The 139,711-nt window shown below is 32.8% G+C and overlaps 17 protein-coding genes, 3 long non-coding RNA genes and 1 other non-coding gene across 47 annotated transcripts; 12 read left to right on the top strand and 9 right to left on the bottom strand.

The window, feature by feature from the left end:
• The first annotated feature begins 29,902 nt into the window (after positions 1-29,902).
• Positions 29,903-32,514, top strand: LOC127063640 (uncharacterized). Its single transcript, XR_007781437.1, has 3 exons — positions 29,903-30,056; positions 30,495-30,568; positions 31,850-32,514. It is a non-coding gene; the product is annotated as an uncharacterized LOC127063640 (long non-coding RNA).
• A 23-nt stretch (positions 32,515-32,537) lies between these two features.
• On the bottom strand, positions 32,538-34,645 carry LOC127063638 (fidgetin-like protein 1). The gene is made up of 3 exons (XM_050993620.1): positions 34,480-34,645; positions 33,957-34,398; positions 32,538-33,882 (listed from the first exon to the last, which is right to left on the bottom strand). The coding sequence occupies exons 1-3, from the start codon at positions 34,635-34,637 to the stop codon at positions 32,722-32,724; spliced, it is 1,761 nt and encodes a 586-aa protein (XP_050849577.1). The 5' UTR covers positions 34,638-34,645; the 3' UTR covers positions 32,538-32,721.
• Positions 34,646-34,798: 153 nt separating this feature from the next.
• On the top strand, positions 34,799-35,696 carry LOC127063639 (uncharacterized). The gene is made up of 2 exons (XR_007781436.1): positions 34,799-34,946; positions 35,235-35,696. It is a non-coding gene; the product is annotated as an uncharacterized LOC127063639 (long non-coding RNA).
• A 70-nt stretch (positions 35,697-35,766) lies between these two features.
• On the bottom strand, positions 35,767-42,664 carry LOC127063636 (DNA polymerase alpha catalytic subunit). 3 transcript variants are annotated; one of them, XM_050993618.1, is made up of 22 exons: positions 42,527-42,664; positions 42,069-42,302; positions 41,748-41,948; positions 41,374-41,680; positions 40,926-41,247; positions 40,423-40,851; positions 39,933-40,292; positions 39,640-39,856; positions 39,295-39,563; positions 39,105-39,221; positions 38,826-39,009; positions 38,625-38,759; positions 38,356-38,531; positions 37,934-38,174; positions 37,722-37,861; positions 37,427-37,632; positions 37,088-37,349; positions 36,832-37,006; positions 36,600-36,769; positions 36,286-36,534; positions 36,132-36,207; positions 35,767-36,056 (listed from the first exon to the last, which is right to left on the bottom strand). In XM_050993618.1, the coding sequence occupies exons 2-22, from the start codon at positions 42,082-42,084 to the stop codon at positions 35,776-35,778; spliced, it is 4,533 nt and encodes a 1,510-aa protein (XP_050849575.1). In that variant the 5' UTR covers positions 42,085-42,302; positions 42,527-42,664; the 3' UTR covers positions 35,767-35,775. The 3 variants fall into 3 exon arrangements, 2 of the variants coding, with proteins under 2 accessions (XP_050849575.1, XP_050849576.1); XM_050993619.1 differs by having other exon boundaries at positions 38,628-38,759; positions 42,069-42,644; XR_007781435.1 differs by lacking the exon at positions 35,767-36,056 and having other exon boundaries at positions 36,286-36,438; positions 36,510-36,534; positions 42,069-42,643.
• Positions 42,665-42,811: 147 nt separating this feature from the next.
• Positions 42,812-49,322, top strand: LOC127063731 (rab3 GTPase-activating protein non-catalytic subunit). Of its 4 annotated transcripts, none has more exons than XM_050993826.1 (19): positions 42,814-43,210; positions 43,299-43,409; positions 43,483-43,564; positions 43,639-43,765; positions 43,829-44,030; positions 44,129-44,426; positions 44,537-44,971; positions 45,057-45,436; positions 45,608-45,988; positions 46,085-46,285; positions 46,363-46,747; positions 46,885-46,979; positions 47,051-47,287; positions 47,362-47,535; positions 47,659-47,840; positions 47,971-48,192; positions 48,279-48,569; positions 48,720-48,872; positions 48,950-49,322. In XM_050993826.1, exons 1-19 carry the CDS (start codon positions 43,126-43,128, stop codon positions 49,100-49,102), a joined length of 4,194 nt encoding a protein of 1,397 aa, XP_050849783.1. In that variant the 5' UTR covers positions 42,814-43,125; the 3' UTR covers positions 49,103-49,322. The 4 variants fall into 4 exon arrangements, with proteins under 4 accessions (XP_050849785.1, XP_050849783.1, XP_050849782.1 ...); XM_050993825.1 differs by having other exon boundaries at positions 44,099-44,426; positions 48,950-49,320; XM_050993828.1 differs by lacking the exons at positions 48,279-48,569; positions 48,720-48,872; positions 48,950-49,322 and having other exon boundaries at positions 42,812-43,210; positions 44,099-44,426; positions 47,659-47,865; positions 47,971-48,116.
• Positions 49,323-49,564: 242 nt separating this feature from the next.
• LOC127063738 (serine/threonine-protein kinase Pink1, mitochondrial) lies at positions 49,565-54,200 on the bottom strand. Its single transcript, XM_050993851.1, has 7 exons — positions 53,876-54,200; positions 53,268-53,548; positions 52,659-53,197; positions 52,454-52,576; positions 51,747-52,164; positions 51,560-51,658; positions 49,565-51,480 (listed from the first exon to the last, which is right to left on the bottom strand). Exons 1-7 carry the CDS (start codon positions 54,009-54,011, stop codon positions 51,241-51,243), a joined length of 1,836 nt encoding a protein of 611 aa, XP_050849808.1. The 5' UTR covers positions 54,012-54,200; the 3' UTR covers positions 49,565-51,240.
• Positions 54,201-54,423: 223 nt separating this feature from the next.
• LOC127063754 (uncharacterized) lies at positions 54,424-55,853 on the top strand. The gene is made up of 3 exons (XR_007781466.1): positions 54,424-54,549; positions 54,978-55,596; positions 55,709-55,853. It is a non-coding gene; the product is annotated as an uncharacterized LOC127063754 (long non-coding RNA).
• On the bottom strand, positions 54,821-56,799 carry LOC127063743 (adhesive plaque matrix protein 2-like). The gene is made up of 6 exons (XM_050993861.1): positions 56,658-56,799; positions 56,443-56,571; positions 56,071-56,244; positions 55,718-55,971; positions 55,425-55,647; positions 54,821-55,338 (listed from the first exon to the last, which is right to left on the bottom strand). The coding sequence occupies exons 1-6, from the start codon at positions 56,749-56,751 to the stop codon at positions 54,971-54,973; spliced, it is 1,242 nt and encodes a 413-aa protein (XP_050849818.1). The 5' UTR covers positions 56,752-56,799; the 3' UTR covers positions 54,821-54,970.
• Positions 56,800-57,472: 673 nt separating this feature from the next.
• Positions 57,473-61,379, bottom strand: LOC127063740 (polyadenylate-binding protein-interacting protein 1). 2 transcript variants are annotated; one of them, XM_050993857.1, is made up of 9 exons: positions 61,097-61,379; positions 60,378-60,675; positions 60,153-60,283; positions 59,864-60,049; positions 59,497-59,685; positions 59,298-59,407; positions 58,939-59,167; positions 58,516-58,853; positions 57,473-58,413 (listed from the first exon to the last, which is right to left on the bottom strand). In XM_050993857.1, the coding sequence occupies exons 2-9, from the start codon at positions 60,538-60,540 to the stop codon at positions 58,293-58,295; spliced, it is 1,467 nt and encodes a 488-aa protein (XP_050849814.1). In that variant the 5' UTR covers positions 60,541-60,675; positions 61,097-61,379; the 3' UTR covers positions 57,473-58,292. The 2 variants fall into 2 exon arrangements, with proteins under 2 accessions (XP_050849814.1, XP_050849813.1); XM_050993856.1 differs by having other exon boundaries at positions 59,864-60,052; positions 61,097-61,378.
• A 5-nt stretch (positions 61,380-61,384) lies between these two features.
• Positions 61,385-61,456, top strand: Trnaq-uug (transfer RNA glutamine (anticodon UUG)). The gene has a single exon. It is a non-coding gene; the product is annotated as a tRNA-Gln (tRNA).
• Positions 61,457-61,996: 540 nt separating this feature from the next.
• LOC127063735 (ubiquitin carboxyl-terminal hydrolase 36) lies at positions 61,997-68,398 on the top strand. 6 transcript variants are annotated; one of them, XM_050993849.1, is made up of 8 exons: positions 61,997-62,201; positions 63,661-64,202; positions 64,325-64,432; positions 64,532-64,758; positions 64,840-65,238; positions 65,323-66,239; positions 66,404-66,540; positions 66,654-68,398. In XM_050993849.1, exons 2-8 carry the CDS (start codon positions 63,704-63,706, stop codon positions 66,992-66,994), a joined length of 2,628 nt encoding a protein of 875 aa, XP_050849806.1. In that variant the 5' UTR covers positions 61,997-62,201; positions 63,661-63,703; the 3' UTR covers positions 66,995-68,398. The 6 variants fall into 6 exon arrangements, with proteins under 6 accessions (XP_050849806.1, XP_050849805.1, XP_050849804.1 ...); XM_050993848.1 differs by having other exon boundaries at positions 61,997-62,585; XM_050993847.1 differs by having other exon boundaries at positions 61,997-62,782.
• A 91-nt stretch (positions 68,399-68,489) lies between these two features.
• LOC127063750 (uncharacterized) lies at positions 68,490-70,281 on the top strand. Its single transcript, XM_050993875.1, has 4 exons — positions 68,490-68,583; positions 68,754-68,963; positions 69,037-69,255; positions 69,352-70,281. The coding sequence occupies exons 1-4, from the start codon at positions 68,518-68,520 to the stop codon at positions 69,655-69,657; spliced, it is 801 nt and encodes a 266-aa protein (XP_050849832.1). The 5' UTR covers positions 68,490-68,517; the 3' UTR covers positions 69,658-70,281.
• Positions 68,695-75,765, bottom strand: LOC127063732 (vacuolar protein sorting-associated protein 8 homolog). Its single transcript, XM_050993830.1, has 15 exons — positions 75,617-75,765; positions 75,008-75,286; positions 74,645-74,938; positions 74,348-74,566; positions 74,090-74,269; positions 73,761-74,006; positions 73,536-73,676; positions 73,006-73,461; positions 72,201-72,946; positions 71,579-71,966; positions 71,342-71,509; positions 71,090-71,237; positions 70,763-71,003; positions 70,460-70,673; positions 68,695-70,302 (listed from the first exon to the last, which is right to left on the bottom strand). The coding sequence occupies exons 1-15, from the start codon at positions 75,752-75,754 to the stop codon at positions 70,201-70,203; spliced, it is 3,960 nt and encodes a 1,319-aa protein (XP_050849787.1). The 5' UTR covers positions 75,755-75,765; the 3' UTR covers positions 68,695-70,200.
• A 265-nt stretch (positions 75,766-76,030) lies between these two features.
• On the bottom strand, positions 76,031-77,786 carry LOC127063744 (pentatricopeptide repeat-containing protein 2, mitochondrial-like). The gene is made up of 5 exons (XM_050993862.1): positions 77,565-77,786; positions 76,947-77,485; positions 76,581-76,871; positions 76,393-76,497; positions 76,031-76,273 (listed from the first exon to the last, which is right to left on the bottom strand). Exons 1-5 carry the CDS (start codon positions 77,638-77,640, stop codon positions 76,145-76,147), a joined length of 1,140 nt encoding a protein of 379 aa, XP_050849819.1. The 5' UTR covers positions 77,641-77,786; the 3' UTR covers positions 76,031-76,144.
• Positions 77,787-77,985: 199 nt separating this feature from the next.
• LOC127063742 (DNA polymerase delta subunit 2-like) lies at positions 77,986-80,379 on the top strand. 2 transcript variants are annotated; one of them, XM_050993860.1, is made up of 6 exons: positions 77,986-78,405; positions 78,734-79,038; positions 79,110-79,326; positions 79,408-79,642; positions 79,713-80,005; positions 80,082-80,379. In XM_050993860.1, the coding sequence occupies exons 1-6, from the start codon at positions 78,237-78,239 to the stop codon at positions 80,198-80,200; spliced, it is 1,338 nt and encodes a 445-aa protein (XP_050849817.1). In that variant the 5' UTR covers positions 77,986-78,236; the 3' UTR covers positions 80,201-80,379. The 2 variants fall into 2 exon arrangements, with proteins under 2 accessions (XP_050849817.1, XP_050849816.1); XM_050993859.1 differs by having other exon boundaries at positions 79,704-80,005.
• A 160-nt stretch (positions 80,380-80,539) lies between these two features.
• On the top strand, positions 80,540-83,924 carry LOC127063748 (uncharacterized). 4 transcript variants are annotated; one of them, XM_050993873.1, is made up of 7 exons: positions 80,540-80,706; positions 80,936-81,189; positions 81,278-81,400; positions 81,506-81,561; positions 81,627-81,705; positions 81,764-81,892; positions 82,865-83,924. In XM_050993873.1, exons 1-7 carry the CDS (start codon positions 80,622-80,624, stop codon positions 82,910-82,912), a joined length of 774 nt encoding a protein of 257 aa, XP_050849830.1. In that variant the 5' UTR covers positions 80,540-80,621; the 3' UTR covers positions 82,913-83,924. The 4 variants fall into 4 exon arrangements, with proteins under 4 accessions (XP_050849830.1, XP_050849829.1, XP_050849828.1 ...); XM_050993872.1 differs by having other exon boundaries at positions 82,509-83,924; XM_050993871.1 differs by lacking the exon at positions 82,865-83,924 and adding an exon at positions 82,050-82,479 and having other exon boundaries at positions 80,541-80,706.
• LOC127063747 (syntaxin-1A) lies at positions 83,823-116,065 on the bottom strand. Of its 8 annotated transcripts, none has more exons than XR_007781463.1 (10): positions 115,827-116,065; positions 112,548-112,634; positions 108,630-108,729; positions 100,725-100,799; positions 100,444-100,626; positions 100,021-100,094; positions 99,686-99,823; positions 99,478-99,588; positions 90,694-91,305; positions 83,823-90,327 (listed from the first exon to the last, which is right to left on the bottom strand). XR_007781463.1 is itself a non-coding variant. In XM_050993868.1 (10 exons), the coding sequence occupies exons 1-9, from the start codon at positions 115,857-115,859 to the stop codon at positions 90,707-90,709; spliced, it is 882 nt and encodes a 293-aa protein (XP_050849825.1). In that variant the 5' UTR covers positions 115,860-116,061; the 3' UTR covers positions 83,823-90,327; positions 90,694-90,706. The 8 variants fall into 8 exon arrangements, 5 of the variants coding, with proteins under 5 accessions (XP_050849825.1, XP_050849824.1, XP_050849826.1 ...); XM_050993868.1 differs by having other exon boundaries at positions 90,694-90,787; positions 115,827-116,061; XR_007781465.1 differs by lacking the exons at positions 83,823-90,327; positions 90,694-91,305 and adding exons at positions 91,665-91,978; positions 92,510-95,901 and having other exon boundaries at positions 115,827-116,062.
• Positions 116,066-117,017: 952 nt separating this feature from the next.
• Positions 117,018-120,260, top strand: LOC127063751 (GTP-binding nuclear protein Ran). Of its 3 annotated transcripts, none has more exons than XM_050993877.1 (3): positions 117,018-117,179; positions 118,017-118,498; positions 118,755-120,260. In XM_050993877.1, the coding sequence occupies exons 2-3, from the start codon at positions 118,067-118,069 to the stop codon at positions 118,968-118,970; spliced, it is 648 nt and encodes a 215-aa protein (XP_050849834.1). In that variant the 5' UTR covers positions 117,018-117,179; positions 118,017-118,066; the 3' UTR covers positions 118,971-120,260. The 3 variants fall into 3 exon arrangements, with proteins under 3 accessions (XP_050849834.1, XP_050849833.1, XP_050849835.1); XM_050993876.1 differs by lacking the exon at positions 117,018-117,179 and adding an exon at positions 117,180-117,696; XM_050993878.1 differs by lacking the exon at positions 117,018-117,179 and adding an exon at positions 117,192-117,256.
• A 568-nt stretch (positions 120,261-120,828) lies between these two features.
• Positions 120,829-122,931, bottom strand: LOC127063741 (elongation factor Tu, mitochondrial-like). Its single transcript, XM_050993858.1, has 6 exons — positions 122,777-122,931; positions 122,614-122,663; positions 122,352-122,517; positions 121,973-122,280; positions 121,221-121,882; positions 120,829-121,137 (listed from the first exon to the last, which is right to left on the bottom strand). The coding sequence occupies exons 1-6, from the start codon at positions 122,811-122,813 to the stop codon at positions 120,957-120,959; spliced, it is 1,404 nt and encodes a 467-aa protein (XP_050849815.1). The 5' UTR covers positions 122,814-122,931; the 3' UTR covers positions 120,829-120,956.
• Positions 122,932-123,265: 334 nt separating this feature from the next.
• Positions 123,266-132,716, top strand: LOC127063739 (serine protease nudel). Of its 3 annotated transcripts, none has more exons than XM_050993853.1 (9): positions 123,266-123,404; positions 123,603-123,697; positions 128,646-128,808; positions 129,218-129,349; positions 129,697-129,990; positions 130,408-130,620; positions 130,679-131,089; positions 131,172-131,426; positions 131,548-132,716. In XM_050993853.1, exons 2-9 carry the CDS (start codon positions 123,680-123,682, stop codon positions 131,565-131,567), a joined length of 1,506 nt encoding a protein of 501 aa, XP_050849810.1. In that variant the 5' UTR covers positions 123,266-123,404; positions 123,603-123,679; the 3' UTR covers positions 131,568-132,716. The 3 variants fall into 3 exon arrangements, with proteins under 3 accessions (XP_050849810.1, XP_050849809.1, XP_050849812.1); XM_050993852.1 differs by lacking the exons at positions 123,266-123,404; positions 123,603-123,697 and adding exons at positions 125,196-125,314; positions 125,461-125,523; XM_050993855.1 differs by lacking the exons at positions 123,266-123,404; positions 123,603-123,697 and adding an exon at positions 126,177-126,638.
• A 152-nt stretch (positions 132,717-132,868) lies between these two features.
• LOC127063737 (uncharacterized) lies at positions 132,869-138,831 on the top strand. The gene is made up of 7 exons (XM_050993850.1): positions 132,869-133,941; positions 134,743-135,272; positions 135,622-135,901; positions 135,995-136,600; positions 136,763-137,004; positions 137,105-137,323; positions 137,397-138,831. Exons 2-7 carry the CDS (start codon positions 135,098-135,100, stop codon positions 137,858-137,860), a joined length of 1,986 nt encoding a protein of 661 aa, XP_050849807.1. The 5' UTR covers positions 132,869-133,941; positions 134,743-135,097; the 3' UTR covers positions 137,861-138,831.
• Positions 138,832-139,711: the final 880 nt, after the last annotated feature.

Below are 139,711 nucleotides of genomic sequence, written 5' to 3'. Positions count from 1 at the left end.
TCCTTTCAGTATCGAAAAATCGAGCTCGATTTTCGTACTATGGTTTTGGTCGAGTGTAGCTACATTCTATGTCCATCTTTTCTTTTTCATTTCATCGTTCTCACACGTGCACGTGTTCTTTGCCGGATATGCCTTCTCTTTTCTCTTCCGAATTCTATCCTCTTCACATGCGCGCATGTTCCGGCTTTCTATTCTTCTCTCTCTCTTCTGCTTCTCCTCCAGTTCATGGACTTCGACATATCGGCGAGGGTGATCCCATAAATCGTCGAAATGTTCGTTTCATAATCGATTGCTAGACGCGAATACGGGAAGGATAGGAAGAACTCTCACGCCTTTGTCGGCGGGCAGAGACGTGGTGTTCTCGGGCGCGAATAAAAGTCCTACCGATATGGACTACGTTTGATTGCTAAAAACGAATAAATGACCGGTCGTGCTAGTGAGTCGGTTTATGTGCTGCCGAGTAGTGTGGTTTGCTATCCGTAAGAGTGGACTGACCCTCCTCCAGTTAGCCGCCTGATTTCTTGGTTAGTGCATAGAACACCGCGAACGCGAATTTAAACTAGAGTCACCGTTCTTCTAACACTCACGGGAGTGTTCGGGCGCGATTAAAAGTCCTACCGATATGGACTACGTTTGATTGCTAAAAAAGAATAAATGACCGGTCGTGCTAGTGTGTCGGTTTATGTGCTGCCGAATAGTATCGTTTGCTATCCGTAAGAGTGGACTCACCCTCCGCCAGTTAGCCGCCAGATTTTTTGGTTAGTGCATAGAACGCCGCGAACGCGAATTTAAAGTAGAGTCACCGTTCTTCTAACACTCACGGGAGTGTTCGGGCGCGATTGAAAGTCCTACCGATATGGACTACGCTTGATTGCTAAAAACGCATAAATGACCGGTCGTGCTAGTGAGTCGGTTTATGTGCTTCCGAGTAGTGTGGTTTGCTATCCGTAAGAGTGGACTGATCCTCCGCCAGTTAGCCGCCTGATTTCTTGGTTAGTGCATAGAACGCCGCGAACGCGAATTTAAAGTAGAGTCACCGTTCTTCTAACACTCACGGGAGTGTTCGGGCGCGATTGAAAGTCCTACCGATATGGACTACGTTTGATTGCTAAAAAAGAATAAATGACCGGTCGTGCTAGTGTGTCGGTTTATGTGCTGCCGAATAGTATCGTTTGCTATCCGTAAGAGTGGACTCACCCTCCGCCAGTTAGCCGCCAGATTTTTTGGTTAGTGCATAGAACGCCGCGAACGCGAATTTAAAGTAGAGTCACCGTTCTTCTAACACTCACGGGAGTGTTCGGGCGCGATTGAAAGTCCTACCGATATGGACTACGTTTGATTGCTAAAAACGCATAAATGACCGGTCGTGCTAGTGAGTCGGTTTATGTGCTTCCGAGTAGTGTGGTTTGCTATCCGTAAGAGTGGACTGATCCTCCGCCAGTTAGCCGCCTGATTTCTTGGTTAGTGCATAGAACGCCGCGAACGCGAATTTAAAGTAGAGTCACCGTTCTTCTAACACTCACGGGAGTGTTCGGGCGCGATTAAAAGTCCTACCGATATGGACTACGTTTGATTGCTAAAAAAGAATAAATGACCGGTCGTGCTAGTGTGTCGGTTTATGTGCTGCCGAATAGTATCGTTTGCTATCCGTAAGAGTGGACTCACCCTCCGCCAGTTAGCCGCCAGATTTTTTGGTTAGTGCATAGAACGCCGCGAACGCGAATTTAAAGTAGAGTCACCGTTCTTCTAACACTCACGGGAGTGTTCGGGCGCGATTGAAAGTCCTACCGATATGGACTACGTTTGATTGCTAAAAAAGAATAAATGACCGGTCGTGCTAGTGTGTCGGTTTATGTGCTGCCGAATAGTATCGTTTGCTATCCGTAAGAGTGGACTCACCCTCCGCCAGTTAGCCGCCAGATTTTTTGGTTAGTGCATAGAACGCCGCGAACGCGAATTTAAAGTAGAGTCACCGTTCTTCTAACACTCACGGGAGTGTTCGGGCGCGATTGAAAGTCCTACCGATATGGACTACGTTTGATTGCTAAAAACGCATAAATGACCGGTCGTGCTAGTGAGTCGGTTTATGTGCTTCCGAGTAGTGTGGTTTGCTATCCGTAAGAGTGGACTGATCCTCCGCCAGTTAGCCGCCTGATTTCTTGGTTAGTGCATAGAACGCCGCGAACGCGAATTTAAAGTAGAGTCACCGTTCTTCTAACACTCACGGGAGTGTTCGGGCGCGATTGAAAGTCCTACCGATATGGACTACGTTTGATTGCTAAAAACGAATAAATGACCGGTCGTGCTAGTGAGTCGGTTTATGTGCCTCCGAGTAGTGTGGTTTGCTATCCGTAAGAGTGGACTGATCCTCCGCCAGTTAGCCGCCTGATTTCTTGGTTAGTGCATAGAACGCCGCGAACGCGAATTTAAAGTAGAGTCACCGTTCTTCTAACACTCACGGGAGTGTTCGGGCGCGATTAAAAGTCCTACCGATATGGACTACGTTTGATTGGTAAAAACGAATAAATGACCGGTCGTGCTAGTGAGTCGGTTTATGTGCTTCCGAGTAGTGTGGTTTGCTATCCGTAAGAGTGGACTGATCCTCCGCCAGTTAGCCGCCTGATTTCTTGGTTAGTGCATAGAACGCCGCGAACGCGAATTTAAAGTAGAGTCACCGTTCTTCTAACACTCACGGGAGTGTTCGGGCGCGATTGAAAGTCCTACCGATATGGACTACGTTTGATTGCTAAAAACGAATAAATGACCGGTCGTGCTAGTGAGTCGGTTTATGTGCTTCCGAGTAGTATGGTTTGCTATCCGTAAGAGTGGACTGATCCTCCGCCAGTTAGCCGCCTGATTTCTTGGTTAGTGCATAGAACGCCGCGAACGCGAATTTTAAGTAGAGTCACCGTTCTTCTAACACTCACGGGAGTGTTCGGGCGCGATTAAAAGTCCTACCGATATGGACTACGTTTCATTGCTAAAAAAGAATAAATGACCGGTCATGCTAGTGAGTCGGTTTATGTGCTGCCGAGGAGTGTGGTTTGCTATCCGTAAGAGTGGACGGATCCTCCTTCAGTTAGCCGCCTGATTTCTTGGTTAGTGCATAGAACGCCGCGGACGCGAATTTAGAGTAGAGTCACCGTTATTTTAACACTCACGGGAGTGTTCGGGCGCGATTAAAAGTCCTACCGGGGACTTCGTTTTATGAAACGTCGATTATTTGATCACGCCGGTCACGCGAACTTTAGAGTAGAGTCACCGTTAGCCCGTGGGTCCCCAGATGCAGCAACCTCCAAGCGGTGGGACCTGGGTCGGTAGTACTTGCAATATATTGCAATTGTATCTAAATTACATCAAAAGTTTATAACTAAATTATATATAGATATTTAAATAATTATATAGCGGAAGTACTACCGGGCGAAAGGCTGCATATTATAGTTAAAACAATTATTTTGAATTTTTGGTTAAATTGTTGATTAAGTACTCTATCTTCTATCGGGTGGGACCCTTGGGATGGGCCCTCGGGTGTGGGCCTTAGGCGGGTATGGTTCTTTCACTGGGGAAAAATCGAACTCAATAACGGTACTCTGATCTTCCTCGAGCGAAATGATTTTCGAGATGCAAAATAATCGTTCGGAATTTTATTTTTCTCACGTTCACTTACGCAAATACTCCACGTTTCTTTTTCTATTTTTCTCTACATCGTTTCTTTTCCTTTCTTCTTTTTCATTCATCTCCACTTTTTTTTTACTCCTTTTATGTTTCAGATTAGATCATCGAGGGAGCGATCCTCGAACGAGCGATCATCGAGGAATGGATCATCGTGAAATTAAACATTTACAGGGATCTTTTTGAATATAAACGTCTTTTGCATATAATATTACATATAATTTTTGCTCTTATATTTAATTTTTATTAACTTTTTAATTTTTGCTTTTATATTTAATTCTTATCTTTTTAATTTTTGCTTTTATATTTAATTTGTGTTATCTTTTTAATTTTTACTCATATTTTACTATATATATAAATATATTCTTTTAAATATATGTAATATATTCTGTTGTCCTTTTTCTGTTTCAAGTTAGGTGATCGAGGGACGGATCATCGTGGGATTTTTACACGGAAGTTAATGGAACCTCTCTGCATATAATTCTTGTTATATGTAGGGAGGGTATGTCTCCTTGCTTCCGTACGCGAATGATAGGGAAAACACTCACGCGCGTGACGGCCGGCACGCGTATGGGTGTTCGCGATCGCGAGATTTAGTCCTACCGAGGACTTCGTTTTGTTCTTTGAAATCGAAATGTAGACACGACCGGTCGTGTCTCGAGATGTCTGAAGCCGACGGCGTGGACGATGGAGCAATCTGTAAGCGGGATTTTATACATCTCCAGTTTGCTGAGAAGCCCGAAGCTCCCGAAGCGGAAAGGCATCTCGGTTCGCGGATTTTAGAGTAGATTCCTCGTTAGCCCGTGGGTCCCAAGATGCAGCAACCTCCACGCGGTGGGACCTGGGTCGGTGATACTTGTAGATACATCAAAATTTTATGGGATACAAGTATTATCGAGCAAATGGCTGTATGCTTCAACGAATTTTCCAAAATCTTTTCTATGTAATTCCAAATTACATATCACATTGTTTCTAACATCTTCACCAGCAATATAATTCATAGTCATTTCTATTCATTGAAACGTATTGCTATGTAATAGTTAAAACAATCATTCGAGATTAATTATTTTAGTTTCTCTCGGGTGGGACCCTTGGGAGGGGCCCTCGGGTGTGGGCCTTAGGCGGGTTTCGTTCTCTCGTTAGGAATAAAATTAAACTCATTTATGATACTCTGAATTTTGTCTAGTGAAATGTTCTTCGAGATACTTATCCATTTTTCTTAGTTCTATCTTTCTCTCGGACATGTTCCGTGTTTCTTTTCTTCGTTTTTCCTTTTCTTTTCTTTTCTTTTCCTCTTCTCTTTTTTCTTTTTTCTTTTCTCTTATTCTTTTACTTTCTTCTATTTCAGGTTAGACTATCGAGAGACCGATCATTGAGGGACCGATCATCGTGAAAATAAATTATTACAGGAAAGTTTTTGTATATAATTTTGCACATAATTTTTGTTTTTATATTTAATTTTCGTGATTTTTTTAATTTTTGCTTTTATATTTAATTTTTATTATCTTTTTAATTTTTGCTCATATATTCATTTCTTTTTATATTCTTTCTCTGTTTCAGGCTAGATCATCGAAGGACCGATCATCGTGAAATTAATTTTTACAGGGAAGTTTTAATTGTATATTTGTTTTTTATTTTATTTTATTTAATCATTAATTCATTTATTAATTATTAATATCATTATTTAATTGTATTTTGATTTTAAATGCATTTTTATTTATAACTGGCTTTTTCCATATAATATTGCATATTATTTTTGTATATAATTATCTCTTTTTGTTTTATTCTTTTTCTGTTTCAAGTTAGGTGATCGCTGGACCTATCGTCGTGGGATTTTTACACGGAAGATAAAGGAACCTCTCTGCATATAATCTATATTATATGCAGGAAGGGTATGTCTCCTTGCTTCCGTACGCGAATGATAGGGAAAACACTCACGCGCGTGACGGCCGGCACGCGTATGGGTGTTCGTGATCGCGAGATTTAGTCCTACCGAGGACTTCGTTTTGTTCGTTGAAATCGAAATGTAGACACGACCGGTCGTGTCTCGAGATGTCTGAAGCCGACGGCGTGGACGATGGAGCAATCTGTAAGCGGGATTTTATACATCTCCAGTTTGCTGAGAAGCCCGAAGCTCCCGAAGCGGAAAGGCATCTCGGATCGTGGATTTTAGAGTAGAAACCCCGTTAGCTCGTGTATTTCCACGTGCCGGAAGCGTTTCATCGGCCAAGGACCATCGAGGGACTTAGAATTTTACACGGGTGTTTAAAGAATCTTTCTACCTCAGGCGTGGAAGGATTTCTTTTCTCCCGTTCGGCCAAGATAGAAGGACACTCGCTTACGTCGGCTGGCATAGGCGTTGGTGTTCTCGGGCGCGTTTAAGTCCAACATTGGCTCTAATGTATTCAACATATTCGTGTGAGTGTTTCTGGAATGCTCGCGTAAGTATCGTAACTGCGGTAGATTCAATTTTGGATTGCGGTGTTTGTCCGGTTGTGCTCAAGTGGTGATCGAAGCTTTCGATGTTGGATTGTTGAGCTATGCGTAAGTCGGTTCCCAAATATGGAGACGCATGGGGCTGCAATTTTAGCGTTTGGAAGCTTGAATTCGTCGGGAGTGGAGATCGCCCCCATGCTTTGCTTTCTTGATAGTAGTAGAAGTAGTAAAGAGTAAAGCCACCGTTAGTCCGTGGGTCTCCAAAAGCAGCAACCTCCACGCGGTGGCACCTCGGTCGGAAGTACTTGTGATATGTCGAAATCTTGTACGCTGCAAGTATCATCTTGCAAATGGCTGCGTTCTTTAAGATTTTTCCAAAATCTTTTCTATGCAATTCCAATTAAACATCGAACTTCGTGCATTTTACATTGTTTCATACATCTTCCCTATACTCGGAAATAAATACTCAAGGTTCATTATTCTAATTTCTTTCGGGTGGGACCTATGAGTTGGGCTCGTGGGTGTGGGCTTCTGTGCGGGTTTCCTCCTTTCAGTATCGAAAAATCGAGCTCGATTTTAGTACTATGGTTTTGGTCGAGTGTAGCTACATTCTATGTCCATCTTTTCTTTTTCATTTCATCGTTCTCACACGTGCACGTGTTCTTTGCCGGATATGCCTTCTCTTTTCTCTTCCGAATTCTATCCTCTTCACATGCGCGCATGTTCCGGCTTTCTATTCTTCTCTTTCTCTTCTGCTTCTCCTCCAGTTCATCAGACTTCGACATATCGGCGAGGGTGATCCCATAAATCGTCGAAATGTTCGTTTCATAATCGATTGCTAGACGCGAATACGGGAAGGATAGGAAGAACTCTCACGCCTTTGTCGGCGGGCAGAGACGTGGTGTTCTCGGGCGCGAATAAAAGTCCTACCGATATGGACTACGTTTGATTGCTAAAAACGAATAAATGACCGGTCGTGCTAGTGAGTCGGTTTATGTGCTGCCAAGTAGTGTGGTCTGCTATCCGTAAGAGTGGACTGACCCTCCTCCAGTTAGCCGCCTGATTTCTTGGTTAGTGCATAGAACGCCGCGAACGCGAATTTAAAGTAGAGTCACCGTTCTTCTAACACTCACGGGAGTGTTCGGGCGCGATTGAAAGTCCTACCGATATGGACTACGTTTGATTGCTAAAAACGAATAAATGACCGATCGTGCTAGTGAGTCGGTTTATGTGCTGCCGAGTAGTGTGGTTTGCTACCCGTAAGAGTGGACTGATCCTTCTCGAGTTAGCCGCCCGATTTCTTGGTTAGTGCATAGAACGCCGCGAACGCGAATTTACAGTAGAGTCACCGTTCTTCTAACACTCACGGGAGTGTTCGGGCGCGATTAAAAGTCCTACCGATATGGACTACGTTTGATGGCTAAAAACGAATAAATGACCGATCGTGCTAGTGAGTCGGTTTATGTGCTGCCGAGTAGTGTGGTTTGCTATCCGTAAGAATGGACAGATCCTACTCCAATTAGCCGCCTGATTTCTTGGTTAGTGCATAGAACGCCGCGAACGCGAATTTACAGTAGAGTCACCGTTTTTCTAACATTCACGGGAGTGTTCGGGCGCGATTAAAAGTCCTACCGATATGGACTACGTTTGATTGCTAAAAACGAATAAATGACCGATCGTGCTAGTGAGTCGGTTTATGTGCTGCCGAGTAGTGTGGTTTGCTATCCGTAAGAATGGACAGATCCTACTCCAATTAGCCGCCTGATTTCTTGGTTAGTGCATAGAACGCCGCGAACGCGAATTTAAAGTAGAGTCACCGTTATTTTAACACTCACGGGAGTGTTCGGGCGCGATTAAAAGTCCTACCGGGAACTTCGTTTTATGGAACGTCGATAATTTGATCACGCCGGTCACGCGAACTTTAGAGTAGAGTCACCGTTAGCCCGTGGGTCCCCAGATGCAGCAACCTCCAAGCGGTGGGACCTGGGTCGGTAGTACTTGCAATATATTGAAATTGTATCTGAATTACATCAAAAGTTTATAACTACATTATATATAGATATTTAAATAATTATATAGCGGAAGTACTACCGGGCGAATGGCTGCATATTATAGTTAAAACAATTATTTTGAATTTTTGGTTAAATTGTTGATTAAGTACTCTATCTTCTATCGGGTGGGACCCTTGGGATGGGCCCTCGGGTGTGGGCCTTAGGCGGGTATGGTTCTTTCACTAGGGAAAAATCGAACTCAATAATGGTACTCTGATCTTCCTCGAGCGAAATGATTTTCGAGATGCAAAATAATCGTCCGGAATTTTATTTTTCTCACGTTCATTTACGCAAATACTCCACGTTTCTTTTTCTATTTTTCTCTACATCGTTTTTTTTTCCTTTCTTCTTTTTCATTCATCTCCACTTTTTTTTTACTCCTTTTATGTTTCAGGTTAGATCATCGAGGGAGCGATCATCGAACGAGCGATCATCGAGGAATGGATCATCGTGAAATTAAACTTTTACAGGGATCTTTTTGAATATAAACGTCTTTTGCATATAATATTACATATAATTTTTGCTCTTATATTTAATTTTTATTAACTTTTTAATTTTTGCTTTTATATTTAATTCTTATCTTTTTAATTTTTGAATTTATATTTAATTTGTGTTATCTTTTTAATTTTTACTCATATTTTACTATATATATAAATATATTCTTTTAAATATATGTAATATATTCTGTTGTCCTTTTTCTGTTTCAAGTTAGGTGATCGCTGGACCTATCGACGTGGGATTTTTACACGGAAGTTAAAGGAACCTTTCTGCATATAATCTTTATTATATGCAGAAAGGGTATGTCTCCTTGCTTCTGTACGCGAATGATAGGTAAAACACTCACGCGCGTGACGGCCGGCACGCGTATGGGTGTTCGCGATCGCGAGATTTAGTCCTACCGAGGACTACGTTTTGACTTTTAAAATCGAAATGTAGACACGACCGGTCGTGTCTCGAGATGTCTGAAGCCGACGGTGTGGACGGTGGAGCAATCTGTAAGCGGGGTTTTATACATCTCCAGTTTGCTGAGAAACTCGAAACTCCCGAAGCGGAAAAGCATCTCGGTTCGTGGATTTCAGAATAGAATCCTCGTTAGTCCGTTTATTTCCAGGTGTCAGCAATCGTTGCGTCACCCAAGGACCATCGAGGGACTTAGATTTTTACACGGGTGTTTAAAGAATCTTTCTACCTCAGGCGTGGAAGACTTTCTTTTCTCCCGTTCGGGCAAGATAGAAGGACACTCGCTTATGTCGGCTAGCAAAGGCGTTGGTGTTCTCGGGCGCGTTTAAGTCCAACATTGGCTCTAACGTATTCAACATATTCGTGTGAGTGTTTCTGGAATGCTCGCGTAAGTATCGTAACTACGGTAGATTCAATTTTGGATTCCGGCGTTTGTCCGGTTGTGCTCAAGTGGTGATCGAAGCTTTCGATGTTGGATTGTTGAGCTATGCGTAAGTCGGTTCAAAAATGCGGAGACGCAAGGGGCTGCAATTTTAGCGTTTGGTGGCTTGAATTCGTCGGGAGTGGAGATCGCCCTCATGCTTTGCTTTCTTGATAGTAGTAGAAGTAGTAAAGAGTAAAGCCACCGTTAGTCCGTGGGTCTCCAAAAGCAGCAACCTCCACGCTGTGGCACCTGGGTCGGAAGTACTTGTGATATGTCGAAATCTTGTAGGCTGCAAGTATGATCTTGCGAATGGCTGCGTTCTTTAAGACTTTTCCAAAATCTTTTCTATGCAATTCCAATTAAACATCGAACTTCGTGCATTTTACATTGTTTCATACATCTTCCCTATACTCGGAAATAAATACTCAAGGCTCATTATTCTAATTTCTTTCGGGTGGGACCTATGAGTTGGGCTCATAGGTGTGGGCTTCTGTGCGGGTTTCCTCCTTTCAGTATCGAAAAATCGAGCTCGATTTTCGTACTCCGGTTTTGGTCGAGTGTAGCTACATTCGATGTCCATCTTTTCTTTTCCATTTCATCGTTCTCACACGTGCACGTGTTCTTTGCCGGATATGCCTTCTCTTTTCTCTTCCGAATTCTATCCTCTTCACATGCGCGCATGTTCCGGCTTTCCTTTCTTCTCTTTCTCTTCTGCTTCTCCTCCAGTTCATGGACTTCGACATATCGGCGAGGGTGATCCCATAAATCGTCGAAATGTTCGTTTCATAATCGATTGCTAGACGCGAATACGGGAAGGATAGGAAGAACTCTCACGCCTTTGTCGGCGGGCAGAGACGTGGTGTTCTCGGGCGCGAATAAAAGTCCTACCGATATGGACTACGTTTGATTGCTAAAAACGAATAAATGACCGGTCGTGCTAGTGAGTCGGTTTATGTGCTGCCGAGTAGTGTGGTTTGCTATCCGTAAGAGTGGACTGACCCTCCTCCAGTTAGCCGCCTGATTTCTTGGTTAGTGCATAGAACGCCGCGAACGCGAATTTAAAGTAGAGTCACCGTTCTTCTAACACTCACGGGAGTGTTCGGGCGCGATTAAATGTCCTACCGATATGGACTACGTTTGATTGCTAAAAACGAATAAATGACCGGTCGTGCTAGTGAGTCGGTTTATGTGCTGCCGAGTAGTGTGGTCTGCTATCCGTAAGAGTGGACTGATCCTCCGCCAGTTAGCCGCCTGATTTCTTGGTTAGTGCATAGAACGCCGCGAACGCGAATTTAAAGTAGAGTCACCGTTCTTCTAACACTCACGGGAGTGTTCGGGCGCGATTAAAAGTCCTACCGATATGGACTACGTTTGATTGCTAAAAAAGAATAAATGACCGGTCGTGCTAGTGTGTCGGTTTATGTGCTGCCGAATAGTATCGTTTGCTATCCGTAAGAGTGGACTCACCCTCCGCCAGTTAGCCGCCTGATTTCTTGGTTAGTGCATAGAACGCCGCGAACGCGAATTTAAAGTAGAGTAACCGTTCTTCTAACACTCACGGGAGTGTTCGGGCGCGATTGAAAGTCCTACCGATATGGACTACGTTTGATTGCTAAAAAAGAATAAATGACCGGTCGTGCTAGTGTGTCGGTTTATGTGCTGCCGAATAGTATCGTTTGCTATCCGTAAGAGTGGACTCACCCTCCGCCAGTTAGCCGCCAGATTTTTTGGTTAGTGCATAGAACGCCGCGAACGCGAATTTAAAGTAGAGTCACCGTTCTTCTAACACTCACGGGAGTGTTCGGGCGCGATTGAAAGTCCTACCGATATGGACTACGTTTGATTGCTAAAAACGCATAAATGACCGGTCGTGCTAGTGAATCGGTTTATGTGCTTCCGAGTAGTGTGGTTTGCTATCCGTAAGAGTGGACTGATCCTCCGCCAGTTAGCCGCCTGATTTCTTGGTTAGTGCATAGAACGCCGCGAACGCGAATTTAAAGTAGAGTCACCGTTCTTCTAACACTCACGGGAGTGTTCGGGCGCGATTGAAAGTCCTACCGATATGGACTACGTTTGATTGCTAAAAACGCATAAATGACCGGTCGTGCTAGTGAGTCGGTTTATGTGCTTCCGAGTAGTGTGGTTTGCTATCCGTAAGAGTGGACTGATCCTCCGCCAGTTAGCCGCCTGATTTCTTGGTTAGTGCATAGAACGCCGCGAACGCGAATTTAAAGTAGAGTCACCGTTCTTCTAACACTCACGGGAGTGTTCGGGCGCGATTAAAAGTCCTACCGATATGGACTACGTTTGATTGCTAAAAAAGAATAAATGACCGGTCGTGCTAGTGTGTCGGTTTATGTGCTGCCGAATAGTATCGTTTGCTATCCGTAAGAGTGGACTCACCCTCCGCCAGTTAGCCGCCAGATTTTTTGGTTAGTGCATAGAACGCCGCGAACGCGAATTTAAAGTAGAGTCACCGTTCTTCTAACACTCACGGGAGTGTTCGGGCGCGATTGAAAGTCCTACCAATATGGACTACGTTTGATTGCTAAAAAAGAATAAATGACCGGTCGTGCTAGTGTGTCGGTTTATGTGCTGCCGAATAGTATCGTTTGCTATCCGTAAGAGTGGACTCACCCTCCGCCAGTTAGCCGCCAGATTTTTTGGTTAGTGCATAGAACGCCGCGAACGCGAATTTAAAGTAGAGTCACCGTTCTTCTAACACTCACGGGAGTGTTCGGGCGCGATTGAAAGTCCTACCGATATGGACTACGTTTGATTGCTAAAAACGCATAAATGACCGGTCGTGCTAGTGAGTCGGTTTATGTGCTTCCGAGTAGTGTGGTTTGCTATCCGTAAGAGTGGACTGATCCTCCGCCAGTTAGCCGCCTGATTTCTTGGTTAGTGCATAGAACGCCGCGAACGCGAATTTAAAGTAGAGTCACCGTTCTTCTAACACTCACGGGAGTGTTCGGGCGCGATTGAAAGTCCTACCGATATGGACTACGTTTGATTGCTAAAAACGAATAAATGACCGGTCGTGCTAGTGAGTCGGTTTATGTGCCTCCGAGTAGTGTGGTTTGCTATCCGTAAGAGTGGACTGATCCTCCGCCAGTTAGCCGCCTGATTTCTTGGTTAGTGCATAGAACGCCGCGAACGCGAATTTAAAGTAGAGTCACCGTTCTTCTAACACTCACGGGAGTGTTCGGGCGCGATTGAAAGTCCTACCGATATGGACTACGTTTGATTGCTAAAAACGAATAAATGACCGGTTGTGCTAGTGAGTCGGTTTATGTGCTGCCGAGTAGTGTGGTTTGCTATCCGTAAGAGTGGACTGATCCTCCGCCAGTTAGCCGCCTAATTTCTTGGTTAGTGCATAGAACGCCGCGAACGCGAATTTAAAGTAGAGTCACCGTTCTTCTAACACTCACGGGAGTGTTCGGGCGCGATTTATAGTCCTACCGATATGGACTACGTTTGATTGCTAAAAACGAATAAATGACCGGTTGTGCTAGTGAGTCGGTTTATGTGCTGCCGAGTAGTGTGGTTTGCTATCCGTTAGAGTGGACGGATCCTCCTTCAGTTAGCCGCCTGATTTCTTGGTTAGTGCATAGAACGCCGCGGACGCGAATTTAAAGTAGAGTCACCGTTCTTCTAACACTCACGGGAGTGTTCGGGCGCGATTTATAGTCCTACCGATATGGACTACGTTTGATTGCTAAAAACGAATAAATGACCGGTTGTGCTAGTGAGTCGGTTTATGTGCTGCCGAGTAGTGTGGTTTGCTATCCGTAAGAGTGGACGGATCCTCCTTCAGTTAGCCGCCTGATTTCTTGGTTAGTGCATAGAACGCCGCGGTCGCGAATTTAGAGTAGAGTCACCGTTATTTTAACACTCACGGGAGTGTTCGGGCGCGATTAAAAGTCCTACCGGGGACTTCGTTTTATGGAACGTCGATTATTTGATCACGCCGGTCACGCGAACTTTAGAGTAGAGTCACCGTTAGCCCGTGGGTCCCCAGATGCAGCAACCTCCAAGCGGTGGGACCTGGGTCGGTAGTACTTGCTATATATTGAAATTGTATCTAAATTACATCAAAAGTTTATAACTAAATTATATATAGATATTTAAATAATTATATAGCGGAAGTACTACCGGGCGAATGGCTGCATATTATAATTAAAACAATTATTTTGAATTTTTGGTTAAATTGTTGATTAAGTACTCTATCTTCTATCGGGTGAGACCCTTGGGAGAGGCCCTCGGATGTGGGCCTTAGGTGGGTTTCGTTCTTCCGCTGAGGTGGGTTTCGTTCGAAATTCCATTTTTCTGACTTTCACTTGCGAATATTTCCCTTTCAATATATGCTTTCGTTCACTATATTGATATTGAATAATTTCATTCAATATATGATTTCAATTCACTTACAATATATGCTGACTTTTCTATGCAAAACGATATGAATTGTAATATATTAGTATAGTATTTTAAATAATAATGTATTAGTATATTTGTTTTATTCGTATTTATTTATAAATAATCACGAAACAATATACAATGCACCACCTACCACGAACACACAGATGCAGGGTATATCGTGTGCAAACACTAACGCTATGACAGTCACCAATATAGGAAAATTTAAAATTAAACCCATACTAACAATTTCTCACTCATACGAGTAACACCTGGGAACACGCATAGAGGAGAATGCAGAAAACATGGGTGGGGGTGAAAAACAGGAATTAGTTTGTTAAAAGCTGAAAACCCTGATCTAAAAATTTATTAACCTATTCTAGATCCTACGGGCTATGAATCTACAAGTCTCTTTGTTTTTTATTAGCAATGATTCTACTCGACTTTTTTCTTTCAAAAACAATGACTTTATTGAGACTTCTTTTATCAAAAAAATTAATTAAATATTTATTCAATTTTGTATGAAAGAATAATCAAAAAAACCTCGGACAATTCCTTCTAAGTGGCTGTTCTAATTAAAAAGTTAAATCATGAACTACTGTTCATTTTCCAGAATCTATCCGTCGCGCTTGTCTTCTGTTCGTTTTTTCTTGTTCTTCTACATCGATACATCGAGATAAATCGCGATTAAATAGACCAAGTACGAAGCAATGCATAAAACGTATATCACATTACATGCTTTTTTGACGAAATCGAAAAAATTGATGTCCAATTTCACTGCTAATATCGCGAGCAAATACAAATAAAAAAATGCTTATTAATTGAACTATTAATTAATCCAATCTATGAAACAAGAAGACCCTATCCTAAATTAATAAAATGTAATTTTCTATGTATGCAAAGTCGAAAATAGATTATATTAGCGAATTCAACGATGATCATCTGAAACAAAAAGAAAATATATAATGCTATAATGCAATAGAAGTTAATATAATACGCCCGTTTGACGTACCAGCATATAAATGCACTTTTTATTTCTATTATCAATCTATTTCTATAAATCATTTAAACGCGTGATTCTACATTTTGATATATGATGCAATCGAGAAATCGAATAATTGAAGAATCTTGAATATTTACTATCAATAAAAATATAAAATATGAATTGCTTTTTTATAAAATACATTATTTAAACAAAAATTATAGATATCATTAGATCAACGATAAAAATTGTAAAGGCGAGATAAAAGATAATTACTAAGATGTTAATGTTCATGATAATTAAGTTTCAAATTTTAATTAAGAATTTGTGCATTTTCTGATAAAAAATAAAACATATGATAAGACAATCCATTCTCGAAAGATATAGCAGCAACTGACTCCTCTTAATTACTTGAAAGCCTAGACGTAATTTTTTATTCAAACAAACATTAATTTACACATACAATTTTGTTATCAATAATATATATATATCAATAAAAATATATGTTGCATATGTATATATGTATTTAATTTTATGTATTGAATATGTATATATATACTATAATAATGAGTTTGTAAAATAAGAAATTAATCTATTTATATCTCTATTGAGATACGAGAAATAAACAAAGTGGAAAAATAGTTAAAATCATCATAGAACACAATAAATTTTGATTGAATTTAAATGCAGCCATTAGCTCGACAGTACTTACGTTATTTATTTTTATCACATATCGTAAGTAATATCGATTTCCAGGTCCCACCGCATGGAGGTTGCTGCATACGGAGACCCACGGGCTAAAGACTCTACTTTTAATATGAATTACTTTAGAAGCTATTATATAAAATCATTATTATGACATATTCAATAATAATTATTATAATTTTATAGAATTATAATTATAATTAGAAAAAAGAAACAAGATCAATCGCGAAACGAATCAAAAATTTTTTTCTAATCGATCATGACTAGACGAAAACTTATGAATTCGTTTAATATCGACCTACCTACCCGGTTAAGAATAGAGCCCTTTATGGAATTCTATTCCCATTAAACTAATGTGAAACCTTGCTGCACACGATGCTGAAATCCTGTGAACATAAAAAATCTAAACCATATATTTAAACAAGAAGCAATCGAAGTAATATACGAATTTCGTTTAATGAAGTAGCGATCACCTGTAAACATAAAATGTCAAAAACATTTAATGATTAAACAGGTAGCAATCAAAATAATATGCAAATTTCATATTTCCTGTAATAAATCATCATTTATAGTCACCTGTGAATATAAAACATCAAAAATATTTTATAATTAAACAAGTAGCAATCGAAATAATGTGCTAATTTTATATAATAAATTAGCATTCTGCTGTTCACAGTCACCTGTGAACATAAAGTACTAAAAACATTTTATAATTAAACAAGAAACAATCAAAATCAATATGCATTTTTATATAATAAACAAATAACCTGTGGACATAAGAAATTTATAATTTTATTTTTATATATAAGAAAAGAACAACCAACGAGGAGTGGAACCGAATCTTGCCAATTTGGATGATATTTCCCGAAATAGAAATTAACTATGATTAATTCACCAACGAAGAGTGGAATCGAACCTTTTCAATTTGGATGATATTTCCTGAAACAGAAATTAACTATGTTTAGTTCGAATTTATTGAATATTTCAATTTTTTATTTTTTATAATTTCAATTCTTCATTCGTCATCAATTCCTATTAGATTATCTTCCCACAATATTATTTTACATTGATTTCTTGTTAATCCAAGCACCTGGAAACCTGAAACACAAATTTTGTATGATGAATTCATAATCTTTATCAATTTATTTTTATGTCATACACTATAATAATATGACAAATCTTGAAAGATTATTTTCAACACTGTTGCTAATACCTACTGATATACAAAAGGATATTTTGCAATATTTAATCTTGAAACATGAAAACGACATCTCTCTGTAACAGAAAACTATATAAAAGGGCATGTGTGGAAAGACAAAATTTTTATCTACAATCTATGGGCAAATATTTTCATAATTTTGATAATTAAAAAAGTAAAAAATTATATACGTATATATTTCACCATAGATTGTAATGCTGAAATAAAAAAAAAAAAAATGTATTAAAATGGCCATAAAATTGGCACTGAATATATTGAATTCTCGATGCATTAGTAAACATGTTTTACATTTAAATCAAAATATGAAATTATGAGTGCAGGTTATGTACAAGTATATAGAAATACATAAAAATATATAGAATGATATAGAAATATATAGAATAATATATAAATATTTAAAAACACATATAAAGATATAAAGATATAATTGCATAATAAATTATCAATTGTTTAATACAATTAAGATGTATAATATATCATTCAAGACACGTTATGAAAAAAAGGGAAAGAATTGTCAATATTTCACAATATTTAAGAATTAGGTCGCGTTTAAAAAAAAAAAAAGAAAAAAGGGAAGAGTAAAAGTATACTGCACCTTGTGTCGTATTATAAAATGCATACACAATTTTGTATACCGCCATAAACATATCCATAACGAGATTAGATCTATATTTAATCGATGGATTATATATATCTTATATTATTACGATTATGCTAACGCGAAGTGTCTGATGTACATATTACATCGTTTATATGTACCACACTTTTTTATCTATTAAATTATAAAAAATATAGTAATATAATTTCACAATTTTCAAATCATATAGTTTGTATATTATATATAAAATAGTACTGAAATATTAAATCTGAAAGAAAAAAGTAAGATTATATATAAAATTTATATATGAAAATATTACATATTAAAGGCAAAATATAGTTTTAATACATCGTTGCATATTATTCTTATTAATTTATTTTATCGTCACTGCTTGCTTTAATAAATCCTAACATTCCTAGCTACCTCAAATCTTATAGATTTTTAATCAGAATAATTAGAATCTATATAAGATGATGATTATATTCATACAAGATATGTAAAATGACTCTTACAATAACTGAGCCGTTCTAACATCTTGTGAAAAAAACTATGTTGGCATTGCATAAAATATATACATAAATATATAATCATCAAAAATGAGTATATATAAAAAAGAAATTCAAAAAGAATTAGTGATTTACTAATAATCATATAAAAAAATTTAAATTATCCTGAAATGAAAATCTACATGCTTGAGGATCCCAGGTGCATTCCTGAATGCAAACCTGTCCCTGAATTATTTTCGCTCACACTCCTGAGTGTGGAACAGCCTTTTCATTCGCTTCATTTATATACCAAGACTTATGCACTTTTATTCCAAAAAATAATCATATTTCTCTCAAATATGTATAAACATTTGCTAATAATCTTTATATCATTCATTATATCTTCTTAATATTTCTTATGAAACTTTCATATATATAATAACGTACTCCCTCTTTCTCTCTCTCCCTCTCTCTCATGTATATATTTATTAATTCTGTCATTTCATATTCATATGTTGATAATTTTGGAATAAGAATGTATATCCTTGACATATTTTATGCACTCCTGAGTGCTAGGCTGTTATTTTTGTATCATATCGCTCGCTTAGCAAGACTTATACATTTCTAATCAGAATGATTCAAAATTTCTTTTCGTTCATTTGCGCACTACTTAAATATAAATAAGTTATTATATTAGAAAGAGTATAAAATATTCTTGATTTATTATTAAGTAACGTTAAAGAAATACTTTGAGGTAGGAATACTTTAAATACTTATTATATAATACTTTCATACGTGCATTTTCATTCATGTACTTTTGATCATTCTGAATGAGAAATACATATCCTTACTATAATATGTTCATCTGCATTCCTGAATGCAGGCATGTACTTACTGTGATCTATCATATGCACTCCTGAGTGCAGGCAAGCCATTTCAATCGCTTCATTTATATACCAAGACCTATGCATTTTTATTCCAAAAAATATCCATACTTCTCCTAAATGCGAATAAATATTTGTTAATAATCTTTGTATCATTCATTAATAATCTTCTTGATATTTCTTACGAAACTCTCACATATATAATAAAAATACTCCCTTTTTCCCTCTCTTTCTCCTCTCCTTCTCTTTCTCTCTCTCTCTCATATATGTATATTAAGTCTTTCACCTCATATTTATTTGTTGATAATTTTGGAATAAATATGTATACCCTTGACATATTTTAATATGCACTCCTGAGTGCTGGCTGCCATTTATATCGCTTCATTCATGTAGCAAGACTTATACATATCTTATCGGAATAATTCAAATTTTCCTTTAATTCATTTGCACCATTTAAACATTATTCAATTATTATTCAATTATTATTCAATTATTATTCAATTATTCAAAATGAAATTTCATTTATTTACTGCTAGACAAATTTAATATCGTATATTGAAAAAAAAATCACCAGAGTCCGACGTATTTATATATTTCTCCATGAAGTATCCTTATTAGTGCATTCATTCATCTTTGAATATTCCGAATGTGAAATGTATATCCTTACTATAATTTGTTCATTTGCATTCCTGAATGCAATCATGTACTTACTGCTTGTATCATTAATAACCTTTCATATGCACTCCTGAGTGCAGGCAAGTCATTTTATTCGTTTCATTTATATACCAAGATTTATACCTTTTTATTCCAAAAAATATATATATTTCTTTCAAATATGTATGAACATTTATTAATAATCTTTGTAACATTCGTTACATTTTCTTAATATTTCTTATGAAACTCTCATATATATAATAAAAATACTCTTACTTTCTTCCTCTTTCTCTCCCTCATATATATTTATTAAATCTTTCATCTCATATTCATTTGCTAATAATTTTGGAATAAAAATGTATATCCTTGACATATTTTAATATGCACTCCTGAGTGCTGACTGCCGTTTTATATATTCATCTGCATTCCTGAATGCAGGTATTTCAATTCGTCATCAAGTCTTGTAGATTTTTAATCAGAATAACCAAAATAAATAGAATAATCAGAATAATCAGATTAATCAGATTAATCAGAATAATCAGAATTAAATTGTGAAAAGATAATGAGGGTGAGGATGGAGATGATAAAGATAATGATTACCACATAAGAGTCATTTTGCAACTCGTGGTAGAGCTGTGTTGACATTGAAATATGCATATATCTCGTATATATACATACACATTATGAAATTATGAACATGAAAAAATATGATTAAAATATGATTATTCTGAATTAAAAATCAACATGCTTGGGTATCCAAATGCACTCCTGAGTGCAATGCTGCTGCAGGCCACGGACGTCCACACAATATTTAACGAGCGTGACTCTATTTTTGTAACTAAAAATCTACTTCGAGAAAAGACTCTACTTTAAAACTTTAAAATACAAGGACTCGACTTTAATTCAGAAAGAAAAGATGCAAAGACTTAACTTTAATTTAAAAAAGAAAATGTAATGACTCGAATTTAATTTAAAAAGAAGAATGCAAAGACTCGACTTTAATTCAACATGAAAAAAGGGAGGGCTTGACTTTAATTAGAAAAAATAAATAAATAAAAATAAAAGTAGAAAATGCAAAGGGCTTGATTCTACTCTGAAATGAAAAACTGATTCTACTTTACTTTAAGAAAAAATTGCATTAACTCTATCAATTAATAACTAACTGCAAAAGCTCAATACTAATAAAAAAAAAAAAATAAAAAATAAAATCTTCACGAACGCGAGTGCGGAACACCGTAGCAAGGAGATGGAATGGTCCATCATCTCCATCCAGGAACAAACTACTACGAGCATAAGTGTCAACGTGGCAAAGGGTAAAAGGGGTTTTGATAAGACCACAAGCCATTAACGAAGGGTTCGACATACCGACCACCTTTGAAAAATGACTTGTAGTCGAAAGTTGCCCTCTTGTGCCACAATATGTGGGGGCCTCTTCAGCACATAGCCTCTTCTTGCTTCGTGCCCTAACCACTGCATTGGAGCATTCCTTACGTGCGACGCAAGCTAAGTTTACGCATCAAAAAACGCCCTACCGTTCGAAGCAACGCACCCACAAAGATCGACACACTGCAGTGGTTGCTACTACAAGAATGAAATCGTCCCTAAGCTAAACCGACCTAATCCCGACCTGATCTCACTTTACGCGACAAGACTCAAACCACTCGTGTAAACGCACGCATCAAACGAGACGCAATAGTCGCAAGCTAAGGGGTTGGGAAGTGAAAACACATTTTCGCACGCAGGTTTGTTCTGTTTTTTTCTTTTTCTTTTTTTTTTTCTTAACCTAACGAGCGGTAAGCGCTTGCAACGTAAAGTATCGATTTCTTCTAAATAGTATAACCACTGCAGTATGGCAAAATTCGCGAATGAATCACCCCAAACGGCACTGACGAGTCCCAACGCGTATTCTCAACTGCGTTTTCTACTCTGCCTAGGTGCGTCTCGATTTTCTAACGATCTCTCTTTATTTATTTATTTATTTCTTCAATAAAAAAAAAATAAAAATAACAGATTCATATAGAAATATTTCAACTAACCCGTAAAGCTATCCTAGCCTGTGGACGATCAATGGACTCAAAGAATCCAACAACCGTACACAATAACACAGGCACATTTAATCGAATGCTCCAGCAGATATAATATTCATTCTAGTCGATGAACCTATTACAAACTAATATTAACTCGTTGCACTTAAAAGATGAATATAGTTTCGGTAAAATGTCAAGATCACAAGAATTGTAATATTTCCATTTTACATATGTAGGTATATTCTATTTCTAAATAAGAAATATATAGATAATCAATATTTTAAGAATCGCGAAGTGCAAGAATTAATTTAAAACTAAGTATCGAACTAATTCAAAATCCTTTGCTAAGTTCAAAAGATATGGGATGTATCTGATGTTCTCATTGGGTGCAAAGTTTTTCGAACTGTTTGATACTGATATATCGCGCGATGCAAAGTGTCAGCAAAAAATGTAAGAAAAAAAAATTAAAAAAAAAAATACAAAAAGATAAAGTTCAGCCATGCTGAAAGATCGTAAAATTTGCTGAAACTTCACAAATCCCCGGAGAAAGGACTTCCCACTCCAGAGTGGGAATCGCATCCTTACCCGGTCCCTACCTACTTAAAATTAATTGACACATTCACTCAGAAAAGTATGCTACCTGCCTGCCTATGACCTATATTTAAAAAGTGCAAACATTCACACCAACACATACACTCCACGGTTCTCTCACACTCCACCAGGGTGCAAAAGCCTACACTAGAGAGCATGCCCCGGGGCACCTCCGACACCCTAGTTCAACCGCGTATTTTTTCTAATATATTATATGGGAGTACGTACCAGTTGCTGAAATCGACTGCCAAGGCTAATGATTATTGCATATATCACTAAAGCAAAAATACTAGTACATACTAGTATATATATAAATACTAGTAATATATACGAGTATTTAAAATTTTCCACAAAAATGTGGTAACTATTATGCAAACCGATATTAATATAATTATATGTTAGATATATCAGATATCTATTTAAAAGTTATCGCGAAACGATGTACAATGCACTTCCTAAAACGCACATACAAGTGCAAGGTACACCGTGCAATCACCAGCACAATGACAGCCGCTGAAAAGGAAACTTAAAACTAAATCCACACTGACTGTTTCTCACCCAAACGAGTAACACCTAGGTTAAACGCATGGATGAGAACGCAGAAAGCATGGGGGGAGAAAGGGGTATTAGTATATTAGTGCTGAAAATCCTGAGCTAAAAAATGATTAATTTATAATATATATAAAAAAATATATAAAAAAATATATAAAAATATATATATAAAAAATTTAAGCGGACTGTGACTCTAGAGTCTCTTTGCACGTCTTATTAGCAAGAGCTCAAGCAAGGATGGATGATGGTAGGCGGTCACCACATATGAGTGTGACCACCACATATGGGTTTTACCACTAAAAGTGGTAAAAAAATAATAAGTGGCAAAAATAGTTTTGCAACCCCACCTGTATGCACCGCTTAAGGGCCTTTGAGCGACCCGCGGTAGGCAGTCGTTGACATGGAGGGATGAAATATGCACATAGCTAATATATATGCATACGCATTATGCAGTTATGAAATTTCATTATTAAAAAATATATAATTCTAATAAAAAACCTCGGACGACTCCTTTCATTAAATGGCTGTTCTAATAAAAGAACGGGATTATAATCCACCACTTAACTTCCAGAATCTATCCGTCGCGGAAGGGGTTTGTCTTCTTGCTCATTTGTTGATAAATCGATATTTCAAAATATCGAAGTAAATCGCGATTAAATGGACTAAGTACGAAGCAATGCATGTAACGTAAACCACGTTATATGCTTTATACCGAAATCGGGTAAATGAATGCCCGATTTCATTACTAATATCGCGAGCAAAAACGAAAAGAGAAAAAAGTGCTAATAAACAGCACTGTGAATTAAATGACTTTGAAACAAGAAGACCCTGGCCTGATCTATATATATATATAATAATAATAATAAAATATGCACAAGAAAATATCTAACTAAACATATAGGGACCACTCGTGAATAAAATCAAAGATCTTAATCACGGACACTTTTGCTCGTTTCGGACATGGGACGTCTGCGAATACAACCAGTAACCCGTGCCGATAAGGACCTTTCATCCTCGGCATGATGGGCACCAGAGGAACTTTAAATTTTTCACTCACTACTTAAGAAGTTCTGCGATGGCTCCAAAACACTCGTCCCCCTCGTAGGAGGTCGAATGATGTCGTGAAGTTGGTTGAAATTATCGTTGAATCGTTGAATCGTTGAATCGTTGAATCGTTGATACGATGAATCGTTGAATCGTTGATTGATCTGTAATTAATAAGGCACAAAAATGATCAATTATATATTTCATATTAAAAAGAATATCTTCAATGAATGGAAATAGTAAAAAAAAGAAACTATGAACTTATAGATGAATGAGAAGTAATGGTTAAAATAAAGAAAGATACTTACGTGTAATTTTATCCAGACGAAGCTTTACGATCGTCGGTAAAGATGAAGAGGATGAATTTTTAAGTTCACACTTTCGACCATTACAATATTTATCGCAACGCAATCCTCTTCTCCCGAATAGGCCGAAAGTGTGTTAATGATTCTAACAACGCGGCGAACATATGATTTTAACAAGAATATGACATGAATTCTTGTTTTTTGATTTACTAATGCGACCGAGAAATTCTAAACGGCGAACAACACTGACTCTAATTCGCGATTTTACTTTATTTTATTTTTAAAGCAACCTATTCGGCTGCAAAACAATCAAACTACTTCGTACAAGCACTGACTCTAAGATCGCATTGCGCGCGATCTACAACTGAAGACCTGTTGAATAAAAATTGTTAAAGCAAGCTGTGGCGTTTACATCTACAATTGATATCATATTAAAAATTATATACTATATATTGAATATTAAAGTAAATATTAAAATAATATTAAATTAAATATTACATAATAAAAATCATATATCATATATCATATTCAAATTATATGATCTAAAATTATGAACTTATATTACATCTTTTGTATGCTATAATAATAAAAAAAAAAGTACTATTTAAAAGATGTAACTGCAAAACTTATAAGCTATATTAAAATAAATGAATATATAAAAGCAAACGATCAATATCGCGTTGTATCTACCGTTTAAAAACAGATATAATCGCGATAGAGATACGTTCACAGAAGTATACTAATGGCGTGGATACCTATAAATCAGAATAGATATAGCATTAAAGTAAAACTAGACAAGGAGCAGTAAAATTGAAATTATAATATTTATGATATTAATTAAACGATTAAACGCATCTTGAAATTTTATTCTATTTTAATTTAACTTTTATTATACTTTAATTATATTTTCATTATTCTCGGTGTTTCTTAATATTCTTTAAATTCAATGTAAAATTGAACAAATGTTTAATAAATTAATATTTAATCAAAATTATTTCAACAAATGTGTTTCAACAAATTTTTAATAAATTAATATTTAATCAAAATTATTTCCTAATACACCGAACGTCAGCCTTTGGCCCGGTAGTGCGTACGTTGTATAATATAAAATATACGAACGTTCGCAATACCGATTTCCGGATCCCACCACAAGGAGGTAGCTGCGTATGGAGATCCATATATAAATTTCTTCAAAAAAATATAAAATATTATATAATAAAAGTTCTGGATATAATAGAGCATAGAAACTTATAACAGGACTACTATACAAGACACGAAGTCGTATAGTACAGTAGATGGTTCATTAGAATTAATATCGAATTTTTTATATTAATAGAAATGAAATAAAAATATCTAAACCATAAACTTACTGCGTATACTTATATAAGAAGAACAGGAGGAAGTATATGAGAGTGCTATCAAAGGTGTAGACGTCCAGACAAATTGATGAATATTATATTGGCCAATATGATGAATAATAACCTGAAAATATTCAAATTATTATTAATATAGAATAAAATTGTATACGTATATGAATAAACATATGAGTGTATCTGCAGATTACATATAATTTATATATGCATATACGTGACGCGTCTTAAATTTTCTTAAAAATTACTTCTATATATTGTACGTATAGAAGAAAGAGTAATAGAAATTACATGATAATTCTTATGGATTGTTTTCAAGATTAATGAAATACGACAAAATTCAAAAAGATTATTAATATAGAAAACGATTAAGTCAATTTATATACATAAATCTATCCACATATGTGAAAATGTGAGTTGGATATTCAACATATAGTGTATATATTGAATTCTAATATGATATAAAATAAGATTAATGAATCGTAAATGATTAAATCAAACTTATAAAATATTATATATAATGAAAATGAGAAATTAGACGAACCGATATTAACAAAGCAGGAGCAAGTCTGAACACGTCTGGACGGCTGCTGAGACAATCAAGAACTGAGTACAGATGACCTAGGAAGGTCGTACTCTTGGTTGTCCTTCCATTGTTTACGTGTTATTGTCGATACTTCCCAAGTATTCCGTACAGTATAGCGTATACAAATATACATATGTATAGATATACCAATAATAGAATATGATCTCGTGAGATTGCTTTTTCTTTTGTTGCTTGCCGGAGACTCATTTCCAAGAATTATTTGGCAATTGGTGGGGAACTCAACGCTATTATTTGAATGCTATCTTTCTCTCTTCGTTATGGAGCTTAGTATATCTATATAAAAACAGATTTTTAATTTTAAAATATGCGCATATAATGGTGAATATACGTAGAATAGAAAATGTATTTAACCTGAAAATACCTCTGTGTACGTGTGTATGTGTGAGTGATATGATCGTACATGAAGATCGAATTTAATACAAAATATCAATCGATCATGACTATTAATGCAAAATTATTGATCATAGCATCATTAAAAAGTGGGAGAAGTATAAATATTGTGAAAATAAAACAGGAAAATTGAAAAAAAGTGCGACGCGAAAGGCTGATTTTATTTTCGCGAATATCTTTTTAACGCGATGATGCCCAGACTTGTGAACGCGGCCTCATGAAAAACGCGCGTTTGGCTATCGATTGATATATAAGAAAAGGGTGTACGATAGAAAAAAATTACTAATTACCTGTAATTGTGCGGAGCGACGAAACACCGTGTACACTTGTCACTACGTCCAAGACGACTACGAGACAACTAGCAAGGAAAGAAAGTAGACCCTATAATTTGATTACGTCATCACAGGTACTAGTCAAATCAAATATTATTTTTTTCATTTAAAAATAATAAAAAATATAATATAAGTACGTAAATGATACGATATGGATGACAAATGTAATTAATTCGAATTTTAAACGTAGACAGTAATTTTCTAATGAAACAATTATATTTCTTAAAGATATAGAAACGTTGAATAGACGCGCACTTGTACCACTAGATACCTAGATTATCCCTATGCTTTACATATTACGCGCGAAATAATGACCAATTGTTAAATCAAAATAATTCAATGATTTACGTATTTCACACACACACATATATAGAAATATATACATACATACATACATATGTATATATATTGTATATATTTGAAAAAATAATACTTCTTCGAATTGTTATTTCGAAGAACAAGTATCGAATAGTTACGTCATTTATGATCGAAGTAATGTATTATTAATCGATAATGATTGTATATAATCGAGAATGCTCGACTATCGAAAAGAAAGGAACGAAGAAGAAACGATAAATATGTAAATAAGTATATAGAAAAATAATACATTGAATCGTATATAGGCGACGATAATTAAAAAGCGACCACGAAAATTACGCATTGTATTTGGACAGATTAACCTATATAATTCCACAAACTGGTCTGGCTTACTAACCTATATTATTTGATATGAAGTACCTATATTCGAAGCAAAAGAAGACAAAAAAAACTTAGATACTTTTGCACACAGACAGTGCACACATGCAGAAAAACGTCGAACTCGGCGCAACATATAGACACATCGTAATAATCGTATCTCTACATATGCACGTATATACGAATATTAATACGCATAATCCTTCGAAACTTCTCTCCGAGCAATCGATCGCATATATAGAATCATGGATTATGTTTTCTCATCCTTCACAATGACTCAGGAAACATATACAGAAGAAGTTGACTTATCAGTAGTAGTCGATGATCCTTCAAACCACGAACATCCTCTTGATTCTAGGTTACGAAGAACGATGCACTAACACTTCACTTGATTCTCATTCAATATCACAAAATATCTATCGATCATAATTATAATCGCAAAATTATTGAACACAGCATTGTTAAAAAGCGAGAGAAGTACCGATATTATGAAAATCAAACAGGAAAATTAAAAAAAAATAGATGCAATAACTTCCCGAGGACCAACGCGGTCGATTTTATTTTCGCAAATATCTTTTAAACGGCATACTTTCCCGATTTGCGAACGCGGCTTCTTAAAAATCGCGTATTTAGCTATCGATTGGTATATAGTAATCAGAAAAAATCTACTAATTATCAATAATTAACGAGAGCGATATGAATACGTATTTCGTTGATAAGTACTGAAACAGTAATAGTATCATCTACACCGTGAACATAGTTAAACGATTCGCGCGCGTATGGAAACTACATCACCTTAGAAATATTACTCACCAATACATTTATTAATTTTTCTTAACATTTCATTGAAAAATAGTACAGAATATAATATTTAATTGCAAAAAATCATTGAAAATTGTTATTAATCTTTATTATTTTCTATTATTATTTTCTGTTAAGGTATCTAAAATTCCCGACACTGACATGTAGCGTACTTCTCGCTTAAATTCCCAGATAAACTACTTCGTAGGTTTCTTCTTTCTTCTATGTAAATTCTAAAAAGCATTAGCACATCGACCAATATCATTTTTTGCAAAAATATCTGTATTTAATCACAAAATATGCAAACAAAAATATTCTTTCTCGTTTGTGTCACGCAGATGCTGCACACATTTGCACAAATACATGTAGTGGAGCATAATAATGAAGAACATTGTCTCCAATCTGTGAACATTACTGTCCTGTGTAAAGTGATACATTACATTCATAATTTTTTAGAAAAATTCGTACTTTTGATAGATATTTTGTGATACTATATTCGATTTTCGTATATACTCAAATACACACACACTCACATGTGTCATATAGGAATATTGTACACACTATATACACATACACTTTCCTAATTTCTCCTTTCTTTTACACACATGCATACTTTTAATCTTATTCTGTATTAATATGAAATCTCACAATTTTCAGATATTCAAGAATTTCACGTAATAGAACAGCAATGCTTCGAATTAGAATCAGTGTTAATGCACCGTTTTTAATGATCCAGAGTCGAGAAGGTGTTCGTTTTTCGAAAGATCAACGCTTACTACGGTTAGTAAATTTCTTTCTTTACGTATTTCCTCAATAATTGTGAGAAATGAAAAAACATAACCTGCGAATCTATATAATGTGATCGAAAGCTCGGAGAGAAGTTTCGAACGATTTACGCGTGTATAATATACGTATATAGGTGCATATGTAGAGATACGATTATTACGATGTGTCTGTGCATTGTGCCGAGCTCGACGTTTTTTTTGCATGTGTGCACTGTCTGTGTGCAAAAATATTCGAGATTTTTGTCTGCTTTTGCTTCGAATATAGGTCCTTCATATCAAATAATATAGGTTAATAAGCCAGACCAGTTTGTGGAATTATATAGGTTAATCTGTCCAAATATAATGCGTAATTTTTGTGGTCGTTTTTTAATTCTCGATGCCTATATACGTTTCAATGTAGTACTTTTCTATATACTTATATACATATTTATCGTTTCTTCTTCGTTCCTTTCTTTTCGATAGTCGAGCATTCTCGATTATATACAATCATTATCGATTAATAATACATTACTTCGATCATAAATGACGTAATTATTCGATTGTTCTTCAAATATACAATTCGAAAAAGCATTATTTTTTCAAATATATACAATATATATATATATATATATATATATATTGTGTATATGTATACACACACACACACACACACACACACACACATCTGTGAAATACATAAATCATTGAATTATTTTGATTTAACAATTGGTCATTATTTCGCGCGTAATATATAAAGCATAGGGATAATCTAGGTACCTAGTGATACAAGTGTGTGTCTATTTAACGTTACTATATCTTTAAAAAATATAATTGTTTCATTAGAAAATTATTGTTTACGTTTAAAATTCGAATTAATTACATTTGTCATCCATATGGTATTATTTATTCACTTATATTATATTTTTTATTTTTTTTAAATGAAAAAAATAATATTTGATTTGACTCGTATAATAGCTGTGATGATGTAATCGAATTACAGGATCCACTTCCCTTCCTTGCGTATGGTCTCTTCGCCATCTTGGACACAGTGACAAGTGCACACGGTGCTTCGTCGCTCCGCATAATTACAGGTAATTAAAATATTCTTTTCTAGCATATACCCTTTTCGAACATATCAATCGATAGCTAATTACACGATTTGTAAGAGGCCGCATTTATAAGTGGAGATATCATCGCGTTCAAAAGTTATTCGCGAAGATAAAATAGGCCTCTCGTAGATCGGTCGGGGAGCTATTACATCGTACATTTTCTTCGATTTTTCTTTTTTATTGTCGCGATATTGATATTTTTCTCGCTTTTTAATGATTCTGTGATTAATAATCTTGCATTAATAATTATGATTGATTGATATTTTGTATTATATTCGATTTTCATGTACGATCATATATATGCGCACACTCTCTCTCTCTCTCTCTCTCTCTCTGTCTCTGTCTGTCACACACACACACACACATGTATACGCACCATTTAACTTATTCTGTATAGTAATGTGATCTTATATTTTTCAGATTTCCAAGAATTTCACGAGTTACGATACAGTGCATTGAATATACCAGTTTTTTATGCTCTTCGATACGTATACGTAAGTTTATCTCATTTTCATAACAAAGGCATAATAGAAAGTAAAGCATAATAGAAAGAAATAGGTATATACGGTACGGAGATCGCATTAGTCTGCTGTATGTATATATTTCCAAGAAATTTTCCGACTGAGATCAAAACAAAACAGTCGAGCGTCGAACTCTCTAAAGGTCAGAGAAGAGATCTTTATTCCTACATAGTATTTGGACGTGTACAGATCTACGAAAGCACTGATTACTTTCGTTTTAATTACGTATTTTATTACGGAACATTTTTATTCTAATTTTATCACGATTATTTTAATATTATAGAAATTTTATTATTTTATATAATGATATAGGAATTCGTATACTTTTTAGGTTATTCGTCATCGAATTTACTCCTGCAGCTATTATTTCATTTTAGAATTATTACGTATTATGATAAAATTTATTACATTTTTATTAACAATTGGATCTTCGTATGCAATTACCTCGAAGTGATGAAACCTGGGCAATCAATATTGTTTGAACTTGTATCTTAAGATACAAAGCAAGCACTATCGAGCAAATACTTTGATACATTTTAAATTTTCGATAATTTTACAATTATTTAAACAGTTTTTAATGTACGTGGAATACAAAAAACTAATATTTAAACAATAGTATATTCTTTTAATATTACGAAGATCATAACACGAGAAGAACTTCCTATAATTTTAATTAAAAATTTTAATACTTTGAAATTTTCGTCTCGGGATTATTGACCTTGTGTAATATAAACATATACGACTTTTATTAACTTCGACCTTTATTGAGTTAGTTTCCTTTTGTACGCCGACGGATGAGCATCGCAGCTCTCTCTTCCCGAACGCGAAAGCTTAGAAATTAATACTTTCGATAATTTTATAATGATTTAAACAGTTTTTAATGTTCACGGAATACAAAAAACTAATATTTAAACAATAGGACATTCGTTTAATATTACAAAGATCGTAACACGAGAGAAACTTAAGATAATTTCATTAAAAATTTCAATACTTAAAAATTTTAATCTCGAGGTATTTAGTTACATGTAACATCAACAAAATCGAACCATTGATTGACTTTAACAATTACTGAATCAGTTTTTCTTTGTACTCCGACGAGTGAACGTGAAAATTCTCATAGGATGTCCTTTCTGCAAGTAATAATCAAGAGTTTAAGCAAGTATATTTCTATATCACATATTTCTTGAATAATTTAATAGAATTTCTTATTATAACTGTGATATAAATTAATTTGTTTCTATTTTTCTGTTTCAGAACTTTATTGCAATCACGCACATAGGAATGAAATAATCGAGTGTTGTGTCGCAAAAATAAAAATATCGCGAAGTAGAAGCAGTGTTTGTTCATACGCATTTCGTGATTTAAACAATAAGTGTTCTTGCATGGATTGCGTGCAATGCAGTCATTAGAGTCAGTGTTTGTTCGCGAAGTATTTTATTTTAACAGTCGCACAGACTGTATTTATAAAAAAACAGTAGATTTTCGCGAAATAAATTCAGTGACCGTTCGTTAATAAATAACTACCGCGAATTAGAATCAATGCATCACTCAAGAGGATCTCAACCAACTTCGATGTCGACCTACCTCATTTTCAACCAGCTACATATCATCCACCCTCAATTTCAACCTAAATCGCGGTCGAATGTTTTGGAGCCACCACAGAACTTCTTAAGTAGTAAGTTAATTTTTAAGTACTTCCGATCACTCAGTTATATCGAGGACGAAAGGTCCGAATCAGCTCGAGTGATTGGTTATAATTATTAAGTAAAAAAGCATTGAGTGACCACGAGAAAATTTCGTCGAAACTTACTCGTGAATGGTTTCTTATTTTTTTATTTATTTATTAGATCAGATTAAGACTTTCTTGTTTCATACCCGTTTATAATTATTTCTACTTTATACAAAAATTATTGTAATACACTAACTCAATTGAAGAATCTTATATTTTTACTTGTAAGCTTTGTTCATTTTGATTTCTTTATTCAAAAATATGTTTTATTTGTCTATCTTTAATTTTTTACAATCTATGATACAGCAAAATGAAAACAAAATAAAATCATAAATTTAGTTATAAAATATCAGATCATTATTTTCATATATTAGTATAAAACTTTTTAAGTTTTCTATCATACTTTATCATTCTGTAGAAAACCAGAACCATATGTGCGGTCCCAATCAACATAGACTGCTAAATCTAATTGAGAAACACTAGGACGTACATTTTGTAGAGCTTCTTTAAAATCATCAAGTGTTACTGATCTAATTTCTTCAGTTTGTATATTTTCTAGTTGACTAAATGGAATACTTCTAATAGGTCCCATACTAGCTTCCTTACATAAATTAGTCATATCAGCACCTGAATAACCTTCTGCTTGTTGAGCAATATCAATAATATCTTGCTCTGTGATATTATTTGGTACGGATGTTAACAAATTATTTACAATTTGTTTTCGTGCTTCCAATTCTGGCAAAGGAATGTAAAGTCTTTTAACAAGACGACGACGTGCTGCTTCATCTAATTCTTGTGGTCTATTTGTTGCACCTACTATTAAAATGCGATCATCTTCAGAAGTTGCTGCACCATCCAATTGTACTAAAAATTCGGTTTTAAGTCTTCTTGAACTCTCATGCTCTGTTTCTGATCTTTGACTAAGCAAAGAATCTATTTCATCTATAAAAACAACTGAAGGTTGATGTACTCTAGCCACAGCAAATAATGCTCTAACCATCTTTTCTCCTTCACCTATCCACTTTGACGTCAAAGAGCTTGCTGATATAGAAAAAAATGTTGATTTACTTTGTACTGCAATGCATCTTCCAATCAATGTTTTTCCTGTACCAGGTGGTCCAAATAATAAAATTCCTTTTGGTGGCCTACGTAAGCCGGTAAAAATATCAGGTCTCAACATAGGAAATACAATTACTTCTTTAATAATTTTCTTAGCATATTCAAGTCCTGCAATATCGTCCCAAGAAACTGATGTTCTTAAATCCATGATTTCATTTTTTACTAACTCTATCATTTTTGGATCAATATTTTTCAACCTCTCATCTTCTACTTCTGCCAAATTACTTTCATTTTCTGTTGTATTGCCTTGGCAATGAATTACTTTTTCTTTCTCGCGTTTGAAAGGACATACAAATTTAGAATTAATAGAAGATTTACCACCTAATGTTTTCTTCTGTACTGGCCTATTCCTTAAACTTTGTTGAGCACTTAGTTCATCTCTAGCAGTTTTAAATGAATAACCTGTATTTTCTAAGTTCTGAAATTCTTCTTTATTATACTAAAAAAAAAAGTTTATAATTTTATTAATTATAAATACACTATATTTTAGTACATAATAAATTTATAACGTACTTCTAAACGACTGTTTTTATCATTATAACATCGTGCAGATGATGAGGCAACATTTATTTCATTTTTCTGGAAATTCTTATTTATAAGAGAAATTTTATCATTATTTGTCTGAATTGTTTCGTACATTAGCCGTGTTTGTACATTACATTTCCTCTTTCTTATGTCCTGTGTCTTCCACATATCAACAATATCTTTGATATAACTATCATTAATCATTCTTTCTTTGCATGATAAAGTATTTTCATCTTGACATGGCAAACATTTTACGAAATCAACTGCTGTTTTTACATCGTTTAATCCTGATTTCCATTGTAATGGATCATTGTCACTTTCAGCAATTTTCACTTCAACTAAATTCCAATAATATCCGCTCTTTTCTATCTGTTGTTGATATTCTTCTAGGCCTTTTTCGAACAAACATGTTGCTACATCCTCAAAGCCTCTATAATTCGATAAAGGTTCAACTAATGTGACAAATTAAGGAATGAGAAAATAAAGAAAACTCTTGCAAAAATAAACTCACGATCTTTTTGCCGTTAAATATTTTACAGCAAGACAACGTCGTTCAATATCTAAAACTTTGTGTTGATCTTGATTAAGTTTTGAAAATTTTAATTCTTGATAAGATGCCAAAAAATTATTATATTCTTTGGCAATGTCCTTTGTATTACAAGAAGACATGATTTTGTAATAGTAAATGTTGTTTAAATTGCTTCCTGCTTCTTAGATTTTACTTGTAAATCAAATTCAAGAAATGAACGAATGACTATATCACGTGATCTTAACCTCTACTTCGACTACTGTTGAGACTTGTAGTGGTGAAACATAGAAACTAATTTTATTTTTGTCATAAAACGTGATTCTCAAGCATTTTTGAAAAAAAGATTAAAAATTGCATGTCCCAACTAAACGTTTCATAGCACGAAACACACGTCTAATATAAAATAAATTTAAATTAATATTTTGGAACATTCATATTCCGAAGTTGAGGTTATTATTTGTTTATGACTTTAACAAAAACGAACTTTTTACTAACTTTATTAAATTTCTATGATGCAAATCGTTTAAATTTATTAAGGCATTCTTCTAAGATTTTCTTCTATTAAGACTGTTCATTACCTTTGTTTTTATAATAGTTTATTACGGAAAAAAGAATAGAAACTCATAATCCCATTACTGATTTTCGTACGCACGAAATGTTGATGCACAGATGGAGAAAAAAGATTATGAACAGTCTTAAAAACTTTATCATAGTTTTATTAAATCATAAATTTTAAGTGTTTTCAGATCATCGATCATAGAGATCCTCATCATGTGTTCAACACATCGATTTAAATTTTTCTACAAGTGGACAAAGGAGCTTAAATAAATCTTCTGGTATATTCTCGCGTGATACATCATTGTACACTCTTTGTTTGATTTTAAAGGAATAATAATAATGATTACGTAATAATAATACGCGACGATTTGAAGATGCAAAATACCACTGTTCACAATCAGCGTTCAAAGTAATAAGACACAATAGCCAAATGAAGTTAGTATCCTATACATAAAAAAAATGTTTGGCGTTTTGTCAAAATACACATTACATTTATATAAATACAAAAAAGTTCCTGTATTCAGCATCTTTTATTTATGCAGTATCGAAACATTTATTTATTAGTTAAGAGGGTTATAAACTTTTACAACTTTTTTGTTAATAAATAACAAGTACTTACACAATAAAAAATTGTTTTTGACATTAATATTTTATTACAAAATATTACCGAGATATAAAAAATATAATATATATAATAAAAAATGCATCGATACATTTATTTCAAGTATCCATATTCATTAATAAACCTTTGTTACTTAAATTGATTATAAACTCATCATCTGATTCATCCATAGTTAGATTTTCTAAATTAGGTGTTTCTTCATAAGATACATTATTTTCAATAAGATTATTGGATCTTTTAGAATATTTTGAATGCTTGCATGTAAATATTGCACCTAAATTTATAATTGAATATGCATTACACTTTAAGAATTTTTCAGTAGTCTCCCTTAAAGTCTCATATGCTGATATTACTTCTCGCGAATAGTTGCTTAATAGAGCTAATAATTGAAAAATATTAAATAAATGATACTCTTCACATTACAAAAATTAAATAAATTATGAATAATACTTACATTTATATTGAGGTTGATTTATGTCAAAAATATGATGATAAAAACAAATTTGATTATACAGTTGCATATCTGAATACTAAATCAAATAAATGCTTTTTAGTATCTATATTATCCTTTTAAAGTCAGTAACGAAAAAAATAAATGGTGTACTTACTACTTTATGCATAAAAGCATCCATACACTTAGGACATTTAGGATACTTTGCATTAAAAGTTAGTGGTAATTTTCTAGTTCTGTATGAACAAAGAGGATTTTCACATTCTAACCAATCTTCATAGTAAGTATCTATTAGAGATCTCAAAGCAAGCTGTAATTCATTTTGTATAGCCTTAAGATATTTCCACGGAGGCATTGTACATTCTGGATTAGGACACATACCTAATGATAGACGATCACCTTCAGGCTGTGAATATAATAATTATATTAGAACTTAATTTTTTAGTAAGTCAACTTTTTTTCTTTACTTACAATCAGGGATGTAACACCATTTAGTATAATTTCAGTTTTACATTTTTCATTTTTACAATTGAATTTTAAAGGAAAGCAATACTTAAATCTGTCTTCATTTATCAAAATTGGTGCATTAAGATTGTTTTGTTCATTAACTGTTGCTTTCGATTTATAAACGTTTTCTAAACCTATTTATAATAAAAAAAATATATATATATTACTCTAAAAGATCTTTTTTCGTTACAAGTACCTAAATTCCTGGCTAATAAAACATCGTCTATTCCTTCTATTGGTTCACAAATCCTTAATACAACTGGGAGTATTTGATTCATCAAATAATAATTAATGTCGATTTTTAAATTATCCTTTTTCTTAAATTCATCAATATGATAAGCTCTTTCTGTAGCGGATTTATCTGTTCCATCCTAAAATGAAATATTACAACATTAAATATAAATCTTTAATTATATGCAAATAATTATAAACAAATAAATCTGAATAAAAACCTCGCATATAATATAGGATATAGTATCACCAACTTTCCACATTCTACCACCTTCCTTATTTAATCTCAATGCAACTGAAACATGTGCTTGTTTTCTATCAGAATATTCATGAGGATTTTTGGAAAGTTGTTTAGTAACAATTAATGAAGACAAAGGTACTTGATTTTCTCTGACACTTTGTGAAACAGTTTGTAAAATACTGAATATTTCTTCCACTCGTGTATCATTCGATTGCTCGGAAAATAGTTGACTTAAAATTCTCCTAGAAAGTTATATCTACTTTATTAATTCTATAATTACTAAAACAACAAGTAGAAAATATTCATTTTATATACAAACTTTCCAGTTTCACAAGCTAATTGACACCAATCTCTTCTTACAATATCCAAACCTTTATGTTCTTGATTTAATTGTATCTTTCCATTTGGTAATTTAGTCATAGTAACAGCAGCATATTTCTTTTTTTGTAAAAGTAATAAATATCGAAATACACCGTCAATATCTAATTCTACTTTTTTATACAACTTGTTTACCTCTTGTTTAATCTGTTTCATAGATATTCATAATTAAATAGGAAATATAAAATACATGTTACAAAAATATAAATTAAGCTAAGATGAAAAGTTGGTTGTACCTTTTTTCCAATAGAAAAAACCTCATCATAATCAAGAATATTAGTTTTTATCATTATAGAGTCAGTATCTCCATAAATAACATCATAATTTAATTTTTCTACCATACGTTTTGTATCTTGCAGTATTTCTCTACCCTTTGCTGCAAATAAATAATTATCTTGTATTTTTTATATAATAATAGTAAACTTTGTTTTTTTTTTGTGAAACCTACATGTTATTAAAGCAGCTAATCCTTTAGCATAAAATCTGCAATGGGTTGCACCTAAACATCCATACATCGAATTTGCTGTTAGTTTCAAAGCCATTTGTCGTATATTGTATTGTGCTTTTAACTCTGATGAAATATTTGATGCTTTCATTAATTTTTTAATCTCAACTCTACTTTCCACGAGTTTACGTATTTCTGTAGGTATGATACCTGGTTCTAAACTCGAATCTGGTATTTCCAAATCCTACGTATATAATTTATATTAAATGAAACTATATATGTGTACACACGCGCGCGCACGCACATATACATATTATACATATACATATTAATTATTTTATATAATTATATACGCATACATATACATATTATTTTATTTACAGCAGTAACAGTAACAATATAATTTACAAACTTATAATTTTTACCTCATAATCAGCATATGCTGCACCTGGTACTGTGGTAAAACATAAATTGTACTCTTGTATTATGCTAGGGTATAAAGAATTGAAGTCCATTAATAAAATCAATGTATCATAAAATCCTTTTTGTGCAGTTAAAACTAAACCGCCTGCATAAGCTGCCTTTTTCCTCCGAGGATTATCTACAATAAAAAAATATATAAAGAAATAAAACATATGCATAAATACATCTATGCTCTATTTATTTATTAGTTTATTATCATTGCATAACTTACCACCTTCAGTATCTTTTTTTATTTTTCCTTGCAGTTTATCTGGTGTTATATAATTTTTTAAATGAAAAGCATGTAATAAAAGATATTCATTTCTTTCTGCTCGGCCAGCTGATAATGTTCTTGATAAAATATTACCTGCATAAATCGCAAAATATAAATATTACATCTTATAATTAATACTTAAAATCAAAGTTTATATACCAGCTATAGAGGTAATTTGCAATGCAAGTGGTAATATTTCCAATTCAAGTGTTATGGACAAAATATATGATGCTTCCATCAAAGTACGTTTTATAAGATTTTCCATTTTTTCTATTGTATTATAAAATAAAGGACTTTCTCCAGGTTTTAATTCTTTGTACTCATTTTCATTTTGTTTTAAAACCTAAACAGGACAATATGATTTGTACACACTTTATTTTTCATTTAATTTAATTTTAAATAATTTAATAAATAATCTAAAAAATATAAATCACTTACTGCCATGCAAAGAGATTGTAAATCATAACTCCTAACTTTTAAATTTAATTCTTTTGCTGAAATTTGTATATCACAAAGAGGACGACCACCCATTGCTTGACCTATATTAATTTTTCCCTAAAAAAGATTTATTTTATCAACTAATTTGTATTATAATTTTTTTTTTAATGCAAATAATAATTATACTCACTTTAATAATAGGATGTACACTACGTTTTAATTTTCCAATTCTACTCCAATTTGATACTTTAAGATTAAAAATCCTATGTAACAAAACATCAAATTGAAATCCACAATCATAACCGATGAATAAATCTGGATCTACATTCGCTATTATCTTAAGCAATTCTTCAAGTAAATCATGTTCATTTTCACATCTTATTATTGTAGTATATTTGATTTTTGACAGTACTCCTTGTGCTTGTCTTGGCCATGGGATATCTCGTGGCTTAGTTACAACTATTTAAAAAGATTAAAAAGATTATATTAACTATGATTAAATGTATTTAAATAACATAGTAATCATACAACTTACTGCAAAAACTTTGTTCAAATAAATGTGGTGCTTTTGGCCGTTCCTTGTCAATATTATATTTACGATGAAGAAGAATTCCAACCATTACAACTTCATTTTGTTGTGATTTTGCATGTGCAGATACACGTACGTTTAACGTTGCTATTATCATTGGAGGTATTGCTAAATTTTGAGATTCTGAACTAACAGAAATATTTTCCATTTTCATGCACGTTATCTGTTTATTAAATACTTATAAGATTAAATTAATAAAAAAAATCATTGCTAAAGAAATAATTCGTACTGAAACATACATTCAATTTACACCAACTTGTTTGCACTCCTGTAGGAATTGCACATTTGACATCTAACCAGCAAGGGCCCTTAATATTTCTTTCTATAAGTAAAAGTTCTAAACTTTTTACTGTAGTTCCAAAAACTTTTTCTATAGCAGGACCTGAATACCCTGAATCTATAAGTGGATAATTTGTAGAATATCTAACTTCTAAGTAATCAGAAAATTTAGGTGTATCTTCTTGTTCGAACGCATAATATTTAGAAACTTGACCAGATCTGAATTCTTTGATCCCTGCTTTATTAGCAAATTCATTGAACTCCTTATATACATCATGTATGCTAGTTTGTCTTGGTTCTGAATCAGAAGAATTTTTTATCTAAAATTTATAAAAATTTATCTAAAATTATCCAAAATTTATTTTTTAATTCTGTAATAATTGTTATTTACAATTAAAATGCTTCCTATTTTTAATATTTCTTAAAACAAGTAAAAAAATATTTACTTACATATTCTCTAGGTAATAGATAAATTCTTCTTGGAATATTTTTTATTGTAAGACAGCAAGAACAGTATGTTTTAGTAGATGGAACATAAGCTTTACCAAACAAGTATACGATGCCTGGCTGCTTAAAAGAATCTTCATATGCATCCCACCAGTAAAAACGAAAAATTTGTTCACCAGCTGAATTTTTTATAAATGGTATAGATACATCTGCATTCTCTGCAGAAACTTCAACATTTGTAGTTTGCATTCCAAAATCATCATTCCATATTTCATTAAATATTTCAGAATTTTCCTCTAGTATATCAGAGTCATTGCAGAGTGTTAGAGATTTAGTCTTTGTATGATTCTCAGGTTTTGAAATTGTGGGCACTGATCCTTTCAAATGTTCATTTTCATTTAAACTTGAATTCTCAAAATCTACTTCGGACAACTACATCAGAATTAATAATCTAAATTAAGATAAATACTTGTATACATTTGTTTGTATAGAAAATTAAAACTCACATCACCAACATATTCACTGATGTCTAGACTTCCATCTTCAATTATTTGACTAGCTGGTACTTCTTTCACACTACTGCATTTATCTATGGATAATGACTGGGACTCATCGCTGACATCATTAATAATTTCTTGACTTGTACTTTGGGGATGTGCATTATTATTTGATGTCTTATTGATACTTATTGATTCTTTCTTAGAATCTATTTTATTTAATGTACCAAACATTGGTTCATCATTATCACTATCATTAGATATGTCCATACTTAAACATATATCATTGTTACTTGTTACTTCTTTTTTATTTTCCACATCCTGATTGCTCCTAATATTAAAGACACACATAATACTTTATATATATTTACAATATAAAATTATATAGAATAATATATTAAATTAGTTTTAGTATTGTTTATATTATATCTTATATAAAATAAAATAAATTACTTACGTATTATTTATACAATATGTTTTACAAAATGTAGCTCTACCATTTTTTGAACTAGATACTTTTTTGGTATCTTCTTTTTTAAGTTCACTCATTAAATCTCCTAAAATATCATCTTCGACAGAATTACTAACTTTTTTATTAGAAGGCATTAGCATAATCATATCTTGAATACTCTTTTTAGTTTTAGTAATATTCTTTTTCTTCTTTCTAGGTCCTGAATTATCATGCTTCATTGCATGCTGAATACTAGTTTCATCTAAGTCATCATCAAAGATTTCTCTACCATCTTCTATATATCCACTTTCACCTATTATTAGAATATAACAATGTAATTTTATCTCTGTACTTATATCATATATTAAAAGATTAATTACCATCATCAACAATCCAATCATCATTTTGACGTTTTAGAACAGTTTTACTATATTCCTGCTCATCGACCTCCTCATAAACATTTTCTAATTCGTCAATCTCATATTTGTGCTTACTACCCTTTAATTGTTTCAATTTTTGTAATGCTAATAAACATGCACTTTTTCCAGATTTTTGCCTTCTCGTTCTACCGGAAGGGGATTCTAATTACAAAATATAAAATAATGAAAACAGAAGTGTACATTATTGCCATTGTTTTAAATTCATTATAGCCTCAACAAAGAGTTTATATATCATCGATAAATATATACGTGATGATTTACCTTGTGCTTCGCTCATTATTCCTTTGTTAATATTTTACTTGAATAAACAATTATTACAATTATAAAGAACTATCTCAGATATTATAAAATATAAATGGAACACAACAAGCAGACAATAAATAGGCATTCAACAAACCTACTACATGTTGGCGGGAAATCCGTCATATACTATTTTCAATTATTTTAATTCTCTTGAATCATGAACAAGTGTCTCTTAATAGATAAGCATATAACCTAAGAATAAAGAAAAAGATATAGCATCAGTGCCCTCTCACAATGTTTATATAAAATTCTATGTTATCGATAATTCGTTTTTATTACTAAACTAATCAGAATTTAAATTAAATATATATTATTAACTGTGACTTGAAGATTCCTGCATCTATGTAAAGATATCAGTGGAATATCAAAAAATGTCATCAGACTTTATTATGCAACATGTCAAATGGTATATTTACTTTTTATTTTAATATATTTGATACTTGAATAATTAAATGCAGCCGATTAGTTCGACGATATTTTTATTGTATAACAATCTTCGAATATATATTATATTGAATAATGTCAATTACTTAGATCTTATCACGAGCAAATTATCGTATATGAAGACCCATAAAAGAAAATTTTGATAATAAGTAACAAGTATTGCCATCTAGTTCTCCAGAATAAAACTAATTTGAACAAGTTTATATCACATTCATTTTTAACTATGTAAAGACCTTACATAGATTTTGTATATTCATATTTTTTTTACTTCTCAATAAAATTACTATGAATGTTCGAATATGTGTTAATGTTAAAATATTAGTAATAGATATTTTAAAGTATCATACAAGGTTGTAACGTAAGTGCATTTTGCACAAAAGCAGCGATTTTAGCACACCTATGGATAATAGGAAAATAATTGAAATCCCTTACTTTTCTACATACGTTACTTTCCACTATAACGTACATATATAATATTGTTTTTATACATTCCGTGTAGTCTTTATCCGCATACAAAAGTGTCGAACTTCTAACATATCGTGGCAATAGGTATAAATAATACTGTATACCGATGTCCTGTCAAATAAAAACAATTGGCAATTTAAAAGACGTGAATAAAGTCAAAGAAATACTTTCTGGAGATGCTGATGTTAGACGTAAGTTCCTTTATTATTCATTTTTTATGGAAATAAAAACAATAGAGGATGCTTTTCTTTAAAATTCATTAAATATTGTATCTTTTAGCTGAATTTATTGCAAGTCATGAATTACCTTTGCAAGATTGTTTTGTCTCTCTTTCATCTGCCGGTGATGTTCTCGCACTGGCACAAAATACTAAAATGATCATATTGATTTGTAAGTATAATAATAAAGAAGCAAGAGATAATTAAGAAAATATCTGTTAAGTAAACGAATTATATATTTTTAGCAAAATGGGATTCACAGGAACCAAGTGAATCAAAAAATAAATTTCAAATTTTATGGAATGGAATAATTGCAGAAAATCAAAAGCAAGTATTTAATATGACAAAAAAATTATATTTAAAAAAAAATAATTAAGTCATTTATTAAATAATTTGTTTAGTGAATGGATTACTTCGATAATATGTTTACCTCTGATATCATTGGGTAAAGTCAGTGCAGGTACCAATCCTGATTGGACATGTATAGCAGTAGGATTTAATAATGGCATTTTGAGATTTTATACAGAAGTAAGTTAATAATGTTATTACTGTCAAAACAATTTAATTCAAATTTATTTTTTATTTTTCAAGACAGGTGCATTACTATTGGAACAACAACTACATAATGAACCAATTCTTGGAATAAAATGCCAGTCATCTTCCTTTCATAGGCATTCAATCAGTAAACAACCATTGGAAGAATTGTATATAATTTATAGAAGTATCGTATGTATACTGCAGGGTTTTCCATTATTTTCAACTTTACGAGCATGCAGGAATCATTTAGCTAGAGGTATATATTGTCGTGTTATGTATATCATATCTATAAAATCTCTTTTATCAATATTACTTCAATTGCAGTGCAAGCTAAATGTAATGATATATCTCCAGCTACTACCTTATCATACAAAAAGTGGGAATTCAGAAATCAAGATATCACAAATGATACTGAAATTATTGGTACAACATCTGTGAGCAGTTTTAATCATTTGATGACTGCTTCCTTATGTGGTGGATACAATGCATTATATAGATCTAGTGCTCCACAACATAATTTGGTTATGGCTACTGGTAAAAGACCGTTCATTGGTTTTCATTATGCATTAGAAGGAGGCAATGCTCCTGTTTTATCTGACGTTGCTGCTGCAATGGCCAGTAAATTAGTAAATGCTATTGGAACTGCTGTTCCGTAAGTATTTAATAATTCTTCAATATTGTATATACAAAACAATAGTTATTGTATACATAATATTGTATGTAATATTGTATACATAAAACAATACCTTATTCTATGAATAGTTGGTTTCGAAGCAATTCAAAAACTTCTGCATCACTTGAAATCTCTAAAAATAATAGTCAAGAATCTACTGAAACGTTAAGCTGTAGGTACAGCATAAGTGATCTAATGAGAGAAGGTGATTCCATTGTTTGTAGTCCAAATAAAATGTTATCAGCTGTAACAGATGCAATGGGTAGAGTAATATTAGTGGATAATAAGAGAGGTGTTGCAATAAGAATGTGGAAAGGATATCGCGATGCACAATGTGGATGGATTGAAGTTGGAGAAGATAAGTATTCTGGAATACATAAGAATACTAATAAAAGCGTACGTGCATCACACGTTCGCAACACATTGTTTTTAGTTATATATGCCCCAAAAAAGGGTGTAATAGATATATGGGGAATTCAGCAGGGTCCAAAAATTACAACTTTTACTGCCAGTAAAAATGGACGGTAAATTAATCAAGTTTATTTCCTATATTAATTATTACTCTTAAAATTATTCATACTGATACTGTATTTATAATACTGATTTTAGATTGCTGTACATTAATTATGGCCTGCTAGGTATAAATGAAACTACAAACTTAAACAAGAATGAAGCACAACATACTTGTGTATTTATGGATCCTCTTGGGGGATTAAAAGAAATAATTGTTCCGTTTCACTTTGCTCTTAGTAGTAAAAATGCTAAAAAAGCGTGTGACATATATCTTCTTCGTAAACTGAAAAATTTTCTAAGAGAAGAAGATTTTGATAAAGAAAAATTAATTACAGAAGTTTGTAATGTGTGCTTAGCTATGAAAACAAATGAAGTCAGATTGCAAACACTGGAATTGTTAATGAATACTAAGGATATTTTGCCTGATGCATTATTAGCTGCTGCGAATTGTTTTGCTAAAACATTCGATGGATCTGGTATGAACATTTTTTAATTTAACAAAGATAATTAAAATTTGTTATAGTACTCTATATATAACGTATATGGTAAAAACATTTTATGAAGGATGTATTAGTATTAAAATATTATATATAGAAGATATAAAAAACAATTGAATTTGTAAACATAATTTACTTTTTATATTTTAGATTTGAATATCATGGAGCCAGCAGCAAAAATTGTATATAAATTAACTATGCAATTACAGAAAATAATAACATTTTATATGTTCATTATTAGTTCTGATTTTGACAATACAGTACAATCAGTTGAATCCTCTGATCATGAAAATTCAAATACTGAAATGCTAGCTTTAACATTATTAATTTCTGAACATGAAGTTGATAGAATATTAACATTACATAAAACTATATATAATATAGAACATGACAATGTTAAATCAGGATGTAAAGTGAAATTTAATGATAATGAAAGAAAATTTTTTAACTTCTTAGCATGTTTTGATTTTAGTGTGTCAAACCTGACAGTTTTACAGAAGGACATTACATTAGAAAAGAAATATCAAATTTGTGAGTATTGAAATAAGATACTAGTTAATTATCTGTTGCTATTTATATAAATTGTCTTTTTTCATGTTTTATCATAAATAACTATGTATGTTTCAGCTGTATTGATTTTTGAAAAGTGTATGTCTTTTCATGAAACTATTGAAACATGGAAAATTGCTGCTGCAAATAGTAATATTCAGCCACATGTTTTTATGCAGCTTGTATTAATTTATTGGATGTATAAAGAGGGTGACAGAAATTTAGAATCAACACTAACGCAATTTACACGATTACTGCATGTTATTTGTTCATTAAATAGTGAGTTCCAAGGCATTCAATGAAAAACGAAAAATATAAGCAAAGTTTTTTTAATAAACATTTTTTGACTTCGATAGGTATAGAAGAAATATGTGTAGACTGTAATGAGAACTCTTTATGGTGGAAAGATGTACGTACTATTTTAACTGAATCCTTAAATCCTCTACATGCTTATACTGCAGCATTGGCATGTAGAGCAGTTGCTGTAACATTAGAAAAGTATAAAGACAAGGCATATAATACTACAGAAGAAACTTATGATAGTAACAAAAATGATGCTGATGATAGTAATAATGATTCACAAGCAAAAGTGGAAATAAGTAGTAAAGGAACTAATATTGTAGCACATGAAGAAGTACATAATTCTATAAGTGAATGGGAAAATGTTAGTAAGGATACATGTCAATTTACTTTACTTATAGGAAACCTTGAAGATGTTATGGTTTTAAATGCAGTTGTAAGGTAAAAATTACAAATATATATATATATATATATATATATATATATATATATATATTTGTATGTATATATATATAAAGTATAAGCATGAAATAAAAGTATTATGTAAAAGTATCTATTATTATGATAAAATATTTTAGGCAACAACCTTTGAGAGATCAAACAATTGACTTTTTTAAATTACCTTTTGAAATACAAAATATTTCTTTGGGAATGATTTTATCTAATGGAAAAGGTTTTGATTTAATCACTTTTCTAATATAATGAACATTATTGTGGAATATATAGCTTCATCTATGATTTTAGGTTCTGTTTCTGAAATTGTTGCAAAATGGTTAAGTTCAACAGGTGTACATCCTGCACAATTGGTAGATACAGCTGACATAGAATTTGAACAATTGCATTTTGTGGAAAATGTAGTACCTGAGAAAGAAGTATCTGCTGTTAACTTACAAGAGGATGCTATAGAGGATGCACCTTCTTCATCTGTAGAAAATCAAACGGAGCAAACTACAAACACAACAGCACAAGCGTGGGTGCTAGGCAAGATATACTTTGCAAGCAGTAAGATTTGATGTTATAATTTAATCTTCAAGTGACATTTTTATTATTTCTAGAAAAATTGACTTTGTTGAAACATCACTTTCCATATAGTTTAACAAGCAGCGTGCTTCTTGCAAATTTATGTTGGGAATTTGCTATGGCTTGGAATAAAAATGTATCAGAATTAGAAGGTCTTGATGCAGCTCTAATCGTTTTGCGTCATATACCTATGAAACATATGCAACATGGTAAAAAATGATTTTCCTATTATATTATAAACATTTTATTAACTTTACACATATATATAAAATAATTATAATAATATGAATATATATTTATGAATGTCAAAATGATAGAAATTATACTAACAGGTGTTTGCTGTCTTTTGTGGACATTACATATAAAAAAAAGGATGGAAGCAGCTGGAAAAATCATGAATAAGCTAGGTAAACTGCCAAAGGAGAGATTATCTATACAAGAAACTGGACTTTCTGACAAGCAATTAGTTACATTCCTGCAACATTGTGTTACATTTTTTGATATATTTAGTGAAGTAAGATAATGATCTATCTTGTAAGGTTAACATTCATTAATAATTTCGATAATGATTGCATATAATAACTTTTTATATATAATTATTTTAAGACTTTATTTTTATTTATTAAATGGTTTAAATATTATAGGCTGAATTATTGGAAGCAAGTAATAATATATTACTTAAATCAGAAGAATTATGGGAAGGTCAATCATCTGGGCCACAACCATTTGCACTTTCAGCTTTATCACAAACACCTGCATGGTATGAATTAATTATGCTACATTTGCAGATAACTAATGTTTTATACATGATGGCATATTTCAATCTAAAGATATCAAAGCCTCTGAATAACTTATTTGAAGGAGTGGTAAGAATAATATATATAAGAATTTTCTTTTTAATATCATTAATAATCATCAAAAAATAAATAATCATGTTTCTATTATTTTTCAGACTCAACCATATTTTTTTCAAGATATATCAGATAAAATAATGTTTACTTGGAATCATGATGATAGAAAAGATAGTTTACGTTTAGAATTTTTACGTCACGTAATTACAGCTTCTATGGATTTCATTCATCAAGAAACTGTAGATGGGAAAACATTAAGTTCTACACAAGCTGTACTCTGGATGAGCAGATGTCAAACACTGGGTTCAATGTGGAAATTAAATAGTGATGAATTAAGGATTCATCAAGTTTGTCAACTTTATATTAATGGATTTGATAGATTAGCAGAAGAGGTAGTTTAATAAAAATAACACGATTATTCTTTTCTCTGTGATAACATTTTATTATAATACAATAAATTACCACCTCTAATATTTAAAGCAGTAGGTTATTACAAACACATCTTTAAAAAGAAATTTACATGTGTAATCATATTCAATTAGGTTGCTGCGGCTGTGAATGACACTGAAAGATTAGCAACAGATTTATTGCCTATAGCTGGAAAAAGAATGATGGCATATCTTTCAAAATCACCAGATTTATTAGAAGAAGTTTCACGAATAAGTACAACACTAATTAAATACCTTGAAAGTTTAGTAAGTTCACACATTAATATTATATATTAAATAATTAAAGAGTATTACTAATATAATTTGTATATATTTTTTTATAGGATATGTCAGAATTAATTCTTACAAACTGTTCCAATAATGATACCATAGAATTAATTCATAAAATATCAAGATATTTACCCGAGTCTCACTGTGAATTTCATGTAGTACAACGGATGTTAGATGCTACTTTTATATACCAAGATAAAACGTAATGTTAGATAAAATATATAGATTGTGTAATTAAGTTATATTCATTGGTTGTTCGTATTGCAAATTCTATGTCATTTTATGTTATATACAGCATAAAGCAAACCTAATGAAGCTTATATATTATATTTTATTTTGTATTATATATTACAGAAATAAAGTATTATAAGCAGTAATTTTCAAAATAATAACGTTATGTAGGAGATTATATTATACGTATTATTGTGCATAATTTACTGATTAAAATTTTTTAATAGAAGTAAATTTTCTAGCCTAATAAAAATTTTCGGTATGTAAAAAAAAATTTCTAAAATTCAGTTATTAATAAAGATCCAGATTGAAAAATTTTATATAGAAAATTCTGAAATATAAAAAATTATTTGTATAGAATAAAATAATATAAAATATAAATTACTTATTCACTGTATTTGAAACTGAAAACAAAACAAAAATAAAATCAGAATGTCTTCACTTGTGATATTTACAAGTTTTATTTTTTTTCTTTTTCTTTTTTTTTACATTATTATACAAGATTGATGCAAATATATTTTTTAACAAAATTAAATTATTTGATGAAAAATTGAATTGTAATTCACAACATTTTAATTTTGCAGAATTTACAAATGCGTAAAAAACTGTCAAATTCAATATTACAACAATATTTCCTTAAGATATTAAAATATGCTTTATTCACGTACATTTTAATAAAAAATGAAATAACTTGGTGATAAGTATTGCAAAAGATAAGATTAAAAGATCTATGTGCTTTAAGGCTATTCATCACTCCTGGTTTTATAATGGTTTATGCCAATAATGAAAATAGACGTAATTCTTGACTAATTTTGATAAACAAGGTCTTATTTTAAAGACGAAAGTTTAATCTAGGACCTCACTTTCTCGAATTTTTGAAAAAACTTTATTTAACTTGAAAAAAATCGTATTAGAAACAGGTATTTTTTTCAAGTTTATGCATAAATAAGCAGAAGTTTTTTCGGGTGGGACCCAAGAGTGGGGCTCTTGGGCGTGGGCCTTTTGGCGGGTTTGTTTCTCTTGGTTGTTCTTCTTTTATTTTATTTCCGTTTCTGTCTTATTTTCTTTTTTCCTCTTCTTTTCTTCGCAATGGGCAAAATAGGAAAAACACCCACGCATCGGGACTAGTCTTATTATTCAAAATTTGGAATAGAATATCTTGTTAAAAAATGGTGCATGAAGCGACCATCTTCCAAACAGTGTTAAGAGTCTGAATTCTCGATAAAATGGGAACGCGAATTTTTAAATAGAATCATTGTAATTTTAACACACACGGAGGCGATTAAGTTCTACAATAGACCTCGTTTTATCATTTGAAATTTGGAAAGCACGACCGATCGTATTGAATAATGGTGATTGAAGCTTCCGTTGTTATGACATCCTGATATCCATAGGTTTTACTTTTCTTCAATTAGCATTGGGACCTGAATTTTCGGTAAGTGGCAAATACCTCCGGTATCGTCTATTTTAAAATGGAATTATAGCTTGCAACCTCCATGTAGTAAGATCTGGATCGGTATTACTTGCAATATATGGAGTATTACCGAACGAATGGCTGCATATTTCAACGTATTTTCAAAATCTTTTCAATCAAATTCTGCTTACGCTTGTAGTTCATATTTTGTTCATACCTGTCGCTAAAGTCACATACACTTCGAGCGAAAAATGATGAACAGCCTTAATGTAAAATGTTCAACAAAGATTTAAAAACATTTTAGTTCATAGCCTTAAGTAGATCATAAACGTGTAATAACATTACATAATTTATAAGTTAGAGAAATTTAAAATCTATTATTTTTATTGCTACTTTTTATTTTACATATGTAATAGTGCCACATTAACTTTTTTTTGTTTTCTTTGAAGTATCAAAAATATACTTTAAAAAAAACAAAAATCAACAATATGTTTGCAAAACAGTGAAAATAGAAGATTAAGAAATTTTTCATAATTGATGTTTCGATATTAATATTGACCTTACTAACAACTGTTTTATATTATATAAATAAAACAGAGTTTTTTATGCAATACATTCGCGATTTATAAATTTATAAAGAATAAAAATAATTCAGCAATGTTATCACTTTATATCGCTTGTTCCAAAACAATAAAGTTATTACACATTTTTTTGTATCCATCGTAAAGCATTTCTAACGTTTGAGAGGGTAACTCTGCCGAGAAAACTGGCGATCAATTGATATTCTGGCATTGTGCGTCTCCCGCATGAACGTGTTGATAACAATTGCCGATAGGAACTTTGTTCATTTTCATCATTTAGTGTTTTTCTTAATAACAGTGTACTATTGCGGCCTTCACAAAGGACTTTGGTTGTCAAACACAATAGCCACTCCATGATCTATAATAAAAGCAAAATTGTTTTAACATTAATGAGATATAAAATTCCTGATATAGATAAAGAATATAGAAGTACATACTTCATTACTAGAAGGTACTTTGCCTTCAGTTCTAAACCATGAACTAGGTGCCCATAAATACAATTGCATTATTGTTGCTGCCATTTCTGCATTATGTCTCTGTAATTAATCATAGAGTATAAAATATATATTATGTTATTATATTTTTTTGTATATACAATTTTTTAAACTTTAATATTTCACAAACCTTAGAAAAATTTCTCGAAAGCATATTCTTTATCAAAGCAACAATAATGTTTGGAACATCATTTGAAAATGAAGGAAGATGCTGCTCTTTATAAGTATAATTTTTAAGTACAGCCTTTTCATCAGAACTTTCAAGGAATGGATTCTTTTCACCAAAAATTTCATAAGCTATAGTGCCAGCAGTCCAAAGATCTGCTTTAGTATAATTTATACTTGTGAAAGGTCCCGGATTTGCTGATATAACCTCTGGTGCCATCAGTGCTATATTGCCACCTTTGTCAATGTTGTCAGTATTATAAGGCATATATAAACTGTAAGTTTTGTCAGCTAAACAACAGCCAAAATCGGTGATCACCAAAGAAGGGCAATTATCAGTCTCTTCTGATAAATCAAGTAGTATATTATCACTCTTGAGGTCTCTGTTGTAACATAGAAAAAAAATGATAGATAAAGATGATTACATGATTAATAAAAATACATAGTATATTGATATTAGTACTAACAAAAGAAATTATAACAAATGAAATCATGATTCAGTCTTAATATGCTTCATATATCTTATATAATGTAGAAACATCAAATTAGTTGAGTAATGATATAATTTTAAGAACTTGTAAAATGAATTTGATTTCAGTTACAATTGGATATGAAGTTTCAATTACATATAATGAAATATGCAATAATTTGTAACAGAATATAGCAGTGTACCTGTGTGCTATGCCATGAGCATTTATATGAGCAATTCCTTCCAATAGCTGAGCTAGTAATAATATTGATTCGCGTATATTCACACTGTGTGTAGATAAGTATTCTTTCAAAGTAGTATCATATCTAAAAGGAACCATTATCTATATTCAAAAAATTTTGCAATATAGAATTCTACTTAGTTTATTTTTTTGGAATAAGTACAAACCTTTTCATCAACAAAAAAAGGCTCATATTTCTGCCAGATCCATGAGGATTAATTCTTGCTGGTAGAGCATCAGGATATATCACCCATGACTCAGGTAAAGCTGGGACTCTATCAGTAAATACATAATACATTACTACAATATTAGGATGAGGAGGCAACACAGACATATTTTCAGCCATCCTTTGTTCCCATTCTGCTAATTCTTCGTTGTTATGCCGATTCCTAGCAGGAATAGTTTCACGATACATAGCTCTAAGTATTGTTGTTGCATTAGATTCTGCATCATAATTGAACATCATTTTTAATGCCAAAGGAAATAAATGTACATCTTTATTCTTGCCATAAGTATCTGATTGAATGATGTTTTCAATATGCATAGTTTCTTTAGATCTTGCTGAATATACAGCAGCAGAGCAACCTTTAGCAATGATAGGACCAATTTCAAAATCTTTTAAACTTACACCATCTTCATTGGTTTTAGTTACATCATAATTTTTATCATTTTGGGGCATGTTCCATTGTAATTTTGATATTGCTTCCTAAACATATAGAAATACCTATAATAACATATAAATATATATTTTATTTGATCTATAAAATTTATCATACACGAATTTCCCAGCAAACTCCTTCCAATTCATCATCTTTCGTTAATATTCCACTTCCTGATGCTAATGATGTACCAACAAGTGCAAAAAATGGAGCAGAATCACCAAATACAAGACGTCTAGCTGCACGTTTTCGTAAATCAGCAGCAAGCCTACTTGTGACTCTTTTTAAGATATTATCAACAAATAAACGTCTTGCATGAGATCCCAAGAACCCAAAATGTCTACCTGTTGTAGAGACATTAGTGCTATTCCCTTGGGGCTGATGGCCCTGGGACTTGCCTAAATTTATTTAAAAAAAAAGGTTAAGATGTTACTAATACTATTAACAAAATGTTTGTAAGTATCAGTCATTAGATTCTACAAAAAAGTAATATGCATAAGAATTGATATTTTCTACATACTGCTTTTTGTTTTTGATGCTACATATCTTGTTGGATATTCACAAAACATATGCACAATATATAGCACACTTATAATACAGTATTAATAGAACTATGTGATGGTGACCATAACAGTTCAAAATTTAAATATTTTTTCATTAAAATCTTAATGACCTTGATGGAGCACGTTTGGAATGAAAAGAAAATATGCGTTTTCGTAACTCACCTACTTGCACAACGTGTATCTTGTTGAGGTAATTCTTCGGATTATCGTTAGAATATAAATTTTCTTTATTTCTGAGGGTACGTAGTAAGACCCGACCATTTTGTAGGAAACGGTAAGTTGCCGCCCGAATCGACATCTCTCCAGTCTCTTGGGCTGAAAAAGCCCAACGGGCTAATCCACAAGAAAACACTTTCACGTTAGGAAATCAAATCGTTATAATAATCACAATTGTTTTAAAAGGATTTTTATCGTATAACGGTAAAATACATTGAAACGTCACGTTACATTTCACGGTTCGTTCGTTACGTCTTTATTACGTCGTTGAAATTGAAGAAAGTTAGATATATGTGTCACTACATTTTAACTACATAGGTGTATATGATTAACTTAGGAACGTATTCTTAAAACAAAGTGCCACAAGAGCAAAGAAGACACACTTTATTCAATCGAAATAATTTAATTTATTTACTTTCGATCATAATGTACAAATATATGGGAAATCTAATGGAAAAAAATATTATCATTTTTATACAAAAAAAGAAAAACAAATTAACAGAATAAGAGATAATAAAATTAATTACTAGCACTAATTTTAACTTATATTATTGTTGAAAAGTACGACATTGTGACAGTACCGCCATCTGTATGAACTAGTTTGTGCATTTATAGACGAAGTAATAATCACTATATTCTTTATTTTATATTTTATATTAATATTTATTCGATTATTATTGAATGTCAATTATTAAATTTATTATTATATATTATATTTTGTATAATTCATAGTACAAGATGAATGCAATTTTTAATAAAAATACTTTGTTCGGCACTTTATATTTTTGAAATATTTGTGACATTATGACGCGCTAAATTGTGGCACGATATTTGAATTCAACTTAATAGATATAGATTTTTTGTTACGGTATAGAAAAAATAAATATAGAATTATATCTGATATTATTATATTACGTTTTTATATGTGAAAATACATAAAAGAAGCATCAAAACTATGGATAAAAATATACTTTTAGTTTTACACAACACTTTTTTCTATTTTTCTTGCGCATTAATATTTACATAAAAATTCCGTTCGATTTAATAGGAGCGATACCGATAAGATCTTGCATAATATGCCGTTTTACTATCAATTGGATTGCAATTAAAAAGTGCATCACCACGTGTTCCATCAGGACAGGTACAAACAGCAATATGACGCCTTGGAGTGCAAACGGCATTTGGTCCACACTCATAACCAGTACATGGATTTTGACAAGTGAAATCTATGCAAGCTCGATTATCGGGACATTCACTATCGCTAAGGCACTCTCCCCGTTGACATACTTTTAGAGCGTTACCAATATAACCAGTAGGACATGTACAAACTGGTCTTTCTTTACCTGTATTATCATGACCAGGAGTACAAATTGCATCTATACCACAAGGGTTTGGTTCACAAAGATCTCCTGAAAATATAACATCTTATTATAGTTTAAAAGCTTATATTTAAAAAAATATTTTAATAATAATGCTTTTGAAACATATTAAATACTTGGTTCAAAATTTCTGCAATACACAAAAGGATTCCCTGTCATATGTCTTGGACAACTGCATACAGGAGTAATATCACGTAAGTTACAATCAGCATTTACTCCACATACACCGTCACAAGGATTTATACATTTTTGATAAAAACAAGCAGGTTTGCTAGCTGGACAATCAGAGTGAGTAGTACATTCTGGATGGCAAGAAAGATATGGATTTCCTGACCAATTCTATAAAATCATAAAATATATACATAATGATTAAAATATTAATTATTATTTCTATTGTCAGCAAACTTACATGTGGACATGTACATTTGGCAAGATGATTGACAACATCGCAATTAGCATTTTTACCACATTTACATGGACTTTCACATTTAAATAAGGATGAACATGCTAGATGATTAGGACATTCATGGTCATTTTCACATTCATGACGACAACCAGTTAAAGGCGATCCTTTATAACCAGAAAGACAAGTACAAACAGGTATTTCATTAATTACTTCACATCTTGTATTTTCTCCACATGGACTAGGTTTACATGCTGCTTCTACGTATTAAAATGAAAAACGTTTTATTATCAATTATTAATAAAAATACTAATAAGAATACAGTTGTATATTGCTCTTGATTATATTCATATACATACGGGGATCGGCTAAATGACAATTATTAGAAGGATTGCCTGTATATCCAGGTGGGCAATAACATTGAGGTATGTGATTTTTGGTCTCACATAATGCATTTATACCACATAAGCCAGGGCATGGATCAACACATTTATTATTTATACAAGTTTTAATTCCAATACAGTCTTCATTAACTAAAATTGAATTTGTATTTTAAATACTTTGAAATCTGTAGAAGTAACTAAATACAATAGAAACAAAAAAATATCATGTTTCTTAACTTTGCTGGTTTTTTTTTTTTATAAAAATATAATTATTAATAAATATAATATAATAAAAAGTAAACATATTATAGCATCTTATTATATTAATTTCTTGAATTATATACTCACTTAAACACTCGACACGTATACATTGTGAAAGAGGATCGCCCATATGAAGATTGAGACAAGAACACACAGGACGCCCACGACTTATCGTGCATTTCGCGTTGATTCCACAAGTGTAGTTATCACAACCACCTTCGAAACAAAAAAGAATTATTTTAAAATATGTTTTAAATATTGTTTAATCAAAAAAAAAAAGAAGAAAAATATGAGAGCTTTACCAGATGCGATTATCCTTGATTGTAAGTACTGTCCGCCGTTGACCATAACGGCGAACGCTACCAATAATATTATTAAAATTCGGAAATGCCCCATTTTTTAGATTTATTTTTAAAAACTTTTTATAATTTATACAAAATGTACAACAATTCTAATTGGTCTACAAGTGAATATAATATAACATAATGAAAATATTAAATTAAAATTCAATGATCAATATATAGATCCTTTGCAAGATCCGTGCACGATGAGCAAGTGCAGAGAATTGGCGAAATAACACAACGATCGGTCCAGGTGATGAAGGTTTAAAATGAAGACCCCACTTTCCAGAAACTTTAACACAACTTCGCCCGCGCATAACCCTGAAGTACGTTCGTGGAATGCGTCTTGGATTAGCATAATTTGTTCCTGTTATACGCCTACAAATTTTTTTTAAATATCATCAGTACTATATCAAGCGTGCGTCCCACTGATGTATCCTGCTTAACATACAACGAAATAGTCTAAGAAAGACAACTATTTGAAGCTGTTCGTTTATTAAAAAGATAACTATTTAATGTTTAATTAAAAATATAGTTTTAAAAAGCATATGGTCTATATATATATAGACATATATATTGTAGTAATAATAGAATTAAATTTGGTGAATTAACGCATATATAAAAAACATATATTTTTAATAATATTAAATATAATTTCTATAGGTATAATGCAACATTATACATTTTAATTGGTATTTTATCAATAAAATCTTCAAAGAAAATTATTTTTATATTACAATTATCAATAGAATTATTTTGTTTATCTTAAAAGTTCGTATATTTTTTTAATACGAAAATAATTACTTATTCCTCTCAAAGTAGATTATTATTATTACATTATGGCTCGATTCCTTAAAAAGCAACTTGCATCGAGGCCGCGTTGAATCATTTCAATGACGCATTTTAATGTGGCACAGAAGGAATATATTGGAAGAATAAAATTTTTTTCCAATCAAATTTTTGCTTTATTGTAACTATTTTATTTATACCTTTTATCAAATGGTAAATGGTAAATTATTTTTCATGACTGTTTTCTAAAAAAAAAAAAATTGTATATGATCAAACTGTAATTAATAAATATTTAACATATGTTCTATAATATATAAGTAATATATAATATCAAAAAAATCAGATTTATAAAGTTAATTATTAAATTTAACTAAATTAATTAAAATGAGTTGATATACTCTACTTTGTAGAGTAAAAGATTATTATATCATACATACATTAAGTATTATCAAAATTGTTGTACAAATAGAATAGAAAAAAAAAAATAGATAACAGTTACCTCTTCAACATTTTGAATAATTTTAATAGTTATATGTATTAAATCTATACAATATTAAACGTTTCAAAGCTAGTCAACGTTTTTGGTAAATCATATGACTACTGCATTTAAGCCCATTTCATAAATATTCAAAGACAGTAGGTTGTTATCTTTCAGAATTATTATATAAATATAACATAAATTATTTCGAATACGTTAGGTATAAGCTTATACCAAAGGATTAAAAATATCTGTATACTAATATTTATAGAACGATCATTATTAGTGTTCTTGCATACTATAAATGTTCTTTTTTCTTATACTAACATTCACTGATGTACTTTATTTTCAATTTTATTGGGTAAAAGTTTTAAAAATTCTTCATAGGCAGTAGCAAATGATTCGTCGTCTTCATCTTCCAATAATTCTTCATACTCTTGATCTATTTCTCTAAAATTTCAATTTAATAATAGTAATTATTAATAAAACAACTATATTGCAAAAACAACAATAAATTCAAATTTTTATATTATATCATCAATTAATACGTACGCTTGTTTTTCAGAATCACTAGCATCTGTTGCTGCATCCTGTAAGAATTGGCTTTCTTCAGCAGATAGTACTTTACCATCAGGACCATACAGAACAAGTTCATTATATTCATGTTGCATTTTAGTTGAATGTATAGGTTCTGGTAATGAATTTTGACTGGATGAATTATGACTATCTCGTCCCCAATTTCCATTACGCAACTGATGTACACTATCGATCATGCGACCCACACTTGAATCTGCTCTTCCTTCTGTGACTAATTCTGTTAAAGCACGCATCATATTTTCCATTTCTTTTCGGCTACCTCTTTTATCTCTTTCTAAAGTATGTCCTGCCAGCTAAAAAATAATCGAAATTAACATATCAGAAATTAAATAAAAATTAGAATAGCAATTATTATTAGTTATTTATAAATTAATATACTTTAAGTGCTTGGCATATATGTTTAGCAGAATTTGATCCTGGATTTTTCAGTACAATTGAAATAAGTTGTATTAGCTGTTCTCCTAATTCAAAAGCAAGCACATCCCCCATTTGAACAACTAATTCTGCTAGGAATAATATCAATCCATGACATTTCATCTGTTCCTCTTCTGTGTGTTTATCATTTTTCTGCCAAGTAGAAGCTTGTTTCTGTGTTTTATCCTTACATCTATTTAAATTATAAAAATAATAAAGATATATAATAAGAGGTAAGAGTGAAAATAAGATGTTAATATTAACAAATTTGTTGTTATATTTAGGCCTATTTTAACTTAAGGTATGGAAAAATATAAACTTGCAGTGAATGTAGAATTTCTCTGAAAGGTTTTTGTTCCTCTCTTGTCATAGCAGTATCAAGACACATAAATATACGAGCACCGCTATATCGGAAATTTCCTTCATTTATACTCTGCAATAATTGTCAATTATAATATATATTTATATATATTTATGTGAATGAACATTAACAAAAAATAAATAAATAAAAATGTTATATACCTGTACTATTACAACTTCTACAATTTCTTGAAGTTCAGTAGGGGATTCACAATAAAGCTTGATATTGTTGAGAAGTGGTGGTACTAAAGATGCAAAACTTCCAGGATTCATAGTTAAATAATGCATCACACTAGCTAACTGATGCATTGTATTTGCCAAATTTTGTTCCTGATTATCTAGCCGTAACTCCTATGAAGAATAATAAAAGATGATAATAATATAATAATATAACTTTTTTTGATTTTAACTATAAAGCAACCCTAAGATATACTATACAAATACATATATCATAATTTTCAACATTTTGTATACTCGCATATTAATTAATATGTTGTTCAGACATCTGTAATACTTGAAATTTCCTTACTTCTTGTTCGTCCATTTGACGTTGTCGAGATGAATGTATGGAATCAGAAAAATGTTCATAATGTTGCCTTTCTATTATCTGTCTATGTTGTAACTGTGTTTGACCTGGTAACTGATGAGGTAATTCTCTTGCTAATTGAATTCTATTTTGGACAGAATGTTTGGGCCAAATCATTGATGGTGGTTGCTGCTTCAAAAATAATAAACATTAAAATATAAAAATACAATCAGATAGAAAATCTATTACAAGTGAGATTAGCAAATTGTTATATATATATGTATATATATACCATAGGTACAACATAACTCTGGCATTTAGGAACAAATTCAGCAGCATCTACCGATAAAGTTGAATTTTCAACAATACTGTTAATAGATTCTTGTGATTTGTTTTGTTCAGAGCAGTTAGTCACGGTAGAACCTGTATAAATTTTCTCAGTGGTAAGAGAAAACAACATTCGAAAATGATAGTATATATAAGACAAAAAGTATTTATATTATAACACGAAACGAACCGACAGCTGGATGTGCACTACCGGCATAATGCGGTCTTCTCAATGTTTGCTGTTCTTGCGTATTTTTTGGCATTGGCACCCAAGAACCACGACCTCGTCCTCGACCGCTTACACGTCTTTCCACATAAGAATTGCTACTTTCATCTTCACCAAGACGATCCATTTCGTTTGTCGATCGTTCTCTGCTTATACTTTAAGGTTAACAAATCTAACCTTATTGGGACCTAAACGTCTCAAACGTATTGTATCTTCGGCATTAGGCTTCAAGGTGTACGACTCATGTCTTCGTACCGATTGCCTGACGCAAAAAATTATTGTACTTGATATGTTAATGCCGTTATATTTGATAAACGTGCATAGACTGACAATCAGAAGACATCCAAATCATAGCTACCAAATACTATAAGAGCGTGTTCGTTGTTAAACATTAAGGCGGAAATTCGTGAAATAGTCATATAAACTTTCTAATATAAGATAATGCGATAAATTTGGGCCTATGAATTCTCACAAATATTTTCAAATCATTACAAGTTCATTAAAAAAGATATAGTTTGAAATTAAATCTTGTATCGAATATTATAGAAAAGTATATAGACTGGATGATGCATCTTAGTTAACCAAAATATATGAGAATACATATATTCATAATTGGAGCAAAACGGAAAGTTCAATAAATATAGAACATAATCATCACACAATAGTTTTTAAATATATTTTACCTCAAGAAAATAAATACAGTTTATGTATATATTCCCATAGCACAAGTGAGAAGTACGTTCTAACTTATTCTTTTTTTACTCTGCCATAACGCGAAGCACTTGAATCTTGCCACATATAATTTTCATATCGACTAAGAAAATATAAGATCATATATATAATATTATAATAAAAATAAAATTTACTGAATATCAATTTTATTGCATATAATATAAAAAGATAAAAATATTATTTAAAAGAAGGAAAAAGTATAGATAAGATGACGTAAAAAACAAGAGAGTTTTACAAGCGGTCCCATGGTGTAATGGTTAGCACTCTGGACTTTGAATCCAGCGATCCGAGTTCAAATCTCGGTGGGACCTGATCTAAATTTTTTTTTTTACTTTTACAATAATGAAATTATTTTATTTAAAATATAACTTATAATTGCAAATACAAAGTAAATCTCTACGTTAATCGTACAATAATATATTAAACTAATCATAATAATCCCTAAAACTTGCAAATGGTATCCATGGAAATATGACCTCAATAAATTTATACCTTTACCTATCGTCTGTGAAAAACATTATAAATATATTAAATAAAATATATCTAGATTTATCAACATATAATTTTTATTCATCACGATTAATTAGAAATACGATTATTTAGAATGAAAGAAACTTTGAAAATATGAATTGCTTGAAATCAAATGAAACATATCTATAGAAATTCAGTAATAGTGCTAAAAATAAAATAACAGTAGAGAGAAAGAGAACGAGAAAGAGAAAGAGAGGGGGGGAGTGAGAGAGAGAGAGAGAGAGAGAGAGAATACAGCGCCAAAGAAGAAGACCTAAGACTAAAAATTTTAAGAACGGAATAGGATAGCATTTATGTTCATGTTATTTCAATGCTTACTTTACCAGATGGCGCGATGAAATTAGTGAAGACGTACAATATAGCATTAATATAATAAAAATTATTAAAATTATTATGCTCGTTCAGCAGACCGATATTAATTCCAATCCACAAAGTGTACGTTATTCACCGTTAAAACATCAAATTTTGGTTGAAACAGAACTGCATTCTCAATTTTGGTGTCGTCCCAGTGTACCCGAAACGTTTGTACGAGAATTTCTATCGCTTTAAATTCCCTTCTATCCGGCTGACAATTATCATACTTTCTTCTTTCTTCCCATGAATGGTGAAAAAACTTATTTATTATCAAATGTACTTTTCTGATTTACTGATTCCAACGTTTTCAAGAAATAATTTTTGTCTTCCTTCAACGAATGAAAGAAGTCATCGATGATAGTCCGATTGTGCATACATATATTGAAGATGGAAATCTCATTATCAATGGCGATTGCAGAAAGAACATAAGATCACATCCGCTGGTTATGCGAGCTAAAATATTTATAAATTCTGATGTAAAATACAAGATGGAAACGGGGTCGCTAACTGATCGCGCCTGGCTGGAGAGAATCCAGAAATCAGGCAGAAAGCGCGGTGGGTAGTCGGCGTTATTGAGGTTGTCGATGGAAATGCAAATGGCTGTCATCATGATGTAGTTCGGGTCTTATTTTTCCTTGCCTTGAGACACAAACAATCGCGAAAATGTTGAATCCCCTTAGAATACAATATTCGTAATGGCGCTACGGATGAAGGTTAAGCTTGCGGTTTTGTGTGCGTGAATTAAAGGCGGGGTAAGTGTACAAAGTACGCGGGAAAATCTTCCTCATGGCTGGATACACGCGCCTTCCAGTTAAACTCATCCGGTAACTGATCCGAAGTACGTAAGCGCAAACAATTAGCAATTAATCGATAATACGTATTTCTTTCCATACGTAATCAGTTAACATAAGTAAATCTAAGGTATTTCCTATACGATTATTAATTAAAGTGATTTATGCTTATCGTAGTACACTAATAATCACGAGCGGAAGATAAACAATAGTGTCTACCGTGCCGCGTGCTTTCGAGCTTAATTACACCATGATGCGTTGTTATTCAGTTTTCTTAAATATATATATTTTTTTGTATTTCTATCACCTTTGTTCGTAGATTAAATTTTCTTCTACTATCGCGTCGATTACAAGTGCGTGGATTATTCGAAGAAGACGTGCACGTGTTTCTTTAACCGATCTGATACGTGTTATTTCGCGTTGCGATTATATGTATGTATATTCGAAATGTTAAGGAAACAATTGAAATCAGAATATAAATTCATATTTTGATAATGTTTAATGATCATAATGTAATCTGTGTATTATGAGTTACTGGATTACTTGAAAGCTGAATTAACCTTTCTAATTGAATATAAGTTAGTCGTATGTAGCAATGTATTTATGAAACATATAACAAATATGCTATAAGAAGTCATTATATTTATTAAAGTAATCTCAAATTGTAAAGCTGAACAAATTTAAACCGTTGATCTTGATAAGATAACATTGATAATAATGCTTATTTGACCTTTCAGATTTAGTAAAATATCATTTGGATTTTATAGAAATTGTTTCTAAAAAATATTATATATTTTTATATAGATTTCTATACATTCTTGTATATATTTTTTTCGCAGGAGTTTATCAAACAATAAAGAATAAGTGGTAACAGCGATAGTTATGCCAGCTGTAAGTGTTTACGATCCTGTTGCGGCAACACTCCGCCGTACTTTAGAAGGTAACCAAAGGAAAGCAACAGACGAGCTATCTACAAGTTTACTTGTTAGCGCATCAAAAATTCTTCAGGGAGAAGTTCAATATAAAGAAGTTGATGATTATCAGACAAAAATTTTGGATCAACTCAAAGCTAAATATATTGTTTTGAGTTTACCAAATTCGGATAATCTAGAAGATACAAAATCTAAAGATGGTACAACGTATGTAAAAAAAAACGAAGGTATGAGTAAAGGTCCTACATTGCCAGAACCAGCTGTTACTTTGTATTGCTCCAAGAAAGTAAATCTAGGATGGAGAGGAACATTTCCAGTAGGTGCTGGCATGTATAATGTTGGTAATACTTGCTATCTAAATAGTACACTTCAGGCATTATTTCATGTGCCAGCACTTGTAAATTGGTTATTATCGGATTCACATCATACCTCAAAATGTGAACAAAATGGTGAGTTTTTTATGTATTAGTTTCAAATACCAATTTTTCCATTACTAAGCTGGAATGATATAAATTTTTAAAACCTTAATGCCACTGTTTTGAATGGTGTTTTGATAATAGGATAGTTTTAGATGGAGGTGGAGAGTGCCTTACTTGCGCAGTGGCCAAGACTCTACAATTCAGTCATCAGAAGTCAGGATGCGCCATCAAACCATTCTATATATATAATAAATTAAAACGTGAGTAATATAAAATGTAGACTTATATAATATAACGTTTATGTAAAAATATTAACTAAGATTGATTGATATGATATATAATAATTTTTATAACTCTAGTTATCTGTCGAACTATGGTACCAGGACAACAAGAAGATGCTCATGAATTCCTACGTTATTTATTAGAAGGAATGGAACGAGCTTATCTAACAAGACGTAAAGCAGGAAAGTTAGACAGTTATTCTAAAGAAACAACACCTATCAATCAAATATTTGGTGGTTATATACGCACTGAAGTTAAGTGCTTACAATGTGGGCATGTTTCTACTACGTTTCAACATTTTCAGGTAAGCAAATAATTAAAACAAAAAAATAAACGCGAAGTAATGATAGTGGATATCATAAAAATCTTTCTTAATGTTACATAGGATTTATTGGTCGACATACGTAAAGCGAGCACATTGGACGAAGCGTTAAATAGTTATTTCAGTCGAGAACAGTTGGACAATAACGATTATAAGTGTGAAGCTTGTAAGAGAAGAGTACCCGCGACTAAACAATTTAGTTTAGAAAGAGCTCCTAAGGTTTTGTGTGTTCAGTTAAAAAGATTTAGTGTCTTGGGAGGGAAAATATCTCGTCATATAGATTTTAGACAAACAATAGATATGGGTCCTTACCTATGGAGAGAACCAAATGAACCTTTGCTGCAGCTCACTTATAAGCTTATGTCAATTGTTACACATATGGGCCCATCAGTAAATTGTGGGCATTATACAGCAGTTGCACAAATTTCAACTGGTCAATATTACTCCTTTGATGATTCATGCGTAAGTATAAATTTTCCAGTCGTAAATCAATAAGCATATAACTTTTTAATAGAATCATTTATTTTTTTTTTTTTTAATTTGTAGGTTCGTCCAATTAGTCTTAGCAATGTATTAAATACAAATGCATATATAATGATATTTGAAATGGAACCTAATCAAGGTCAAATAAATAATCAACAGACAGTTAAGATGAATGGCATGTCATCTGAAAAAAGTGTATTATCTTCAAGTCCTTCTAGTAAGCCTGTAAATCCAAAGGCATCAACGTCTGACATATACAATGGATCTGTTAATGGTTCGCCCATCAATAAAAGTGGTATAGAAGGTTCAAAGATAGGTGCACAATTATCCATACAAAAGAACATAGGACTTCAGCTTCCTCTACAGAAGTGTACAAGTATCAGTGGAACACAACTGTCACAAAAGTCACAAGATAAATCTCAACCATGGCTTGCAGTGCAGTTTAAGAAAGTATTAAGTGGAAATAGTTTAGTACCATATGACGGATCAAGCGAAGAGGAAGAGATTAATACTTCTGCATCAAATAAAAATCGTGTAGTAACGAATGTGTCTACAATGAAAACAAATCTTTCGCCTACTGTAGCTAATGGTGCACAGAAGGTATCTACAGTAAAAGACTCAATACCTAAAACAGTTCCTACCTCAAAAGAAACACAAATATTAACGACGAAGCAGTCTAATAATTCAACGTCTTCAAGTCAAAGTAATTCTGTTCAGTGTACGAAAGTACAGAATGTTTCTAATGGTAATAGTTCATTAACTTCCTTGAAACATCAAAATGGTAAATCAGAAATAAATGGTAAGATTGAAAATAGTAGCAAGGAAAAATCTTATCATCCAATTAGAGTAAAAACAGGCCAAGAAGAAAAAGTACTTACCAAAGCTGCAAGTAGCAGTATAAAGGGTTGGCAAGTATCAAAGGATGCATTTTCTCCTATATCAAATGCAACCCCAAATGGATGGTCTGTGACTGATAACAAGTAATATATTTTCATTTGATTAATTTTTAATCATATATTAATTTTGCTTTATTGCTTTATTGGTGTGTTTTAAAAAGATTAATTTGTCTTTTGAATAAAATGTAAGAATAAAATTTTTAAATAATTAACTTAAACAATTTATTATATTTGAATGTATTTTTCAGAGAAGATTCAACTAAATGCAGTCAAAGCAATGTAACACCAAGTGCTGCAGCATTAAGAGATTTTAATGGAACAAATCGTTCGGACACTGTCTCAAATTTATTGAAAATGTCCCATCGCGGATATGGCAGTTCCTTAGGTTTGTATAATCTAATAATAATATTAAAAGGAGGAGGTCGATTGTAAATGAAATGAAAAAATTCCAATGATTAGAGTGTATCAATAAATCGAATTCTTTTATTATTTTTATAGTAACAAATTGGCGTGGCAATAGATGTCATTTAGAACGTGAAGTTGATAATGACAGACGAGAAGAACGTAAACGTCACATTAATGCGGACGATGAGGAAGCAGATCGAGGTCGAGTAAAAAAAGTCAAAGAACACAGAATGTTTGGTGATAGAATAAGTACCGGATATAATTTATTCCAAGAGTATCAAAATGGGAAGACTTGGAATCGATCAATTAGTGGTTACCATCGAGAATCTTATTATAATGCTTCCAATAATACGCGGCTACGACGTAATAGTAATTATAGGCATCCTCGTTATAGATACCACAATAATTCTCGCGTACATTGGCAGCGTGGATAAAAGAAAGCAAAAAATTATATGAAATAGCCTCTACATTCTGATGTTATGGGAGATATGGTATTAGTTCGAAGTTGCTGATCGATATACAGTTTCACTGTCTATTGAAAGTAAACTGTCAAAGCCTATGTCTCAGCGCTGATTTAGATTATTAATTCATAAAGTATCTCAGTGTCAGATATATAATGTGGTTCATTTATTGCATTTTAACTCTTGCATGTTCCTAAAGAGTTCATAACGTGGTTTGATTTTTTTTTCTTCTTTTATTTTAAAGATGATATATGACTAATGATAAGGAGGTTGAGTATCGATAATACATATATATATACCAATTTTGTGTTCAAAACAAATGTAAAGAATTATTATTATTATTATACATTTTACTATAAATGCTTGAGTTTTACTTTTACATGATATTTAAATATGAATGCACTTTGTAAAATTTCTATCATTTAAAAAAATTATTTTTGTTTTCTTTTTTGCTGAATTGAAGTAGGTTCATGTATAAAGATAAATTTAAATTCATATAATTTATAACTACAGGAACATAATTGTTTTCTTAAGAATTGAATATGCTCATTTAAAGTGTAAAATAATTTTGACTTATTTATGTGATACATTAATTTGTTGAGAAATATAATTCATTCTAAAAGAATTATTACAAAAAGACAGCACCTGGATAAAATAGCACTTCTTTGATATTACAGATATTACATTTAAATACTAATACAAATAAATAATGCTATCCGTCCTTCAGTCTTTATCAGTGATACTCGCCTCCTGTTCTGTAATTTGTATTTATATGCAAAGAGATTATTTAATGTTTTAGTAAGAGACACACCAATCTGAAAAATTGTTCTTTCTTGCACATTTCCTTAATAAGAGTCAATAAATTCTATTTTAAAATAATTGTGGTATCTATTTCGTTTAAAAGTAATTTTGAATCAATATCTGTTAATATTTGTGTGTAAATTGTTTCTTAAATAATAAACTAGACTCAATATTGAAATAATGTCCATAATGGATTGAACATATTAAATATTAGCTTTAAAGGTAATCGTAATAAAATATTAGTTCAAGAAAATTGTAAATTACTTAGATTCGTAAGTATAGGACTTTTCAATAATAAGAAACAAGGATTAAGATTGCAAAACTATAGAGAATTTGTTAAGTCAAATGTGAAGTAGATCCTGTCTGCTTTCACTTACAATACCTCGTTACATCATTTTACGAATTAAATACTAGCCAAAAGATGTCATTAGTATCTCATATTGTAAATCGCCGTAGAAATAACAATCATAAAAAAAATGTCAACTTTATGTACAAGATATAAATCTAAAAAAAAAATTCATTTGTATTTGCCATTAGATTAATTTACTGAAATAAAACAAAAGTATCTAGAAAAAATTGATGATCGTATATCTTCAACTATTATAAATAGAAACGCAATTATTTCTTTTGTTTTTCTTTGTCTCTTTTCTTGCTTTAAATGATGTAATTTACATTTGTTGAAAGACACTAATCTGATGGAATCTCAAACAAATATCGTTAAAAATTCAACCAATATACTTTTAAAAATTCTTCAAAAAAATGTAAGTACTTATAAATCATACATTAAGATATAAGATCATAAACAATAAAAAATACAGTAAAACGTTACTCATATCGTAATAACAGTTTGGTACAGTTTAGAACAGTTAAGATAGGTTTACATCAGTTTATTTTTTAAATAAATTACAATAAATAGATATATTTACTACAGGTGACAATTCTTAGAAATGAAGCTGATTATGGAATACAATTAGATTATGAATTAGAGACAAAACTCGAATGGTTTAACAAAATAAAAAGCAATTTTGCTGATAAGCTCAAATCATTGTGGAGCTTGGCAGAAATACATTGTCCAGTAAATGATGAAATTAAAAAATTTGCGAATCATATTTTTCATTTATGGACAATCATGAATCAACAGGTAATTTAATTTATATCATATTACTTTTTTATTTAATAATATAAATATTATTAGATGTTCTTTTATGATATAGATTTGCAAACAATATTCTAAAATTCAAATAATAAGCCACACTCTACCAAATATTTCATTATCCTCTCTTCTGGATAAAATTAGAAAAGAAGCCATTATGGTAAAGACAAAATTACAGGCTAGTGAAGTGACATGTAATTTAAATGATGTACTAATAGGATATAACTTGTTTAATGAAATTGTAGAATTATTAAATAATCTTGAAAGATATGATAATAAGGTTGAGTATGCAAGAAATTTAATATTATAATTGTTAGATTATGTATCTGATTGAGCATATGATTATAATGAATGTATGTATATTTATCAATTTCAGGTGCAACAATACTTAATAATGTCAAAAATGGTCCCATATATTCTTAAATTAGAATCAACAATTGATAAATTTGTATCAAATACTGCATTATTACCAAAAAATCAATTAGTTTCCTCAGAACTTAATGTCTTTTTATTTGTATCCAAATTATTAACTGGTGAACTTATGGGTAATGAAATTATAAACCCATATTATATATTAGCAGAAAATATAACAAAAAAACCAGTTTTTATAATAAAAAGTAATAAACGAAAAATCGATGTACCAGTTCTATCTACAGTTAAATTGTTAAAAAGTACTACATAATTTGTAATTTTAAATATTATTGGATCAGTTAAAAATTTAATAATGAATTTTTATAAAATAAAAATATTAATTTCGTTATATTAGAATGAAGAATAACAATTTTTGAACTCTTCTTTAAGATTATATATTTGGCAACATATTAAATATACAGCTATTAAATATAAGCCAATAGCCTTTTTTGAAATAAAAGTATGTATGTCCTATGAATATTACGAAGAATATATGCAACTTAATAGTTTACAATTTATAAACATATGAAAACTAGTATAATATCAGTAATAATGCATCATAATAATTGTACATTCTTTAAAATGTAATGAGACTATATTGTTACAGTTTCTATCTCAAAAATAGTCATTAACAATAATTTAAATTTAATATTGAGAAATATAATAGATCAAAGTTTAATGAATACAGAAAATGAGAGTGAAAATAAAAAGATGAGACATAATATATCAAATCAGTTATATACTAACGGTTGTTTAACAACAAATAAAACGGTCCTTATATACATGAAGTTCTCGCGCATATTTAATATTTATATTAAAAAATGCCTTCAAGATCAGGAACAGAAGTTGGTGGTGCAAGACTTAAAGAGAAATTTTTAGTACGCATAAATTCTGGTGGCAAAATCTTTTTTCTTTCCTACAATATAAAAAAACAGATGTATGTAATAAAAGATCAATATATAGAAAGAATATTGATATAGATAACTAACGAATAATGAAAAGACAAGTAAATATTTAAAACAATTTCTAAAGAAAATCTAATAAATAATTTAATAATAAATGATTTAACATACCAGATGTGAATTATTGGTCCGTATAATATTAGTAACAACAGGTGCCCATCCTTTGGCATTCAAACATTTATAACAAGATCTGGGTTCTCCTAAACAGTCTAAATGATATCCATGTCCACATTCAAAAATTACTACATAATTCGTACTTTGGCATAGAATTTGTCTACATATAGGACAAATAAGAGAGATGCTTGCACAAGCTTTCCCTGCATCTCTGAACAAACAATAAATTTTCATAATTAATAATGTTATCTTTACTAACATTAATGTAGCTAATAATTAGTTGATGATATTAATTAATACCTCAAAGATGTTTTCAATGCTTTATGGAGTTCTAAGCTGACCAATCGTGCAGTAGTTTCAACCAGAGTTTGTTCATATTGAGAGTGAGTTAGTACTCCCGCGAGTAACTGACGTATATCACCTATTGTTCCACTTTTTGATAGTGGATGTTTTAAAATTTGTTCTAGTACAGTTGATAGAGCTGTTGTACCACTAAGTGATTCCAAAATAATTTTTAACAATTTTCCACTCAATTTCTCAACTGCAATTTGTTACTTATTATTTTTATATTTATATATAGATTACTCGTAATAAAAACAAAAAAATGGAAAAAACTACTTCAAATACCATTTTCGTTGATACTGTCTGAATGAGTTTTTAATACAACTTCTACAAGTGGCATCCAACTTAAACTTCCAGCAGATCTCCTGCACATCCCTGCTAATTGCATTGCAGTAATAATAGCCTCTTTTTCAAAAGCTTTGTCTTGACAATACTAAGAAAAATAAATTTGTTATCCACATAAAAAATTCTTAATGTTATCGTGTATGACTATTTATAATAAACATAATATTTACTATACAGTCTTATAATAAATACCATGTTTAAATGATTTTTAAATTGATTTAGCAAAAGATCAAAAGCTTCTTGATAATTTCCTAATTTTTCAAGCATTACTGCTTCAGCATCTATATGATTGGATTGTTTTACTATTTTTAATGCTTCATCTAATCTACAACCATGTGGTCCATTTATATGATTGACTACCTGTGTGTGAAACAAATAATTGAAAATAATCCTCTGATATGATCATTATTTGTATATAATCGCACTTACATTTTTTGGCTCTATCTTACACATCAATGTTAAATATTTTTCCAAAAGTTCAGTTGATAATTCTGGAGTAGTTTCTTCTTCTTTATATTGACTGAGTTGATATAGAGCTCCTAGGAGAGCATATTCTAAACTTATGGTATCATCAAATTTTTTGAGAATTTCAGGAATTTTATTTTGCACTCGATTGGCAATAATAAGAGCAAATTGTGTAACATTTATTGCCACTAGAGCTGAAGCACTAGTTACTAGGACTGGATATAGTGAAGCTGTAGGCAGTCGCTCCAACCAAGGCCAGATATCACAATGCCTAGTAGGATCAAGTATCATGCACTTGCAAACTGCTATCCAATCTTCTCTGGCAGTATACAGCAACTCTGCGACTCGCATACTGCAACATTACATGCTGCGGTACAAATTAATACATATAATGCTAGTAGTATAGTATCATTAGATAGCTATTGTAAATAAACGTAATATTTTCTAAATATTTACAAGAAAAAAAAAACAAATTTCTTGAATGCTATATCTCAATTTGACAACATTCTTTTGTTAACAAAAATCTTAAATACATTTTAATATATTTAAACAATTATTAATAACTAAACTATACATTTTTACTTACAAGTTAGCTTTCTGTGCAAGATTCAATAAAGTAGTGTCTGATATGTTGCGCAATTTCTTTGAATTTAATAGTCCTAACACTGCATTCTCTTTTTCAGATTTAAGATCCCTAGATGTGATAACAGATGAGCAATCGCATAATACTTCTACTATTCTAATTAACATATTTGGTTCCAAATTAATTGTATCTCCTGCTGCTTCATTTACTATAAATATTAGAACTAAACTTCTTTGTTCATCCGTAATATAATCTGAATTCATTGGAGTAAGAGGTGTACTGGGTAGAACAATGCTCAATAAAATATCTATGAGCCTTTGTCGTTGTCTAAGACCCATTTCAGAGGTAAATTCTGGTTCTTGAAAGGCAATGGCGATTACATCTAAAAAACCTTTTGCGTCAAAACGAAGCAGTGTCCTCAAATAAGGATATTGTCTTTCTGCATCATTTGCTAGACTGGAATGTTGAGAGAGAAGTGCTCTCAATATATCTGTTTTTGCCCTCTGTGACATAACCTCAGGAAGTGTATCTCTAGGGAAACCACGTCCCGCGAGACAACAACTAGCATAAACCAAAAGTGCATTACCAAGTTGTAGAATATCTCGAGATAATGATTCTTTGGTATTTGTCAATGCATTTTGAAGAATAGGCACAAGCTGGTGTATAGGTGCTGTAAAATCACCTAAAGCTGCTGTCTGAAGATGTATAAGAGCTTCCCATAAACTTCTTCGACGACAAATAGTTGTTATCTGTAATGATATAATTAGACAATATAGAATTTAGTTGATTAGGAAATATATTCATTTACCTGATGAATATCTAAGCAATCTATATCTAATAAAACAGCAATTGTTTGAAGTGAATCCACTTTTCCTTCTTGATCATATAAGATAAATAATTGTTGAACTATTAAAGGTGGTAATCTTGGATGAAGACTTCCATTCAGTAATGGACTTTCAAGAGCACACAAATAACTTGATTTGAGTCCTTCAGTTTCAGATACCAAATCCCACAATCGTCCAAATAATAATTCTGTATTTTCTAATTGTATACAATAGTCAACACAAGTATTGACTATATCAAATTCTGTATTATCAGTCATAGAGGAATGATTTAATTGTTCCATATATTGAATCAAGACTTGACAAACTGTGTCTCGAACTATTTGTTTTCGTCGCTGTTTCGAACCTCTAAGACCAACGACAGCTTTGCCTTTATCTTGATAGAAGGAAAGTCCTAAGGCCAAAGCTTCTGGAAAACGACCCTAGGAAAAATTTTATTTTATTTTTATTTTATTTTATACAAAACAAAATTTCAAGTATTTTTTAATAAATATACCTGCATTGTTAAGTGCTGCAATCGTTCTGTCCATGTTCTTATGCATACTGCATGTAAGCTTTTTGTACCTAATAACAAAAGTTGATTTCCAAATGTTATAACAGTATTATAACAAGCTCTTTCACCAGCTAATGCCATTGCCTGTTAAAAACAATTACATTATACAGCAGAAAAGAAAAATTATTCTAGCAGTTTTTAGATAATTATAAACAAAACAATTTATACCTTAGAAACATTACCACCTGTACATAATCCTTTGAAATGACTGGAAGCATATGAAATACAAACGCGGCTCATATCCAATGTTTCTAAACTATCTTGCGTTCTTACATCTAATAAATGTAATTTTTCTTGAGTATCTAATACAACTAAAGATCTTGGATTCAACCACCGTAAATTGCTTATAGTATATGGAAATGACATTCTGCGAAGAGGAGATAACTTCACTCTGGTACCAGCTTCAGTAGATACCTTGGTAATAGTTATATTTTAAATGTAGAACATTTAATTAAATAAATAAATATAAAATTGTTGACCATATAAAATAATAGTACTTGGTAAAAATGTACTACGTCATCCCGTGCAAGAGCCAATACTGGATCAACTACTCGAGATGCATCAGCTGCTTGTATTACAACCAACTGCCAAGAAAGTTGTGGAGGTGCAATTGCAGCACCTGATAGTGAATGTGTAAGAAGAACTCTCATTCTGGGTCGTATGCAAACAACAATCACCTACAAAACTTTATCTTATATAATGAATTCAATTTATAAATAATAAGTAATGAATAGAAAATACTAAAATCAACAAACCTTAGATAATGTAGCCATTGCTACTAACGTGTAGTTTTTTAATGGGTGAGAAGGTAAATTATTTAGTAATAAAGGTTCTAAAGTGCACACTTCACCTCTAGAACCACTAAACAAGCATCTACTATCACAGCCTCGAACTCCCATAACTCTTGTAAAATTTAATTCAAATACAGATCCACCACTATCACTACAAAGAGCAACTTTTGAAGAATCTGTAAACTAAAATAAAAATATAAATTAATTATAATAAAAAAGTATCTGATTACAGAATAAATTAGATAAATAAACAATTTTTACTTTAACATGTAATACAGCAGTGTCAAGTGGATGAACTTCAGTAAGTGTTCTTAAAACTTTTCCATCACTACTGTCGATCATTAAAATAAGACCTCTAGCAAAACCAGCCAATATTCTACTTCCATCGTGATTAAAACATAATGCAGAGACAGATCCTTGATGTCTGGCTTCTTGATCACACCATCGCAATGTCTGTGATGAATCAAAGCTTAATATCAAACCATGGCTAGTACCAATTACTAACATATTTCCACCAGCAGTAACTGCACTTGCTAATCCAGCATTGACCCTATCCTAAATAATTTTTTTTCACATTAGATTTATATTTAATATATCTTAAAAATACTTTGTTTTAATACTTACACTTGCTGATAAAATTTGTGCAGAAATACCCTTTAAAATTACATGTCTTAAAATAGCTCCTGATGGTGGATGCTGTGAAGCTTTGGAAGATTTATTTAGTGAATTCAAAGATAAATGACTACCAACACTGGTTGTTTCACTGCTACCTAATTTTTCAATCGATGCAGCTCCAAGATCATCATCTGTTCCTGATAATGATGTACAATCCGGTTCTGTTAATATACTTTCTAAGGAGGGTAATTCTTCCACAGTTGGTATAGCATATTCTGCATGATCTAACTGAAATAATTTTAATATTGGATCAATCTGTATATCAATGAAGTCTAGGCATTAATACTGAATAATATTAATAACTTTAAATACACAGAAATTTATTTATATATTAAAAAATCACTCTGATATAATAGAGGTAAGAATGATATAATATACATAAGAATAATTTAAAATATAAATTAAGTAACAAATAATCAAACACTGTAAATACAATTAACCTTCAATCGCGCTTCATAAAATATAACATACTTTTTATGTTATATAAAAATTCTTTTAGTGGATTATATATTTAATTACATTTTTTATAAATATATATTAATTGCTTTTATTATTTACCTCGATAAAATCTAAATTAATAGCTTCTGTTGCAAGATATTCTTGAGATCCAATTTCAGATCCCAACCCATTTTCAGCCATTTTTATTTTATCTGTCATTTTACAGCAGTATGTAATCCTAAAATGATTTAGCGCCATCTATATATATAACTATTAATGCAATTAATACATATATATAATGTACAAAATTATGAGTTTAATGAATATATATGAAAGAAAAAAAAAAGTATATATATTTTGTTAAACTTTTTAAAAGCTTTAGCATATATTTCTAGAAAATCTTCTTGTAAAATACGTAAAAAAAAGGTAATTGAAGTCTATATATCTTGTAGATAACTAATTTTTTATTAACTAACTACTTATTATACAAATACTTTAGTATTAAATGTAATAAAATTAAATTTAACAAATATATTAAAATGAATGTTTTATAATTTTGAAGATAGTATTATTTAAATACAATTGTTTTATGAATGTATTGACAATATATTTTATAAATATATGCTACAATAAATTATAAAAAGATATTTAAATAAGATCCTTTAAACCAATTATCCTTTTTTGTCGAGAGTTAATTGGTAATTCTTTTTTTTGGTTCAAAACTGAATGTTTCAAGGGAACATATTCAACTGGTGTAATTAAATGAGATTCCAATGTCTGTAAAAAATAGTATATTAAGTATCTTGCATATAGGATATTGTTATTATTAAGATATTTTAGTTATTAATAAATATAAAATAATCACTGCAACTGTTACAATATTTTTGTATAATTACCTCTTCTTGTACATAATCTTGTGTTTTTAGCAGTGTAATTAATTTTTGTAATATTGGTTTTATATTTTCATCGCTATTTTCTATTTCTACTTCAAGTGTTGCAATCTAAAATTTAAAATTACTATAATTAATATTCTTATTTTATATTGTAAAGTCAATAAAATTATGAGTAATTTAATTATACATACCACATCTGAAAAATATGTTTCTTTGATTTTATAATTTCCTTCAAGTGATTTTTTTAATAAAAACATAACATCGTTAAATCTGTTAAGCTTACTATATGTAAGAATTTTCAAACATCTACTATCAATGTAACGTGTTTTTATTAATGATAATAATTCTAAAGCAATCTCTGGAGAATTTTGTTTTAATGCTAGACCTGCTAAGAATGTTATAACTTTACGTATAGGTGGAAAATTACTCGTAGACAATTCTCTCCAACAATTTAATAGATAACTATATGATTCTGGAGTATTCTAAAAAAAATAAAATTTTAAATAATTAAATTTTTGTATTTTGTTTTAAATAAATTATTAAAAGAATGTACAAACCTCTCGATAACAAGCAGCAGCAGTAATAATAACTGGAAATCTTGGAAATTGATCACTGTTTCTGTTTTTACACATATCAAATACTTGCCGTATTTCTTTGTACATTTCATGATTGTACAATAGTGTCATCAAAGCTGTGTAACTCATATTTTGATCATAAAATGATGTTAGATTTGGATCAAGAAATGTAGATAATGCTAGATCTGGTCTATCCACAAAGTTAAAAGCTCTCATTATAACAGGACCAAATACATAATTACCAAATCTTAACTCTTTGTTTTGAGAATTAAATTTATATATCATTTTAACAAATAAATCTAAATCTTCAGATTCAGAAGATACTAAATGAGCCATAGCTTTCAAATCTTCTGTAAAAATAACACTGTTTTCATCATTAACAATTTCTTTCATTTTTGTACGAAATGAAGATTCTACGCTTGTAAACTGCTCGGATATCTGTGATCTCATATATTCATAACCGTTCATGCCTATTGATTTATTTGTCAAAATAAAACGATTTGCTTGGAAATGGACACTTCCTAAAATAAAATCACAATTTAATTAAAATAAGTTAAAAATGCATGATATAATGTTTGAGGTTATTGTAGTATTACGTACCATTTAAATTATTTTTTATTGTAGGTTTAAAAATAAGTGGCAAATTAAACCGAAGAAATCTTAAATTTAAAGCCATGATTTATAAATATTTTCTATATAATTAGAATAACTTTTCTTTATCTTTTATTTTTAATTAATTATTAGTATACAGCAGAGTAAAGTTACAAGAGACCGCACACGCGAAGATGTAAAAGAAAGATACGGAACGTTTTCCGGAAGGACTCTACGAATCATCCTAGTTTATCAAATATTATCCATTACGATCATATTATACTCGTGTAAATTAATTAATATATAATAAATTACAACTTGTATTTTAATATATATTTGTAGCTTATATATATTATGTAACTATGTAAAAATAAATTGTTGATTTGATCAAAGAGGTATCTCTTAATAAAAATATGGAATGCTTGAATCGTATTGGATCATACCTGACTATGTTGAGAATTGAACGTATATTATAAATTATACTTTATTAGTTTTGTTAATAAAAATTAGCGATAGATGAAAATAATTATTGTTCGTCTACGATTATTTCTTCAAAAATATTGCTATATATATCAAATAAATAAAAAAAAAAACATTCATTTGTATCGATCAGATAACAAATTTTTTAACCGATAGAGTAGAAATATTTTTTCATGTGTAAACATAACGTTATTTTTATTCATGGAGAATGATACAACTTGTGTTTTTGTTCGAGATAAAGTACCGCTGGACGATTTTAAAAGATTTTTACTTTCTTCGAAAAATTGTCAGCACCAATTCTCAAGTATATATTTTACAAGATTAAACGCATTAAGAGATAACGTAATACAAAAGGCAAAAACAAAATGGGGTAAAGTATTTTAAATTAATTCATAACTGAAGATAAATATCTTTTAATAAACTCAGTAGTGATATAGGTTAATTTTAATAAGATCGATGAAAGGAAATATATGTCTATAGAGGAAAGATAAAACATTATATTCTTTAAAAAATACGCATCTGAAAAAGAAATAAAAAAATGTTTCTCATTACATAAAATTTTCGTTTATAACTTTTATGTCAATATAATTCGCTTATTGCTCATACTTGTATTTATCAGAAAATAACATATATATAAAACAGATACAAATAAATATTTATAAAAAGAGTGTCTGTAAATCTTTGTTATTTTATTTTAGCTCCATATAAAGTAATAAATATCTCAAATCTTGTTGAATTTCAAGAAAATGAACTCTGTATCATCACAGGAACTCTTTATAAGCATCAAGAACTTAAAAAATCAACCTTGCAAATGCTTTCAAAAGAACTGCAATTTTGTCCACAACCATTACAATCTAATTATGCGTTATTTAAGAATATCTTATTTTTGGAAGATGAAACATTAAGAATAAAACTAACTGGTAATCATATGAACATACAAAGTATCGTAACTGGTATTGTTTGTGCTATGCTTGGTCGTCAACAAGAGAATGGAACATTTTGGGTATTATAAGTACATATTAAGTTAATATCTTAAGTTATTTGATTTGACCAATTAGATTATTTTTACTTTAGGTAGAGGATTGGTGTTTTCCAGGATATTCATCAGCACCTTCTACATCTTGTATATCAATAAAAAAAAGTAAAATGATACTATTAGTTTCTGGATTATCTTTGGTAAATAACATAAATTCATTTGGATTGACTCTTTTATCAGAGTGGATTGTAGGAATGGCTGGAAATTCGTGCGTACAAAAAGAAGCTGCACATATTGCACATGTTATTATAGCTGGTATTTGTGATTACTTTAATTTATATCAATTAGTGTTTACTTATATGATTAAAATTAATAAATTTATCTATGATCGTTTAGGAAATAGTGTAAGAGGTTTTATTGAAACATTTGACCATAAAAATTATTCAAAAAAACAAAAATATAATGAAATATTAACTAAAGAAACTCAGGTAGCCACTCATAGACTTGATGAATTTCTTAAACCTATTGTAAAATGTTGTTGTGTAACATTAATGCCTGGTGAATTTGATCCTGCATGTCATACATTGCCTCAACAGCCATTACATCCTTGTTTATTACCACAAACAATAAGGTATAAAATTAAATCTATTAGACATAATTGCAGAAAGAATGAGGAATTTACTTTACAAAAGATTTTACAGATATAAGAGTTTTAATAGTGCTACTAATCCTTGGGTTGGTTCTATTGGATCTCGTATTATAGCTGGATCTAGTGGACAACCAATTCAAGATATTATGAAAGTTGCTAATCTTACAGAAAATACTCCTTTAGCATGGCTAGAGAATACATTATATTGGCGACATTACGTACCTACGGCTCCTGATAAATTACCATCTTATCCATATTTTGAAAATGATCCATTCATCATAAAGGAATGTCTAGACATATACTTTGTTGGTAACATGGAGGAATATGATACAAAAGTAATATCTGGTAAGATCATGTTTAAATTATATTAGGTGAAAGCAAATGAATAAATCATTTCAATTTTATTAAATATTTGTCACAGATGAAGGACATATAGTGAGATTAGTTTGTATTCCAAACTTTTCAAAAACTCGAACAGTTGTTTTGCTTGATTTGGAAAGTCTAGAAACGTTTCCTATTTCATTTGAAGCTAGTTTATGACATCTAGCATATTTCTTTATATTTTATATTTGTTTTTATACAATTTTAATTGTATTATATCGTATAATGTTGTATTGTATATATATATATATGTATGTATGTACTGAATTGTAATATATTCTGTTTAGCAATTGTATATATAATTATTTTTACTAAATAAAAAATAAAACATAAAAGGAATATGAAAAACAAGTTATTGTTAAGTTATTAATAATAAAAAATATAGTTTTTAATCAATATGCGTAAGGAAATTTTGTACGTTCAAAATTTTTAGGTTATAATGTGTACCGCTAGAGGGCGCAAAGTGTCTGGCGATAAATAAACTATATAAGTTACTATTCTGTGAAAGTGTCGTTTATATAATCTATGATAGAATATTCGTGACGTTTGACGTGCAAACAGGTGTTATTGTAAGCAACACATGATGAATGGAAAGCTTTTCTCACTACTTCTTAGCTGCCTAATTACTTTGGACTTCGTGAATGCATATATTGATCAAAATGAAGGTTGTTTTATATCAGTTTTTTGAATCACTGTTATTGTCACCGAGTTTGTATTTTTTCTAACCTATTCAAAAAATTTGCATCGCATATAGGATAATTTATAAATAATGTGTGTATATACATATAAGCGCACAAACATGTGTATATACACACAACCTATACATAAATATGTATTGTTTAAGCGCATAAAATAAAAAGATATACCCGAAGATTGGATTATACAATATTTTAGATTCTCATGAACAGTCAGGAATAAATTTTCTACAACTGTTTCGGTCCTATGGAGAGCGTGAAAGGGAAAATCGCAGGAATATTGATAATGATTTGGAAACATGGACAGGGAGATGGATGCCTGAAAGGTTAGGTGATCCTACTCCACCTCCTAAAATATTATCTAAGAATGAATATTCGCATGATGATTATTCACAGAATTTTATACATTCAATACCTATGGGTATAGTATCTACAGAATGTGATGATGCTAAGGTATATTGAATTATAACCAAGTTTTTCTTTTTAACAATTTTTTATTTTTTAAACTTATAACTTGAATTATTATCATTATATATATCAGACAAATTTAACTATTGATTGGGATGGATCTCCAGTGAATTATACCTGTTACAATAGACGTATTATACCTAATACTGAAATAAATCCTATGTTGTACTGTGAAGAGGTTCCAACAGCATATGTGGTGAGATTTTATTATTATTATTATTTTTCTTTTTATATAATTTCTGGCAATAAAAATTTAATTTACTAAGACTTTTATTAAAATATACTTTACTTCTATGGATAGGCTGCTCATAAATGTATGAATGAGAAGATAGAATATGATAGTGATATACCAATTTAGTAAGTATATTATGTAAGAAACATATTATATTTATATAGTTGATATGTAAAAATGCTTTTTTCAGTGGAACGCATAGAGCTTTATGGCCTGTCTATGGAGAATATAAATTTTTACCAAAACAAAGATGGCTTCATAGTATGGAGGTAATTATATCTTTACTACTTACAATCTGTAAAGTATTAAAGATAGATATTTCTTTAGCATGGAGCAGTTGTTATGTTGTATCATCCATGTGCTAATCCATTAGAAGTAAAGCGCTTGAAATCTCTAATTAAGGGTTGTCTTCGGCGACATATTATAACACCGTACAATCTTTTGGAGGAAGATAGAGTAAGTTTAGAATTCAAATTGATTTCAATGTGTAATCTTATTAAATAATCTTATTATATATAATTAAAGGAAATTAATAGGTTATAAAATAGATTCGTATCATACATGATAATAACTTTATATATTGCTTGACTAATAATGTATCTACATATTGCAGCCTCTAGCATTATTAACATGGGGTTGTAGATTGACAATGTCGTATGTCAATCCTACAGTAGTAAAACACTTTGTTCGTGTAAAAGCTCTACGTGGTCCAGAAAGATTATCAAATGATGGATATTTCCAAGATCAACTTCTTTCTAAAGCAGAACTTGTTTTTGATAAGGATGATTCCATACTTTGTCCCTATTAAAAATCTAAATGCGATTTTTTACGCGATTACAATATGCTATTCATTTTTGACAGTATAATACGTGCGCCTTTTTGAATGTTTTATATCTAATATTTGGCCTTACATTTAGGATTCATTTTTAAGTACTTTCAGCATTTTAATAATTAGGCTTTTAGGATAGTAAAATTAATTTTAAAGCGCTGGCTGTGTAATAAAATTTATATTATTTTCTTAATAAATTGTTATACATGTCTAACGAGGCATTCCTACTTTTCCTTTCTGAAGGTAGGAGCGGAAGAAAGAAAAGGCAAAAAAAATGACACCTCGTATTCCCGATATATCATATATTCTTCACCGTTCGAGAAGATCATTAAATACATTGAACATCGTGTCGGTTTTTGAAATTCTTTTTACGGGCCGTTATCTATAATTGTATAGTAACTTCACTGCAGTGCTGACTATAATTCTTGCGGATACTTATCTTTAATTATATATAAAATTAGGGTAAGATAAGTAACGCTACTATATATCAGTAATGTAAAATATACTACCCGACTACTCAATGGTAAGTCGTTAACGTAAAAGAATATAATTGTACAGTAAACGCTTGGCTTATTTTTTTCTTTTTTTCTCTTTCGTAGATGAGTGACCTGAAAATTATTCTTACATCTTCGGTATTCTTCGGATGAGATTATACGAGAAGACGAATCCAACGAAATCCTTTGGAAAGAAAATCAAAATGTTTCACACAAGATTATATTTACCTTCGAACAAGGATCTTTATAATTCATTCATCTCAGGCAAGTGGTATATGAGAAAAGATTTCCATCCAAAGGGGGTATGTTGGATTCGTATTTCGTTGGTCGACTGATCGTTATCGCGCGATCCGTATCTCTATAGAATCGGAGATAAACGGACTAGAGGCCTACCGTTATACTCATAGAGGAAACTTTCCTTTGTGCTTGATTACACGATGAAAGGGCACATTCACTTGATCACATATTAGCTCTACAGCAGTAATAATCGTTACCTGCTAATTGAAACCACCCTTCGCGATCGTTCGAACGGCCGAAAGTCGCGAAGAGTTTCTCGTTTGTTACGGCAAGTAACGATTATATAGAAGAGGGTATTCTTAACATTATTGCCAACTTTGTACAGTGTTAATAATAACATTATAATAGAGAAAACGAAAACGAAATATATTCGTATCATTTTTGTTCTTACACGAGAGAAGTCTATAGTGCTCGTCTGACATAAAAGTACGAGACGTAAATACGTATAGGCAGAAAAACACCGTTGATTCATTTAATATAAGTGATCATTAATACAATACCTTTATTAATTTTTTTTTATGAATCTCACCTATGAAATACCTACAATAAAAAGTATTGATATCTCTGTTACTCTTGCATGTGCTACATGTTGTTTTTTTTTACTTTATATATACTTCGCTCGTACTTTCTCTCGCTCGTTCGTTCTCTCTCTCCCTCTCTCTCGCTCTATCTCTTTCTTTCTTTTTTTGTTTTACTTCAATAATTTAAATTTATCAATATAATCTCACTTTTATCGCTGAACGATCGAGGAATCGCCGGCGTGCGACTCTCGCTTTGTCGTCTACGACTTTCTTATTTTTTTTTTTTATTTTTTTTTCTCCTTATCGTCGTTTGTCGCTTCATTTGTTCTCTTTTTTTCCTTTTTTTTCTCTACGTGTGTTAATATTTTCGCATTAATTACGATTTACGTTTGAAAGTGGAATTGACACTTATAAGGTTATTGAAATAGCCTCTCAATATAATAATTGCACCAACGTGACACGATCTTGCTTAGACTCTCTCTCTCTCTCTCTCCCCCTCTTTCTTTCTCATGCATACTTATACACGACACACCCTTTCGATCTTTCTCTTTCACTGCCATTCATTCGACATTCGCACGCAATTCACGAACATTCATGAACATACATTGAACTCTTTTCCACTAATCTAACTTTCCTTTCATTTTCTCTCTTTCTTTCTTTCATCTTCCACACGCGCGACTATTTAATTATTTACCTATTTATTCTTTTATTCACCCCCTTTATTTTATTTATATATCTGGAAATGGCTGATGTAAGTACATGAAGATCTCTCTCTTCCGTATCAATTAATCCCGCGTCACTTCTCTTCTTTTCTTTAAATTTCTCATACGTGACGAACGAATAGATGAACAGCGTTTTCTAGAGATCGACATTTCCGATATATATGTATATATACTTTTATCGACGAAATAAAATGATTAAAGGACTCGTTAAATTACTAATATAATTTTTCAAATCTGTTGAAAGTGCGATTCGGCTTTTGGCGCGAAAATATAAACTTTCTTATAAATTCAATGCAAATGTGAAAGATATTATTTCGGATAAAATTGAACAACGCTTAAAACGTCCGTCATCTTTTGATCGTCAACGTCGTCGGTCTTCTTCCGGTCTTCTCTTCGTTGCATTTATTCCCGAAACGAACTCGTTCTCCTATTTTCCTTTTTCTTATTTCAAATTGGAAAGGTTTACGCGCGCTTTATGAATGAGAGAACGCGCGGATGTCCTTTTGAATTCTATGCGCTAAATATAACGACGTTACAGACTTCGGATTTTGAATATCGATCGACCTCTCGGCTTTTCGACCTTCTTTTTCTCTTTGTGGCTTATACAGATATCGATCGCGAGGACGAGCTCTCGTTTTCTCTTATTGTTAGGCCAAACCCGTGCGTTGCGCGATCGATCGCCAGTGTATCGATAATAATAATGATCGATGCTATGTTTACATCGTAAAACTTATATAATACATATATTTATATATATATATATATAATAATATGTAACGATAAGAAATAAATAAATATATATATATGTATATGAATGTATATATGTATATATTTATGCATATATACATGCATATCGTATATCATTTCAATTCCTATTATACGAAGATGACCGCTACACGCTGCGCTATAATCTCGAGTTTTCTTTCAATTTTTTTTTTCTTCCTTCTTTAAGGCTTATGAAATGTTCTCGAACTTGCCGACCTGTCGAAAATTTGAATGAGTCCTTTTGAACTTCTCATCGACTAATTTCTTCCTCTGTCCTCTTTATCTATCTAATCTATCTATCTATCTCTCCTTCACCCTCTCTTTCCATCACGCATTCCAAATCATTCATACGGATCCATTCGTCGACTCGTTCGAGCAGCGATGACGAGTTAACTCGGCGTAATTATGTATATATGTACGATGATGATCGAGAAGAGGACGGTCGGATGTCAGTGACGTCCTTGGCGATATACATATGTATATATATATAATATATATAATAATATGTGTGTATATATATATATACACGTATACACGTGTACATTGCCAACGAGAAAAGTATGTTTCTATTTTCTCAACTTGAAAGAGATCGATGAAAAGAGCTTGTTCGAAGTAGATCATCGCCAATGAGACGCTTCAAAAAGAGACTTCGATCGATCGAAAAATTGACCATTTCTTTTTCTTTTTTTCCCTCGTTTTTCTTCTTTTTTGTTCGTTTTAATAATTCCTTAAAAGCGCGTGTAAGAGAAAAATTCAATTCTTTTCGTTGCTCGTCTTATTGGCAAGATCTATAAAAATTCGGACGAAGCATCGCGCTTGCGTGACGATAGGAAAAATCATAAAATTGTCGTAATACTAAAGAAATATTTTCAGTATTTCGTCGGAAGTCAGCATGATACCGTTTTATTTCGGATCTGAATTCCGAGGAATTACTTAATTATTAATAAAAGGATAGAACCGAACGAGGTTCCAAATCCTTTGTTTTTATTGTGTTATTAATGTCATCAATATAACGGAGAGCATCGTTCGGACAACGAGTTTTGTATCGGGTCTGTCGCATTTTTCTGATCTTTTCTCTTTCTCTTTCTTTTATCTCTCTTTCGTACGTGACAAAGGGATTGCCTGGTCTCTCTCTCTCTCTCTCTCTCTTTCTCTTTCTATTTCTCTCTCTCTTTTCTATCTAATATCTTTCTAATCTCTTTTTCTCTCCATCTTTCTGCCGTTTCGTTTACTCGTATTTGGATTAACTGGGTAAATAGATTATAATGCGGCTACCTAATAACTAACAATTATTATGTTTTCTGTACAATGCAAGGTGTGATCTTAATAAGAGCAATTATTCACTGTTTAATAATCAATATTATTATCGTTTATAGTTAATATTATCATTATTACAGCAACGCGCACGATATCGTTTCTGCATTTTATGTATATATGTATGTCATAATTCGCTTGCCATTATACCATTTGAAACATTAACCCATAATCTTCTGAATGTATGTACTTCAACGTTCATATAATATATTCAACAAAACATTAACATTAACGCCGCTCGCTCGCCGTACTTCTTCCTTTTGCCGCTATAAGTATATGCTACCCTTTTTTCCTCTTTTTCTTTCACTCTCTCTCTTTTTCTTTTTAATTTCTTTGTCGTGATTTACTCACTTCGCCAGTGAGAATAGCAGGCGTTTTAGCGAGAGATAATTGTTATTTAATATAATATAATATAATATAATATAATATAATATAATATAATATAATATAATATAATATAATATAATATAATATATTATCTTCATCGCGATCGTGCCACCTAACTATACTTATATGCATGTATGTATACACTTTGCTTTACGTACGATTTATATATCGCGTATTATGCATCTTTGCGGTAGTACGACGCACGAAAAGTTAAAATACAGCTCGTCAATGGAATTACCTTGAGTTAAATTGTTTCCTTCTTTTTTTTCCTGTCTCTTTCTCTCTCTCTCTCCCTCTTTCTCCCCTCGTCTCTCTTTTTCTTTTTTATTTGTCTAAACTTCTTTCGTAATACCTATATTTGTATTATTATTGCTGCAGCTTAATGCCATCTTTTCTTTTTTTACAGTAAGAGAGTCCACTTCGGGATTGACAGAAAGAAGAACCGATGGACCTTTCGCATTTTCTCTCTTTTTTTTCTATTTTTTTTATATTATTTATTTATTTATTTATTTATTTCACATTTATTTTTATTTTTATTTTTTCGATTGTGTTATACTGTAATTGTCGCCGTCGCATCTAAGAGTCTCGCGATCGAAATGACGAATGAGTGACTGCCAATAAGAGTTTATTTCTTGTTCTTTTTTCTTTCTCCTTTCGGAGCTCGATGATTTAAGGCTCGACACGATAATCTAATTTTTCTTTAGAGTTTTCACGCGAAACTCGTTATTTCTCATTTCTTTCGATTTTTTTATCGTCGTCTTTCTTATTTAGCCGTGTACGCGATGGTAACGCACGCAACATCCATGCACTTAGCTGTAAAACGGAATGATAATTAAACGATAGAGTTCACGATGAACGACATGGCTCGGGCGCCCTTCATTAAAATTTACTCCTAGTAATACTTTCAACAACGTAAACTATTTTTAATATATATATATATATAACATAATATATATATATGTATTTTATAATATATATACGTATATTTACTTTTTGTTTCCCGTAGAAAAAAGAATGAGAGGAAAATTAAAAGCTTTCTTTCTTTCTTTCATTTTTTATCTTTTACTAGCTAAAGAGATTCTGCAATGGCGATCTAATCTTCTACGCAGGAAACGAAAAACACGAACAATAGCAGTCTTAGCCGTATTACACAAGCGCCCTTTTCTAAATGCGAATTTGAGAGCGTTTGTTTGGAATGCAGTACGTACAGGTGTGTATGTATGTATATATGTATAATAATAACTAGGTGATTCGAAGAGAGAAGCTAGCAAAACGATGTTGTCTAAAACGGCGTTGCGAAAAGAAGGTTGCAAGTGGGTTTTTTCCTTTGTTTGTTATCGTTATCATTTTTTTCTTTTTCTTTTTTTTCCAAAGAACAGATCAGAATTTTTGGAAATGCGAAAAATCATCGTTCTTGAAGGACGATCGCGTTCATTCGATCCCTTAGCAGACAGTCCCAATACCCTAATGGCGTTTTGTGCAACACGAAATGGTCAAACATAAATCACTTTTTTTCGTTACTTTTTACGATAGTGTGTAGATTAAAATTGACTAACCAATATCTTATACGAGTTTAACGAAGAAAAGAAAAAGGAAAAACAAAGGAGAGAAACAATGCATACATGTTTCTTTTCCTCTTTTTTTTTTTTAAGTAGATAAGTAATAATTATATGTATAATTAATCTAAGTATAGCTCTTCTCGTTCGGAAACTATAATCGCACACTTGGAAATTCGTTCACAAGGATATCGGCCACATTCTAGAATCGTTATGCTTTTAAGAGCGCGACTATATCCTCTTTCTCCTTCTCTCTATCTCTTTTTTATCTAAGTCTCGTCATTCTTATTCTTCTTTATTTATTTATTTATTTTTTAGTTTTTTTTTTTAAGTTAACCGACTACGCATGCTAATCGATTAAATATATCGGAAGAATTGATTGTATCCTTTTTTCTCTGAACACCTATTGGTCTTGACGTCTCTTAATCATCGAATTATCGTCGCTTTGAAACACGGGGTAGAAACGACAAAGAACGTTAAAACGAATTAAAAAATTTATGAGTATCGTCTAAATTGGCTCTTGTGTACTTTACACGATAATGTATCAAGATCCATAACGATTTCCTCTTTCTTTCTTTCTCTTTTTCTTCTGCTATCGACAGCACGGAAATTCGTTTACAATTAACCACACGCGATAGGGTCGACGTGTCAAAGAAAAGAAGAAAAAATATGGAAAAGAAAAATAAAAAGACTAACGCGTTAAGCGCGAGTAAGTTCAATTAGAATTCGGTATTTTTTCAATCTTCTTTGATATGTTAAGTGCACGTCAAAAAGTGAGGGATGGATACGTGATAATAAGGTCGAAGTTCAAAGTGGGAGAAGTTAAAAATCTAGAAAATACGAATAGAAAATCTTGCCGTATGTGACTCAGAATGTGACTTCTACGGAGAACTAATTCCCAAGTCCTGTCTTTTTCGTTTTTTTATTTGTTTTTTCTCTTTTTTCTTTTTTTTTTAGATTTATTTTACTATTTTCGTTATTTAAATCACAGATAATGAAAAATATTCGCGTCGCAACGTACAGACCGACCGGGCGACTGCCTCTTTTTTTCTTTATCTTTCCTTTATTTTTTTTCCTTATCTTTTTTTCAAATATTGAGGAAGAAAATGTTCTGCAATAGCAAGTAGTGGCGAAGATAGAGGCATGTATTTCGCGTTACAGAAAAACTCCATTGGGTGTCGGGGCTCGACAGATTTCTTTAGTCTCTTTTTTGGTTGTTTTTCAATAAAATGCTACGATTGACTAGTCTTACGATCCGTCGCTCCTACGATGATCTACGAACGATATCTCGATCTAGAAAATCGTAGGAGCGCCGAGAAACGAATGTTAAAACTTTCCCCCTTTTTTACATCTCATCAATACACCGCCCCTCCTCGTTCCTTTAATTTCTCTCTGTCTGTGTTTCTCTCTTAGATAAATTTCACCGCAATCTTCTTAATTTTTTTTCATCTCTTTTTAGCTTCTCTTCCTCGGGATGAGACAAGACAGATCGCGATACAACATTACGTTTTCGCCGCTCGTCGCAGGATAAGTGTGTTGAACTCTCTCTCTCTCTCGCTATTCTTTTTCTAAGAACTTTTTAATAGAAAACAGGCGATTTTTTTTCGTTCTCTTAGACAGAATGCAACTAGCTCGAAGCTTGACGTAAAAAGGTATGCTTGTTGATGATGATGTGTGATAGCAGCGATGATAATGATGATGGCGACGACCCTCTTCAAAATAACTGCGCATCCTTCCCTTTTTCCTACTTTTCACCCTCCTCTCTTCTTTTCTTCCGATTCATTCACCCTCTATTTACCGAACGTCGACTCGAACGAAGAACTCGTGTTTTTGGATAAGATGAGAGAGCTTTTTTAGCGATGACCAGAACTTGAAATTGCTTTCTTGACGGTCTGTCTTGTGTGTTCGTTTGTTGTCGGGGCGATATGCATGAAGTATGACTGCTGCCGGCGCGTCAACTTAGATATACAGTGCCGGACGTTCGCCTTTGTCTCCTTCGTACCTTCCTGAAAGGATAAACGCAGTGGATCCACGTCGGTGTAGAGATATATAATAAATATATATATATTATGTTTTACGTTTGACGTATTTTTTTTCGTATTCGAGTTTACGTAGAGCTGCATAAAATAATGACTACTTTGGAAAATGATTTTTCTATTTTTCTCTTTCTCTCTTCTTTCTCTTCCTCCTCTTCTACCCTCCTTCCTTTTATATTTCTTTTCTATTCTTTTCTTCGCTACTTTACACAGCTCTCCTTCCCTCTCAACGATTTTAAATATAACGTAGATTTCTGTCGAGTACATTACAAGCGAGAGTAACAACGATTGGGAAATATCGAGACGACATCGATATTGATATTCTATTTACGATACCTGCTTCTGATGTTCACAGGCCGAAGTATCCACCGATGGTAGTTGCCAGGACGACGCAAAGTATGGCGAGGCAGATCATGATCATGATCTTCTTCTGCACTCGGCGGGTGTTAGCGGGTCAGCAAAAATCGGATTATCGATTACAATGTACACTCCAACTTTCCTATATCTCTTAATTATCTCTCTCTCTTTCTTTTTCTTTTTCTCCTACCCTCACATACGTATTTTTTCCCAAATTATTTATATATATATATATATATGTATATACATATATATTATATATATATATATCCTTGGCCCTGACGACTACCAAAGTTTTTCTTTTTTTATTTGTTTCTTATCTCTGTTCTTTTGTTTCGTTTTACTTTGCAAATTTCTCACAGGTGTGCTTAGAATTGTAAACGCCTCTGTCCATTATTACTATATATTTTTTATTTTTATTTTTATTTCCTGTTTAACACTACGCTGAAACGTTTCCCCTTTCTTTGTCTTTCTCTGTTGCCGTAAAAATGAACAAAAATAGCACTGCCCGAGGCACCTGAAAGAATAGATCGCGTCTGGGTTCGTCGGCAGGCGAGCTTCCTGAGGATGTGATTCGTCGTGTTCGGTGGCCTGCGTAAAAGTGTCGATATAAGTACATGATATTTTTTTATTTTTTATATTATTTTGATCTTACGAGATGTACCAAGCGTACTCGAGAGTCGTGTCCTTAAACGAGATTCGTATATTAAAATTTACATAAGAGTCAACATATGAAATTAAGTAAATCGATCGATTCGATGAAATTGAATGAGAACTCGACACGAATCAGGTACACCAGGTTTTGCATTCACACATAAAACATCGATGTATATCTTTTCTTTTTCTCTCTTTCTTTTACACACACACACACACACACACACTCTCTCTCTCTCTCTCTCTCTCTCTCTCTTTCTCTCTATCTATCTTTAAGAAAGGTATTTACACAGATATAAAGAGAACAATATGTATTAACAAAAATATGTATTTGCTTTACAAAATAATCAAACGCCGTTCGAACGGAGCGGCTAAATATTTTATAACAATAATTAGCATTTAACGTGCATTTAACAAGTTTCACTAAATTCAAGTTATGCAACAATCAGGAGCAACGTGATAATTCCTAGCGATACTTGTAATAATAATAATAATATTAGTAATAGTAAATAGTAATAATATAGTAGTCGTAGTAGTAATAGTAGTAGTAGTAGTAATAGTAGTAGTAGTAGTGGTAACGATAGATGTCCAACTACTTGTAAAGCTTTCTCTAAACGATCGTAAGAAAGGAAAATAATTTATACGATATGCGTTAATAAAATGTGTTCGCGCGTGTTTCAGTGTTGCAAATATGGAGGAAGGATGACGAAAACTTCGTTCGAAGTCGGTCACCCCTTCTTTCCTTTTTATTATCATTTTTCTTCTAATGCATCGGCAATAACAGAGATTGGACGGTATCGATAATGTGCGTCTAAATCATGCATGATGCCGTTTGTTTGTATGTTCATAGAGACTAGTGTGCATTGAACACAAATTTTCTTTCTCTCTCTCTCTCTCCCTCTTTCTTTCTAACATATACGTACGTACATGTAATACATATATATATACATATGAATATATATATATGAATATATACAAGCGAATACTGAAAAAGATTACTCTTCGAAGGCAAAACAAATTAAGACTCTGGCGAGCATGCTCTTATTATTAAAAAGGAACAAGAAAAAAAGAGAAAAAAAAATATAAAAAAAAAGAAAAAAAAATAGAAGAAAAAAACACGGACAACAATGTGTAAACTAACCTTGGATTACACCGGAGTGGATGCTCGTCATCAAAATACCGTCTCGTGCCATTTTATATCCATCATCTTCTCACACTCTCTCTTTCTCTTTCTCTCTTACTTTTTCTCTTTTTCTCAGTTTACTCTCGGAAATTATTTTTTCATTAGACGGTAAACGTCCTCGTCCTCGATATCATTCCTTGTTGATAACTCCAACATATCTCCTTTTTTCTTTCTTTCTCTCTCTTTCCTTCTTCCCTATCCCGTCTCCCTATCGTTTATCACCCTATCACCACAAAGTAATTTTCCTCCTTCTTTGATCTCCTTGTACATTAACACGCGTTCGTTCGTTTGTCTGTAACTTGCTGTACGTTATTTGTCTTTTTTAATTACCTAATTAACGTGAACGTTAATTGACGATGAGCGTTTAAACGTGAAAGAGAAAATAAGAAACATATTGTTTTTTCTATCTCTCAATATTTCTCTCTCTCTTTCTCTCTCTCTCTCTCTCTCTCTCTGGTTTTTTCTATACAAATTGCAATTATTTACAGATCCGAACGAAAATTTTCCGTCTATTTTGACGAGAAAATGACTTATCGCTATTTATGTGTATATGTATATACAATATATATATATTAATTAATTAATTAAATAATTAAGTGGTCATTAAATTAAATCAAACAACGAACTCACTAATCGTATTCAATTTCTCGCTCGAGGGAAAAAACAAAGTTTGAAAGAGATTAATATGAAAAAAAGGATGAAAAAGAAAAGTGACATCGGCAAGATGAATCTTGTGAATTCGCGTTAATTAATTAATATTATTAATACGCTTCGACCTGTGAGACGTGACTAAATTGTCAAGTTCTTTGTATAGTACGAAATTGTATTCGATCGAAAATCCACTTTCGTATATTTGTGTTATACTTTGTTCTTTTTATTATCTTTCTTCTTCTTCATCTTCATCTTCTTCTATACAATGAATAATACTTATTAATCCTTTTTTTTTATCTAGAAAGTCTTTTATGTTCTATCTTACTCGTCTATCAAGGAACGGTGATATGCGTGGAAAACGATAATAAAAATGAACAGAAAAGGGCAGTGAAAATACGTTCGAACACGAAGGAACGCGTCGAAATAAATAACAACTATTCCGACGTACTTTATTGTGCATTTGGATAGCAGTAGCTATGTGTTTGTTTGCTTATTTGTTTTTTGTTTGTTTTTTTGTTTTATCCAAATCTCTTTTTAATCTTTTCTTCCTCCCTCTCCTCTTCATCTCTTTTTCTTTGCGATTTTCAAAAGTTCGATTTTAGGAGATGTAGGAGGATTGTTTATATTGTACATATATATATATATACATATATAATATATATATATACATATATCGAAATTCATCGAATCAATATGTGTTATTGTTTTATTTATGTTGAGTAAGAAAAAATCCTGAGTTTCGTTTAAATGCTGTCTTTGGAGTGGCAACTTCGAGTGGCATAGTGGACTAATCTATTCTAAGCTATCTCTCCGTTCCTTCCTTCCCCCTTCTTTATTTTTCATATAACTCTGTTTGTTGCATTTAACTATTTTTTCTTTCGACAAAATTAACTATTGAACGCACATTGCAGCAAATGTTACAAAAGGAACATAGAAATTCGAAATGAATTATCGACGAATTAGGCGCGCGTGCGCGGACACATTTTTTATTTCTCTATAATTTCCTTTTTTTCCTTTCTTCCTTTTCTTTTTTTCATTATCTCTATTGAATTTCAAAGGGGGAAGGCGTTAAACGAAAGAGATTGTTTCCTTCTCCTTTCTTCTCTATCTTATCAGATGAAATATACTCGAAATCGAAAAATTGTCTTCGAGAATAACAAAGAAAAAAAAAAGAAAGGAAGGAAAAAAGAAAAAGAAAAAAAATAACGGTGAATCGGAATCGGTTGTTAAGGTGATCTTTTCCCATGAAATAGAATATTGAGAAGAAAGCGAGAGAACTTAAGGACATGTACGCGTTCTCCCCAGCAGTAACTAATTACTGCACGCGTTTCTATTCGTCGCTGTTATACATATGTATATGCATGTATGTATGTGTGTCTAATTAGAGCCAAAGTCCTCGTATCACGGGTCGCGTTTCAACTTAAACTAAGTACCAAAATAATAATCAAAATGATGACTGCTATCGTCAAGCAGATTACGATCAGGATCAATTTCTGTGAACAGAATAACGTCTACGTTATTCAATGGATTTTCATTTTTTGGAATGTTCGAAAAGCCTCTGAACAAGGACAACAAGCCATAGAAACGGAAATGTACACGTAGAGAGAAAAAGACAGGTGTCTTGTTAGATTAGGAGTGACCCTCTTCTCGAGTAGAAACAAAATTCATAATCAAAAGAAAAGTAAATCAAAATTTTCCAAAATATTTTATCTACTATGACAATAACGACGATATTGTTAAAAAAGACAACAAATTAATAAATGAATCTCGAGAAGAGCGTGCTACGAAACACACACATTTTTTTTCCAGCATTTTTAACAACGTACTTACTACGTATTATTAGCGAGGCGAGCAGTTGCAATTAATGGATTATTGCATTAATTAGCCATCGGTTAGGGATTAATAAGAGCGTTTGTTAATTTTTTTGCTTGTTATTTCGAGGACACGAAGACACATTATTTATTGTGTTACTAAATCGACGCGATGCTCCGTTAGTTTCATGATGATTTTCGTCCATACGTTTAGAGCGTGTAAGTGTACGTGTGTGTCGCAATTATTAGTATTATTATTATTATTATTATTATTATTATTATCATTGTTATTATTAATTATTAATTATTATTATTATTAATTATTATTGTTATTATTATTATTATTATTATTATTATTATTATTATTATTAATTATTATTAATTATTATTATTATTTCTATTTTTTCTTTCTATGAGCTTCTATTCATTAGCAGTTACTTTATTTTTTTTCCATTTTTTTTCCTTCTTGAATTTTGATAACTTGGATCGCACAGCACAAAAGATATTCGTGATTTCTTTCTCTCTCTCTCTCTCTCTCTCTCTCTCTCTTTCTTTCTTTCTTTTTCTGTTTCTCTCTTTTTCTCTTTTCATACGCTACGTTTCCTCACGAAATGAACGAGATTGGACGTCATCACGATATACGCGCCGATGTTCGATATTTTATGCAAGTATATATATACTTTTTTGTTCTTCTTGATTCTCTCTCTTCCTCTTTCTTTTTCTCTCTTTCTCATCCCTTCTTTCTCTTTTTTGTCGAACGATCCATCCCTCCCTACCCCATTTATTTCTGCACCCCCGGGCCCTTTAGGTCCTCGGAAGGGATCCTATTATTATGCATATTAATATGACGGCCAATATTAAGACGCAGATTATGATGAAGATCATTTTCTGTGGACAGAAAGAAAAACGAATGAAAGTCGTGGTAAGTGTAATGCAAAAACCGTGAATCGTGATACTATGCCGACAGCCAAAAACTAACTGAAAAAGAATAAAGGAGAAGAGAGATGCAAAGAATCTGCTACTTTCGGAGGAAGAACCATATCCGTTCGTCGTTCCGCGTTTTTTTTTTAAATAATTTTTCTTATTTAAAAATTGAGAAAAAAAAAGAAAAGAAATGGAGATTTGACTAAGATATTATTTATCCGAACAAAGTATTATTCCTCCGAAAAAGAAACTACTAGAGGATAGTGTAATTTTATGAAATGCTCAAATATAACGATGACGACGATGACGACGACGACGACGACGACAACGACGACGACGACGACGACGACAATGATGACGACGACGACGACGACGATGAAAACGAGGATGAAAACAACGGCGATTGCGACGACGACGACGACGACGATGAAAAGAAAAGTAAGTACATGCAAAGAGAGAAAAATAGATAAATAGTGAAGAAAAGAAGAATGTGCGAAAAAAGAAGAGAGAGCGAGACGCTTAACTAATCTACTTTAAACAGAGAAAATAAAACAGATTTCTCGGATAAAAGTCGAAGCTCATAAGTCGTGTCCCGTGTATATTTTCGTGCATGCCACTTTAAAAAGGAAATATTTCGCATTCCCATTGCGAACGTTCGTGTCAGTTGAAAGTGAAACAATTTTGTCGCTTTGTGCTTTGCTAGTGTAAGATACTCGGCGCATAAGTTTTTCTAATTAAGGAAAGAGAACATCGACTTACGAAAAAAAAATAAACATACACCCACTCGCACGCTCAAGTGTACACACTCACACAGTCACACATAGAGACACAGGCACATCTTAAAAACGTAAACGAGAGAAATCAAGGTTGCTTGCAAAAACGTGCAAAAGTTGCGCTTCTATGCGATCTACCGTGTTGTGTGCTGTGCGATTTTATTGTTAGATTTTAAGTAAACAAGCGAAAAGAGACGACGCGGTGAATCGATTCACTAATGCACAATGCTAGTTAATGAAAAAAAACTTTACTAACGATATTTACGATAGTGATTACGCCGAGTAATGCGAGCGATAAGATACGTCGTTCATCTATGTATTGCCGTGTAACATCGTTTGAAAAAAGCTGATAGGAACGATCTTTCGATCTTGAGATTATATGTCAAAATATACCTTGGAAATTCTACGAAGAAAATGGTAATATGTAGGTACGCGTGCAGGAGAATAAAATACGGCAACGATGTGATATACTAGATCATTAAATAAAATGATCGCTCGTCATGGCGAGAAGTCACGACGAAGCAGTGTTAATGCAAGGAGCGATGTTAATATTAAAAAAAGAAAAAAAAAAAAAGAAAAAAGGTCAAGAAAATCCTAGCGCGGCAAAAAGGATGATAAAGCTAAGATCGATCGAAAAAAAATAAATGCAAACTATCATTAGACTGGCCAGATTAACATGTTCATCGAATTCGAATATTTCTCTACATTTTTACAAGAGAGACAAATAAAATTATATCTCAAACAAATAGATAGACAAATATATTGTGTTCATTAACAATCGTGTATATATCTGGTCAGTCTAAAAACAATACTAATATTTTTCAAATAACTTTCTTTTCTACTTCATGTGAGACTCTAATTTGTAACTAGAAAAATTTTCATCGACATTGCGTCAAGATAGGAGTGGGCGACAACTGGCAGCTTGCGAGCCGCATTTAGTTCTTTCTCTTACTAATCTGTTCTTAGTAAGGTAGAAGGAAACGATTCCCACTATTTGACACTTCCGTGCCTTGTGAGCTGCACGGTTTTTATTTTTAATAAGGTACATAGGATCGGTGACTAGTGGAGCTAAGTAATGGAGGAAACGGATTGATCGATCGATGGTGAGGATCGTGCGGCTTGCAGCAGAAAAGAAGTTGCCCACTCCTGATGTAAGATACAATTTCGCGATATACGAACCATAGAGGGATTCCTTTTTGCTCTCGTTTTTCGTTCGTCTGTTGCTGCACATTCTTGATGTATGAACGTCGTCGGACAAGAAGTACTATCTCGTATTAATGTAACTTCTTCCAGTTCGTAAAGAAGTGAATAGATGTGTTCTGACGACGTTCAAAATAATCTTTTCGTTAGAACGTTTTTACCTTAGGGGCTTGCTTTGACGTTCTCTTCGTCTTCGACGGCTCGATTCAGACTAACGGTGAAATCTTCGTTTCGATCACCTTTTTACGGAGAACGCATCCAAAATAATCGGATCCAACGCGAGATGAATCGCGTTTCGACGACGTAATCAATTGTAAACAAACTTCGCCACCTTCGTGAGTGGGATGATATAATATCGTTTGCATGTATAATACACGCATATGCACACATACTATCGAAATATATATGTAACATCCGAATGACATACCAACAATATCCGTATGTGTAAGTATATGCACAAAATACGTAACCGAATATCGCGACGACACACGTAACTATATCGCGTAACTAACGTATACTATATGTTGTTTTTACATATATGTATGTATATATGTATATGAATATGGTAAAAACACACAATTACAGTGGACACGTAAAGATTTATCCCAGTTTGTAAGGGGATATGTAGACGTCGTGTTGGTTGATTAATACAAAACAAAATTTTCGTACAAGTGGATGAAGACAACGAGTAATTATAAACGCGTGTTTATGTGTGTATATACATATAAATATATTTATATACATAGATATATATATATATATATATATATGTATATGTACGCACGCACTAAACAATCACGTATAGAACGCAATTAGTTTGACAGCGCAGGTTAGTACGTAAAGTTAATATATAGTATGAGAGTATAGACAGAGCGTTTCATGGACAGAGGCACAATTAGCACACCCATGTTCGACAGGATAGAGCGATACAGTTAGAGATACACACAGACAGTATATAGTATATATGTATATATATAATATAATATATTATATAATGCGCGTGTATATATGTACACATATGTACATACATCGACTGTACTGTTATGTTGTTGGTAGTAGTAGTAATAGTAGTAGTAGTAATAGTAGTAGTAGTAATAGTAGTAGTAGCAGTAGTAGTAGTAGCAGTAGTAGTAGTAGCAGTAGTAGTAGTAGCAGTAGTAGTAGTAGTAGTAGTAGTAGTAGTAGTAGTAGTAGTAGTAGTAGTAGTAGTAGTAAGAATATTTGTCATGTCATCAGCGATACATATAGAGAGAAACACAAGAAAGCGTCATAGTCCTTGGATAATTTGCGTCGTGGGTAGGAGGTATCTTGTTTAAGTAAGAGAGTGAGCAGTATATATTAACAAAAAAGCGAAGGTGCATGAAGAACGAGGAAAGGGAGAGCAAGGTACGTATAAGAGTTATCAAACGCAGATCAAATCAAACGGGGAGAGGAGAGGCATCAGAGAAGGAACGGAATTGAGAGATAGAAACAAAAAACTATGGGAATAGAATAATGAACACATAATAATAATAGTAATAATAACAGTATCGTCGTTAGTCCAATATGACATTTTAACAGGACTTACCCGTCGAGCTTTGCTTTGATACTTGAGTGCTTTTTTGGTGTCCTGCGTGGCCGTTTGGACATAGTCGACCGCATGTTCCACGTGATATTCTATACGATCTATCATCTCACCCTGTATAACATAACAACAGTTCGATTTCGATTAATTACGAATAAATATGTAGATGTTTTCAAAGAAAAGAATGTCAAAGAACTGTTTGACAACGCACCTGACTTTCTACTAGCATAGCCATGTCCATAAACATGTCATGCAATTCCCTGATCGAATTTTCGAGTTTTATAATATCAGCGTGACGTGCCTCGATGTCCGCAAGGGTTTGTTTTGCTTGTTGCGTTTCCATGATGATCTGTAGATGTTTTTGAAAAGAAGAAAAAGAAATTGAAAAAGCATTTATCCTCGACGACTGCTTCAACGATACTTCCTCCAATAATTATTATGATTATATCCGTGCTAAATGAAATTGCTTGGACTTTTGCTTTTGGGCTAATACATGAGAACACATAGAAGGGGAATAAGATCATCGATAAATTTCTAGGAACATACCCCTTGCGTAAAGACTGCTGGATTTCCTTGCTCCAGCATTTCTTCGAGTTCGTCGTTAGTGGTCGTCCTCCCCGCTAAAAATGGAAGCCTTTATTGGTCGATACAAAGAGGGTTGAAGGGAGGGCCAAGTAGAGCTTGCTCTTTCAACGAAAAAGAAAAAAAAAAGAAAAGAAATATGCGTGCCTGTTATAACGGCACTCGAAGCAAATACGTATGCAGATAAATAGGTCTTTTTTATTTTTTCTTTATTCCGTTCTATCCTTATTATACTCGACCGATAGGGGTTAAAGAAAAACGATCTCAAAAGAAAAAGCCCAAAAGATCCGACACGAGACGGTCTACTCAGAGACACACGAGTCACGTGTAATCGATATTATCGATCACGTTGCGTTCATGCGATTACTCATCGCGATTTTTACTTACTGATCTCGAGCTGTCGTTGTATTCTTCCCTTACACCGTTCTCTATAATCGGTTTGTGTTCGATTGTATTCCGACATCACCTCTACGAACTTCCTAGACAATGTTGAATGTTGAGTCTTGCGTATCCTCAGATCCGCCGATGATTTGTTCGTGTGCTCTTCCTGCTCGATATTCTGTTCTATCACTAAATGCAAAAACACACACAAAAAAAAAGCACGAGAGATAAAAGGAATAACCTTCCGATAAGTTGAACAAACTTCGATCGATTTTCAAACGACTTACCCTTTAACTTAGCCCTGACTTTGTTAGCAGTTTTCTTGATGTCGGACATCAAGTCTTCCAACTCCATTTTGACCTCTAGAAAAAAAGAAGAAGAAGAAGGTCAACTCATTGGTAATAAAAAGCGTTGTCCTGGATTCCCATTAAATGCCATTTTTTCCTCTATATTTTATACATATATAGAAACGCAGAGACGTACGTTGTATTACTAAATATTAAACGCGAAGGAAAAGTTGTCGAAAGTATTTTCATATTGCCAGTGTTATTTAAAAGGTATTCGACGGGCACTCGGAAGATCAAGTTTTAATATATCCTTCCGTGACCTCCTATATGCGTGGCTCTCGACAACATAAAAATGCTCACGCCTACGTACGGGATACATTTAGCTGACATTTCACTCCTTTTACATTTCATCGCACAAATATTCCGAATAGCGTGGTTATTGTCCATGGCGATATCCCGTGGTGACCCCGAGTTCCAACAGTATTATCGAGTTAGATACATCGATCCTGACAGAAGATCTTTGTTAGCGTACTTAGAAATTACAATCTACCTATGTATCGTACATAGATGCCATTAAGAATACAATTTGGCAAGTTGCCAAAGGGAAGATAAGAGAGAGCTCATTGTCAGAAATAAAAGGACTTGGGCAGTGAAGAAGAGAAAGGATAGGATAAGATAAGAAGAGAAAATTGCTGCAGTCCACAGATTTATCGTAAAACTGTTATCCTATATGTTGTGTAGTCTTCTGTCGATCTTTCTTTAAATTCAAATAGAATTCAAATCCCTTTGAGCAAAATTTAACATCATTATATTACTACATTCGTACAAGAGTATTTCGCTTTCAAATAGCTTCTTTGATGCGTGCCATCATTCAACGAGCGAGCATCAACTAATAGAAAGATGTAGAAGCCTTAGCACGATGAAGCCCTAATCACATCATCCTAGCAGCAGACAGATACCTACGGATTATCTTCGAATACTTTGAAAACCCTTTGAGCAATATTGAAATATCTTATTGTCATTCAACTTTTTACTATTTTAGGAGATGTAAAAGGTAAATTAATCAAGACTTATGAAATTATCATGAAGATCTACATCGAGCAGAAACATGTTGCAAAATGATAATAGGATCGTGCTCGATCATTGTTAATTCTCTGCCAAGCAACGATATCAACGTGTTGACGTGTGTTGCAGTAGGGAGAACTACGACAAATCGGGGGTCGTTTACACGAAACTACCCGAAAACTCCCACCTGCGGAGAGAGCAGCGAGCTCTTTCTCCTCCCATTTCCCTCTCTTTGAAGCAAGTCGAGAGGGTTAGGGTGGGTTTTAACCGCAACTGAATCCAGTGAACTGGAACCCGTGATGTCGACCTTGTACTCTAGGCTACGGTAGAGACGACTTATGAATAAACTGACGAGGAAATTGCAATGGAAAGACGTCTAACCTTCCGTAACTCCTCGATCAAACGATATTTCAAAGTTCGTTTGTTACGTTATTTTAGAAAGTCTATACTTAAAACAATTTTATCCTGTTTTTTTTTTTCACGATTATTCAAGACAAATTATAAGCATTTTTAATGGTAAGGTCTTAACAAAAGTATTCTAATTTTTCTTTATTATGGATCGTAAGAGATAAAGAAAAAAAAATAAAAAAAATAAAAAAGGAACGAAGATAAAAAAAAAAAGAAAAAGAGATACTCATCGAAGTTGGGAAGATATTAGGAAACTTGGATTGATGCCAAACAATTAAGGAAGGCAGAGATACTATTGTCATAGATACTGTTCCTGGAATTAAGGCGTAACAAACGAATAGTATATCACGAAGGACGAAGACGACGTAAAAGAAAGAGAACAAGGGAAGGAGATCGTTCGAACGTAAATAAAATCTCTAATGTTGACTCAAAAAACTTTTAGTTATATTTCTACGAATCGTATATCGTGTATCTCTCTCTTTCCCTTGTGTTGTCGACTCGGCTTTTGTTTTGCCTAAGAAAAACAGTCGAAACATTCGGCTCAATTATTTACATTTCTTATCAAGCGTTCGAACGTAATATTATAATTTCATCAGTCGTCGTCCTAACCTTCCCCGCGATAGGACGGAGTCGTTCAGACGTTCCTTCGGCTATTAATCTTTACAAAGTTTTCTACGCAGTATATCTCTTTAAATTGAGAAGAATAATCAATTTGGGTTATTTTCGAGAACGACGAAAAAGTGCCATCAAGTCCGTTAACCTCGAATCGAGTGTAGACGTGATAAAAGAAATTATTGTGCGTTTCACACGTGTGTATCAGCTGGAGTAGAAAAATTAGGTTAATACCAAATGGAAACGTGCCAAACCTACTTCTACACACAAGTTATCTCGAAAGTCGAAACCGGAAAGTTCTGGACATTCTTGTGGTTCAACGAAAGCGAAGAAAAGAGGAAGTGAACGATAAGAGGTAAGCTCGTAAATATGTATGTAGTTAGAATCGAATATATTATATATATCATAAAATGATGGAAGAGAGAAACGGTGAAAGAGAAAAAGAGAAAGATATATCAATATATATATTAATATATATATATAAATATATATTTATATATATATTATATACATATATATATATATATATATATATATATCGCGACATTATTCTTAGAAGAGTAGACTTTATTGAATCATTGCTTTACTTTAAATCGTAAAGGAAAACCAGCTTTAACGATTCAAATGCGTTCTCGATTTGATCGTTCTCCTTCGCTTGCCAATTGGTTTCTTGAAAGAAACGACTTGTATACGAATAGATCGAGTGGAAATATTCTTGATGGTCCTCTAAAAGGAAATAAAAGAGGGAAAGGAGCCAGATAGAGATAAAGAATAAATCAGATTATCGTCAATACAGAGGGGAGAAGAATATTTTAAGATTTCTTTCTTTTATTTCTCTCTCTCTTTATTTTGATTTTAATTTGATGAATGGAGATAAACATAATAGCATAAAGCTTCCTCATTTTGTGAAAAAATCCATACGAACGTTCGTCTTTTGGTTATGCCACTTCCATAGAAAATATCTCAATGAAATCCTATCGTGGGAAGTGTAGTCGATAGGAATTTATAGTTTAACCCTCGTTCCGGTAACGCGACCCATTTAATCTGCCCTAGATAAGCTACCATCCTCGAATCCCCATCGCATACCTATCGACTATTCTATATTATGTACTTCACTGTTTCAACCTGCCTCATTAGTCCCAAGAGAGAAAGGATCTCTTTCTCTCTCACACTTTGAAGATTAAAAGTCTCGGATTTTTTTAATGAAATATTCAATTACTCATGCGAACGATGTAACGATCTCGTATAGAAAAATCTTAGTTTATAGTATCGATCGAGTTAAGATTATCGTATAAGATTATGGATCTACATGTAAAAGCATCTTACTTGCAAAAGATCTTTCTAACGGAATTTTATGAAAACGCTACCATAGAGATACGTCGCGTCATCGCCGTTTATAGTTGTTAGCGGAAACGATGTTCGATAAGGAAGCCACATTGTTCGTGATCATGCACGCGTTATACCAAAGCTAACTGCCTGTTGCATCGAATACTGCTTTGCGCTCCTTCAGTGTCAGACACAAAGAGATATGTGCATGTCTATGAAGTCTCTGTCTCTCTCTTGTCCATTCATGGAACATACGCAAGCATAGAAACGTCGATTACGATTGACGAGAACATTTGCTAGCTCTCTTTCGATTCGTCGAATTTAATAGCATCTGCATCAGCATCGGCATCGGCATCAGCGTCGACATCAACGACAGCAGTTATTTCTACGACTCGTTCTGAATAAATTTCCGTATCTCGCTAGGGAAGACAGATGTCAGAAGGCAGAAACGTTTCCGTGGGAACGACAGATCGATCTTTGGTTCAATGCACGGAACGCGTTGGTAACCCAGCTGTAGGAATAGGTGCCAACGTAAAGCATGTCTAATAAATTAGTTTCTATAATTGAACTTCGATTTTCTCGAGAACGTGTACGCTCTGTGTAAGTGCATATTAGTTTCTACTTCTTCCTACGCTTTTATTCTCTCTATCTATCTTTCCTTCTTTAACTTTTCCAATGTCTTCCATTCCTACCAAGATGGGGATCCTTCCTCCCGTCCATCCATTCTTTTTTTCCAATTCTCTTTCCATTTCCCTTCCTTCCTCTTTTCAAGATATCCTGAAGCAATTTCTGATTCCGTGATACAAATCTTTTCTCCACCCACGACTACCTTCTTCCGGTTCTTCGTTTTTTCCCTAGAGCCCTTTCTTTTACTTTCTTCGTGTTATCTTCTTTCTAAGCACTTCAAAGGTCAATTTCAATACTCTCAGAAAGAGTGAGTGAATGAGTGAGTGAGAGAGAGAGAGAGAGAGAGAGAGAGAGAGAGAGAGAGAGAGAGAGAGAGAGAGAGAGAGAGATCACGAAGGTACTCGGAAAGAATTAGGCCGATGAGCTTTGTCGATGATCTCGATGAGAAAAAAAGATAGAAGAGATGGATCGAACCATAAAATGTATTTGATCTTTCTTTCTTAACAACGCAGAAATGCAAATAGTTGATACGTGTAGTCGAGAATTTTTTTTAAATTATTACTTTAATCAATGCGAGGAAATTGTAGAAATATAGGTGAAGAGGAATAAGTCATCAGAACGAAGACGATAAAAAGAAAGGGGGCGAAGCGTATCACTTATTTTACCTCTTACGAGGTATGACCTAACTTTTTGTAGACCCCATTGAAAGTTTTATAATTTATGCTTACGCAGCGAAATCACGGAATGCCGCCCAGGCTACTTTTATAAACTGCAAAATTTTCTCGTTTACACCCTTCGAATGAATCTATCGAGAATCCACCTGACATAATTATTTTTCAGGGCCGATTAAATGCTCAACAACGTTTTAACGACGACAACGAAAGAAGAACGTGGTTGGTATTTGGATTGGATACATAGTAGGACCTACCAGCTGTGGAGTGAAATCAATAGCATCGGTTTACCACTGCTAAAAGCAGCAAGTCAATCAGACACGCTATACTATTCTGCCTCGAATCCGGAGATAGTCAAGGTCCAATAAGTAACCTAGCCTTCCTAAAATCTGATAAGTACGATTAATGAGTCAACATCTTTAGTAATATCGATGAGCTATACCTTTCGAGCGATGCGGAATAATTCAAAATTATTTCATTTTTACGTAAAAAAAGAAACTTAACTATAATAATTATAATAATAATAATAATCGTGATTTAAAAACTCGCCGGAAATAAAGATCATAAAGATCACGGCATCTATTAGTATTGCACATCTTTACCCGAGCTGATACGTGGGCTTTTGATGAAACGCCCACTGCATTAATTAATCCTTTTGGTAAACATCTCGTCCTACACCCATGCGTGATTTTATTACCTACGCGCATGATTAAATTTTCCTTGTTGATTTTTGTATTATAAAATACTTTTATTAGTTTTTTTTTTCTCTTTCTTTTTCTTTTTTTTTCGTAAATCAAATTTATATTATCAAGAACATTGAACGAGGATAAAATATATATATATATCTTTAAAAGAAACGTATGTACAAGAGAAGAGACAAAGGGAATTGATAACGAACGGATACGAAAAGAGAAACGATAGAACACGATAGAAAGAATGAGTTGACTGGACTTTACTTAGACCTCTACATCTATCAACGTCAACCTGTTGCAAGTTACTTCCACGCGTTTCACTATAATATAACTTTTCATTTTCTTTTGTATTTTTTGAAAAATCTAACGAGTAATATTTTATTGAGAAATCTTGAAAAAATCTCTGAGTAAAGTCCATTTCGAGTCTTACGATTAGACTAAACGTATTCGATCGAGAATGTTTACGTCATATAAGCAACCTAAATCGATCATCGTGTGTACACACGTGCGAACGTTTGGTACACACGATGCACGTAATCCAGAACTATACACCTAAGTATGCGTACATACATATGGTTTATTTGTATATACAATAAGAATAAACATCATCCGATCTATGATTAATACTGAATACTAATAACACAGAACGCGTAATTATCTTATGCGTATAATCGAACAATGAATATATAGTAAAGCATATTCCGCTGCTTTATCATATACATACATTGGATATATAACGATTACACTTCTATAGCTTCATGCAAAACGCAAGTGGCGTGAGAGTAATCGATTATCGAGCTACCGAGAGACAAATGCGACACGGTTTCCAGTTCACGTCATTAATATTACGTTCTTCGACGATGGAAGAGAGAGAGAGAGAGAGACAGAAAAAGGGAGATATACCAGTCTGCTGGTTTAAAAGGTACGTTTCTAATATCTATACATTGCTACGAGGCTAAATTAATGTCATCTCGTACGCATGTGCGAGCAGGAAATAGTCGAGAGAGCACGAGAGAGCACTTGATATCATTTGCTGTGTATATAGTATGCTTATACGATTATTCATCATAATACGATGACAAATAAAAGATAATATATGTCTTTTCCTTCTTTCCTTTTCTTTTTTTTTTTTTCATTTTCTTTTCTTACAACAAAATCGACGATTTTAACTCGATATTACATTCGATTCTTTCGCTTGACGTGTCCCACCGTGACATCCCTTTGATTGGAAGTAACGCTTCATTTTTGTCTCCCTTTCACTTCTTTTCTCCTCTACCCCTCTCTCATCGTTAGCTTATACAGCTATGCGGTATAATAAACGCAAGTGCCAGGCGTATATCTACACACAAAAGCTATGTACGCTGCTTCTGACGCTTCCTTTGACATAACTGGAGCTTAGCTGTGCCAGCATTAAAACTTGCCGAGTGGAAGAAAAAGAAGAGTGAAAGACAGAGTGAAAGATAGAGCGAACGAGAGAGACAAAGTAAAAAGGGCGTACAGGATATAGTTTTATTATATCTAGATAATAGATCATGTGTCTCCCGATGTATCCCTACTTGAATAATTATTTTCCCGATGAGAATTTGTTATCGTAATGCATTTGACACGAATCGTACTTAAAAGAATGGAGGATGAAAGGATAAGAAAAGTGAGAGAGAGAAAGAGAGAGAGAGGAGGAAGATAAATAATGGCACTTTTCTAGCCAACGAGAGAAACGAGCAGACGTGTTGGCTTTCCGAACAAAACAAAAAAATGAAATCATCGCTTCGAAAGAAGGAACGTGAGAGAATACGAGAGAAAGAGAGAAAGAGAGAGGAAGGAAGGAAAAGAATTGTCGTGCGTGCGCGCGAGCGATGGTGTAGGTGTAGAGGATGATAAACCAACCCCAGCTGGCAGCTACAACGGCAACCAGGGCAAGGACGATTACCAACCCCCAGCCCCTGTTTCCGTCTCCCTCGTGGGACGGGCAAGCAGCCGCCGACACCCTCTGCTCTATCTCTATCTCTCTCTCTCTCTCTCTGCCACCCTCTCGCTTTCGAACTTAACGGTTACCTCGCTCCGCTTCGCTATTGAATTCGGCTGCCGAGCTGAAGAATATCAAGGCTCATTTATCGCCTTTCACCACGAAAGCCATCGAGTCAAACGAGCGTTACCGCCTTTCTAGATTTCGTTTAACAAATCCTCCCGTTGATTTTTTTTCTTGTTTTTCCTCCCTCTTTTTCTCATCCTCATCCTCATCCTTATCCTCATCTTTATCCTCATCCTCATCCTCATTCTCATCCTCCCCCATCTCTACCTCCTCTCCTCTCCTTATTTTTCTTCTTTCTTTCACCGTAAAACGCGAACATTTCGAATCATAGAAAGTTTCGAGGACGTATGAGTATGTATGCTATACCCATTGTTAGTATTCAGTACATCGCGTTTGTTTTGCTCTTTCAAACGTTTCTAACCATCCACCATTAGACTTATGTTCGAGTAGAGATATAAGAAGGATTTAGACTCACTCTCGTCCGTTTGTGGCGCCGATAAAATGGCGCTGTGTTTCTTCTTGACATCCTCGACGTTCGTCTGGATTCTATCTATCATTTCACGTATCTCCTCCACCTAGAAAAAGAAAAAGAGAAAAGAAAAGGAAAATAGGGACATGATAACAAAGACAATAATTTAGTACGATTAATGATAAAGCGAATGTTTTTTTTTCTCTTTCATCCGAGAAAAAAGGAAGAAAAAGTAAACAGCGAGCGCGCTACAAGTGAACCGATTTAATCGAGCTTTCTCGTGCACGTAACATGTATATATGTATATTATGCATATACATATGTAACGTGCTTTCCGGATTGGAGCATGCATCACGTCACATTCGAGGAATAGTAGTCGACACTGTGGAAAAAAGAGAGAAAGAGGGAAAGAGAGAGAGTAGTGTCGCCAAGTCACGCTCGTAAAGGACTACCAACCCGGGCAAGTAGTAAAAGCTATGTCTGATCGAACGTACACGTGAGTTAGAAACCTGATATGTGTGAGAGGTCGGCTAGGAGAAATAAGAATATTCTGAAGCGGTTTAGTCTGTTGTAAGGCGATTCGATAAAACGTGTAACAGTAGTAACGACAATAACGATTACAACAATAATTATAACAACAGTTATTCGTTTGATAGAAATTTTATGTAATTAAAAATCAGATAATTATTAAATACGATATATTACTTGAAAATAGTTCGTTTAATATATGAAATATCTTTATTATTCGTTTGAATAATTGTTTCTTCGAAAAATTTGTAAGAAATGAATTCATTTAAAAAACGGATATATAGGATATCATCTCTCTCTCTCTCTCTCTCTCTCTCTCTCTCTCTCTCTCTTTCTCGCACACACTCACACATTGAGGTAGATAATATGCTATTTCAAGTTCTAGGGTAAGCCTCGTTAGTGTCAGAGTATATCACTAACTCAAAACTACTCCTGCGAATAGTCTCAAGGCTGCCTACTCGAAGATGTCTGATGAAAGGACAGAGTTTGTTTAGAAGCCACATACACCATACCATCGCGTAAATGGTTCATTCCTTGGAATCATTATCTCGTGTCTTTCACACTCCCGTATAGATTAATTTATTAATATTATTCTACAAAGTGTTTTATAAACGTGACATTCGTTATAAACGTTATTCTCGTATTAAAGACTTTCTATATATTTCTTTGTTTCTTATAAAAAAAAAAAAAAGAAAGAAAAAAGAAATATGCGTTCGCAATTTAAAAAAAGAGAGAGAGAGAGAAAGAAAAGGCAAAAACGAAAGAAAGAAAAATCAGGACAAAAGAATGAAATTAAAGTGAAAATCCGTGAGGTATAAGAGCGTACACACTGTGGGAAAATGTGCAATCGTAGAGTGAATGTTAAAAGGAACGTTCGAAACATGCGTCACGATCGGTGGTACGGATTAAGGACAATCCAGGGAGATTTTTCCCGTTATTCTTGAACAGGAAGGACTTTTGAAAGAAAGATACGGATGCGATAAAATACGTGTGTTCTTTTTCTCTCCCTCTCTCCGTTGCTCTCTTTCTTTCTTTTTCTCGCAAGAGTAAAGTAAATCCGACGATGTAGAGCCGGCTTAAAACGAGAGGAAAGATCCGTTTGAAGGAGAGGATGCATATTAAGAGATAAACATCGAAGTACGATAATGATCTTACGAAAAGAGCGTTCCATTTGGAGAGATCGAGGAAAGGGAAAGAAAATGAATAGACGAAGGGATGATGATGATGAGACTTCGAGTTTCGAGAGTGTATAAAAGGGATGGATAAACTTTATAACGTTTGGAATCACGTACCATGACATTTAAAATTAAGGAACAGCTATGAAATATGTTCTGAACACTCGTAACTAATGATATACAGCGTGTACCTTAAAAACGTGGAACTCGTTAAAAAGGGAAGGTAGAAAAGTACTAGAGAGAGAAAAAAATGTTCATTAGAGCATTTGTGTTCTATATTTAATATCTCGTTATAGTTACTATCATTTTATATTTTCATAAACGTGTCTAGTTGTTAAATATATATTTTTCATGACGATTGTCTATTCTAAATAATTCGTATTTAATTGTAAATACTGAATTGTTTTTCTTAGAAAAGAAAAGAAAACAAAAGAAAAAAGACGTGCGTACATCTTTACAATTTATTTTGCTTTACGTTGAACTGTTTTTCAACAAATTATGTAACATATTTTCATCGATCGTTCTGTTATCATTTTTTTTTCTACCCAACACGAACTATTTACCAATAGGGAGCTTTGTGCGAGAGTTTACCTCGCACATTGAGGACGTCGAATATGACTCATGACCGGGCCACCCCTCCGAGTATATAATAAACGTGTTCGGCTCGTTGTCATAAGCTAACGGAACAGGAAAGGAGAAAGGTAAGATGATCGACAATGGAGAAGGGAAGTTGAATCGAGAAGAATGACGGTATTTTATCAGGGACAATATAGATATATGGAGAAGAAGAAAATGAAGAAGAAAGAAGAAAAGGGAGGAAAAGAAGGAGAGGAAAAAGAAAAAGAAAAGGCGAAAGAAGAAGAAGAAGAAGAAGAAGAAGGTGAACATTGTCCTCGTTAAAAGTCCAAGACCGATAGCTAGCTCGTTCGAGCTGTGCACGGTCTCGTGAGTTCTCTCTTCTCTTCGATACTGGTTTAACCTACTTTCGAACGCCGAATCGCGCCATCGAATCGCACCGTCGTCGTCATCGGAAATAAAACGACAAGCGGCACAAAACGGGAAACGAGGAAAACCGGAAGACACGAAACTATATATATATATATATATAGGTATGTATGTGTGTATATATAGTGGACCAAAAGATCCTTGATAATTTTTAAAAGTTAATTACTTTTTTCGAGACTTTTTAGGCTTATAATTAAGAGTGTAATTTTAGAAGCTGGATTTGTAGTTTTACAAACTAATAACAATAAAAAAAAAATAAGCTTACAAAGTTTCGAAAAAGAGTAATAGATATTTAAAATCATTTGGAAACTTTTGGGTCGTTCTAAATTAAATTAAGAAAATAAAAGAGAAGAGGTAATCGTTAATGTTACAACGATCAAATATTAAAAAGACGATAAAAATGTGGAAAAGTAACGAAATAGAGAGAACAGAAATGAGAAATTATTTGGAACATTGTATAAAATAGCGTGTAAATGGAATAGGATAAGCGTTAGTTTTCAAAAGTTTAACAAGTCAACGTGGAGAAGAGAAGAATTGAGAACAGCAACGTGTAAAACTTTTTGACAACCTAACAAAATTTTCAGTTCCAATCGTTAAAAGCATACCACCGGAATGTAACGTTCGTCCCAAACACGATTTCTTTTTTAAATTAGTCCAGCGATTCATTGCGGATTATCTAATCCAACTTAGTTTTCCCTCGTTCGATCAGTTCTTCTTCGTCACATCACGAGGACGAGTAATCTGATTGATTTTAATCCAAACTTATACCGTATATAAGTTGGAATCTTAATTTAGATTCCTTAAACTTTGCAGAGAGTCGAGATCAATTTATTTTTAATTTGAATTCATCGGGAGATTGGTTACTCGAATTCTCGCGGAGAATAATTATTTCATTTATTTTACACGGGTAATTGGGTCTCATTGAACGACTATTAGTATTTTAAATTTCTCAATAAGATCGTGTAATTATAAAATATATATATCGAATTCTACGAATCAAAGCGAATTCAAAGAAAATCATTAGGACCGATTATTATATCGAAACGTGTATGGACAAAAAAAATAGATATAAAATATGAAGAAAAAGGAGGATTCCATTAGACGAATGAAGGCTTATAGGAAAGAAGCTCGATGTTGTCGATCTCTACGATCGAACTATGAACCTTATCTCACGAGAATACTTATTAATAAGAAATAAAAGCAAAAACCAACTCACCTCCGCAAAAAACTCCGTCATGAAGTCATCCGGCCCGCCGACATTGACGGACACTTCGTCCGCCACGTCATCGTCGTCCGACTGGGCCTGTAATAAATAAAAATAACATTTATCGAATAATTGTCGGAGATACAGGGGAAAAAATAAAAAAAGAAGAAACAGAAAAGGAGATAAAAAAAAAGAAGACGAATATATAGAGTGATCGATAGAACAATATATCGGGAAGTACGACGATAACTTTTAGTGTCAACGATTCTCACGCATGCTGGCCTATCGATTTTTCTTTTCTCTTTCGTTTTAACGTTAGAAGCTTACGAAAGCTTTTCCCGAGGTCGAGAGGTTTTTTTATTCTTCTCTACGGTTATGTGATTGGCGATTTTGAAGGGTCTCGTTGTCGTCGTCATCATCCTCCGTCCTCGTTGTTCTCTAGTCGTATGGTTCAAGCTCCCACGTATTCGAACGCACAGTGCGTGCCATTCTCTCATCCCCGATAAGACTTCCTTCCTCTCTGGTGTAACACGACGTAATCGTATTATCGTTCGACGAGCTGCGATCTTGACCCGTCGCTAAACGACAGCCTTCGCTTTTAGCGAGAATCGAGGAGAAATCGTGGAAAACCGTGAGAACGATAAGCACCAAACGTGGGATCTTACTTAATCGTCCTAATTAACGAACGACACATTGGCGGCTTGATCTTTTCTTTTCTTTTACATTTTTTTTCTCACCCAATAATCGTTCTAATCGTCAATACAATAGACAAAAATTCAAGTGAGAATGGATACAAATAAAAAGTTACATCGAGAGGAAACGGAGTAGGAACTTTTGAAATTTATTCCTCATTTTCATCGACGGATTCCTTGAGCTTTGATCGATACTATATTTGCATACAATCAAGAGTCATTTTTAGACATCAGACGTGTTAATACAGTCTAATAAAGGGGGTCGGTAAGGCGGCCGACCACACGCGATCGATACTTCTTGCCTATAGACACCAGGCGAAATCTGCGCGCGAAAATTCATTCGGGCCATTAAAAAACGCTCGCTTATACGAATAACTGAGAATTGGCCGTTAGATGACAATCGATAGCGATTAGTTTACCACGATTATACCACGATCGTATTTTATGATATGAAAGGAGAACTCGGTAAAAGCATGGGAGATAGATTGATAGAAAAAGAGAGGATAATGTTTAAATTCATCTAGAGGAGGATTATCGGACCGACCGAGATGGAAGAACTTTCAAATTAGTCAAGCAAAAAGATGTACGACGAGAGAAAAATAGAGAGAGAGAGAGAGAGAGAGAGAAAGAGAGAAAAGTGATAGAAAAGAGAAGAGAGCAAGAGGAACTTGTTGCGTGTTGGTACCGTGTTAACTAGCTTACACACATACACACATACATACATAGACACACACATGATTTATCGCATGCGTTGTTACATCAGAGTAATTGAATTGTGCAACTTTCCCAAAACGAAATTTATTCTTCTCGAATCTGTTCTAACGTTTCCTCTTAACTTTTTTTTTTTTATGAAATATACTTTTGGAGTTTAGTAAATAGATAGATATATACTACTTTTATGTTCGAGTAGAGAAATCCTTTAATAAAAAGACGGATGCGCATTCAGAACGATGCTAGTGGTACTTATCGTCACTTTGAAGATTCACGACTACCATCGAAATGATTAACAATCGTTCATATATATGTATCTATGTACATACGTGCATACGTGCGTATATTAATACTTTGATGAAACAATAGCAAGTAAGGATTAACCTTCGTTAGAAATAACAAACGGCTTGAAAAGAACACGTTTTATCGGAAGTTGTCGAGTTCAAACAAAAAAGATACAATAAATTTTGGTAATACTTTTTGATTATGTTAGATTATGTTAGATTATGCCGAGAGTTATTTTATCGACATGCAATTTTTAATATCGTGGGTCAAAGTGTGAAGGAAAAAATAGAAATGTGAATTCTTCCATGTGATTCTTTTAGCGTTCCTCTCTCTCTCTCTCTCTCTTTCTCTTTTACTCATTGTTAAGTTTTATTCATTCTCAAAATGAAGAACATGAGAAAGGAAGAAAGAGGAAGAGAGAAAGAGAGAGAGAGAGTGTTACGTACGCACTATAGTACTGTGCTTCGATTCCGTCACTCTGACGCAAACGCATCCTTCACGCAGTTACCAATGAATGACAGAATCGAAGATGTATAATTATTGTGTCGATTTTTTGTCTTTATATATATATATATATATATATATATATATATATATATATATATCTTTTCTTTTTTTTGCTTTGAAATTCTCACGCGTGATCATAAATTATGAATCATCCTGAACGAAGAACGAATGACTCGGATTGAAATTGATTCTCTTGATATGAAAAGCACGGGTTCATTTAACATACGATAAGATAAAGATCTTTTCATTTCTATTTTTTTTTTTTCCTTTTTTTCTAAAGATCAAATGTGTTGGAGAAAACTAAGCCGATGGATATTTTTAGAAAAAGAAAAAGAAAAAAAGAAAATTCTATCGACTCGAGTACAATTAAATCCGCCGAGTTTAAAAAAGTTGAAAAAAGAGTTTCATTGAAATGTAACGAATGAAAATCTCTTTAAAAGAGGTTAAGAAAAACGATCACTGTGACCGATAGAAAGAGTATCACGTTACTGACGTTTGATAGAATAGAGTACTTGATATCGGGCGTATTCGAAAAGGAAGAAACGAGCTGTCAGAGTCATGTCGTCATCGTCGTCGTCATTGTCATTGTCACCGTCATGATAATCCTAATCGTCATCGACATCGTCATCGGCGTCTACGATTCGCCGCAAGCGGAAACGCCTGTTTCGGCTTGTGCCAAAGGCGTACGCCGGCCTAGAATGAGAGAGAAGGAGAGAGAGAGAGAGATGCGTGCTCGATGACAGATCCACCGTGCCAAGACATAGCGAAGAAAGAGGAGAGAGTAAGAGAAGGAGATGAATTTTATAGGATATTTGGAAGAGATTAAAGAGAAAAGAAGAGTTAAGGACACGAATGAAAAAGAAAAGAATTTCAATAGACTTTCTCTCTCTCTCTCTCTCTCTCCCTCTCTCCTGTCTTTTTCTTAGTCGTTAGGTCTTACTCTTTCTTTTCCTCTCTCTCTCTCTCTCTCTCTCTTCCCTTTCTCTCTCTCTCTCTCTCTCTCTCTCTCTCTCTCTTTCACTCTTTTCTTTTTCTCTTTCTCTCTCTTAAGAATACTTCTCATCGTATATATCTGGATACGAACGAACACACTCACCGCGACTAAAGCTGCTAATCTATCCTTGGTCATGCTGATGGGTGACGAGGCGTTGCGAGTCAGCGGATGTACGGTGCAATTAACCTAGCGGGTAATCCCATTCACGATTTCATCCATGTACGACGAGCACGGCCACTAAAAACTAAAGGAAACGGACACACTAGTCGCGAGAGACACGATCGCAAAATCGATACACTCGCGAACTCGCCTGCTTCTGCAGTGCCGTCCAGTGACGTGCGCTTGCGCCGATTACGTCAGCACGCGCCAGGAACGTACTTAGGATGATAAATGCCCCGTAACATTCGACGACACTCGATTTTCTTCATCTCTTTTTTTTTTTCTTTCTTCTTCCTGAAATTTTTTTTTCTTTTTAATAAACTTTTTTTCTTATTCGAAATTCATATATTACGTTTTATGATCATCGTTCACGTTTTTACGATCACTTTTGTATCATGTATGTTTGAGTCGTTCGTTCGAAAAACGATCGTTATATTAATTATATTCTAACTAAGTTAAATAAATAATTCCGAAGAATTTTTTATTATTTCCGATTTAAGAAGATATTCAGAAATGATTGAAATATTGTCACGTACTGTATATTTGAAAATACCTGAAGAATGCTAGACTCTGATTGGTTCGTTCGATACGTAGCAAGACGATGAATATATCTGAAATTGGACACTTGTATAAGTAAGAGTTGTATGTTACCCATGCTTTCTATTGAAACTGACCAATAGCATTGTTCAATATCTTAACGTTCTTCGAAATTAAATTTTATTACAGTTACAGAATATAGAATATAAATTTTATAATTACGAGCTATGATGGAAAACGTAGAACATATAATATGTATAGAATAATTTTTTGCTCAATATTTTATAACTATGAATGATAGATGTCGCCGCGAAAACGAATTAAATTTCTCTTACCTTTTTAATCTGTTTCATTTTTATATTAATTGAATATCTATTAGAATTATATTGTAATCGTTAACTTATGGAACTTCAATGAAAACGATTGTATGCATATTACAAAAGTTTCTTTTTATTTTCATATGATTCCAAAATGAACACAATCAGCCACTCATCTTGATGGCGTATACGTTACGTTTTTGAAGATGTCGCTTCTTTAAAACGCATTTCTATTGTCATTTTTTTCGAATATCGTTATATCGTGTTTTATTTTATCAATTTAGTGGGATGGAAATTAGAATTAAATTTTTTTACGTCGATTAGAAGAAGTATTTTTCACAAATTCGATCTAACATCGTTCAACGAATGACAAGGAAGACAGGAGGCACCGCTCGTCGGCTTAAAGGAACGCCATTGTGAGCCATAACGACTGTGCCGCACGGTAAGTTCTATCGGTCATTTTCACGTACATCGTTGCTTCCCGGGAAATTTTGTACGAACGTCGGCGAATTTTGTCAGGTTCGAGGAAAAATAAAAGTTCACTCATATATCACGTACATTTTCTCGTGAAATATCGGTGAGAGATATTAAGTACATTAGTGAAAAAAAGTCTTGTATGCATAACGGAGGGAGCCATTCTTCGTGAAACGCAAATTCTAGTCTCCGCGTGTTGAGGGTAAAAGAGAGAAAGAGAGAGAGATAGAATAGGAGGAACAGAGCGCGGGACGTTGATCCAGCCGGCTTTTTTTCGAGTTAATCGACAGACTAGTCTTCGAATGTGTTTCTTTTTTCTTTTTTATATATCTTGAAATATTATAGAAATTAACGCGCTTTCAAATTTATCGATCACTTCTTCGACACGTGATTTGAAGGTGATTACGAATTTTCCAGTAACTCCGAGAGAGGATAGCTGCACGTTGTGGCCGAAAAAGCGTTCGTCTTAACCGATTTTATTAAAGGTTTTGTGATTTTTCTGTACTTTTTCATTGTCTTGTTTTCTACTATTCGCTCTTATTAAAGTAAAAATATCTTTAATACAGGCGTGAATCATCTAAGATTTCTGTTTTTCGTATAAGATTGCCGCATTGTAGGCAACGTGTACTCCGATTTGTAAGATAATGAATTAATATCTGATGTATATACATACATATATATATATAAAATATTTAATTGAATTCACGTTTAATAATGTAAACAGTAAAATACAGTTAATTACTGACGAATCAGCTTTGTGGTACAGTAATGTAGATTAAACATTTTTTTTATGTTTATCTTTCAGATCTTTTCTTATAAATATATTGCTTGGATATAGCTTAAAATATCATCAAAATGGCGCAAGAACCAGATATGCCCACTTTCAAGTGCGTACTTGTTGGTGATGGTGGTACTGGAAAGACAACTTTTGTCAAACGCCATTTGACGGGTGAATTCGAAAAAAAATACGTTGCGACGTTAGGAGTAGAAGTACATCCACTGATCTTTCACACAAATAGAGGTCCAATAAGATTCAATGTGTGGGATACAGCTGGTCAAGAAAAGTTTGGTGGTTTGCGAGATGGTTATTATATTCAAGGACAATGTGCTGTAATCATGTTTGATGTTACGTCTAGAGTGACGTATAAGAATGTACCTAATTGGCACAGAGATTTGGTGCGAGTTTGCGAAAATATACCTATTGTATTGTGCGGTAACAAGGTTGATATTAAGGATAGGAAAGTAAAGGCCAAAAGTATCGTCTTCCATAGGAAGAAGAATCTTCAGGTATTAAATTGTCTTTAAATTTATAAGATTATGCTTGTATCAAATATTTAAAGTTTTTTTTTAACTTTAAGTAATCTAAGCAGTGATGAATCAGAAATCTTAACTAACATGAAGACATTGTTCTGTCCCTCTAATCTGAGCTTATAAGAAATAATTGTAATGTTATTAATTTATAGTAATGTATATTCATGTACATATATATATATATATATATATTTATGTTTATATATATATTCCTTTTTCATATATGTTACAGTACTATGATATTAGTGCAAAAAGCAATTACAATTTTGAAAAACCATTTTTGTGGTTGGCACGCAAATTGATCGGAGATCCAAATCTTGAATTTGTTGCTATGCCTGCATTACTTCCACCAGAAGTTACAATGGATCCACAGTGGCAGCAACAAATTGAAAAGGATCTTAAAGAAGCGCAAGAAACGGCATTGCCGGAAGATGATGAAGATCTTTAGGTTATTTCACTGTGTGTATGGTCCTTATGGAAGAAAGATATGCGAGTGTACCTTGGGTACTATGCAGCTTGGGCGTCTAACATATATGAAGATAAAAAAAAAGAAAAAAAAGAAAAAAAAAATATTTGCATGCAGAGCTTAATTTGATACTTAATGCAAATCACCAGAAATACTTCTGTGACTTCATATACCAGGAATATTGCCTTAAAGAGGGAGATTCTAACAAATTGTTATAATTTGTTATGCATCCATGCACATCTACATATGTGTATATAAAATATCAAAGAACGTGATTTTACATAATATAACATTAGTTACAAATTTCTACAGGTGTATCTTCTCATTCCCTTATAACTTCCATTATAAAAAAAACTGTCGTAAACCTTGTAACGAAAACAAAATTTCAAATTGTGAGAAATGTTTTAAAAAGATATAGTAAAACACGGATAAATGAAAGACACATAAATGTTTAAACATTAGACGTTGAATGATAAAAATTAGTTTTATACATTATCCTAATAATTATCATCATCCAATAGATATAAATATAATCAGGAAACGTGAAATCGGAGTTTCAAATTTGAACCCACTTTAAGGCATACTTAAGACATTAATTCAATCTGCTATTTATATTGTTGCAACATCCTTGTTATGAAATATGAAAGATGAACTGCCAGTTTTCTTAACGAATGTATGTTGTAGCGAATGCTCGGCTGCAAAGATGTGTATTTGTAATTTTTCTGAAGTGTGCAAACTTCTTACGTGAGATGTTCAAATGCTCGAGAGAGATCGCAGGTAAAAGAATGGAAGTAGAACAATTTTTGATCAATGTAGCGAATCTAACTCTTCAATATTTTTCTTTTTTGTAAAATGTTGGATAATATCAAGCAAAAAATAAAAGAAAAAGCTTTAGTCATTTTTGTTAATAATTTGTAATTATGTTACTGATAGTCTGCTTTATCTTATTAAAATGAAAATGATATTTGATATCATTACTTGCAATGATCCAAGATTAAACTAAAACTAATTTATAATTACAAAAATAATTTTTCTAATATATCTTACTTGTTTATTTAGAAGTGTTTGATATTATCAAGCATTTTAAGAAATGATATTTGAAGACTGTTTCAAGTATGAAGTCCCATCACAATAGGAAAAATACTTTAACAGGAATGAAACAGTTTGTGTCTGCTCGCGTTAACGAGGATCGTTTACTATTTTTGTAAGAGAAGGTGAATGTATGATTTGTTCAACTTAAATTATATAAACAGTGTTTTCCTTTTCTACGTATGAATATTTGTTTGTTTGTGTCCCTTGTTCCTATTAATGAAACCTGTCTGAAAAGAAATGTGTCCGAAAGTATGAACAAAAGTAATAGTTACGAAGAGAATGTATACACAGTCTTATTTATTAGTAAGAAAGTGTTATACCCATTAAAAGCAGATTGTACTGCTAATTGTATGAATTTAATAAATCTACCTTTGTGGAAGTTTTAGAAGTTGCCTATATTACAATAGTGTAAAATTATCTGTAAATTGATAATATTTTTACATTTATTAAGGTCTGTATGCACAGTGTTAACAGAAGAATTTCTGGAAATACCGCGAATAATTACAATTACATAATTTATAATTTATATAACCAGTTTATTGAAAGATAGAATAATGAATATATGAGAATTTAAAGGACATTAGTGAAAATATTATTTAATATTGCATCTTTATAACATAATCTAATTCAATTCACATGATATTGCGTGTCTCACATTCAGCTTATAAAACACTTTAATAATATAAAAAAATGCAAATCCTTGTAAATCAAGAAGCAAACAAAGGGATTTAAACAAATATATGAGATATGGACTAATAATAAAAATGTTTAATGTTTGTTTGTAGCATAAATGGAATTGTCCTTTGAATACAGTAAGTATTTTATATTATAATCGGATGAATAGAATGCGGATATTTATACTAATCTAAAACTTTTTTATTGCTCTGCCATTTTCTGCCTTTTCTTTTTCCCTTCTAAAAGAAGTGTACGTTCGTCGACTGTTAAAGATTGTAGAATATTCGTGATTACACCAGTTCCTAAAGTTGTAGATCCATCGCGAAATGTGAATCTTTGGCCTTTCTCGCATACCATAGGACGAATTAGTTTAATTTCAAATCTATAAGCGAAATAAATTGATGATGTATGTACATGCTTAATAATCTTATAAAAATATTCTAATTTACAATGATTTAAACTTACTTGCAATCTTCTCCTGGCATAGCCATTGCTTTACCTGGTAAATTAATTTGTGCTGCAACATCCCAAGTTTTACAAAACATTTGCAATTGTGCAAAATTTCCAAGAGGTTTTTTTCTACCTCCTTCTTCTGCACTTAATACATATACTTGCGCTTCAAAATGATCATACGCTTTCATAGAGCCTGGCTTGCACATAATCATACCTCTTTTGACATCTGTTCTTTTCAAACCTCTAACTAGAGCACCTAATTGGTCACCAGCATGTGCTTCCTCCAATATTTGATGGAACATTTCGATACCAGTAATTACACTCTTTAAAGTTTTATTATATCCAATAAATTCGCAGTCCATTCCTTTTTTTATCTTTCCTCTTTCTAATCTACCAGTGACTACAGTACCTCTACCAGGGATTGAATAAGTAGATTCGACCGCTAATAAAAATGGTTTATCCAAATCCCTTGGTGGAGTTGGTATGTTATCATCTACTGCATCTAAAAGGTTCATTATAGATTTTGAACCAATTTCAGGCTTTTTTCCTTCTAGAGCACAAAGAGCACTGCCTTTAATAACAGGTATTTTTTCTCCATCAAAGCCCATTTCGCTTAATAATTCTCGTATTTCCATTTCTACCAATTCTACCATTTCGGCATCAGCAGCATCAACCTTTCGGAATATAACGCGCAATGTTAAATGCTATGTAAAATGATTGTAAAAAGTGAAAAAAAGATAAACGCAAGTCTTTGTTATTTTTACCTTGTTGATAAAAACAATTATATGCTCAATCCCAATTTGTTTTGCAAGAATTAAATGCTCTTTGGTTTGAGGCATGGTCCCATCAGTAGCTGCTACAACTAAGATAGCTCCATCCATCTGTGCAGTACCCGTAATCATATTTTTAATATAATCAGCATGACCTGGACAGTCTGTATGGCTATAATGACGTTTCTCCGTTTGATATTCAATGTGTGCTACATTGATAGTTATACCACGAGCTTTTTCTTCAGGAGCATTGTCAATTTCACTGTAACCTTTAGCCGTAGCTAATTGCTTTTCAGAAAGAACTAAGAAATTTATGATTAGTACATCGTTCGTTCAAATTAATATATGTAAAATATTATATTAGAGTATAAACCTTTCGTGATAGCAGCTGTCAGCGTAGTCTTTCCATGGTCAACATGACCTATGGTTCCAACATTACAATGAGGTTTATCTCTGCTAAAGACTTTCTTTTCTGCATAAAATCTTTGTCCAGTTATAATTGGTGATAGTAATCGGGTACATAATTTGTTATGTTGTTGCTGTCGATGCAAAATAACAAAGAGAAAATTATATGTGTTACGTATTCATAAATAAATCAATATATGTGTTCATTATTAAATTACATATTCACTTACACATTTAATAATGTGACTAAAATGTATTTGTCTGATGGTTTGCCGGAAAACTGAAGATAAATCGAATAAAAATGACGAATTAATTGTATATTAAAAATTGTCAATTTATGATAAAATGGGAAAAGAAGTGGCGAAACTTTATCAATTGTTTTTTTAAGATTACCTGGATTAACAATCTCTCGAACAGAAATAAATGCCATGATTTTCGTTAACCTTTAACAATCGTCTGCAATTCTATTTGCGAGTGTAATACCAATATAAGAACATGTGGATTAAGAAACTACTACACTTACATAACAGATATATAGTTCCACTTGATTTTTGAGTCTTCGGATGCGAGTTATTCAACCAATCAGTTTATTCGATGGTACTCCGTTTACTTAGCTTGTATTTGATTGGTGTTTTCGTCACATATTGAAAACGTGCTTATAATCAATTTTATTTCTATGTATTAGTTATTCTTTAACTTATTCATTTCTTTTTTCAGACTATTATACAAATTAAGAATTATATAAATAAAGAAAATATTTATCCTTTTGCGTTAAAAGAAGAATAATTCGACAAAAGTACGCATGCGTATAAATCGAATTGTTATCTTTTTGAAAGTTCGCGCCATAGATGTACCATCTATGAAGTTGTTGCAATACGAAGAGAAATACATTAACCGGTGCATGTCAGTGTTCTAATTAGTTTTAACGAATAATTTTCATATTATTTCTTTATTTTTAAATCTACTGATACCATTATCGAGACAGTGACTTAAACAATCCCACAAATAAAAAATAAGAAAGGTAACTGGTATATATACTCAAAAATAGATGATCTCGTTTACTGCCATATTCCTTGCATTTTTCTTTCTAACATTTTCTTGCAACGTTCAAAGGATTTCAATTATAAGAATTAAATAACAAATCTAGCATATAGTTACTGATATCTCTCACTATCCTTTCTATTATCTAAATTTAATCGATGTTATAAATCTGTTATAGATTACATCAAACGTGGATCATTCATTTGCATATCGATCAATAGCAACTGACGATCGACATCGTAGATACATTAAAGAATGGACTCTATTTGGAAGGTAGTTAAAAGTAGAATTTCTCGTTAACAAGTAACGGCAATGTGAAAGAACTAAGTAAAATAATGGCTTTAATTAAATAGAAAAGCCGAAGGGAGTATATTGTCAGAGTGAAAGAGAGAAATTTTTTAAACTCGATGAGCTTTCTCGAAGAACGTCGATACTTACATTCGTTGGACATTAGCCGTTAGTCGTTACGCATGTTCGAATAGAGAAGAGCCAATGTCAATGCATTAAATGAAAGAGCGCGCAGAAAGTCACGGCTCGTAAATTCATCTAACCGCAAAGTATTAGTGACTTTTTTTTTCTTCTTTCTTCGTGTCGTCGTCGTCTTCGTCGTCGTCGTTTTCGTTGTTGTTGTTCTTGTGCAATGACATGCGAGAACAACGTTTTATTCGATGAAACGTAACGGCGTGTATCCGATTTCGTCCACATAAATCGAACGGTGTAGATGAACCGCAAAGATGAAGAGACTACATCTATTTTTCGAATGATCATTGGATTATTCTACCGTAACCGCTATCCTAACTTTCTCGATACATTTCCAACTATCTCGAGAAAGATTATTCGACCTTAGCATTTTCTTATCTTGTTTTTTATTTCTCTTTCAAATAGATACGATCGATCAACAAAAAGATTCGTTTATCTTGGAACACTTTACTGCATCGTGACAATTCCGTTCATTTTTGAATGAAAGATGAAGCAGTTACTTGTGTGAAAAAAAGGAGAAGGAGAGTAGACATTGTCACAGGTAATTTTGAATCGTAACATATGTATATGTCGAGGGTAACTTCACGTTTCCTGTATTATTTCTTTTACTTCATAAAGCGCTATGAAAACAAAGAGAGAAAGAGAGAGAGAGAGAGAGAGAGAGAAGATAAGAATCATGCACATGTCTGCAATTCTTTAAATACATATGTCAACTAACAAAATAAAAGGACCGGTTTTTCGTGAAATGTTTCTTTAACCGTACATATAATTTTTTTTATATGTTCATTGAATTGATGAAATCTCGAGAAAAAAAGATGTTGGAACTTGTTACGCTAGTTTTTGATTACGGGTATATAAACGTATCGTGAAACTTCGTTCTATACCGTTAGAAAGGTTTGTCCGCGATAATTCTGGAAATGTTGAACGTTTAAACGAGTCGAAGGAGATATTTATTTATGTTATTCATTCATCGAACACGTATAGTATTCCTTTGCAGTAGTGAAACGTTGATAGCTGTAATAAAGTATCGAAGATCGACGATCGACGATACCTCACTTTAAAATACTCGAAGAACGGCATCAAAGTTGAAGAAAGAAGAATAGAAGGAAGGGAAGTAAAGAGTAAGAAGAGGAAGAGGAAGAAGAAGAAGAAGAAGAAGAAGAAGAAGAAGGAGGAGGAGGAGAAAAAGAAAAAGAAGTAAAAGAAGAAAAAGAAGAAGTGGGAGTCGAACGGGGCCCGATGCCCGTTGCTTGCTTTTCTATTCGAGATACTTCAGCTGAGGACGAAAGCGCATTCATGGAGGGCCGTTCAGTCCGTCTTGAGTCATCTTAGCGCGCGTGCGTAAACAGCGCGCATTTCTCGAACCCCTTGTGTCTCGTGAAAATTGATCTCCGACGTGAAATTCGCCACGTGAAGTCTCTTTATTCTCCTATTTCTTTTTATTTTTCTATTTCTTGTTCTTGTTTTTTTTTCTTTTTTTTAATTATTTATTATTGTTTCTTTTGCTTTTTCAATTTTCTTTTTATTTTCTCTTCATTTAATCAAATTCAAAACAGATAGTGACAATGCTTGAATATCGTGCAAGTATACTACTCGCAAGCATCGTTATTATTAATTTGGTGAGTTAATGAAATGTATTTCTTCGTTTTTCAGATTGATATTGTTAACGTCGTATTGATTGTAAAGCATTTTAGAAGTATTTTAGAAACGTCGATAATTTATCTCTATATTTGACAAATGTTTTATAAACGTTCAACTATATAAACTATTGATTGAAATTTCTTGAAAAAATGCATATATATATATGTGTGTATATGTGTATGTATTTTTATATGGAATTGATACATAGTTAAATATCAAGTTTTATTGATAAATTTAAAAAGATATGTATGTATTGTTATTGTTTATAGACGCGCATCGCATGTTGAATTTTCTAACAAGGTGGTCGTAAATTCTCTAACGTTTCATCGACGCCTCATTGAGTATGTACACGCAACGTCTCCAGAGACTGTCGGGGTCCTTGCTCGCACATAGAATTACAATAATTCTCACTCGACGTCGTCGTTGGTACTTGCATGGTAAAGGCATCATTCTCGTTGAATATGCAAACGACATTAAAAAGGAATGCACTGTCGGCCCAAAGATTTTCAGATTCTTTTCTTTTTAATTACATGTATATTTCTTTTGTATATTTTTTTATTTTTAGTATTTTTTCTTTTTCCTTTATTTTTTTTTTTTTATTACCGTCTAATCGTGCCTAACCAGCGAGGATTTACGACGACGTATCTATACATTTCGAGTACGAAGAGAAGGGTACCTTATCGCCGAATATTTCTTCGTTCATGACAGGAAATGAATTCGAGTTACGTTCGCTTGTTCGCACATTGAATTCTAATAACTCGACGTTTGATGGTATAACAGTGATTATGACAGGAAGGAATCGTTAATCGATTCGACTGAATACTTTGATATTAACGGGTATACCATTACATTGACTTTTGCATCTATGTGTGTATATCAAACAAAAGGCTCGAGGAAAAGCGTAACGAATTGAATTAAACATTAAGACCCCACGACCAATAACCCGAAGAACGAACTATACACTCTCGATTGGAAGTGACTCTACGTTGTATTGCATCGTCCTACTTTCGTTTTGATATTAAGCAAAAATGTATAGACTTTGTACGGTTAACGGTGTTTGGTTATTTTCCATTGGCTAGTGCGAAAGCAAATGGTTGGTAATGCATTTAGATTGCAAGAAAATTTGTCTATTTTTTCGTGCACTTTATTCTGTTCTATAATGATAATAATAATAATTATTATTATCTTAAGAGATATTTCGATACTCTTTTGTATCTTACGTTACTTTAACTTTTTGTTACGGAACATACATGAATACCGAGCAACGGACGATCGTCAGATTAAACTCTACGAAGCGTAGGTACTAATTTCTTATAAGTTTGCACGCTACACTGTACTTCACTAATGCGAGATGGAAATTATAATTTCATAAGTCTGAGAATATGTAATCTCGCACGAGAGCCATGCTCATCGGATAACATAGTCCGGAAATATAGTGCGGTACTGAGTTTGTCTGTGTTCTATGAGTACCGGTAACTCGTTGAATGATTGGGAAGATGTCTAGGGAGCAAAGTGAAGACTTATCTTGATGAAACTCTCATATATATATATATATATATAAAAGATAAGAGTGTATATATATATATATATATATATATATACACACATATTTTTGTTCTTTTTTTTCTTATAGTACCAAGGTTGTGATACGGTATTCGAGAAATCGAGAAATCGATTCTACAGTCTAAGATATTGTAAGAAACAGGGAAATTTCAAATGTAATCGGAGAAACGTTCTGGCGTGAATCGGAATTTCGCGTATATTTATATGGGAAAAAGTCGCGAAGAAGCATCTTCAGTGCATTCCTCGAAAGCCATTGGAACGTCCGTGATTACGGCTGACCGAAGCATAATTTAACGATCGCCATAAAGCGTCGAGAGAGTGAAGTAGAGCCGAGAATGGGAAACCGTTCGTGGTTTCCCTATGCCTTCCTACGCGCTCTCCTTTAAACTCTTTTCTTCTTCTTCTTCTTCTTCTTCATTCTTGCTACTGCATTCCGTGAGTACGCGATATCGGAAGCAAAAGTTGAGTTTCCGCGTGAGAAGCGTTGTTAAAGTAGTAGGATTGTACGATGATCATCATGATCATGACGATGATGACGATGATGATGATGATGATGATGATGATGATGATGATGATGATGATGATGTGTTGAAGGTAGCAGCTGGTGGTAATTCTTCTGCAGCGTTTTTTTAAATTAGCTCGCTTCGTTAGGTGTAATTAAGCGATGTGTGAGGTTTCTATGTACGCGTATATGTTTATACGTTTGTAAATGTAACTAACTAGATGAATATACCTTGAGCTGAAATGCATACCAGTGATGAAGGGGAATCCGAGCGAGAAAATGTCAAAACTACGACTTTTCTTCCTTTTCTATTCTTCCTAATCGCATTCCAAGCTATTCCCACGATCAGCAAACAATGCGCGCACGCGAGTAACCCTTTGTAAACGGAAGCGGATGCAAGGAGGAAGATTGCAAGGACGGGAGGTGACGAGTGAGAACGAGAAAGAAAGGGATAGACCGTTAACTGGTGACTTCGACATCAGTGATTCTTTTCTAAGCCTTCTATGTATCCTATGTATCCTTTACTTTATCTCTTTTTCATTTTATTCTGTAATCTCTGTCCGACTCGTACCATCTTTAGGGCAATCACCAAAAGGAGTTTTTACCTTAACGACCTCCAGCAATCCTCCATATTGAATTCGATACGTTCGAGTTAAGTTCTAAGCTTCCGATAAGAATTTATAATGTCGGCTCGACGACATCGCGATCGCTCGATAAGGAGCAATCCTTATCTTTCTATCGATCGAACTCGACTAACGATCTCGACTTTCAATGGACGCTTTTATTCGATCTGTCTCTATTCCTTTGAGAGATTCCCGCGGACTTACTCTTTATAGAATATCTCTCGTTAGAAGAGAGACACGATTTGCTAGCTGATCAAATAAATAAGAATAAGATACAAGTTGACTCGTTGGTTTGTTCAAATATATTTCATAACGATACTTTGGAGAGAAAAGTTTCTCTCTCTTTCTCTCTCCTCCCCCTATCTTTTTTAATCTCCCATTCTTTTCTTCTTATTTTTTCTTTTTCTTTCAGCGCTCGATAACGTCTTCGCCAATACTGACGGAGTTGAAGCTCGGCAATGAATGCAACAAGAACAGAGATTGCGAAAGTTCCATCGCCAACAGCCATTGCTACTACGGTTACTGTCGGTGTCAACCCTTTTTCGCTGAACACAATGGAACACGTTGCCTCGAGTGTGAGTTTCTTAAAGTCTCCTCTGAATTCTTCTTCTTTTCTTTTATCTCCGTCGTTGTTAGATACTCTTCTCAGCTGTCTTTAAAGAACGCTTTTCTTTTCATCGAAAAGAAGAGGGATCAGAAAGAGAATAGCGATAGGAGACAGTGTCACGATAGAATCTTATTCAACGTAATACGTACAACGTTCAACAAGGTTTTAGGGAATCTAATTAACTGGAGATACGATGATCCAAGCGCGGATCAAGATTAACAAAGAAGAGCACCATCATTGCCTTAGAAACTATTGAGCCGAAGTCTCTGCAATCTTTTTTCTTCTTCTTCATCTCCTTTCACTCATTGACCCTATTGTCTTCGATTTTCTTAGTTAAGTTGAGAATGAGAACTACTTTGTTTCTCTTTTTTCTACAGCTACTCTATTGGGTAACGACTGTATCGTAAACGAACAGTGCTCTTTGAAGGTAGCATACAGCAGCTGTCTCGAAGGAGCATGCAGATGCGTTGAAGGTTATTTGCAATTTCGAAGGCACACCTGTTTAGGACGTAAGCAATTGATTTTATTCGAGATCGTTTGTATCTTCCTCAGAGCGTTCCTTCTTTCTAAATCTTTTTCTTTTTTTCTTTTTAATGACTTTCTCTCTCTTTTTCTCTTTCCTGCATCTTCCTTTAATGAAACACTCGGAAGCAACAGATGCACACGATTAAAATAAATCTTGCTCGATGTTAACCGGCATACTTCGTTGTCTATACCGTTGGGTAACGGCACACATAATTCGAGCGTGTATAATTTGAAAGATCGACGGACGGAGGAACGCTCGAGATCGGAAGATTTTAATCGAGTTCGTTTCCTTTGAATTTCCATGGAGTATTATAAGTTCAATCCTTTGCAGCTGCAAAATTGGGAGAGGTGTGTTACGAACACGCTCATTGCCGACTGTGGGATCCAAACACTCACTGTGATTTTCTTATTCCTGATCTATTCGGACGCTGTCAATGTACAGCTCCGATGCGTCGTGATGGTGACGTCTGCAGTCCCGACAATCTCGTCAGACCTTCTTTATCTTTGGATCAAGAAATTAATTCACAAACGATAACCGAACAGACCATGGAAACCAACGAAGAGAATACAGATCTTTTAATGGCAACTTTCAAGCCAGAGATTATTGAAGATCAGGATAGTACCGGTAGGATGATTAAAAAGAATTTATTTAACGTACGAAGTTCTCTATGAAGTTCAAAGCAAAAGAAACCTTCGATTTTTATAACGTGTCAACTGTAACTTTCCATTAATTCGGAGAGGCTTTCGAGGTCGATTAACTCGATACGTACTTTGAAGTGGATTTAACGAGGCAAACGTCCATTTCTGGGCTTAATTAACGAGATCGTTAACGAATCTGAAACGATTTCTTTCCCTTTATTTTTTCTTTTTTTTTTTCTTTTTTTTTCCCCTTTTTCTCGCGAGAAGAGTAGGCGAACACGTTTCACTTCGATCGTGTAGTTTCGAAGGCATGACCTTAATGAGTCCCTTTAAGAAGAACACATTTCCGGTAACATGATTTCGCAACGTTACTGATCGTTCTTTTTTTTTACTGTTTCATCAGGAGTTCAGATATCTTGGTTGAAGAATGCAACGATGCTTTTATCGACGACAACAAACAGTCAATTAATACCTGTTAATTTAGTGACTAGACCAAGTTTTGTAACTGGTAGACCACACCGACCAGGCTCTACCCAGGTTGCCGATGACGATGATGCAATTGTCATCGAGGCTGAGCCTACGGAACTCGCTCAGACGACGATAGTTTCAACTGCAGGTAATTATTTCATTATTTCATTATTTCATTATACTTGTTCACGTAATTCTGCTTTCAGCTCCAATCAAAACGGATCGTCACGAACCAACCACGATGACAGCCGTCAGTTTAGGTCTCCCATGCATCTCTAATTTAGAATGTCGAATGGCGGATCCATACTCGAGATGTATCGACGGAATCTGTGATTGTAATTTTCCTTCGAATTCAAGCTGCAATGCAAAGAAAGGTGGTTGCACTCCAGGTACCTTCCAATGCAGAAGCTCAGGCAATTGTATCAGTTGGTTCTTCGTTTGCGATGGTCGTGCAGATTGCGTTGACGGTTCTGACGAGGAGTGTTCTAAGGGTAGTTGTCCTATTCAAGCTTTTAAATGCTCAAAAAGTGGCATTTGCGTGTCCCGAGCAGGCCTTTGCGATGGAAACAGAGATTGTCCTGATAACGAGGATGAAAAGGATTGCAACAATCGACGAAGTTAGTTACATCAGCATTTCTATTGGTCTTTCTCCCTTTTTCGATAGATTTCAAAATGAATTGTTTTACACGTCTCTCACAGAGTGTCCCGAGGGAGCATTCAGATGTAACAATGGCCAATGTTTACCGGCATACGAGTTCTGCAATGCAGTAGTATCTTGTCGGGATGGTAGCGACGAACCTAGAGGAGCTTGTCGAACGCGATATCGTGGTAGAATAGCGCCTAGAACGTGTCCTTTCAAATGCGATAATGGCAGATGTCGTTCAGATGCGATTGCCTGTAGTGGACGTGACGGATGTGGTGATGGTTCCGATGAACAACATTGCTCCGTCTGTAGTGAGTATTAATTTTTTGTAGTCGCTTTAACGTAGGTGTTATATGAACTTGTTGAAAAAGATAAGTTACCATATATAAATGCTTATGACAGGACGTTCGTTATCGTTTTACTCGTTTTCAGAATGTGCCGGTACAGTCTGATTTAATGCAATTACCATGGATGTCATCATCGTCGTTGTCATCGCCGGAAATCCGTGGACGAGAAGAGACTGAGAAATAAAATGGAAGTAATGTAAGAGTAAATTATGAAACGTATGTATCTATCTTCGAGTACGAGGAAGTTCCAGGAACTCTGTTGAATACATGTTAAGGGAGGAAGTATGACCAAAGATCCTTTAAGCCAGCTCGAGTTTCACGAATCCATTGTGAATCTTTAACGGTGGGAAATTGAATTCGTCGCTTGTTGAATCTCAACAGGATTTGTGTATTTATTATTTTAGTCGTAAGTGAAATAATATCCGAATATGTATTTTATATAAGGAAATGGATATATAGTCCGTTCAATGAGACGAATCAGAAGATTTGTCAGCAAAAAAATGCACATGATTGGGACGTGATCGAGTCAAGAGCTTTTTCGCAATACTCGGATATTGTAATAGTTTCGGGCAGGAAGTCGATACGAACCCTAACAATGATCTATATAAATTCGTTTCTCAATTCAACAATCGATTAACGTTCGCTACCAAGCAGCTGCAGTCTGATGTAAGTATCTATCACGCGTTTAGCACGTTTCCTGATTCGTTTCGTTGAACGGATTACAAATATAACATTTTCCATCGTTATGGAAAATAGTTGACCAAGAACGCAACGAGTGTTTTAAAGATAATTTTATTTCGGTTTCTTAAAAATGAGATCACTTGTATGTAGTTATGTAAAACTTCACGGCCAAGTGTATCTGGTTTATGTCTACATATTCGATGAATAGAAATAGAAGCACGTGCATTCATCAAGATATATAAGTCACAATAGAACGGAAATGACAAAAAAAAGAAACATAAAAACCAGAAATAGATAACGAGCTCACGTCAAGCAATCAATAATGAACATAATATAAATATTTTTCGTACTTCCAAGCAAAGTTATCTACTAATTTATTGGATTATTTAATTTTAAATACAAAACAATTTCAGAGAATCCATTATATATAGAAATAATTTCTAGATTAAATTTATTAATTAACGCTTATTAGCGTTAGTGGTCAGTAATCGTTAGTAATTAGTTGGGAATGAAATAAGGAAATGTTTATTTCCTGAGGAAAAGAATAAAAAGGAAAAAAAAAAAAAGATAAAATGTATTACTCTCCGCGATTGCATCTGTTGCTCGTCAATATTTGGACCACACCAGTATAATACTTTGTTCGTTGATAACTGTTTTACTAAGCATAAAGAACATCTTGATATTAGCATTTGAAAAATCTGAATTTAGTCGTTGCAATAAATTTAATTAAAAATAAGTGAGATGTTTGACGATGACGAAATGAAATTCGATATGAAAGTAAAATAAGATTTCTCTAAGAGATACGAAAAATCTTAATCAAATATTTGGACGAACGATGTTATCCGATCGAAAATATGATAAATAGATATGCACGATGTTTATATACTTTTTGTAAAAGAATTGCTACAAAGAAAAAAGAATCTACTTCGATTGTAAAGATAAAAAGAGGTAATTTTATCCGTGAAATAATTTAAACAAATATTGATCGTCGAGACAATCGTATTAACGGGATAATAATCCGTTGAAAAATTCCACAATGATCGTATTTATTGCTTGGAAGCGCAACGAGGAAGGAAAGAAAACGGGGTGGTTGGATCGGCATCCTCGCGAGTATCGACCGGCGCAGTATCGAAACAGCAACGTCGACGACGACGTCGGCTTCTAGCGAGTACGTCGACGTTCTCGCGCACATTTAATCGTCAGTCGACAACGGAACTTCGTCGTCGTAACTTCTTGTCATTGTTGTTGCTGTTTTCGTTCATACCTTTTCGACTCGTGTCTCGTTTTTTTCTCTCATCGACTTTTTTTATTGACAAATTTCTCTGTTCATCAATAATTCAAAGCATAATACTCATAAAAAAATATCTACCTATCCATATATATTGTTCTTTTATATATATATGTATGTATGTATGTATGTATGTATGTATATATATACACACACACACACACATAAAGAAGAGAGAATTTTGCGTTAATGTATTGGAATGGGAAACGAGTAAAAATATTCATCATTTTCTTGGCTCTCGTTATATTATAATAGATGTTATAGGGCATGATTGATCAGTTCTTAAACGTATCGAATAACGTGTAGTGAGAGTGTTATTAATTCACCTCTTTCAACGAGTAACTGTTTGTGATAGTGGTGGTACCGGTGACAGTCGACTCTCGATAACTTGAGAGATTAATGAGATCATCTGGAGAAATCGATGTCACAGGGAAATTTCATCTTTCTCTCTCTTCGACGTTTACTCAGAATATTATTTCTTGATGTATAATCGAGTATAGCGAATGTGGGGTAAGTTGAAAACTCTAGAGAACGGTTCTGCACGTTAGGCACACATGAAAGGGCATATAATCGTATTATTTATTCATATTATCAAAAGTTAAAAACAACGAGGTATATTCGTAGAAACGAATAGTAATTATTTTATCAAGTATATCGATTTGATTTATCAAGCTATGATATATCTACGTACGAATGAATTAATTAAACAAACGTGTACTTCGTGAATAACTTATGTTGAATCAAAGAAGAGGGTAGAAAGCAAAATCGTTTGTCCTTATCTCAATAGCAACAAGACAGTTCCGTCCGTGCATTTATGCAATCAATGCGTTGCAATGTAACGCATGGCCACTTTAAGAAGAGTAGATGACGTTTTAACCTTTATTGTTTAGGCTCTTACGAACACGATTTCAAAGATATCTTTTTTATTATGTTCTCCTTATTTATATACTAACGTTTACAAAGTTTTTCCTTCCTATCAATGGTCACATCGTAGAAAAATATTTCACATTAATATCGTATTCGATACATCACCAGTTTCCAAACCGACCTTGCGAGGTATCAAGAAAAACTCGGTAGATACCAGCTTGTTATCGTTTCCGTACAGTAAACTTTCTGTTCCCTTGTAGTACGATATCAAATTCGTTCCCTATTATTATCGATTTTATTTGAGGATAACGCAAAGGCTATGATAAAAAGATAACGTACTGAGAAAAAAGAATTAATGCCCAACAACGAAGAATAGTTCAATATCATTAATATAATTAAGTTGAATTATAAATAAAGTTGGACAAATATTTATTGTACAAGTAGGTTATCTTAAGAGATCTTCATTAAATTCGAAGAAAGAGCTAGAAGCTAGAAATTCTAATCAGGAAATAGTCATCGTCGAAGAGGATCGCTCGATGATTGGTTTGCCTTGGCAAGAAAGAAGATATGAGGCATACGAGGAGGTTCAAGAGAATGAACGTTCGTGCGAAGATCAGAGATTCGAGAGAAAAGAGAACATGGTGGAACAAAGGGAAAGGGAAATTTTAAGGGTTAAGAGTTTGGAAATGCCGATACCACCGGCGTTAGCTTCCAATTGGAAGAACAAGTGGGAGTGTGAGCCCAATTCGAAGGACATCTGATTGTTCAGTGAAAGAAGCGCGATCTTAACAACAGTATAATGACGTGGAAGGCAAAGTGGTCGTGCTTCGCTGAGTGCTTTTGTCGAAGACCTGGTATAGTTTTACTCCTTCTTCCGTGTCTTGTCATTGCGACATTATATTTTGTTTCCGAAGAAAACATCGACTATACGAATTTGCAATATTCGTCCTACAGATTCTACAACGATACGAACGGTGAGTCCATAATGAATAATTACATTGGACCAAAATAATATTCGATTTCTAATGTAATAAATTACGTTTATCCAAGATATTTGAAAGATAGTTATAATATCTCTAGAACAATCGATAAGATTATGATAAAACAGTAGCAGTTGGTAAGATAGTTGGAATAATCCGTAATTTATATATAGTACGAATATGATATTATATATAAGTACGAATGAGATATTATTTCTTAGCCAGAAAATTCTTTTCTTTTTCTTTTTCGTAAAAATAAAACAAAAATGGAAAAGAGAAGAAATAAAGAAGGGTAAGAAATAGAAGAAGAGACAAGATTTCGTTAAAAGAATACGATTTTCAGGTACGATGGACGGTTTTCTTGTGTGGAATTCAAAATGTCATATGCTATCGAAGGATGCCTTAGATCCATCGATCATACAGTTTGTGAAAAGGGAAAAGTTCGAGAAATGTTTTAAGGAAAACCTTTACACGCGAATATCGAAAGGGGCAAACGATACCGTGACCCTTCTCCTCGATCCAAAAGTCGTGGCTGCTCATAAAAATATGTTTTGTTGTTGGTCGCCGGTAATTAGACCAAACTTTGATAATCCGAGAAAGCACAAATTCGATTCTACGATAACGTAAGTAATGTTTGAATTAAGTTCAATCAATGAGTAAATTTGATGAAATAGTTATGCAATTAATTTATTCGTACGATAATTAATTCGACATAGAGTGAAACAATGTGAAAGTTTGAAAACGCAAGCGACGATACCGGATGACGTGGAAGTTGTCTTGGTCAGCTGTAAAAATAAATCAAAGAAGAAAAAGACACAAAAGATATATGAGAATGTCCATGCCATTTTGAATCCACGTAAGGTCTATGATCGTTTGGAGAACGGCACGAATAACAATGGGACGTATAGTCTCTCGAGAAAACTCAGTATTCTCGTTCTTGGTATCGATAGCGTGAGTCGATTGAATTTTCAAAGAAGTATGCCAAAGACTGAAAAGTATCTTCGCGAGACCGGTTGGATCGGCTTGAAGGGATACAACAAGATGGGCGACAACACTTTTCCAAACTTGATGGCAATTTTAACCGGTCAGAATCAAGAACAGGCGTACTCGAGATGTAAACCTTCGGAAGCTTATAAACTTGATCGTTGTCCTTTCCTCTGGTATAATTTCCGCAATGCAGGATACATCACGGCATACGGCGAGGACGAGACTGCCTTGAATACATTTAACTATCTAAAAGTAGGTTTCGTGCAACCACCAACCGACTATTACCTACGGCCTTACATGTTGGCAAGCGAAAAGCTTCTTAAATCTAAGAATAGGTAATTATACTTATGTATATATATAAGTATAAACATATGTACGTAGGTATATATAACATAAATGCTATTAATTATAATCGATGGGGCCTCCATTAAAGATACGAAGAAAATATGAAAACATAATTTGTACAATGATTTGATTATTTCCATTTTTCTAATCAGATTTAATCTCAAATATTGCACTGGCCCCGAAACGAGCTTCGATAGGATCTTTGATTATGCTATGAACTTTGCTCAAACGTTCATGAACGTACCGTATTTTGGATTTTTTTGGACTAATTCGATAAGCCACGAGAACGTGAATGGACCATCTTTGATGGATTCCGAAATGTTTCGAAAACTGCAAATTCTCAAAAAGGAAGGCGTTCTTAACGACACGATGATCGTGTTTTTGAGTGATCACGGTATCTATATAAATTTGTTTTCTAACCGAATCGTACCGATTGAGTTTTAGAGAATTATTCCGAGCGAAGTAATAGAGTAGAATATATTTTTTGTGTCTAGGCATGCGTTGGGGTAACATTAGAGAAACGTTCGTTGGTTGGTACGAGGAAAGATTACCTTTCATCTATATATGGCTACCAGATTGGTTTCGTAATGAAAATCCGGATGCTTATCAGGCTCTGAAATTAAATGAAAATCGTCTGACTTCTCCGTTCGATCTCTACGAAACATTCAGGGATATTTTGCTGGCAGCTGGCGGAGATGCCGATGTTTCTCCAGGTATCTAAAAAATGTCAAACTTTTTAAAACTATCGTCAAGATCAAGATCAAAATGTAATTTCTTTCGCTTCAGGTTGTCCAAGCTGTTACAGTCTGTTCGAGCCAGTCCCAAAAGAAAGGTCGTGTCAAGATGCATCGGTCGCACCTCATTGGTGTGCGTGTACAGCTTTTAGGACAGTTAGTACAAATGAAAAAATCGTGATCGGTGGTGTGAACAGTTTTTTAAATCATATCGAAAATATCGTGAAGGATTACAAGAATAAGAAGGGTAAAAGATTGTGCGCGAAACTCCAGCTGAAGAAAATATATCGGGCCGATCAGATATTACATTTCAATGATAAAAATTCAACGAGCATAGAATATTTCTGTATGATTCAGGTGACCCCAGGAAATGGTAAATTCGAGTTCACCGTACGATATAATAGCGACGCTAGTTACACCGTGTCGGATCATGAAGTGAGCAGGATTAATCCTTATGCTACGAGTGCCAAGTGTTTGAATCACGGTATGAAACAATATTGCTATTGTATCAATTAGTATCAAAAATTTCGATTGCAATTTTTACTAATATTGTACATACATACATACATACATACATACATACGTACATACATACATACGTGTGCCGTCTTAAGCCGATCTCCAATATTTAGAAACGTTAGTGAACATTAACGTAACAGTTACGTAAAGACTCAGGAATATATGGAGGTCATAGATTATTAAAAAATTATCGCATGGCAATTGGGCAAGATATAGATTCACCAAGTTTGCAAAATATTGTAAAAGAAATAATTGAGTTACGTTAGATGCGCCAATACAACGAAATATGATATTATAAAATGCAATGACTTTAAGTCCGATATATTCAAGTCAAACGGCATGAATAATTTTAATTATTTAGAGAAGATGAATAAAACAATCGTAAGGCTTAGTAGATGATCATCGAGGAACTCATGCTAAAATATTATCGACACTTGCAAATTCGATGAGGTTTTAATTCTTTTCTATTATCTTTTACGCTTTTCGATATTCTCCCTCTATCTTCCTCTGATATGAAGCTTACAATTGTAAATAGTATCGATCAATTTGTTATACTCCAATGGCTATGCGATATAAATAAAAGAAAAATAGTATATCTTATGATTCGTAAAATTTGTCGAATGAAAAAAATCTTCAGGACCAATATCTTCACAATGATCACGTTAACGAGTTTCTTTTTCTTTCGTCTTTGATGAAATGAGATTACTTACTATTCATAAAATGTAGCTTAGTCATTGAATGACAAATTAGTTCTTTTTGTTCTCTGTTTTTATTTTCAATAATATATTATAAATCATGTCGGAAACTTCTGATACGATAGCATTATCATGCAGTATCAATATTGTCACAGAGCGATAGCGTCGTCGGTAAATCAATGCGAATAATTAATGATTTAAGAAGGCTTTGTATCGTGAATGCGCTATCTAAATATGCTACATATCTTAATAAAAAGAGAAGTTAATACGAAAGACGTGTGTCTTACCATGTGTATCCGCGCACGAGGTTGTATGTGTGTGTAAATTTGAAAAAAGTTTTATAAGTCAGGACAGTTTCCATTTGAAAAGTATAAAGCTTTGTATGATTCTACATATCACGTCTCGTAGCTGCTGAGCTGTGATTAAAAACGTATTATATTATATATAAAAGTGCCAATTTTTAACGAAGAATTGTACAAAAGATTTATTAAGTGAAGCAGCACTTTCATATATCTATGAAATTATTCTTCAGTTTATTATTTGACGTTAAACAAACTTATTTTTAGTAATTTCTTCTAATTCTTATGAAAGTAAAAAGAACGATCGTATCTTTTATTCTCGCTGATCGATAGATTATAAATAGTACGATGATATACAGTTAGATTATAATAAAAGTTTTTTCTATATCTTGAATGATCTATATATGTATACATATATATACATATGTATGTATATATACATATATATTATACATTATATATATATATAAATAGTTAGATAGACATATTGATACATACAAGGAATTTTATATAATTAACGATTTATTACGTCCATCTCCGAAAAGAGAAGTATTTTACATATATTGGGATAAAGCATAATATTATGCAAATAATATACATCGTTAAATTATGTACATATTGAAATATGTACATACATGTATATATTATATACATACATTTATATATATTTTTTATTACAATCGATAAGTAAGCTTTACATACACCTGGCCTGAACGCATGTAATTTTAGTACATTTAAAAATTCATTCTGCAATAATCATAAAAAGTGTGGCACGAAGATTCATAAATTAAATTATTATCGTGTGCTTACAAAGTGACGAGATGAAAGAATTTATATAAAAAAATCAATAAATC

The sequence above is a fragment of the Vespula vulgaris genome, chromosome 5 (assembly GCF_905475345.1).
Source record: "Vespula vulgaris chromosome 5, iyVesVulg1.1, whole genome shotgun sequence".
Taxonomy (NCBI): domain Eukaryota; kingdom Metazoa; phylum Arthropoda; class Insecta; order Hymenoptera; family Vespidae; genus Vespula; species Vespula vulgaris.
Note: the sequence above shows the minus strand (reverse complement) of the source record. Positions and strands in the feature narration are given on the sequence as shown.

Bases quoted from the DNA above. Each gene is read 5' to 3' on its own strand.
- LOC127063638 (XM_050993620.1), bottom strand. From the start codon at position 34,637: ATGTCTTCTTGTAATACAAAGGACATTGCCAAAGAATATAATAATTTT. The intron at 34,399-34,479 runs GTGAGTTTATTT...ATCGAATTATAG, and splicing joins TATTTAACGGCAAAAAGATC to AGGCTTTGAGGATGTAGCAA. The intron at 33,883-33,956 runs GTACGTTATAAA...TTTTTTTTTTAG, and splicing joins ATAAAAACAGTCGTTTAGAA to TATAATAAAGAAGAATTTCA.
- LOC127063731 (XM_050993825.1), top strand. From the start codon at position 43,126: ATGTCCTGTCAAATAAAAACAATTGGCAATTTAAAAGACGTGAATAAA. The intron at 43,565-43,638 runs GCAAGTATTTAA...TAATTTGTTTAG, and splicing joins ATAATTGCAGAAAATCAAAA to TGAATGGATTACTTCGATAA. The intron at 45,989-46,084 runs GTGAGTATTGAA...TGTATGTTTCAG, and splicing joins AGAAAAGAAATATCAAATTT to CTGTATTGATTTTTGAAAAG.
- LOC127063739 (XM_050993852.1), top strand. From the start codon at position 125,470: ATGCTTGAATATCGTGCAAGTATACTACTCGCAAGCATCGTTATTATT. The intron at 125,524-128,645 runs GTGAGTTAATGA...TTTTTCTTTCAG, and splicing joins GCATCGTTATTATTAATTTG to CGCTCGATAACGTCTTCGCC. The intron at 129,991-130,407 runs GTAGGATGATTA...CTGTTTCATCAG, and splicing joins TGAAGATCAGGATAGTACCG to GAGTTCAGATATCTTGGTTG.
- LOC127063735 (XM_050993849.1), top strand. From the start codon at position 63,704: ATGCCAGCTGTAAGTGTTTACGATCCTGTTGCGGCAACACTCCGCCGT. The intron at 64,433-64,531 runs GTGAGTAATATA...TTATAACTCTAG, and splicing joins TATATATAATAAATTAAAAC to TTATCTGTCGAACTATGGTA. The intron at 64,759-64,839 runs GTAAGCAAATAA...AATGTTACATAG, and splicing joins CTACGTTTCAACATTTTCAG to GATTTATTGGTCGACATACG.
- LOC127063737 (XM_050993850.1), top strand. From the start codon at position 135,098: ATGACGTGGAAGGCAAAGTGGTCGTGCTTCGCTGAGTGCTTTTGTCGA. The intron at 135,273-135,621 runs GTGAGTCCATAA...TACGATTTTCAG, and splicing joins ATTCTACAACGATACGAACG to GTACGATGGACGGTTTTCTT. The intron at 136,601-136,762 runs GTAATTATACTT...TTTTCTAATCAG, and splicing joins CTTCTTAAATCTAAGAATAG to ATTTAATCTCAAATATTGCA.
- LOC127063732 (XM_050993830.1), bottom strand. From the start codon at position 75,754: ATGGCGCTAAATCATTTTAGGATTACATACTGCTGTAAAATGACAGAT. The intron at 74,007-74,089 runs GTACTATTATTT...ACTATTACCAAG, and splicing joins ACGTAGTACATTTTTACCAA to GTATCTACTGAAGCTGGTAC. The intron at 72,947-73,005 runs GTAAATGAATAT...ATATCATTACAG, and splicing joins ATTGCTTAGATATTCATCAG to ATAACAACTATTTGTCGTCG.
- LOC127063748 (XM_050993871.1), top strand. From the start codon at position 80,622: ATGATGAATGGAAAGCTTTTCTCACTACTTCTTAGCTGCCTAATTACT. The intron at 81,401-81,505 runs GTGAGATTTTAT...TTCTATGGATAG, and splicing joins AGGTTCCAACAGCATATGTG to GCTGCTCATAAATGTATGAA. The intron at 81,893-82,049 runs GTAAGTTTAGAA...TACATATTGCAG, and splicing joins ATCTTTTGGAGGAAGATAGA to CCTCTAGCATTATTAACATG.
- LOC127063743 (XM_050993861.1), bottom strand. From the start codon at position 56,751: ATGGGGCATTTCCGAATTTTAATAATATTATTGGTAGCGTTCGCCGTT. The intron at 55,972-56,070 runs GTATGTATATGA...TTTAATACGTAG, and splicing joins TTGTCATTTAGCCGATCCCC to AAGCAGCATGTAAACCTAGT. The intron at 55,648-55,717 runs GTAAGTTTGCTG...ATGATTTTATAG, and splicing joins CCAAATGTACATGTCCACAT to AATTGGTCAGGAAATCCATA.
- LOC127063738 (XM_050993851.1), bottom strand. From the start codon at position 54,011: ATGTCGATTCGGGCGGCAACTTACCGTTTCCTACAAAATGGTCGGGTC. The intron at 53,549-53,875 runs GTGAGTTACGAA...AAATAAATTTAG, and splicing joins GATACACGTTGTGCAAGTAG to GCAAGTCCCAGGGCCATCAG. The intron at 51,659-51,746 runs GTTTGTGAAATA...GATTAATTACAG, and splicing joins TTTCGAGAAATTTTTCTAAG to AGACATAATGCAGAAATGGC.
- LOC127063636 (XM_050993618.1), bottom strand. The intron at 38,532-38,624 runs GTAAGTTATGCA...TTTTTATTGTAG, and splicing joins AAAAAAAGATACTGAAGGTG to ATAATCCTCGGAGGAAAAAG. The intron at 37,633-37,721 runs GTACAACCAACT...TCTATGAAACAG, and splicing joins TTTTTTCTATTGGAAAAAAG to ATTAAACAAGAGGTAAACAA.
- LOC127063750 (XM_050993875.1), top strand. From the start codon at position 68,518: ATGGAATCTCAAACAAATATCGTTAAAAATTCAACCAATATACTTTTA. The intron at 68,584-68,753 runs GTAAGTACTTAT...TATTTACTACAG, and splicing joins TAAAAATTCTTCAAAAAAAT to GTGACAATTCTTAGAAATGA. The intron at 69,256-69,351 runs GTTGAGTATGCA...TATCAATTTCAG, and splicing joins TTGAAAGATATGATAATAAG to GTGCAACAATACTTAATAAT.
- LOC127063742 (XM_050993859.1), top strand. From the start codon at position 78,237: ATGGAGAATGATACAACTTGTGTTTTTGTTCGAGATAAAGTACCGCTG. The intron at 79,643-79,703 runs GTATAAAATTAA...ACTTTACAAAAG, and splicing joins TTATTACCACAAACAATAAG to ATTTTACAGATATAAGAGTT. The intron at 80,006-80,081 runs GTAAGATCATGT...TATTTGTCACAG, and splicing joins TGATACAAAAGTAATATCTG to ATGAAGGACATATAGTGAGA.
- LOC127063751 (XM_050993877.1), top strand. From the start codon at position 118,067: ATGGCGCAAGAACCAGATATGCCCACTTTCAAGTGCGTACTTGTTGGT. The intron at 118,499-118,754 runs GTATTAAATTGT...TATATGTTACAG, and splicing joins ATAGGAAGAAGAATCTTCAG to TACTATGATATTAGTGCAAA.
- LOC127063740 (XM_050993856.1), bottom strand. From the start codon at position 60,540: ATGGATCGTCTTGGTGAAGATGAAAGTAGCAATTCTTATGTGGAAAGA. The intron at 60,284-60,377 runs GTTCGTTTCGTG...AAATTTATACAG, and splicing joins TAGTGCACATCCAGCTGTCG to GTTCTACCGTGACTAACTGC. The intron at 59,686-59,863 runs GTAAGGAAATTT...TATTCTTCATAG, and splicing joins GTCAAATGGACGAACAAGAA to GAGTTACGGCTAGATAATCA.
- LOC127063747 (XM_050993865.1), bottom strand. From the start codon at position 115,859: ATGACCAAGGATAGATTAGCAGCTTTAGTCGCG. The intron at 100,627-100,724 runs GTAAGTCGTTTG...TTTTGCATTTAG, and splicing joins AGTCAGGGCTAAGTTAAAGG to TGATAGAACAGAATATCGAG. The intron at 99,589-99,685 runs GTGCGTTGTCAA...TATGTTATACAG, and splicing joins CTATGCTAGTAGAAAGTCAG to GGTGAGATGATAGATCGTAT.
- LOC127063741 (XM_050993858.1), bottom strand. From the start codon at position 122,813: ATGGCATTTATTTCTGTTCGAGAGATTGTTAATCCAG. The intron at 122,664-122,776 runs GTAATCTTAAAA...ATTTATCTTCAG, and splicing joins TCGAGAGATTGTTAATCCAG to TTTTCCGGCAAACCATCAGA. The intron at 122,518-122,613 runs GTAAGTGAATAT...TTGCATCGACAG, and splicing joins TTAGTCACATTATTAAATGT to CAACAACATAACAAATTATG.
- LOC127063744 (XM_050993862.1), bottom strand. From the start codon at position 77,640: ATGGCTTTAAATTTAAGATTTCTTCGGTTTAATTTGCCACTTATTTTT. The intron at 76,498-76,580 runs GTATGTATAATT...TTTAAATTTTAG, and splicing joins AAACATATTTTTCAGATGTG to ATTGCAACACTTGAAGTAGA. The intron at 76,274-76,392 runs GTAATTATACAA...TATTTTTTACAG, and splicing joins AAGATTATGTACAAGAAGAG to ACATTGGAATCTCATTTAAT.